Source organism: Microchirus variegatus, assembly GCF_963457635.1.
Source record: "Microchirus variegatus genome assembly, chromosome: 7".
In the NCBI taxonomy this organism is placed as follows: Eukaryota; Metazoa; Chordata; class Actinopteri; order Pleuronectiformes; family Soleidae; genus Microchirus; species Microchirus variegatus.
This window is the reverse complement of record NC_139808.1, coordinates 5,279,883-5,424,061: the sequence shown is the minus strand read 5'-3', so window position 1 is coordinate 5,424,061 and position 144,179 is coordinate 5,279,883. Positions and strand designations below refer to the sequence as shown.

Genomic DNA, 144,179 nt, shown 5'->3' with positions numbered 1-144,179 from the left:
CGTAAAGTTTTTAACAGGCAGAAATCATGTTGTTTTTTTTCCAGGCATATTAATAATGGTGTCAGTTGGATACAGCCAAAGGCCTTTGTAGACCCAACGATTTCATCAACACCCAGGTTTTGGAACTGCGCACAAACAGCCCGGTGGGTGGAGTATTAAGCCCCACTCACCAAGCAGAAAAAAACATTTCGACAACAGAAGAAGTCGCCGAGGACAGTCAACCGACTTGACGACCCTCAAACCGGTCAATACCCTGAAAGATGTAAATAAAAATCAGCAAAACGATTTTAGACGAGTCATGTTTGGCCTGTTTATTTCCTCTTTTTGGGAGAATAAAATTTGATGCACAGTTGGAGAAGTATGACTCAACGCAAATGTGTTTTTAACAGCTTCGTAGTTCATAAATGGTCTAAAATGACTGTATCAAATTTACAAAAAGTGGTATACGGACATCCCTAAAAATAAGTCTGTACTTCTCACTTGATTTGGAAACATTAGTTCCATGTCTTATATCGAGCATTATGTAAATTGTGTATATATATATTACCGTTTATAGGCAGATAGATGACAAAGCACGGCATATAAGTGGACACCAGTTTGACTGACAACTGGTGTTGTCCAGTAGGTGGCTTGTTCCAGGTGACATCTGTAAACTTCTGTTTGCAAAACATCAACATGGGAAATCACAAATACCAAGGCTTCAGATTCTTACGGGCAACGTAACAGCCATTTGGTTTCCAGAGGAAATGTATGATAGGAAATAAAGTACAAGGTCTTCTTCCTCCTCGCCCAAGTCGCAATGCAGTAAATAATCAGGGTGCTGCATAAGTTTTGGTCTGTGGATTTTGGACTCATTTTAAAGTTCATCCAATTTTGATGAAGCTAAAGACGACGGGGAAAAATATTAAAAAATAATACTGATATATAAACAAGGGGAGAATATATAGAGCCAGCACTGCTTGCTGGGGCCTCATGGCAATACTGCTATTTCGACTTAAAGTTATGTCAGCGTCGGTGAAAGTATTTGGATTCTGAAGTTATTAAAAAAAAAACAAAGGAGCAGAGAGAGGCAGTGTGACTGGGAAAAAGAGAGAGATAAACAGACAAAATAACCTGTTCAGACCTGGTATTAACATCAGTGCAGAGAGATCTGATTACAGGTGGATCACAGCTTTTGGGTAAATGTGATTTATCAGTGTTGGACAGACAGTAAATTGTAGTGAATGAGAAAGATCAGGAGGTTACAGAGGCGAAGGTCACAACTGCATAAATACTGACACTGCAGTAATACAGCGTTGTTGTGTGAGGAAAGAGAATTGGTAGTTTTTGTTTCTTTCTTTCTTTCTTAAGCTGCCTTATATGAGTACTGTGAACCAAAAATGATGCTCAATAAAGTTTAGTATTATGTTATTCGAGGAGAAAATAGACCCATCGTGATTACTGGATGATTTCTGCACAGACTGACACTCGTTACTTTGCACTCAGATTTTGTTCGTATAGCTTCTGTGAGTTATGGACACCTGCAAAGCAATCTGGCACCAGGTTGTTGAGGTCAATCACCTCAATAACCTGACTGAGACCTTGGACTGTCATTTTGGCACTGGAGGAGGGAGGGAAAAAAAACAGTGGCAGTGCCAGTATGAACATGATTAGTGCATTATGACAGGTCATCCTCACATTACATAAAGTTGTGAAGGCTATAAAGATTGTTTGCAAAAGGAGTGATAATGATATTAGTTTGGATGTCTCAGTCAGTTCTATTGTTATAGTAGGATATTTAATCTGATCAAATTCAATAATTATTCAGGAAATCAGTGTTTCCTCCCAGGTTAATAACCCTTTGTTCATTTGGCACTGGGCTGGTAATTTACTGTGGGAATAATACAAAACTCCTTATTTGGACATCCTGGTGGTGTGTGTCAATAGGTCACATATTAAGGCTTTAAATTTTTTTTCGTTTTTTTTTATATTCTTATATGTTGAGTCAAAGTTATGATTCATTTTAAATCACGTTTTAGTAGTGATAAAGCAGTAATTGTGCAGAAGTCACAAAATAGACACAGTTTTCTTTTCTTTTTGTTCATAAAAATGAGCCAAGTGAACTCTGAACTGTGACGCATTTCCAAATTTCGCAAATTCAAGCCCATTTTAAACATTTCAAGCACCTTTTGCTCAGGTGTGTTTATATAGTTGGTGAAAAACGATATAAGGCACATTCTTACACACATTCTAATAAATGGGGGAAAAAAGCAGCCAAATGCTCTGTGTTCTAAGGGTTAACTGAAATATAAAAAAATATTCAAGCAAACACAAAAGTAAAAAATAGTGAGGTGCTGACTGTCACAAAAGTAACAGTGTGAGACGTTCAGTATAGGGAGGAAATATAACAAATTCAGCTACAGATAAGAGGCCAGTCAACATTTCATTCTAAAATAAAGTGAAGGAAACTTTAAAGGAAACCAGACACAGACTGACATGTCTTTGTTTCTCACTTTAGAGGGAAAATGCTTCCACATGAATAATTGTTTTTGTTTCTACCTCCCAAATATTTTAAACTACTGCTCAACATTTAATGCATTCGTATCCTTGAACATTTGGCATCCATACTCTCTTCTGGGTCTCCTGCTGTCCAGCCCTGTGACTGTGAAGGACAGCTCGTCTCTCCTCAAAGTACAAACCCTGACTTCCTGCACTGCCTTTGACTGAAGAACCTTTTTTATTCATTTATTTATTTTTTCTAGCATCACACTGATTATTTGAATTAAAGTAAAAAAAAAAAGTTTTATATGTCATAGTTGTTAGTAGTAGTAGCACAGACTCAGACATTTACCGCGTTTAACGGTCAGTGTGGGTCGGTCGTCAGCGTGCATCTCGCGCAGTATAGCTGCAAGAATTGTCACAAGGGATTAAGTGATGCCTAAATTAAATTAGCCGGAGAGAAGAGAAGACATTTGGAGACTGTGCTGCACCGGTCCCAGGAGACGTCGTCGGCAAACAGTGTCATTTACATAAATAGAGGTTGCATGTAGACGTGTTTTGTGCACCCTTGTCAGCTCCTTGTTGTAAGACCGTCATTCAATCTATAGATACACGCTAATAAAAGGTATAAAGGATTATAGTTCTCTGGAGAATATTCTGAACAAACCTATACAAATATGTACAGCAATCCCACCTGGGCATGTAGAGCCATATACGCACAGATCTGAGGGATCCTTGTAATAAAAATTGTATTGCACTGCTGGACCATGACTGACACACACTCACCCTTCAGTGCCTCTTCCACTTCACTGCAGTCACATTCACACAGAGAGAAAGAAACTAAAATATCAAACTCCGTACAGGGAGGAGGAGGAAAATAAATAAAGCACAGCAGTTGTGATTTATATACAGTACTGTATGGTTGCAGATTTAAGGTATTTTCCCCTTTACCGGAGATGCTAAATGCTAAATATGTTTCTTAATTTGAATTTTAAACGGTGTACGTTGGTGGAACATGATGACATTATGACTGACAAATCACAAACTGAAATAAAACAAGGCCCTTTCTCTGTGTTTCTATGTTGGCACTTTGTTAAAGGTGCATTATGTAATAAATCTAAAGCAACTGGCCATAAAATCCTCCTAATATGTCACAGAGACTCAGGAATAATGTTCATATAACAAACTGAACTCACAAACAACAACAGTACAGCCAAAATATTTGCATTAAAAAAAATCTTTGCGGACCGCAAATTATGTTTATTTTTGAAATCATGTTTTGGCATGTAGCGCCACCTACCGCCGTCTACAAATAAATGTAGTTAGTAGAGTCTCAGCTGCCGCGCAACCAAGGGTTGCCAGTCACATCGGAGCTATAATGGCGGAGAAAACAAAACCGTTTTTGGCCACATTCTTACATATGGCGCCTTTATGACAGACCACAGAGAACAACTTGTGTCATGGATACACTAGTTACAGTGTGTGTTTAGTCTCGTCCTTGAAATTTTCTTTAAATAAAAAATATTAAATTGTGTTAAATGAAAACAAATCAGGTAATTCGAACAAAATATCCAAACGTTGGTCAAACGCTTGGATGTCAAGATAATTTGTGACCCAACTGTGAGCAAACAGACAAAATTAGCCGTTTATTGTAACGATAAAGAAAAAATATTCACATTCAATGTTAATTTGGAGAAGGTGAACCAACAAACTGCACAACTGCTTCCCTGAGGCTTAATTTGACAGTCCGTATTTTTAAAAAATCTGTTTGTGGAGACCTGGTGAATTCTCCGGAGGATATTTGTTGATCACTGACACCATTCTGTCATTCAGCAATAACACACATTTACCCGCAGACAAAAACTTCAAACGACACAGCCAAAGCTCATCAATCTTTCACTCTGTCATTCTTGTGTTTTTTTCCAAATTTTAGTATATTTGCACTGCTTCAAATATACACACACAGTGAAAAAAAATACTGATTTAAATGAGATTATAACAAAGCGAAGACGTTTAGTTGACGGTCACAGAGCAGCGAAGAAACGTAACCATATTTAAAAAAGCTAAAATCAGAGAATTGAGTTTACATCTAACATTTGAAGAGCTAAAAATTGCCATTTCAGCTCCCTGAACTTCAATGATTTAAATAACTCAGCTCTTACAGAAAGGCAGTGTCGTACTTTTTCTGAACTTTTCTCAGGTGGGGCAAAAATGCTTACATCCTATTGATTTTTTTTCTTTTTTTCTTTTCTCCCATTGTGCAGACGCTACACTTTTAACCGTCCATTTGTATGTCCTGCATTTCTCACCGGTAGATAACGGGTTATCTGCACAATTATTTGTAATGAAGCAATGATCGATACAGCTGATATAAAATGGTTATTGAGGAAGCAGCCGGAAACACATTAGCATAAGTGGGTATGAATGCAGATTCTACCTGGATTAACTATTAGATGAGATGTGTGTCCAAACTTTACTGCCACACACACACACACACAAGCACACACATTATAACATATATAATAACAAAGGGGGTAAAAGTGTACTGGATCTGCACACCAATCAAAACACCTCACTACAATTCACTCAACACACTGAGTCACCAATGTGTGTCCAACCCATCTGCTGAGAGCTGACAGCAAGAGAGGAGGGAGAGGAGGAGGAGGAGGAGAGGCTAACTTTTACTGTAGTGACAGCATGAAGTAATTTAGTAAAGCGTTTTAATTGGAAAACATCAGAAAAGTGACAAACATTCAGAGGAACAAAAACATCTTCCTGTGTTTGTGTCTCACGAGTGTTAAAACGAAAAGTATGCATATGAAAAACAAATCACATTTCTACATGTTATGAATTATTAGAATGCCAAAAAGAGGGGAGAAAACAAAACAAAGCTAAATTTGAAACGGTTTCTTTTATTTCTTTTATTTTTTTTGATTAAACAAAATGGTTTAACTCTCCAGCTTGAGCTTCTTGTCAGTGTCAGGATTTGCTGCTCATCTCTATTTTAGATACAGTGGAAGACAACGAATGGCCATCTGTGACTCAGTAAGGCACCATGGACAGATATTTATTCATGTACAGTATCTATACAGTATTTTTCTTTCTGGTTGTCTGGCGGCCCCTCCGGTAGATATCCTGCCTATATGGCCTATTAAGTAAGGCTAGAGCCAACACTGCCTTTATGATGCACACACAGTGCTTTTCAAATTATGGAAACAGCTGGAGCGGGCAAACCTGGAGTATCGCAAGTCAAAACTTTCTCTCATCAACTCAACTTTCTCTCATCCTATTACAGAGAATACGTATACTGTACATCACAATAAAAGCATGTAAAATCAACCAGGTGTTAAAGCTAGTAAAGCCCCTTTTCCACCCCGCCGGCACAGCACAGTGTAGGTTGGTTTTCCACTAGAAAATAGTACCTACTCAACATGGGCGAAGTCATGACTGCACGGCTGCATGAAACTGCTGTGACTTCGTTTTACGCATAAAAAAGTGACTAGTGACTTGTAAAGCTGTTGTTTTCAGTGCAACTGAATCATTAGAATCAGTTAAACTATTAAAATCGGTAAAACAATTTGTTCAATTCAGTAGCATGACCGGAGCACATACTCCGTCTCCCGCTAAATACACCTGACTCCTCTGTTAAATATTGAGATTTTAAACATTTCCCTGGTAATTGTTGGAGATTAACCCACGTTTTTAGGATTGTTAAAGGTGCATTATGTTATAAATCTGAAGCAACTGGCCATAAAATCCTCCTAATATGTCACAGAGACTCAGGAATAATATTCATATAACATACTGAACTCACCAACAACAGTACAGCCAAAATATTTGCAGTAAAAACTGCAAATCATGTTTATGTTTTGAAATAATTTTTTGGCATGTGGCGCCACCTACCTCCGTCTACCAATCATTGCTGCCAAGCAACCACAGGTTACCAGTTACGTCTGAGCTACAATGGAAGAGAAAACGAAACCTGAAAGACCTCGGTATTTTTAATTTGAGTGTAGTTACTGTTTTTGGCCACATTCTTACATATGGCGCCTTTAAGGTTTTTTTTTCGACTTTTTAACTGATCTACGGTTCGGCATTGCTCGGCTTGATTCTTGTGTCGGACGTCTTGCTCATGCTTCTTCCTGTGAAGAAAAAAGCATGATGAAGCAAGGCACTCTGACCAATCAGTGGCCGGCAGTCTGGCAACGTCCCGCACAGTATCAGCTCAGCTCGCTAGGAACACCGCCTAAGCAGGTACTAAAAAAAGTATCATGTACCAGGTATTATCACCAGTGGAGAAGCAAAATAACCACGCTGAAGCGAGTCGAGTCGAATCGAGCTAGTGGAAACGTGCCATAAGTGTTTTGGTTTTGTACCTGATCTCAAATGACTGCCTGTTGGTTCCCATCGCTCCTTTTCAGGATGTTTTACAGCACTGATCAAACACCTGACACCTCTTGGGATCTTTACCGAGAAATTGCTCTGTCCCTTTCTTGTCCCTGACTGTTTTGGAATTCCAGGACACAGCTATCCCCAAGTGTCCTGAACAAAGGCCTCTCTACGTGGCGTTTCCTCCCACAGTCCCCCAAAAAAACATGCAGAGATTAATTGGACGCTCTACATTGACCGTAGGTGTGAATGTGAGGGTGAATGGTTGTTTCTGTGTGTTTGCCCTGTGATGTCCCGGTGTACCTCACCTCTCGCCCTATGGCAGCTGGGATTTGCTCCCACGACCCTCATGTGGAGGATAGAGTGGTAGACAATGAATGAATAAATGAATGAATGAATGAATGAATGAATTTATGAATATCATGACTGAAGAAATTATTTAGCAGTAACATTTGTCATTGAATAATTGAATCAAATTGAATCAATAAGTCACAAATCCTGTAACTGTAGCTGAATTTCACATGTTATGAGTATTTCCTAAAAACGAAAATAATTATGGGATGGTGGATCTGGTAGCAATGGATATTTTTTTGTTTAACAATTTTTGGGCCTGTTCCCACTTTGAAGAATGTGTACTCACTCAAACAATATCAAAATAGAGTGCCAGCTACCTGGTAAATGTTTGAACTGAGAGAATGAAGGGAAGCGAGGGTACGCAGAGAGGGTGAAGGGGAAAAAGGGACAGGAATAGAGTTGTTTTTTCAGTTTATTTTGAGCTCCATTACCCCTATTACAGATGAGTATCTGCTCTCCACCCTCCTCTAAATGCTGAGGATGCAGGTGGCCCACTGAGGAAAGCACCTATCAATCTCTCCTGGCTACCTACCTCTCGGTCTGCCCATTTATTCATCAGCTCATCTGATGACAATCCACCGAGTCCATTTCACTATTCTGCAGCCTCTCCTCCATCTCTCAGATAATCAGTCCATCAACAGATCCATCTGTGTATCCACCTAGCAATTCATCTACCTATCCATTTATCTCCCCATCATTCGTCCATTTGTCCATCGTGCATCCGTCCATGCATCCATCCACATACTCGCTAACGTCCATCAGTTTCCAGCGGCTCCATCCGGACCGCACTTCAGTTTTTTTAAAAGTGCCTCACATGAATACAACAGGCTGTGTGTTAGACTTCCAAACAGACAAACGGAGAACAGGGGAGTTTTTTTTTTTTTTTTTAATCAATAGGTTAAGCAAGATGTAATCACTTCTGTGACTCAATGGTTCTGGGAAAATGCATAATAGAGCAACAGGGAGGAAACAATTAAAAAACACGGCGAGGAAAACAATGTGCAGATGAAGTCTGAAGACGTGGGTGATAGCAAGAAAGCCTCGAGTCACTAACAATCAATTACAACTCATAGATATAGCCTGTAATTGAAATAGATTAGTGCTGAAAAGGATTATTCTCCTGTGACGTACACTTTTAGAAATAAGGGTTCCAAAAGTGTTCTTCTCCAAGGGCTGAGGTTCTACCTGGAACCATTTGGGTTCTTGGTAACACTAAGGGTTCCTTAGGTGGAACCTTTATAAAAGGTTCTACGTGTGTTAATTCCCAATTAACATATCCTCAACATTTAGCGAGGTGAGGCGTACCAGGAATATGTAGTTGATGTGGCAGATTTTCTTAAACTAGCTGCAGCTATTGGCTACAGCGTCATGCAGATGTGGGATTAATACTGTGGAACTACACGGCTGTAGGTTGGTTTGTGGCTACCTGTGAGATCCTGGCAGAAAAGGTGATCCTTCTGTGTTTGCAGATGGTAAGAGATGCCCTTTAAAATCAACAGATGTGTGACTATTTATGCTAACTCTGCACTGCTCCCCCTCTGTTCATGTGAGTATTGCAGCTTGTGGATGAGTTGTGTAAGGTTCTTTGGATGTGCACTACTGACAACTTGTTAACTAAAGTTAAATGAATTAAAGATTTAAACTGTATAAGCCACAGTGCAAATGTGGTACAATACTGCCCATACTGTACAACGTTACTTTTACAAGATGTCATCTTCATCATGTCTGTTTCTTGCTTTGTTTATCTGTATCAACCTAGTAGTGGGGCGCTGCATCACAGCTGTCAACACAACAATTAAAAAGTGCTGCGCATTAATAGGATATTATAATTTAGTTGAACCAACTAGCATCGAGTAGAATGAACAGCATGTATTTGATCTCAGAGCTATAAGGAAGTGACTATCACCAGTTTTGCTTTTCACAAAACAATAATAAATTCTGGTCTAAAGGAAACATATTTATGTGGACTTCCCGGCAAAAATGAGACAACATATCTGTGGCTCTGTGTGATATCACCCCTACAGGACTGAAAATATATACTGTAAATATTTCTTATTTGCAAGGTTTGCTATTTTAGACAGTCAATTTTAATTCTTATTGATTTGCCCTCTGTTCTCTGAATTGAACACATGCAATGGGCTACAGAGGTGATCCTGGTCCTGGTGATAATATGAAGAGGAGAAAACCAATGCAGGGGGAAGAGCTTAGCTACACATGTCATTCCCTGACAACGCTCCAGGCCAACCATTAGCAAGCAAGAGGCAATCACCATTTCATCAATGTTCACTGCACAGCCTCTCCCCCCTCTGTCTTTTATTCATGCCTGCTTTCTTTTTTGGTTTTGTTTTTCCTCCTCCTCCATTTCTCATTTTGATTCTACTTTCATCACTCTCCTGACTCGTCTGAGCTCTTCCCCCCTTCACTCGGATAACAGTGGCGGCGGCTGCATCCATTCATCTGCCTCTGCATGTGCATTGATGAATGTTGATTTGAGTGAAGAATAGGAACCTGGGGTGAAATATTTTGAGAGTGTGTGTGAGGAAGACCACAGGTGTGTTTGTCTGCATGTGTGTGTGTGTGTCGATGTTTCTGTGCATGTACATGAACCTCAGACCTCGGCACCCTGATGGAAGTGAGTGTGGTGGTGTTGTGAGCTAATGGAGAACATGTCACTCGTTCTCACATTAAAACACACCTCTTAACAGTATCCTTAGTTCCATGCTAACGCACCATACGAGCGGATGTGTGCATAAACATATATATACCTGTACACGTTCCCTTTCCATTCTCTTTGACAGGCGTCACTAACCCGCTTATCCGCTTAAACCAGCTCTCACAGTGTTGGCCCTGTGTTCACATATTATCACTTGTCTTGGGGGCACAGCACATTATCAAACAATTACTTCCTTAACTGACAGTTAATTAAACTACAGTCAGTTTGACCTTGAGATTGAGAGCTGGGGTCATCATCGTGACAGACTGAAAAATACATAGAAACCAACTGAAAATGTACTAAATTGAATTTCTCAAAGTCTGCCTAAAATACCCCAGATAATGTGGTTGGGAGTCAAGTTGCGACTGCATGTAAGCGTTCAGTCGGCCTGGCTTAAACACAGAAGCTTGTACACAGAAGAATAAAGGCCCTGGAATACTTCCACTCACATGCCTCACACCCGCCGAAGATGTGCATGCGTGAGGGTCCTGTAGTATCTCACTTCACCATCGGGTGGAGGTACAAGTCTAGACGGAGGTAATAGGACACCTTTCTACCCAGTCTTATAATGTAATGTTACTGTACTTAAGTTGAATTTTCACTTGTAACTCGGGGAGACCCTGGAGTCCACCTGCAGCCATGCCCGGCTCATGCAGGGCCCGATGGTTTGGGTTAGCGGTCGGGGGTCGGGGGTGTGAATGGCAGGGAAACGCAGACCGCTACACAGCTCGATAACGCGGGTCTGCACTTAGTGGCACGAAGGCTCGGCGCGGAGGATGCGGGCACCTCCGATTGATGGCAAAGCGACCCTCAGACATGTTTGGTTTGACCCTAGCCAAACTGGTGCCCGAAGAGGATTTTCTCAATTGCTCCCTCGGACACGTCTGGTTTGAGCGGTTCACAGTTGAAAGGTTCGTCGGGCGGGGTGAGTCGAGGGGTCAACCGGGTTCGAGGGTCGCCAGGTCAAGGCTTGGCAGACTATCCTTGGCGACTACTTCTTCTGTTGCCGTAAGGGGCTAATACTCCACCTGCCAGTGGGGCGGGGGTTAAGTTCGCACATGCACTGTCCATGCGCACCCAACATGCTCTTTATGCGCGGTGCCAAAATCTGTGCGCTATGCATGGACGTATATACCAGAGCCTTAAGACAACAGTGACAAAAACATGGTGAATTCAGGCCGACACAGAAGTTTATGCACAGAAGGGCACACCGACTTTATGCTCCATCAGTTTAAAGAATTGGATCATTTTAAGTTAATGAATGGCGCTCGACATGTTAACAACTCGTGCAGTGGTGTAGTAACCCGAGAAGAATCATTTTAATGGTGAAATGATAGACTAACGTCTGGCTTATCTCTACACCAGTGGAGTATCTTTCCCCTCAGTGTGAAGATGGACTACGCTGGTGTAGGATGCGTCTGTGGGTGCAGTGTGGTCTGTTTGTGTCGTACATTACACCTTATCAGACATTTGCCACTTTATTCTGCTGAGCTGATCATGTAGGTGTTAATTAGTCCTCTCATTTGGAATCTCGGCAAAGCCTCTGTTTTCTTTCCACTGCGTGTGTGTTTGTGTGTGTGTATTTCTCTCTACTTGGACTCTCTAAATTGCCCGTAGGTGTGGGTGTGAGAGTGAACGGTGCCTGCGTGTTGGCCCTGTGGTGACCTGTATGTTGGCTGGGAGTGGTTCCAGCAACCCCTGCAACCCTCATGTGGAGGATAAAGAGCTACAAAATTCATTACTTTCAAATTAAAAACTTTAAATTTACATTTTTCGAAGATTAAGTTTAGTAAGTAGAAGATGAACAAGATGTTCTGTCTTTAAATGCCATTAAATGCTTCCCACAATGACTATATATCTATTGTGAATGTTTCTACTAAATTTAAAAGATGCATTGAGATATTAATTTTGACAGATCCTCTAAAGCCGAGTCTATGGCAGGTCTCACAACAGAAGACATGTTGGAAAAGCACAGACAGTATCAAGAACATTGTGGAAGAAGTCTTCCAACTTAGATGTAAAATATATATTGAACAGCCACCAGGGGGCTTACTTAATTTACTTTCAGGTCTTCGTCAATAGCTAATGATGTCAAATGTGTAGATTATGCTCCTATTTAAAGGATAATGGCTTCAAAACAGGGGTTCAGATTCTCATAGCTGACATCGCCAGTGTTGGACATCATATACACTCTGGAGAAGATTTTCATTTGTGTCTCTCTGTATTCATTCTTCCCCTCAGTTCTGTCTTCCTGTCTGTGCTGCAGAGAAGAAGCACTGCCATGGACGCCACCATGCTTCACCATAGCTGGTATTAGTCAGGTGATGAACAGTGCCTAAGGCTGTCACGCTATTGATTTTCCTCTTACCACACAAATTTGTAAAGCCATTGATTTTGCTACAAGAACCACGACACACACTTCATATAAAGGTGAACTGAGTTTCCCTGACACACTGTTGCACGGTTACAGTTTCCCCCCCAATTATAGCCATGTTCAATGAGAATGGTCAAATCAAAAGGCATAGCACAGACATAGCCAAACCTGAAACTACTTCAAATCGTGTCATGGTTCTGTCATCAGCTGTTCTGCCTGTGCATCACTGCGAGTTTATAGAAAAAACTGTTTTGTAAAGACCTATGAGTGGTCATCAAAACAAGAAAAGCCTTATATATATATATAAATACAGACAGAATAATGCATTCTCAGACTACAAACTACAGCAACATCACAAAGGTCATTGATTACTAATTAGGACTATGACTTTAACACTAACTCAAACTCAGGCCATCTCACTAACTCTGCAGTCATTTCAGATGGTTCCCTCCACACTGTCAGCTCAGTCCCTTACAGCGGTGTTTCCCTCTCCTTCACTTCACCTCACTTGCACCTCATTAGTTCCCCTCCATCAGCTCACACATCCTTATCCTTATTCTTCTCTGTCCGATCTGTTAATCTTCTTTTTTTTTTTCCCATCGCCTGCTGATTCTGGATGTGTTTGCATGATTTGACTGATCCCCTTGTGTTTTGACTGTGTTTATTTGACAGTCTATTAAATCACAATTCTGCCTGTCATGCTTTTGGGGGTTCTTCTTCTGCAAGTGTACTTTTGTCACAATTCGACTGTATCAAGTTAGTTGAGCACCAAAACAATTTGTATTACGCTTCGACAAGTATTGCATTTAAACAGAATTGATAACACAGGAGTCCATCCATCCATGTTATACCGCTTCATCCTCCACATGAGGGTCACAGGAAGCTTGAGACAATCCCTGGACAGGTCACCGGTCCATCACAGGGTCAACATACAGAGATGGACAACCACTCACTCTCACACTCACACCAATTAACCTAATCTCCAGTTTTGCATGTCGCCGTAACGCACTCACACACACGGGGGGGACTCGAACACACAGCAAGGCCCATGGGTCAAACCAAGATGGTGACCTTCTTGCTGCTCCACTGAGTTTCCCTAACCCAGGAGTCATATTTACAAAATCAATGCACGCCGCATGTCACTCAGTCAGTGTGACATGTTTCTAAATTGAATAGGACAGTCGTGTTTTTCTTTAAGATAACGGCAACATTTAGCTGTCACTACTCGTAATGAGATAAATAAAATCAGGCCAAGTGGAAAATAAAGGGATTTTCAAGCTCAGTGTTCACTGAGCTACTGCTGTAATAAAATTAAATTAAATGAAGGGCCAGAATTAACAGAGCGTCTCAAAACAGGAGAAAACACAAGTGGCAGAAATTCGAATACTTTTTGAGGCAAACTGTCAACAGCTACTTTTATCAGTTCCTGTTCATCAAGCTAAGATATATATGTATGTATATGTATATGAATATGTATATATATATATATATATATATATATATAGAGAGAGAGAGAGAGAGAGAGACAGGTTTCCTTTCAGTGTTGATTTCATATGGGTTTGTAACAAATGTATGGTTATACAACTAAATGCAACATTAAAAGGTGGTTAAAATATATGATGATAAGATGCTTCAAAAGGGGTAAATATTGATAAAAATGTCTTGAATATATACCTTTTTTTCAAATGTTGAACAAGTTTTGGTTTATTTTCATACAGAGTCCGTGCACTTGAGTTAAGTTTCGTAATGATGTCATAAACAAGTAGCATTGTGGGCTAGAGCATCATCACGGTGGCAGAGAAAGCACCGCATTTATTTTGGAGTTATATTAATGAGCCTTTGGACGGACAATATTATTTATGTTGTTGTCATTTTCATTTGATCACATTTGTGTTATGATAAAACAGATGAACTGTGAACATCTAGAGATGTGCACTCGTACCGTCATATTTTTATTTTGTCGTTTTCACGATGCTGATGGTGTAGCTAGAGAAATAAACTACCATACCATAGAGTATGTAAAGCGTGGTTATTGTTGAACCCGTCTAGCTAGAGATGTTTTTTTTTTAATTTAATAATGTTAATGCTGCTTTGCTCAACTCAACATAATCATAGCCGTCAAATTAGAAGATCAACATATTTGCTATGCAACCAAACAGCCATCATCATCATCAAAACTGAGCCAACTTCAAAATGAAGACCCCCACATTTACACGTGTGCTCCTCCTCTTCACGAATGCCTAAATATTATCTTTCTCAAAAGCTCTGGCTTGCTTGCTGGATAAATTTGTCTCCACTTTGTGTTGCATTGACAAGACAGAGCTTCAACTTCGCGGTTGACTGAATTTGTGTGATTAAAGAGACGACAAGCAAAACCATCTGCTTGTCACATCCATCTGTCATCGCCCAGCATTCGCCATCAGCCGCACATCACTCAAAAACAACAGCAAGTTGCGGCGAGAGAAACAGAGAGAGAGAGAGAGAGAGAGAGAGGAGATATAAGAGAGGGAGACCAAACACTGTGATGCCTCAGAGAGAGGGAGGGAGGGAGGAGAGAGCTGAAGAGACCAGGAGGTGCAAGAATGAGAGTCAGAGGGTGTGACTGAAAGTGAATGAGGAAGTGAGCGTGAAGAGACAGAGCCCAGGGGTGATAGAGAGAGGGACAAATGCAGCTAGAAAAAAGGGAGGGGAGATACAGACGGAGATTCTGTGCTGCACATACATGAGCCGGCCTGTTGATGTTGCCCTGTTGTTCCCACAGATTGTCACAGATATTTACAGAGAGTGTCCTGCGAGCTCCCACCAGTGCACTGATCGAATTTTCAACACAGCTTTTATTCCCTCTGGTTCTCAGACTTTTTGTCTGGTTTTTCTAAAAAATAATACATAAAGAAGGAAAAATAATAATAAAAAGGGGGGGGGGGGTCACCGTACGCTCTCTCGACAACCACTCGAAATACCACTCATCTAATTAGATACATGTGAGCTTCAAAAATGTTTATTTTACCCAGTACATTTTTCTTTTGTCAAGGCGCTAAATTTTTGGTATCATTAATTCAGGCTCAGGCATCAATTATAGTCAGGTTTGTAAACTGCTGACTCTCCCACACCAAAGTCCACAGAGAACTGCAGAGAGACAGGAGCTGCTGCGTGTCTACTGCTGCCTTGTTTGGTAAGTTTGTGTCACTTTTGCTCAAGTCCAAACATGATTTCAAACCCGATATAATCACAACATTACACATTTGAAATAACATTGACGCAAGGCTGACTCTCACTCAATTCTAGCTATACTGCTTTATCCTTTACACCAGTCCATCATAGGGCCACGTATAGAGACAATCAAACTCCAAACTCCATGCTCCATGCAAGTAGAGCTGAAACTATGAATCGGTTAATCGATTACTAAACTAGAAAAGCACTCAGAGAGTGCAGACCTCCGCCAAGGCAGCTCAGTGCCTACAAAATACACCCTGCTGGGGGGCAGCGTGTACAAATAACGCCCAAAATGTTATCACTTGTACCTGTTCCCATTGCAGACATTTCCTGAAAATTTCACCCAAATCCGTCAGTGACTTTTCGAGTTATGTTGCTAACAGACAAACAAACAAACATACTCCGGCGAAATCAGCGGAGGTCAATGAATTAGATTAATCGGTTTGAGGCTTTTTTTCATTATTAAAACAAGATTTCTGATTGTTTTAGCTTCTTAAATGTGAAAATTGTTTTCATTTATTTGCTCCACATAACAAAAAAATCAGTAAAACTGAATCGTTTTGGTTTGTGGACAAAACAATACAAGATGAGAACATCGTCATTTCCGGGTTTGACAAACACTGATCAACATTTTATGACATTTTAAGGAACAAATTAATCGATTAATCAAGAAAATAATCGTTAGTTGCAGCTCTTCATGCTAGGCAAGAGTGCTAACCACTATGAGATCAACAACTCCTGTGTTGTAAATTGCTAACACAGCAAACATAAGGTATTGTAGATTTACCAAATATTCCATTACATCATCCACATGTTACATGGCCTAAATTAGTTTGGCATATCATGTTTTCAGTTACACTTGGTTTTCTTTTAACCATCCTTTTAATACGCTTATTTTGTACAAAATAAGATCACGTCACTCTCAAAAGCATACGTTGGTCTGCGCTCAGGGAGACCCCGTGCTGCTTTGTTGCGTCTCTACGTGTTGTCATTCGTCCGTTTCCGTCATTCTCTCCGCCTTCCTCTCTCTCCTCTTCACTCCGCTCACCTCAACAATGTCCTCTCATCCTCTGAGAAAAACACAGTCAGCAAAGGGGCCTTTGGGAGTTTGTGGGAAAACCAGCCCTCATCTTTCATTGTAAGATCCTCCCCCCCCTCTCTCCCCCCTCTCTCCCTCTACCTTCTGCTGAGTTTCTGTCTCCTTTTCTCTTCTCCTCCTCCTCTCATTCTTTCCCTCTCTCCCCAGCCACTTTCTCGCCATCCTTTTCTCTCTCTCCCTCCCACCAACTCTCTCCAGGATTATCGATTTAGTGTAGGCTGTGATTGAGTCTCACTGGGTGTAATGCGGGCCCTAAGGTGTCCTCTGAATGGAGAGCATCATGAGTTATGGACTAACTATAGTCACTCTTCCACAACACCTGAATCACAGGCAGACACACACACACACACAGTGCACGCGTGCAAACACACACACACAAACACACATTTGCACAGTTGTTCTTCTCAGGACTGCAATGATTTCCATTCATTTGGACAGTCTGAACAAAGCTTTATCTCTAACCTTAACACGAATCAGTTTAACCCGAACCTTAACCTCACCACAATTCAAATATTAGTCCTAAACATAACCAATCTTTTTTTAAAAAGGAGGTTCTGCCCGATTAAGACCAGGTTTTGGTCTCCATGAGGACTTGTGGTCCTGACAAGGTCAGTGTTTAAAGGTCCTAGAGCGGCAACACATACAAGAGAAATTGCTTTATCCGATGCAAACCAACCTCTGTGTGCAAGAACAAGGACACACATTGATCATAGTTACACACACACACACACACACACACCTGCTGAGACACACACATACACGCACACAATGAGACGAGTTAATTATAGACATAACATCGACATAGATATAATTTAATTGTGTCATTATCCTCTTGTGCTTTTGCTCATTTGCATTCAGGGAGATTAAATCTAACCATGATCTCTGACTTTACGTTTTTTTTTTTTTCTTCATTTCCACTGCAATAAAAGGTGCAGTATCACACACACACACCTCGTCCTCGTAGTCTTTTATCGTATTACGCTATTCTGAAATGATGTAATATTATTGTGTAGTATTACAATCACAATTTCACAAGTGCGGCAGCCACAGTGTACGCGATGAAAATTATAATCACAGATTTAACGACAGAAAAACAGTGTGTAAAAATAAAAAATCTTAAAGAGGTAACACGTCCTGAATAAGGACAAAATACTCACATTACAAACAAACGCGTACATGGTTCGACACGTGGCCTTTATCCGAATTTGCTACTGAAACACCAGGGCAAAGAACATCCACAGCTGAAGGGATTAAGAAGAAAAAATCTCAAATGACACCAAATGGACTTAATGATTTTTAAAGTTTAAAATGTTTATTGAGTTAAGATTACCAGACTAGTGTTTGTTTATTTTGAATTAATGATGAATAGTCAGAATGCTTGTGGGGTCCTCTGTTAAACACATACGTCATTTTCTCTTTGACTTTTAACGCAGTTTGCTTTTACTAATTGTTATTGTTTTTGTTTACATTTTTATTTGTCATGTACTCTTTGGCCAACTGTGTTGTCTCTAAAGTGCTTCATAAATAAAGTTAAATTGTGTCCTTCTCCACTCTTTTATTCAGGAAGTGCTACCTCTTTTTTTTTTAAAGATTTCTTTAGATCACAAACTCACAAGGCTCATTTGTCCTTTTCATTGCAGAAACAACTTCTTATTCCAAGTTGGGTTATTGATTATCTACGTGGTTGGACAATATACGAGTTGCTGGTGTTTTTCTTAAGATAGCGGGACAAAAAGTTCAAGTCTACAAGTGCTTAAAACTATGTTTTAACTCAATATAACACAGCCTCTCCTTGCTGGATACTTAATTATGTAAACCACTCACTCTCTTACACCAAAGAAACTCTGCAGAGACACAGGAGGTGCTGGTCTACTGCTGCCTCGTGATTTTAAACACCATAATCACATTTGTCGTTATACTGATGGAGGCAGCAGTAGATCAACACTCCGATAGGAAACTTCTTTTTCAAATTAAAGTGTGATAATTTACTCACCATTTCAGCGAAGAAGAAGAAGAAGATTGTAAGGTGGTCATGCTTAGTCATCTCCAGTTGATATCCTTTAAGTCACTGCAGTCACATGTTGTCTCAGAGATCAGCAGCAGTCACACATGCAGGCCTGACTTTTAGTGAAGATGGTCTGTGTAAAAGAAAATGCAATATTAGTCAGTTAATTACTGCAAATACAGTACATATTTAAAAAGTACAACTTCCTCAACACTCATATTTTGCTTTACATTTCTGTGTTTGTTTACTACTTTTTTTTATTTATTTACATTACTTGACTACAGAGCTCATTATAGGGCTCATTATACATTTCATTCAAAACATGCACCATGAGCTCATCATGTTATAGCTCAAACTATACAACATTATAATGATTATTTTTGAACCAACACCAGACCAAAAAAATACCCCACAACCAAGTCACTTTTAATGTTTTGCCAAGTTGTAACATCGACAAATAATTCACAAATAATGGCTTTTACACACTGATATTTATCATAAGTAAAATATACTGTAGCTCTGTGGACGTGGTGACGTTGTTTATGTAAATGATTCACAACATTTAAAAGTGTCAGCTCAAAATAAATAGATATAAAATACTAAAACATAATGACTAAAATAAACATAATTGACTACCTGTTCATCTTGTAGATGGATAAACCCCTTCAACTGGAACTTTTTTCATTTTCCAGTGTGTCGTGTTGTTGACACGCTTTAGTTTCCCTCGCTGTATTTGCTCCTTAGAGTGAACCTGTGGGGGGAAAAAACGGGTAATGGCGGCGAAAATGTCCGGTTCCGGTAAACTCGCGGACCTGGCAACCTCCGTCGACTGTGTTTTCACAAAGTATGGCTGGCTGCTGGAACACTGGACAGTTTTCAGTGAACTCTTCTTATAACTGAACCGCCGCCGGACTTTTAAAAAACACTGATTTCCTGTTGACGTTGGTCACCTGAGTGCGGAGAACTATGACGTCATGGGACGTTCAGGGACCCCGTCCGCTTACAAACATCAACACATTTCTTAACAATTTTTTTTTTTTTTTAATCGTCTGAGAGACAAAAAAGAACAATGTTTCTATCTGTTGTTAACCTAAGATAGGATCTATCTATCTATCTATCTATCTATCTATCTATCTATCTATCTATCTATCTATCTATCTATCTATCTATCTATCTATCTATCTATCTATCTGTTAGCTTAAAGTTAGCTAAAAGAAGACATTGCTAGCTAAGAGAAGACATTGCTTACATTGGCATAATGTTAGCTTAAGGTTAGCTAAAAGAAGACATTGCTATCTGTCTGTCTGTCTGTCTGTCTATCTATCTGTTAGTTTAAATTTAGCTAAAAGAAGACATTGCTATCTATCTGTCTGTCTGTCTATCTATCTGTTAGTTTACATTTAGCTAAAAGAAGATATTGTTATCTATCTATCTGTTAGCTTAAAGTTAACTAAAAGAAGACATTGCTATCTATCTATCTATCTATCTATCTATCTATCTATCTATCTATCTATCTATCTATCTATCAAGAAAATAATAGAATCATCTATACCCATGGTTCTCAAACTGTGTACTACACCAGTGGTACGAGGGCTTCCTCAGGTGATACTTGGAGGAAAATTAGAAATACTGTTCTACGGTTTCTGTTATCATATCTAATGTTTACAAAGTCTTCTCTGTAACGTTGTAACATTACAGCACAACTTACTTTTTGAAAACAGCAAAGAAAAAGACGTGGACGTGGATGAACCTGCAAAGTAAAAGGAAACAGCAGAGAGAGAGAGTGTGATTACATCCTTCCTGTTACTCTGAGGCCACCGTAGTTCCCCCCGAAAAATGTTAATAAGGAAAAGTGAAGACCAGTTATACAGAAAATGAGTCGCAAATGTTTTACATTTTTACATGACGTGTCAGAGGAGTCACTTATGACTGAACTTTCCAGACTACTGTACACACAGACACCACATACATTATTGACAATCGATCAGAACCCTGTAGGTCTGCACCATTTATTAAAAAAAAACATTTAGTTTAGCAGTTTGTATTTGCTGTTGATGTTTCCAAATAATATATGCTCACTTTTATCCATACATTAACCCGCCAGCCCTCCTCCCCCCCCCAAAAAAATGCATCCTACCTGCCCCACAAGCAAGACACTCATTGTAATTCGTGAATCCTATTACGATTGGCCCCAGAGTCGGCCTCTGCTTAGCAAATAAATAATGATAATGATGATGATCCCTCATCTTGTCACCGGGGCTCTCCCCCGGGGGAGCGGCGGTGCAGGTGGAGGAAGCCTCTCCTGGTCTAATTGGTTCCAACCCTGCAGCTTTCTCTCCAGCCTTTACCTCCCCGGCACTCGCCCTCCCCTTCCCTTCCCTTCCCTCACTTACTTTCTCACTCTCACTTTCTCTCTCAGGGCCTCAGTCAGTGAAACTGTTTTCCTCTCAATGTGTGTGTGTGTGTGTGTGTGTGTCATCATCATCTTTGCACACACACACACACACATCAGCACTTTCAGTCCTCTTTCCCTCACACAGATGGACAGAAGTGAAAAACACACGCACATGTGATCACAGAGACATCCATGCATTGTGCTGTGGTGACAGTCGCTGTCTTCTGTCTACACAGGAAACTAGAGTCTCCACCCGTCAAAGTTACACCATTACCTCATTATTTGAATCTCACGAGGTTGTGACGTTTACATTTTTTAGAGTAACGGCGATTAGTATTTGCACAAATCAGATTAGATCGCCGAACGATGGCACCTCGGCGAATAATGGGAGCGGTTTAAAAAAAAAGAAAAGAAATTTGAACCAAGTATCACCTGAGAAAATAGCATTATCACCCAACGTTAAAATAGGCGACTGACTTTTCCCAGGAGGCAGATTTTTTATTCTCAATAACATCGTTCTTCACACACTGGTGTATAGTGAAATTAGATGGAGCGAGAGATAAGGTGACTCTAATTATTATGATTTAATTCATTATGCTTTTTTGTTTTCCTCCACCAGGGGAAGCTCACGTACCACTGGCTACCACAGCTTGAGAAACATGGATTAGATCAGGGGTTTCAAACTCAAATGATCTGGGTGGCCAATGCGCATCTATTGTGGTCAAGAGGGGGCCGGCCTAGAGATCAAAAAGTGTGGGGGGGGGGGGGAAATCTCACATATACTATATGCAATACTATTTATGATGTAAAATTAATGTATTTATATAAAAAACAGACATTTATTTTAAATTATATTAATAATAGTGTGGAGAACTGTATTTACAGACACTGCCATTCGTGTCTCGGGCCCTAACAAGTGTATTTATATATGTAATTGAATGTTGTATATGATACGATGATGATTCATTACGACATGATATTAATTGGGGGGGCCGCATGAGGCCCCCGGGCTGCCAGTTTGAGACCCCTGGATTAGATGATGTGTCAGGAGGAAACATGAGATTCAATACATATTCCTGATGTTGTACATGGATTAAAGAGTGCGTAAAATTAAATGCAGAGTTTCTCCTCTTCACCTCGATGGATAAAACACACAGAAAAGCGCTGACAGTTGATGTAAAATTGTGTTTCAGAGCAGAGAATGTTGCTGAATTTTAAATTCACCAACTGTTAAAATGACGTTCAAACACTTAGCAAAACACTTTTTTTTTTTTTATCTTTCAAATTTCTAATTTTCCTGTGGCGTGACAAAGTCAAAAGAGACACATACATGCAATTTAATCCTTAGTGCTCACACGACACGTGCACCCTTAGTAAATTTCCAGGGGAATAATGCACAACTCCTTATATGGACATCCTGGGGGTGTGCATTTATAGGACATATATTCAGGCTTTAAAATGCATTTTTTTGCGTGTTGTTGAGTCAAAGTTATGATTAATTGTATATCACATTTTTAGTAGTGATATAAAGTAGCAATAACTGTGCAGAAGTCACATAATTAGACCGTTTTTTTCTTCCATATTTCACAAATTAAACTTTTTGAGTACTTTTTGCACAGGTATGTTTATATAGTTGGTGAAAATGAAAAAGAATTGTGAAAAGGTTGTGCTGAAAAAAAAAGGATATACGACACTCTACATTGCACATTCTTATAGCCTCTGTAAAACTGTACCTTTTAACACAGTGATATTTTAAAAGTTCTAAGTTTTAAGAGTGATAAGAGTTAAGCTTCAAAAACAAACAAAGACAAAAAGGGTGGTTAAAATAATTCTAAAAATAGTCCCAAATCTTTGTGAAAGGCCTAAAACGCTGTGGTGCGTTAAGGTCTGGGACAAAAGGCAGCATTAGTATTGGTCCTTCGGTAAAAACACAAAAAAAAACTTGCAGAGACCTTTTCTCTAAAAATCAATAGATTCTCTGCTTGGCAAAGAGGATCTCTATCTAATATAGTTTTATGTTATTATTTTTCCTCACATATGCTACATTTCTCAGCAGCTGGCGGAGGAAGGATTGATTTTAACGGACGGGTCAGTGAGGTGATGCAGAGCACCCACACTTTACAAAAAAAAAAAAAAAAAAAGAGGGACACGTCCCCTTCCTGCACATCTACATCTTCACAAAGTTCTTTTTTTTACCCCTATGCTGCAAAATGCTCCAGCGGCAGCACGTGATGCAAATGACATATCACACGTTCGGGGATGCTTCCGTCGAGGTGACGAGTCGTGTGCAGCCTCAGACTGTACCCAGGGGGTGTGATACTTGACACCTCCGACTCCCAAATTAAGGAGATTGCGGGAACAATCATTTAGGACACTTTGTGACTGAACTACAACGTTTGAAACACAGTGTAAATCTATCTATTATGATATAAGATGTAAAGAACATGAGCTCTGCAGTAAGTTCTTTCTGATCACATGGTATAAAATCATACCACCCCCCGTCTGTTGTTTTTCACAGTCACAGGTGTTGGTAATGCTTGGCTCAGACAGGTTACACATCGGCTGCACAGCTGTTATTCACACTAAATACATACTGTCCTTCCGTCATTGAGAAGCGCAGAACATGTGTTGCTTTATATTTGGTGCAACGGGGACCTCTGTTGGGTAAAATCACCTTTACATGTAGAAGTGTGTTTTAGTGCAGAGGTTTAATTATGAATGTAAGAGCTAGAATATCCATCCATTCATTCATCTTTTACTGCTGTGTCCTCCACATGGGGGTGCTGTCCCAGCTGACATAGGACGATAGGCGGGGGGACACATCCTGGACAGATCACCAGTCCATCACAGGGACATATACTCACAGAATTAGAATATATTTAAATAAAATGTAGTATTTCCTTCTTTTCCATAATCATGAATGAAAGTGTATCTTCTGATGGCCTGTGTGTCCTTCACTGTCTGAAAACCCTTTTTTCCAGCACTTGATTAATTTCAAAGTTAAAATGGTTCAATCTTCATCACCCCCATAAATGTTTTACCAGCAGATGTTACATTTAAAAATCCTGTATTACTCCTTTTTTTTCTTTTTGGTCATTTGGTTTCACGGATGTTCTCATTAAATAAAAAAACAATACTTTTTAAAAGTATTGTTTCACACTGTTTGAAAAAAACAAAAAGGAGCTCATCTGTTTATCGATGACCAATCACAATTCAAGCTGAGGATATTCTGATTTGGTTTAGACCATGTCACGCAGTCACCCTCATGTTCAGCAACTTAAACTGCCAAGGAAACAAGCTCATCCAAACTTTGTTTTTGAGGTCAAAAGTGAAGCATGAGGCTCAACGGGCATCAGAAGTCATACAGACAGTTAACTGTGAACATTGTTGTAAGTGTCGCTCGTTGGCTCGTTTTACTTAAGTACTCAAGTAGCATTATTATGTTCAGCAACTTAAGTTGCCATGGAAACTAGCTTCCAAGCGTGCATGACAAGTCATTGGTTTGTTGGTTGGTTCGTTGGTTCGTTCATTGGTTGGTCGGTTGGTTGGTTGGTTCATTGGTTGGTCGGTTGGTTGGTTGGTTGGTTCATTGGTTCATTAGTTGGTTGGTTGGTTCATTGGTTGGTTCTTTTGTTCATTGGTTGGTTGGCTGGCTGGCTGGTTGGCTGGCTGGCTGGTTGGTTGGTTGGTTGGCTGGCTGGCTGGTTGGTTGGTTGGTTGGTTGGTTGGTTCATTGGTTCATTGGTTGGTTGGTTGGTTGGTTGGTTGGTTGGTTGGTTCATTGGTTGGTTCATTGGTTGGTTCTTTGGTTCATTGGTTGGTTGGCTGGTTGGTTGGCTGGTTGGTTGGTTGGTTGGTTGGTTGGTTGGCTGGTTGGTTGGTTGGTTCATTGGTTCATTGGTTGGTTGGTTGGTTGGTTCATTGGTTCATTGGTTGGTTGGTTGGTTAGTTGGTTGGTTCATTGGTTCGTTCGTTGGTTCATTGGTTGGTTCTTTGGTTCATTGTTTCATTCTTTGGTTGGCTGGTTGGTTGGTTGGTTGGTTGGTTGGTTCATTGGTTGGTTGATTGATTGGTTGGTTGGTTGGTTCATTGGTTAGTTGGTTGGTTGGTTGGTTGGCTTGTTGGTTGGTTCATTGGTTCATTCGTTGGTTCATTGGTTCGTTGGTTGGTTCATTGGTTCGTTGGTTGGTTCATTGGTTGGTTGTCATTACAGTTTCTGTACATTTACACGTTTCACGTTGTGAAAGTCACAGCAGAAAAAACATATCGGAAACAAGCTCACCAAACTTTGTTTTTTGATGTCAAAAGTAATAAAAGAATGCATGCACGATAAGTCACATAATAGTTAACTGTAAACATTGTTAGAGTTCTGAGTGTAAGCCCTTCTTGTTAACTCAACACAACTTATATATATATATATCATATAAGTATATTAAGCAAACAAATGAAAATCATAAGTCCAAATAAGAGTGAGATGTTTGGCTCTTAATGTGGCATCCCCCCCCAGTGCAAGTAAAACTCTCAAAATGCACAAAATCACTGCCACAGCTCCGTCACCCCCACCATGTCCTTGCCCTCTCACATATATATATAAAATCATCCACCCCACACAGACCAACAATCACTTTGGCGGCATTCCCTGCTCCATCCTGCCTCCCTGGAGTGGCAGGTTCACGGGGTCAGGAATGACAACATGGCAGCTGTGATATCTTCCACGCGTTCCCTTTGGTCCAGTGCGGCGTGAAGCGGAGCGGAGTCTCTCGGGGGACGAAGTGACCCGTGCATGAAGGGGTGATCTGTCGTCCAATCAAAAGAGCGCTGAAGCCTGGCACTTGTTACCTGCTGCACGGGGCCTTTTCCTCTGACAGACAACAGAAGGATGAAGGAGGAGGCGTAAGCAGACATGGCATCATCTGCATCTGAATGTGGAGTTTACTGTGTCTGAGAGAGAGAGAGACATGCTGAATGACTAAACCAATGATTTAGAAAAGCAAAAGGAGAAGAAAGAAGGGGAGGATTTCTTTTTATGATCAGGGGACAAATCTGAAGTCAAAATAAAGGATGGACAGAAAAGGGAGAAACAAACTGCTTCAGTCTGTCTGGGTGCCAGGACATTCAGGTCCGTTTACAACCCTGGAATGTCTCTCCGGGGACGTACAGATGCCATTCCCCACATTCCCGGTCTCCCTTTACATGGCAAAGCCTCTCCACGTACAGTTTCTTTGGATAATTGCACTGCAGCTACGGTTCATCCAGAAAATAGCTCCGCACCCTTTCAAACGTCGTGAAAATGTCTCCGTCTCAGCTGAATCTGGAGATGGACACATTCTTAGCTTTTGCAATGAATGACACCAGTACACACACACACACACACACACACATAGAGAGAAAGAAACCTTTCTACTGCTGTTATGATATAATGTTGAATAAAGACACACAGGACTAAAAGTATTGCTTTTATGTGAAGTGAGAAGAAGAATAATGTTTAATCAATCAGTCAAACTTTATTTGTATAGCACTGTTCATACACATGGAACACACACACACACATACATTAAATGTATTATTCAAACATACACAAGTCATAATAGATCATTATTAACAGAAGGAGCCTAATGTGTTGCTCTCTTTTATTGTATGAGGTGGAAAAAAAACAACCTAAAACTGGTTGTTAATAAGAGGTTTTTGAAAATATCCCTCTTTATATGTTACAATCAAAAAGTCAAAAAGTGAGTACAGAGAGACTGGGATTAAAGTGGCAGAAGTGCAAGCTGATGTTTGAAACTTAAATTGTCTTTGTGGCGAGTACGTTGGTTTGCTCTGGTGTAAGGATTATCCTTGTTTAATCTGACATCATCTGACAATCTACATACTAAGTAAGTAACATATTCCTGTGATAATACAAATACAAATTCAAGTATAAAGTGTTGCTATTGCTGCCTCGGGCTTAGACCGTGTGTTCAGTTACAGCAGGTGACGGCGCTGCGTGAGATGAGAGCTGGCAGGAGGAGGTTTGATCCTCCTCAGATCTCCTGCAGCAGGTTGGCGGGGAAGAAGCCGAGCTTGCGTCCCGTACTGACCTTCAGGTAACCGTTGACCTCGTCGCCCTTCTTCACCACTATCTGTAGACACACACACACACACACACACACACACACACACACACGGCAAACGGTTTCTCAAAAGCTCTTTGCTGGTGATGCTGAAACGATTAGTCGCGTCTGTGATTCAAAAACACTGTGAAATGCAACATTCAGCGGCACAATAAATAGCACAATCTCAGTGGAATTATCTCCTGTACAAACACAGAGGCAGAACCAAATCCACCTGATGAGACAATACAAAGACGTATCATCCTTTACTCTCTAGATGACCTCACTGTATGTGTCATGTATTGTTTGAGAGCATTTTAAAGCGGAACTAGACCGGAAGTTCCTATTATCGCTGTTTTTTTTGGTGTGTATCTGCGTCATTACCTTGTTTATGAAGCCCTGACGGTTCGAAACAAACAGTTCAGCCACTGCTGAGAACGTTGAGTTTTATTGTAATCTCGGGGCTCAACGAGATCACTGAAAATCCCGTAATAGTTACGTAAGCAGCGGTTCTCCTGAACAACCGATCGTCCTGCTCCGGGCGGTAGTCCGGGCACATCCGGTTACGTACATTGAACCGCAGAAGAAGAATAACGTCCGTTGTGGAGGTGTTTCACGAGCAACAGTGTCTTCTGACTCTGGGTCTGACTCCGGTTTAAAGTCATCAAAGGGACTGCGGCGGGGAGTCGTGACGAAGCTATTTTTAAACACTGTTAAAACAATGTTTTGATAATGAGGAGCAGTGCATCCGCCGTTCCAGAGGGGGGCGATGCGCTTCTGAGAACGGATGTGCTGGATAGTACTGGCCAATCACAAGACTCTGTCTTCTGGGGGTGAAAGTTCACTCTGAAATCTCGCAGCAGAAAAACACTGTCAGAAAAGAGGATTTCTATCGGCTAGTTCACAGCAACTAGGAGGTTTTTGACCATAAAAACAAGTTAATATATGTAAGTAGACCTCCATAACTAACATATATGTGCAACAGGACCACTCTATGTGACCTTTAACCCTTTATCGCTGAGAAGTTGCACGTCAAAGGCAACATTATTACAGTAATTTCAGGAAGTGGGCGAATCAGTATCTTTTTGTCGCCAGAGAGGAGCGAGTGGGATGAACACCCGTACATAGTTTCCATTTTTTTTGGCCTGTTTTTGCACATTGAGCAACGACGACTCATATCTTAAATTTTAAATATGTTTCATACTGTTTCAATTTCAAAAAAGCAGTAGATGGTGGATGGATGGATTTTTTTTCAGCATTTTAACATTAGTAATTTCTAAATAACTTCCACGTATTGTAAGTTATTCTGTGAAAAAATGGACAAACAAACTTAGTTACAGGACAATCTGGTCCTTTCATGGTTAAATTAAGCAAACATAGTCGAACATTTTGTGGGTTAGGTGTTAAAGGTTTAAAGGTAGACCATGAAGAAAGATTTGACCCCAACAGATAGAAGTGAGTACATCAAGTTGAGATCATGGGTCGGTTTCATAGTCTCAAAAAAAACAACACTAAAACGACCAGAAAGTAGAGAAATACTATTTAACAATATGAGCAGACAACAGGATCTAACACCTTTAGGTCAGGGTTCAAACACGCTTGTTGAAGCCCGTGATGGTAGAATGGAACATTTCCAAACACAGTCACAGCTCCTGGACAGTTTCCACATCTTTTTTTTTTTACGAGAGGAATAAGAATTTAAAGTCGGAGTTCAGGCTAATTTGCTGCAGTTGGGGGGTTAAAGAGGAACAGGTGTGAAGGTTCAAATCAGGACTGGACACAATTCGCTGGAACGACAACATTTGTCTCGGCGCGTCAACGTGACGCATACTTGTGCGCGCGTGTGTCTCTATTTCTGTGTATGGCGTGTGTTTGTGTCTTAATATAGACGTGTCTATTTCAAGGCTTTTATAGTCTCGCCAGGACACATGAAGACTGTATTTAAATAAATAATTAACTGTGCCATATGGACTGCTACTTTTTTTTTTTAAATCACTGGTGTATTGAAGTCTTAAAACTTTATTTTTTCCATCAGAGAATATCAGATTATTAATCTCCAAGGGCAGATTATTGAAAATGGACACTAAATATATGCATTTGGGTGAAAATAAAGAGATATCTAATTGTGCCGTTGTGCTTAATATGTGCAGTGTCCACCCTATTTGTGCATTTTTATAGATTTATATCTTTCTTCATGAGTAAAGCATCCATCTGTTGTGACTGACAGCTGAGTTATGGATTATTGTATAGCGACTGTGTTAAAAAAAACAAAAAAAGGCGACCAACTTTTTCATGATTTTGGTCAGCACCATGTTGACATGCAGCAAAAGGATATTCATAGACGTGACCTGCAATCAGGCTCGTATTGGATGATACCAGCTGTCAATCACACCAGTCTTCACTCATGTGTCGAGCTGTATCTTCTATTTTCCTCTAACCAGGAACATAATTTAAAAAAACTGACATCACATGCTGAGAAAAAAAAACTGAAGACCATTAACTTCTCATGAAAATGTTAACTGGTGTTATAAATCGAGAGGAAAGTAGCCTCATTGTTGCCCCCCGGTGGCTATTCAATATAATATTACTTCCTAATTAGCTTCACACGTAGCAAATCAAAATACTACATCCATTTGTTTAATTATTGGTCTATGTCTTGAAATTGAACAAGCTCACTCTTAGGGCTCTGTAATGTACTGCATTCATAAATCTCAAGTAATTTATTTAGTAACTCCCCCCCCCCCCCCGATAAATCAAACACTGGTCCAGGTGCCAATCACTGCTCCAGAGCCCACAATAGGATACTTCCTGTGTGTGTGAGGTATTCAGTGTGTGTGTTAACCTGGTCTTTCTTCAGAGTGATTTGGCCCATCTCTCTGTTGCCCACAAAGGAGCGCGTCACCTTGTAGACTCTCTCTCCTGCTCGCACTCGGATGATGTAGTTGGCAGGTATGAATCCTGTTCTCTCGCCAATCTTCCCCTGGTGGAAGAAAAGCTTCAACTCTTAGAACTCAGAGCATTGTGGCTACTTGCTTTCGATTACTATGTTTAAACATACAGTATGTACAGAGGTCATAAGAATGTACAAAGTAGTGTCTAATATTTTGTTTTCAGCACTTCCTATAGGCAATCTGATGAAAAAAGCAACCTTTGACAGTGAGGTGACGTTATTAAAAAAAACTAAAAGTATCTCGGAATGACTTGAGATTATCCATCATAATAGTCGGCATCGCCCTGATCACGGATCTGTTGAAAATATTTGCAAACCTCTTAAGGAATAATTTTGATGAATTTTTGAAATTCAGGAAATGATCCATTTGCCCTGATGCACTTTGTCAGTGAGCTGACTTTCTTCAAAAAAATGAAAAGTATCTCGGAATGACTTGAAATTTACCATCATAATAGTCGGCATCGCCCTGAACAAGGATACGTTGAAAATATTTGCAAACCTCTTAAGGAATAATTTTAATGAATTTTTGAATTTCAGGAAATGATCCATTTGCCCTGATGCACTTTAACAGTGAGCTGACTTTCTTCTCAAAAACAAAAAGTATCTCGGAATGACTTGAAATTTACCATCATAATAGACGGCATCGCCCTGAACAAGGATACGTTGAAAATATTTGCAAACCTCTTAAGGAATAATTTTAATGAATTTTTGAAACTCAGGAAATGATGCATTTTCCCTGATACACTTTGACAGTGAGCTGACTTTCTTCTCAAAAACAAAAAGTATCTCTGAATGACTTGAAATTTACCATCATAATAGTCGGCATCGCCCTGAACAAGGATACGTTGAAAATATTAGCAAACCTCTTAAGGAATAATTTTAATGAATTTTTGAAATTCAGGAAATGATCCATTTGACAGTGCACAGTGTCAGTGAGCTGACTCTCTTCTCAAAAACAGAAAGTATCTCGGAATGACTTGAAATTACTGGTACTATATCGCTACTTAAAATGTGATATAAAATGAATCATAACTTTGACTTAACAGCCCATAAGACGATGAACAAAAATGCATTATTAAAGGCTGATATGTGACCTCTAAACAACATGGACATCCTTATATGGATGTCCAAGGAGCACAGATCCGTGCCTCGTGAGCACTAACTGTTGACGGCAAAGTGCTGCATCTATTATGTAGACGGCTTAATAATCAATTAGGTAACAACCAAAATTTAATTAACTGATCCTTTGAATGTACTAAAATATGGAAATAAGAACTCACCCTCCACCACTCCTCATTGGAGTCGTCTATCACTGTGATGCGGTCCCCGGCACTGAGGGATAAAAAAGGGATACGAGCTCTGAAATATTTAAATATGAAATAATGACACAGAGGGTTCGGTGGGTGCGAGAGACAGATCACATGTACTTACTGCACATCCAGGTCGTCCTTCTCGATGGCCTTAAAGCGATAGAGGGCCAGGTAGTAGAACGACTGACTGAAGACGCCGATCTTTCCCGGCTGAGGCTTTTTACTCTGGAAAATCATCAAAATGAGTGAGGTTCCTTCATCGTCATCTCATGTCTTTGTCATTATCATCTTAGCACAATTTTCATTGACTTATCACTAATTATTATACAACCCTGACCTTGTCATCAGCAGGGGCTTTGTCACCCTTTTTGTCTCCTTCTGTGTTTGCTGGTACAAAAACAACAGAGAAAACAATGGGGATTAAGCAATAAAAGGGCTGGATCTAAAGCCAGAAAAACAAAAAAACGATTTTTATTTTAAAGCATTATACACTTAAACAAAAATACTTATGGCTAGAATTGAGCATTCCCGTCAATAAACCCTCCCTAAATGTCGCACACTAGACCTTTAAAGAGAGACAGACGACACACGGGGAGACGCTAAGAAGAGAGCGAGGCACTAATAAGAAGCAGCAAAGGTCCCAGCGTAACTGCTCTCATTTGTCTTCTCCTTTTAGTGCTGACACTGTGTTCATCGTGCACTCACTTCCTTCACCTCCCTCGTCCTCCTGTTTGGGCTGTGACTCATCTTCCTCCATCATCATCATCATCTGGACAATGCAGAAAGATACAACATTTCGTACACTTGTTTAGCCTTCATGGTAAGAGTGTTCATTACTGAACTGTACAAGCACTGAATAAAAGGTCAGTATAAAAAAAATTGTCGTAATAATTGACTTTGCATTCACTTACATTCTTCTTGTCCTCGGAGCCTTTCTTGCGCTCCTTGTTGGCCATGATCACTCCGATCCTCAGCGTCTCAAACACTGGGTCAGTGCGGTTCGACTGTGCTGTCAATCAACACATCAGCAGTCAGTGAAGAGAGAACACACAGACGTGGATAAGAAGAATAAACTCTATGTATTAACGTCAAACATTTACTTTTTGTTATTGATATGCGTAATGGAATCCAACATTAAACATCTAAAGCTCCAAAGTCAAACATGAAATTACTATCACCGAGGCCCTCCAATTGATTTCACGCGGCCCGCCACTTAATATCAAGTTATTTCTGTATGTGTTTTTTTCCATATTAAGATTACTTTTCCGTCATAAATACATTTTTATTCTAAACTCTACATCAGGGGTCACCAACGTGGTGCCCGCGGGCACCTGGTAGCCCTCAGGCAGCCAATACGGTGCCCGCGGGCTCACTTCACTTCACCTCACTTGCATGTATCCGTAAGATCGCTCAGTAAAATATCTTTGATATTGTTTATAAAAACTGGTAATCGTTAGGAGTAAGCACTAGAATGAATGTGTATGCAGTTGAATGCATAATATTAATCATTTAAATGGTAAACAAAAAAAATAAAATGTTAATGTGGTAGCCCTCCATATTATTCGTTACCCTTCAGGTAGCTCTCATCTCAAAAAGGTTGGTGACCCCTGCTCTACATGGTTCCAGATCAACAAAAATGCTTTTATTTTGAAATTCTGTGAAATATCATCAGAAAAAGGGCATGGTGGAAAAGGCATGATATAATTTTAAGCTCACACATATACTGAAAAGTTGCTTTTTCCACAAAAAGTTAGATTTCTATTCTTTTATTTAACGTTGTTTTTTAAAAAAAATATTTTTATTTAAATTTAAATGACCCTGCCCCTGACTGTCCAGCCTAGATGGCCCCCCAGGTCATTTGAGTTTGAGACCCCATAGATCTCAAACTCACGGCCCGCAGGCAAAATGTAGCCCCCAAATCGATTGAATTCGGCCAGCCACTAAATATAAAGTTATTTCTGCAGGTTTTTGTACAATTTATTTTGTGAACTATTCATGGTTCCATATCAAAACGAAGACTTTTATTGTGAAATGATGTGAAATATCTTCATCAGTATTATTATTTCAATGTATTTTTCTCAAAAATTGGATTTTTCTTTTTAACTTGACGAGTGGCCCCTGGGTCATTTGAGTTGGAGACCCCTGCTTTAGGGTAATAGTGGTGATGGTGATTGACACAGTTGACTCACAAAAAGGCAGCAGCTGTGAGACGGTGGCGTTCTGCTGACTGCTGTACAGAGGAGAACTGTACGCTCTTCTGAAGCCTGGAGGCTGAAATGAGAAAACAGAGACATATCACACAAAATATAACGTATAAATAAATAAATATGATCAACAGCTTGATTTTTTAACTCCTGTGCAACACTGTGCAATCTCACAATTTTGCCAAAACACCTCTGGAACTCCACATAGGACTGGCACTGATGGTGGATGCTGGTTTTGCAGTTTTTACACCGCAATGCAAACTTGTTGTTTACTAAAAAAAAAACAAAAAAAACAAAGCAGAGTCAAGTATCTTTTCATAAAAGACGAGCGAACTCGCTGAGGAGGATTAAAGAGGAGCTTACGAACGATCATGCGAGCGCAGACGTCACAGAATTTGGGTTTCTTGCAGTAGTGATCTTTGAACTTGTGAGGTCTGTCATTGACGGGTTTCACTGGCTCCGAGGAAGGAGGCTCCTCCTTATCCTCCTCCTCTACCTCCTCGTCGTAGATGTAATAGACCTGGAGAAAAAAAACAACAACAACAACACATTGTGGTGACTAACACTGTGGCGTCTGCCAGTGTGTTTTTAAATGAAGCGACACGTGCACGTGTGAGGGCCTGGCGTTTCCACTGCATCGTTTCCTGCTCGTTTCTTTAATACTGTGCGACGCCCACTGTCTTGTATATATATATATATATATATATATATATAAAAAACAAAACAGTTCTATTTATACTGAGCCCACCATGAGAGTCTGAGTCACATGGAGTCTGTCTGGTCTTCACACTAACTGTATCATATCAGCCAGAACCATGAATAACGGCTTCACAACTGTCAACACAACTGCGTCGTCTTTTTTTATTTTTTATTTTTATTGTTGACATTCTGCAACAACACAGACTTTTATGGTCTCCCTCTCTCGCTGTGTGTGTGTGTTCTTGTACTTGTGGCATACTGAGGACCGGTGAGGGTTTTTAACCAACAAAGTGAGGTCATTTTTACAAAAGTGAGGACATTTTGGCCTAGTCCTCACTTTGTTTTCATTGAAATCACTTCCTTATGTTGTAAACATAGCTATACTCTGTTTTTTTAACAGAGGTCCTCAATTTGGTGCAAAAACCCATTTTCCAGCCCTGGTGTTATAAACACAGTTTTTGCTCTGGGGCTCCACCTGCAGACATTTTATGGTACTGCACCCACTAGTTCTTTATAGATGTCATTCAAAAGGTAGATATTTGTAATTTTGTTGATCTATAAAGTGGAAATGCTGGTCCTCACTTTGCCAGCACTTCTACCCGGTCCTCAGTATGCAGCAAGTACAAGAATGTGTGTGTGAGAGAGGCAGAGAGCGAAACCACAGGTGGAACAGGTTTAAAGGGCTCAGCTCTGAAAATAGCCTTTAACACAGAACAACAGAATTCCCAACTGGATGTAACAAAGCTGGACATTGTGACAGTCCAGTCAAACACACACACACATAGTTAACGTCTAACCCTAACCAAACGTCTTAGCCCTAAACTCAACAATTTCCTCAGAAATTATGTTTAGCCCTATTAGGGCCAGGGTTTTGGTCTCAGTGAGGACTTGTGGTCCCGACAGGGTCAGCAGAAAAGGTTCCTAAATAGGCAACAAAAACAACTGGCTCTGCAGCACGTACAGTACAGTACGTCTCGATCATTCTCAGGATTAGAGAGCCTCCTGTGGCCGTCAGGCCCGCGGAATTACGCTACAATAACTGATAATACCGGCGACGGTTCACACATTACAGCGCGGTTACTGCGCAACTCTATTTAGCTGTCAAGATTCCTAAGTAAGCTTTAGCCCCCCCTCCTCCCCCGAACACCTGACTGCAGGCATCAACTCGTACCTGATATAAACAAAAACTATGTGTTAAACTGTGAGTCAGTAAAATAGACTTAAATGTGTGCAAAATGGGTTAAGATAGAGCATTTATATTCATTTAATCTGATAAAAAAATGTAATCTGATTATACAGAATACATCTGACGTGTGTCACACGATGGACGTTCAGTGACGACTCACCGTGTTGTCCTCCTCTTTCACCACATTATCAGGGAGGGGGGGGTTGTCATGAAAATCCAGGGAGTCCTTGTCGTCCAACCTGTCAAAAAAAAAAATGTTTGAAAGCAAAAGAAAAGAAAAGAAAAACCCATTAATCCCACTCGTCTCCTACCACTTTATCCACCACATGACATAAGGTGAAAGGGTGGAGTGGGGTCACATTCTGGACAGGTCACCAGGACATAATAGAGACGATGGACCGTTCTCTCTCACGTTCACACCTACTGTCGGTTCAGAGCGTTCAATTAACCTCTGCATGTTTTGAAACTTCAAAACATTCAGAGATTCAAACTGGCAACCTTCCTGCTGTGAGGCAACAGTGCGAGCCACTACACCACTGTGTGACCCGTGGAAAAAACATTTTCTACATTGTACATATACATACATATATACATATATATATATACACATATATATATACACACACATATATATATACATATATATACATATATATACATATATATATATATACATATACATACATATATATACATATATATATACATACATATATACATACATACATACATATATATATATATATACATATACATACATATACATATATATACATACATACATATACATATATATACATACATACATATACATACATACATACATATACATACATACATATACATACATACATATATACATACATATACATATATGTATATATTTATACATATATGTGTATATGTGTATATACATATACATACTGTACATATGCATACATATACACATATATGTATATATATATATACATATATGTGTATATACACATATATATATATACATATATATATACATACATATATACATATATATACACATACATATATACATATATATACACATACATATATACATATATATACACATATGTATATATATATATACACTATTTAAATCAGCTTTATATTGTAAGGTCTTCCATATTATTTCTTGCTTCTCTCAAATTATTTCAACACACGTTTCATACAAAAAAAAGAGAATATAAAATTTAAATTGATCCGACTATAATTTCAAACACATTCTGAGTGTTAAGCCAAATGAGAATGAGTGAACTCACGAATCATAATGAGCCATGCCGCTTGGTTCAGTCCAAGTCTTTGTTCCTCCAGATATGGAGATTCCACCAGCAGAGGTCACTGTAGACAGAAAAACAAACATCAGCATCATTATTTTGATGTGGCTGAACAGATGATCAAACATCCCTGTCATTTAGTAGTTGATAATGAACAACAGTTTTGTCGGCGCTGTCGGCACTTGACCTCAAACATGCGACTTTACCTTTTGTTTTTACTCAATTATATGTTATTTCAGACACTGATTTTATTTATTTGGACTCAACTTCAACTTGAAAGTTTTAACACAAGTTCCGTTCGTCCACTGTAGAGAGTATTTAAAGCATTTCCGCTTACTCAGATTGCTCTATTTGATAAAACCTCATCAATGGCATGAATAGGAAAAGTGAATTTAACACTCGGCATCAAGGACTTAAAGCGACTAAAGAAGGGGACATCATTATTCTGGATGCATGCACATGCATAAACACAAACAACTGACCGTGAATCTCGAGTCCACTTCTTATCAAAAATTACACGGATCTTATAAATCTACGAGTCTTCAGCTTCTGGGGGTTTTCGGTTCAGCTTATTCTAGCAGCCCGGTTGTTCCTTTACAACTTTCCAAATGAGGCTCCAACAGGTGGGAGATTTGGATGAGTAATGGTCAACCCCAGCCCGGCCCAGCCCATGTATGTATGCATGCATGTGTGTGAGCGCACACATGTGACTGACTGTTTGGGACAGCTGAGCACTTCAAAAAGATGCGAAGATGAGAAGCTCTCCCAGCTGAGAGGTTAACCCCCCCCCCCCCCTCACTCAGTTAAGAGCTATGTTAGCATGTTTTACCATGTACAGTCCATCCATCCATCCATTGAGGTGGAGTCAAACAAAACCACGTGACACCAAAGATGTTTTTGATAGATTTTTTTTTCTCCACTTTTATATTTTTAAAAACAAACAAAAAATAACAGATTAAATAAAATTTACAGTAGACATATGCAATCATTGTGCACTTTAACTACTTCTTCTGATACGTTCTGCACAGCTGTCAACGGAAAAAAAAAACGCAAACACAGTTGGGGGGGGGGGTGGGGGGGACGGGGAGCGTCGGGGTGGAGCGAAGGGGGGTGGGGTCAGGAAGTGAGGTAGAGGGTAGAAGAAGAAGAAGAAGAGGAGTAGGAGATGAAGAGGGGGAGGAGTAAAGGATAAAGGAAGGCCTAAACTTTGCCACTCAGGGTAAGAAAAGAAAAAAAAAATCACTGAATATATAGATTTATTTTTGTTCCTTACATCACTTATATAAATATATTGAACCCCAAAAAACAAACGAAAAAAAAAAAATTCTCAGGAAAAAAAAAAACAGCGCAATACAGAAACCCACAACAGCAGTAAGGCAAACAGAAAGCGAGAGAGGAGAGAGCACAGGAGAGGGATAGAGGAGGAGAAAAGGCAGGAGGCGGTATGAGACATGACAAGAGGAGAGGAGAGGGAAGAGGAGGAGCAGCAGCAGCATGGGGGAAAAGAGCGGGAGCAGAGAGAGTGTGTGTGCAACTGTGCGTATGAAAATGTATAAATATGCGAGTTCAGGAGACGACTGGGTGACGGAGATCTGAGGAGGAGAGGAAGAGGAAGAAGGGTCGGAGAGGAGGGGGGAGGAGGAGGAGGAAGAAGAGGAGGAAAAGTTTTAACTGAGGTCGACTGTCCAGTGTGTTTTTGTTATGTGCTACGTGACCCTGTTGCCTGTGTTTGAGTGTCTGTGTCTCCTGGTAAGTGTGTGTGTGTGTGTGTGTGTGTTTGCGTGGCGTTGCATGGTTTCGTACGATGGCAGCACACATTCCACGGCAACAGTGAAACACATGCTCGCGTGTCTTGTGTGCTCTTCCGCTATATAAATACAAAACAAAAACCGATGAGTAAAAACAAAACGACAAAATCATATTTTGCAACCAATCACCAGCCACCTCATTATTCACACCTTCTTCCCTTTTATACATTTAACAACTCAAGTTTTTTTTGTTTGTTTTTAAATTGTACATGAAGAGTAAAGTCCCCCCGCACTTCCTTCCTCTTCCACCAATCCACCAAGAGTCTCTCTTCCTGTCTGTCTCCATCGTTTTCCATCTCCCCCGCCCCCCCCCCACCCTGCCCCGCCCACTTGTTTCCTTTCACTGAGAGCTGGCTCTCTCAAGCACACGCAGGTCATAGTTCTTTTTGGCGGCCCTCAGTTTGAAGAGGCTAGCCCCACTGTTGTTGAGTTTGAAGGAAGCACTCTGCGCAGCCATGGTGCTGGGGAACACCGCCACTACCGTGTAGAGGTGAGCTGGGTCGTGGCCGTCCATCCTCACTCCCCCAGCTCCCACACCGGCCCCGGGCCCAGGAGGACCCGCACCGGGACAGGGGCCGCATCCTCCTCGGCCTCCCTGCGGCTCCTTCAGCCACTGGATCTTGGCACCACACATGGACAGCTGGTTGAAGAGCTTTTCGGCCTCTGGACGTGAAATCCCCTCTGGCAGGTCCGTTACCTCGAGTACTCGACTCAACACTAGAATAAGGAGAAGGAGAGAGGGTCAGCGAGAGACAGAGGACGTTGGCATGATTGACAGAGCTTATCTGTTTTGGCGAGATGTTTCCGTTTTTATGGAGGAATTACAGTGTGACAAGAAAGATTTTTAGGGGTTATTTCACCTTCCTCTCTAGGGGGCGCCACAGCAGATGATCCACATATTTGTGGAAGATGAACTTCCCGATACAACCTGCCGATTTACACTACTGTTCAAAAGTTTGGGGTCACTTAGAAATGTCCTTATTTTTGAAGGAAAAGCACTTTTTTACTCAATGAATATAACATTAAATGAATCGGAAATACGCTCTATACATTGTTAATTTGACTATTCTAGCTGCAAACGTCTGGTTTTTAATGGAATATGTACATAGGTGTATAGAGGCCCATTTCCAGTGTTCGAATGGTACATTGTGTTTGCTAATCACGTTAGAAGACTATTGGATGATTAGAAAACCCTTGTGCAATGATGTTAGCACAGCTGAAAACAGTTTTGCTGGTTCTTTGACAAAAGGGCAAAATGATTATTTTGAATATAAATCATTATTTCTAATCTTGTCAATGTCTTGACTATGTTTTCTATTAATTTTGCAACTCTTTTGATGAATAAAAGTGTGACTTTTAATGGAAAACACCAAAAAATTGTATAGGTGACCCCAAACTTTTGTATAGTAGTGTATGCGTGCTCGGGACCAACATTAGTAGTGTTCTGGATGTGACCACCATGTGGCTGGGGTGAATATAGAGTGCCCAATTAACAACAGCAATAGGGATTGTGTACCCTGCTCCGGGTAACTGAACTAGAAACCCTCCAGTTAGTACATACCCCCAGGAAAAATACTTAAAGGAAATCGAACGGCTGCTACACAACACTTAACTGCAGCGCTACAAGCGAATCCCTGTATGCTCACAACTCAGTGTTTATTTAACGGTCTCCACACCAGATGGAGGCGTTTGTGAGGGAAAACAGCACAGACATTAAAACACGAAGGCCGACTCGTGCTACAGCTCATGCTGTGTCCTCTTTACACATAATACCTGAACAACACTGTGTGACAGATTGTAAAAAACACCTGCAGAGACACGTAACGGCACTCGTAGAAGGCGTCTCAAACCTACCGACATCAGTGGTGCCGAGATCTGTCGATGCAGATTTGAGTGTTTGTTTCTTTCCTCGAGCGCCGTGTTTCATTACAGCTTGGCTCTAAAACACAGCAACAGTTATTATGAGAGTGTGTAACAAAGAGTATGCAGTAACATGTCCAGACACTAGGTGGGGGTACAAGCAACAGGAGGAAACCTACAGTAACTGGAGGCACCAAGTACAACAGAAAGAATACTGCACACTAGGGGGTATAAGGAGAGGTGATGACAGGGAACAATGAATTATGGCTTCATTTTAAAAGGCTACAACATCATTATCTCTTCCTTTCAGAGAGGAAAAATTCCCACAAAACACACATTTTATGACTGATCTTTGTACAGAAATAAGGCTTTCTTTGTATTGTACGTAATTACAAACAAGTTAAATCAATGCCACTGCCAATTGAAACACGATCAATATTTGCATGCATGCTGACTGGAAAGTCAATTTTTTTTAAAATATATCCCAAACCATCACAACTTCTCCGTTTGGACTTCTCAGGACAAAGGCCTGGGCAGCACTAACCTGATGTGAGCTGTAAGAGGACTGGCCATGTATGAGGGGAGGCGGACAAAGGCTGTACTGGAGAGGCTGCCCCAACAGAGAGTAGCGGCCGTCACCTAAAACAATTTAAATTGCAAGTTAAAAAAAACAAACAAAATGAATCCTTTTACAACTATGAAACAAAGGAGACGAGTGGCAGATGATTTCGTTATCAGATATTTTTTTTACAAGTGCATTTATTCCCGAAACAGCTGCAAAAAACAGTGTGCATAGTGAGGATATGTCAGGATTCACTGCCTGATGCAAGACCATATCTTCACGATTACTCATTCTTTCCAAATAGTGGGTCGAATATTCAAAGTATTGTGGCTCTGAGTGTAAATAAAGATCAGGTCAAGACTGGATTGCATGCTGAGAGTCATGTCCACCACTTCTGGTAAGGTGATACGATGATGTGCTGGCTTTGAGCCCAAAGCCACCTGGACAAGGTTTAAAGGGTTGCCGAGTCAAGTCTGACGTGGAGTTCAAAAAGAAAACTGCACAGTGTTTGTATAACTGAATTTAAATACCCAAAGAAACATGTTTTGTCACTTTTATAGCAACCATATTTTATTGCTAAGATTATACAAGAACTGTGTCCTAAAAAAGGGTAACAGCTTAAGTCCTATCTTTTTCATCATTTACATACATTTTCCTCACACTTCTCTGTCAAGTATCTCAGTATCTTTACCGTCTCTGTGTGTTTGGTTTTACATTTTTGACTTTTCTCGCTGAACCTTACCTTGGGCTGGTCCTCCTGGCCGGGAAAACTGGGAAATGAGGGGTAATGGTCCAAGGCCTGGACAGACACTGCTGACGTTGCCAGAGGGAGATGGAGTGGGAGACTGAGTGGGGGAGGCCAGGGGACTCGTCAGCTGCGTACTGGCCTGGACACACACACACACACAACACACAAATAAAAAACAACATATTCTTACAACATATTCAACTTTGGACATTTTTCAATGTTTCGGTATGAGCGTATACCTGTGGAGTGTTGTCAGGTTTGTAGAGCTCTCCTGGTTTGCTGGGTCTCTGCTCTAAGCTGTAGTACTTGCATGGGTTCCACTGGACCAGAGGAGGATTCTGGGTGGGCTGTGGTCCATTGGGGACGCTGAGCTGCATTACCATCACCCCAGGTCCTGGAGGCGGAACCCCTGAACAGAGAGACAGGCTCACGTGTAATTAAAAAGGGGATTTGTGCTGTTTTTAGTGCATATGTGAAAGCTCCTGTTTAACGGAGCCCTTTAAATTTTTTCCCTTTGGGTTCGAGAGACCAAATGTGTATCTTTACATAACTGGCAAGTATCAACACCAAAATATATAAAAATAATGATGTACAGACGACGTTGTAACATACATTAATCTAAATATAACAACATCACATACAACACAGGACTTGGAAGTGTCACAGCTTCAAAGTTTGAATAAAACGTTTGAAAACATTGAAAAATTAATTTAAGAATACATGACTGAACATGGGTCTCCTTTATTTATATTAAATAACTTTTTTACAAATACCCATACACGTGAATAAATGTCACAGCAGAGGTCATAAAAGATAACAGGACCATCAATTCGGTCAACATTTACTTAAGGCCAAATGAGAGCGCATGGTCTTTTCATGATTTCTTTAAACATGACCTTTATAAGTGCTTTGATCGACGTGTTCAACGTGTGAACCCTATGCCTCAGTCTGAACTATCGCCTCAATACCTTTCACCTGATTTTATAAAGAACAGTCGCATCTGTACGACTGGTCAACGCAGAATAACAAAGTACACTGTGACTTTACAACAGACCGTCAATCTGACCAGTCCGATCACGGTGTTCAGCAGAAGTTCTTAAGCAAAGCTTGTGTTGTCAGTTGCAGAACAACTACAATACTGTTCAAAAGTTTGGGGTCACCTATACAAGTTTTTTGTGTTTTCCCTTAAAAGTCACACTTTTATTCATCAAAAGAGTTGCAAAATGAATAGAAAATATAGTCAAGACATTGACAAGATTAGAAATAATGATTTTTATTCAAATTTATTTTGCCCTTTCGTCAAAGAACCAGCAAAACTGTTTTCAGCTGTGCTAACATCATTGCACAAGGGTTTTCTAATCATCCAATAGCCTTCTAACGCGATTAGCAAACACAATGTACCATTAGAACACTGGAAATGGGCCTCTATACACCTATGTACATATTCCATTAAAAACCAGACGTTTGCAGCTAGAATAGTCGTTTACCACATTAACAATGTATAGAGTGTATTTCTGATTAATTTAATGTTGTATTCATTGAAAAAAGTGCCTTTCCTTCAAAAATAAGAACATTTCTAAGTGACCCCAAACTTTTGAATGGTAGTAGTTAAAGAGAATCTGAAGAAACGTATTATGGGGGTCAGTCAAATTATAAATATTATAGAGATTCCCAAGAAATCTTTCCCAAAAATAATAAAAAAAGAAAGATTTCACTCACAACCTTGTGTGATTATTGTAGGCCTCACCTGAATATTGCTGCTGCAACTGCTGAGGGTTGCAGGGGGATGGTGACTGTGTGATTTGATACTGCTCATTGCTGGGGGGCTGTAGATAACCTACTGATGGGCTGCAACACACACACAAAAGGAGGAGAAAACAATTACATCCATTCAACAGGGTGTATGGAGTACGCTTCAATGTTTAGTAGTTGCAATTATATAATAGGATACATTCATATATATATCTACCTTGTGCTATTCTGCTGTGTGGGGGTGATAACACTGTAGTAGACAGGCATGGGTCCCTGAACAGACTGGCTGACCGGTACCATCACCTGCTGCTGGTACTGCTGCTGCACCACCTGCTGATTTTCATTTCCCACAGGCACCTGGATACAATCAAGGGGTCAAAAGAGAAGAAAATTAAGAGTTATTGGGAAACGCCTCACATTTTGTTTCATCTTATCACTTGTAGCTTGGTTTAAAAAAAAACAAACAAACAAAAAAAAAACATGAATCCATTTTTATTTGTTAAGTTCACAAACGTTTAGAAGTATGTGTAAAAGTTTTACAACTCCAGACACTCATGCAACTCAAACAACTTAAATTCTCTTTCTTAGCATTCATTTCAATGTCTCGCTATGGGACAGGAAGACTCCCATAATATCTGACAAGCTTATATTGATGATTGACTGTCACTTCAACAAGAAGAGTGTGGATGAGGCAGCTACTCAGAGGAGCACACGCTCAAGACAGCATGAGCCAGGCTTGGGAACATGACATCCAACCTGTAAAACTTGTCCATTTAGCTGTAGAGCTAAAGCAGGAATAATTATCTGGAATGATAATCTAGTTTGCTAGCTTGTGTAGTAGCAAAAAGTTGCGCAGAATATTGCTGCCTATAGAGAGAAGGCAGTATAACCACAGTGTTTCACAACCAGCGTCTGGCAACGGGTAGCAGTAAGCTAGTTGGCTAGGCACTGCTAAGGTGGTGTTTGAATGACAAGTGGTGCTGCATCAGTAACGGATTCACATTCTTACTGATAATGAAGTTTAATGACCACACGTTTTTGGGGTCACATTATTTGACTATTCAATATAAAATCATGCAAGTGTGCACCAGGTGGAGCTGTTGAACCTGGTCTGATCAGACCACCATGTGTGTACAAATTTATAACATACAGGTGACTGACTTCGAACTGTCCGTACCTGATACGATGGCATCTGTGGGTACTGGACCATTATGCTTTGCATTTGTCCTCCCATGCCTGCTCTCTGGGAATTGAGCAGACCAGTGTTTTGGGGCTGCTGCACACTCATCATGCTCTGGTAGCTTGACTGCTGGCTGGGCATCATTGTCTGGAGACCTGATGACAATAGACAGCAGTTGGTGAGGACGAATGGTGGTATAAAACAATGACTGAGGAACTGATTTTGAGAAAAATTCAATGTGTACGGAAGGACACAAGACAACACAGCGTGTACTGGTTTATTCAGGCTAACTGTAAGAAAAAGAAAAATGTATATATATATACAGTACAGTACACACAAATGGATTTTAATATCACTTAAAGTGCAAAAACACTTACTATGATACAATACAGAAATATTTGTAGAAATAAACAGAGTCCAACAAGGTACTCGTCAATTCCATTTTAGCCATTACATCTTAAACAAATGGAGTGGAAGATAGTGAAATGGTGCTTATTTGACATCCTTTTTTTTTAAAGGATAAATCTTCTCCACGACCATAATATGTTTTCCAAACCAATGGATATTCAACTGATACAAGGTCACAATGACCCGAAATGCTCATGATCCATGCGGTTTTTGGCAACACTCCGCTAAAGATCCAGAGTCCATTTATACTGCCAACAATGCCTACGTCTGTCACGTACTGAATAAACAAGACAGTGAACCTTCACGGACCCTGAATTAAAGAGATCGATGGAGAAATATCTCAAGGTTTTTCCATGAAAAGTGGCGAGATCTATTTTGGGCAGAACATATTTGACTTGGCAGAATCAATGTAGGACCATGGTTGTATAAGATTAAACCTTTACCTGGTTGACTTGGACCATAATTGTTTTGTTCTATTTACAGTTTCAATTTATAGTGATAACAACACTGTACGTCAAATAGACTGGGTTTGCGTTAAAAACAACAATTTGTCATTTTATTTATGAAAGAATGCACAGTAAACAGTTATACTAGTAGTGGCAAATACTACTTTACATATGTAGAAATAAATTAATAACGCTACAGAATTGCACACATGTAGATCACAGTAAAATACTGTACTGTACTGACCTGACTGTTGTGTGGGCTGAGGCATAGGTTGAGTGCGCTGGGTAGGATAAGACACCTGGTGAGATATGGGTTGGGACACACGGTACTGCTGGCCCGAGCTGGGATACTGACCAGGAGAGTAGTACGACACCTGTATCTGAAGAACAACACCACAATATATGTTTTCTTTTTTAAAAAGAAGGAATACACAGTAGTGGGGACCACTTTTCCCATGCATGACAACATTTAGCCAATCTGGGCTACTGTAGCAGTGCCAATGTTTACACTCCTTTAGACTCTGCAAATTGTAAAAGGGCATCTTTTGAATCTTAACTGTTAACTCTTTGTCTAACCTATCTGTCTCTTTCTTCTTCACCTCTCCAGGAGCTCTTTTGGTGAATCATCTGTCACATTCCTCATCTCCTCAGCTTTCTCCTCCTGTTCTCTTCTCCTGTCTCCTGGCCAGATCGTCAGAGGACTGCTCGTGTGCCAACCACAATCTAACTGATTGTATAGTAGCACACCATAAATGAAGTATACTATCCCATAGGGGACAAATGCACATTATTCCACATGGGCCGACAGAGCTATATGACAGACAGATAGTCATTTAATGCACCTGGACTGTTTTAAAACGCATAACTGTATATCGCGTAGTCAGACTTTTGTTCTTCGCTAAAATATCATCTTCCCTCGTCTGTTCTTCTCCATGCTTGCACTTTTCTCCTATCTTATAGATCAACTGTTTTCAGGGATACGTCTTCTACGTCATCTCACATTGGTATACTTTCATAAATTGATGTGCCTTGTGGCAAAAACCAAGGAGCTTCGTTTACCGAGCTAAAACCCCATTGGTTTACCCACCCTGAGCTTGTTCTCACATCCTGACTTGTGCTGCTACAGCAACAGGAGTATAATCTTCGGACAAGTCTTCTGCTGGGTTGCTTTCATCCCTACTTTCTTAGAAAAAAAAAGCTGCTTATGTGCACAGTCCTCAGGTCTTGCCTAAGTGAATTAGCTTGGTAACAACAATCAGATGTCAAAAACAAGTAACCAGTGCACATGTGTGAAACAGGACCACAAAGCTACTTTGATCTTTGAAGCCGTTTTGATCACATATTATATAATTTGAGGGTATAATGCATGGCCAGAATGCTATTTGAATAGACATCACGCTTGATTTCTAGTACTGCAGTTCATACATTGTCTCCTACTTCCAGGTCAAAGACCAGGGAAGACATTTTGGTACATGCACAGAACTCCAGTCCGACTAAGCATACACACGCAGGAGTAATCGGACTACGAATCCCATTATCCAGGTAAGTCAGTTCAACTAAGACTATCTCGATTTTATTCAGACAAATGTGTTTACATGACATTAAGAAAACAAAATTATTGTCTTTGTCAGACTAAAGTCATTCATGTAAAATCAGTGACCGGCATGTCATCATAACCCACTCTTTTATTTTAAGATCGTACAATGGGCCCTTTGCATAGCATCCATTGACAAGTAACAGTAAGAAAATCATGGGTTTAATAACTAATAATGATTGAGTTCCATTCATCTTCCTCAGTTTCAGGGTGCATGCCGATTCACCGTCGCACTGTCCCGACTTGCATGAACTGAACAGAGCCATCATTAATGTAATTAGAAACATTTGTGTTCTTCTAAAACATGCAACATTTCTGCTGTGCAAAGAGGTCATTATCTGGCAATGTGCACTTGCACACTGTATTTTATCTAAAACCTTGTACTAGCTAGTGGAATATAGCTTCCCCGTTGGTACAGAACAGGACAGCTGACTTTATAAATCAAAGAACTCTCAAATCAAAAGATTTCAAAGGTAGATTTTAAAGACAGACTGTTGTTGCTTTCCATTGAACCAAATAATTTTTCACAAAGAGATAAATCCTTGAAACAGACCAATATAGAGAGATAATGTTGCATCTATGGTGTTGCACTTTGTAAAAATGGTGTTTGTTTGGTGAAACATTATGTTTATTGTCTTATTATTGTCTCGGCAGAGCTGGATATAGAAAATATATTAACAGTGCCTTTGTCAGGTAGGGTCAGCAGTTATCATTTCCATGAAACAGAAAACTACTTACAGGAAAACATTCAACAGTGATTGCAAATCGTTTCTATATATGTATGACAAGATACACAACACAAGACGGATACAGTGCTACAGTATTTAAGTGACCTGGGACAACTGCTTTTCAAGCCAATTAAGCAATAAAAGGAATGTGCTTGTCACCCTGGAGAGAACCACAGTGACAAGCAGAGGAGTTGTAATGAATATATTAAAATATGTCTCTCTTAGAAGGGTGCATTATACCTGTTAAAACCTGAAAAACATTCGAGAAGAGGTGTCTGATGCCTGAAAACAGTGTACCTGTTGCTGTGGAGGGGGCTGCATGTAGCCTTGTGGGGGCGGTGGAGCCTGCATCACAGGCTGAGACGGAGGAGGTGGTGGAGGTGGAGGATGAGGGTGTCCAGTGGCAGGCTGGTAGCCAGATGGAGGTGGCATTGGTTGACCAGTTGTAGCCATGATGTAACTGGTCTGAGGAGGAGGGTGCTGGGATAGCACCGTGGGAGTAGCTTGATACATAGGGGGAGGCTCGGGGTTCTCGCTGGAACCCTGCCGACTCAGGGTCATCTGGGTGAACTGGGGGGGCAACTCTTCTCCCTGGGAGTAATGGGAATTATGTAATCATGAACATTTACTTACAAAGCTTCTTTTTTGATGTCAAATACTTTCAATTTGCCACACATTGCAGCAGGGTGCATGTTTTTGTTTTGTACAAAAACAGGTGCTTTAATGCCCAATGCATTTTTCATATTAAAAGAAACAATTTTAGACATTTTATGACAAAAAAACACAATCATTGAAATCCTGAGAAAAAGTACCACTTAACAGATTCTCAGCAGCAAAGACAAACTTTTTTTCTGTATTTCTTCTGTAAAAAATGAACAAATACCTGACTAGGTAGCAAGTAAAAGAGCGCAAGAGTCTTTAGTAGAACACATCAGATGAGCGTTAGAGGGTAAATAATGCAGTCTTCAACTGAATTTATATTGAGCAATAACACTACAAGAGGTGTCAGTACCATTGTGTACTGCTGGGGAGGAGAAACTGGCAGGAGAACCTGGGGGCAGGAAGGGCTGGAGTAGGAGACAGGCTGAGAGGGCTGCAGAGATGCCACCGGCTATAAATGCCATCAGGAAGAGGGGGGAGAAAAAAAAAAGCAGAGCAAAAAGAGAAATGAGCAAGCCATTGAGGGGAGGCGTCAGAAGAAGACAGAAAGAAAGGAAGTAAGAGAAATGGAGATAGAGAAATATGTGGGTTAGAACACAGTGGAAAAGTTATTGATGAAAAGAAATAGTGACGAGTGAGTTTGAATATAATTCCGACAAAAACAACTAAACAATATAGCATCTATCAGACATGTTATTGACAATCAAAGATTTTTATATATAAGTAGAAAAACCCTTTTGCTTATATATGGCCAGACAGATTTTGGCCTTCAGTAAATACCCTTATAAGAGCAGAAATGTGGACATAAGGCCAATAAAGACTGTTGTACTGACCAGATTGGCCAATAAAATAGTAACACCTTTACTTGAAAGTGTCTCTTCATCTGATATAATTTACATAAATACAGATTTATTTACAGGAGGTCCTTACCTGAGCAATCATGTGGTTGGCCATGGGGTGCTGCTGTGGGGTGGGCAACAGGGCAGTCTGAGGTGGAGCCTGGGGCTGTGGCTGCTGTGGCTGTTGTGATGGGCAGGGAAGCAGGCTACAGCTGGACTGGGAGGCTGAAGGTGGGGGACACACATCTGGACTGATGAGGGACAGGCCTGGTGTAAAATTAGACAAAGGCATATTTTCAGAATTAGTTTCCATGCTCTGCAAAATGCCGACTTAAAAAAAAAGCTTTTTTTCATTAAAAATAGGGATACATTAGTGCCCTTGTACTGTACCAGAGATAAATCTTATACACTGCTAAGGGCTGATTGTTTTAACATAAGAGAATGTTCAATATGCTTCTTTCCCATGACTACGACAATAACTGGAGGCAACACTTTTATTTATGCTATGCTCGATTTACTAGTAGTAATATAATCAACTGTTTCACCAGGCAAACCAGCTAATAAGAGCCTCAGTGACATTCAGCGGAGAGCCCTAAATGTCTCTCCCGTCTCTTTAGCTCTTACCAGAACGAGAGCCTTTGCAGCTTCCCTGTGAGCCTTTGTTGCTGCCAAGGCTATCCCCTCTGGTCAGGATGGATATGCCAGAGAAGCTGCTGGCCTTGGTGACAGGTGGCCGGAGGGTGCGGTTAGAGCTGTCCGAGTCGGTGCTGCTCCAGGGCCGGGGCTCCAGGCATTTCATTTCACTGTCTGTGCTGCTTTGACGACTGCTCGATGCCCGGCTGGAGCTATCACGATTCCCTCTGAGAGGAGACAAAGGTGGAAGAGGGATAAAATGATGGGTTTAAAATGGGTAGATGCAGGAAAGGGGAAAAAGGGGTAAAGGCAAAATAATATTAAAGTGAGGAGAGTTAGGAAGTAGAAACGGGAGTGGTGTAGAGCAAAGTTGAAGAGTAAGAGGTCAGAGGCAGAGAGAGACAAAAATGTAGAAGGGTAGAAAGAAAAAAATATACAGGGAAGGGGGACAGAAAACTTAAGTCATCAAGAGGAAGATGACAGTTTGACAGACTTCAAAAATTTGGCATTCAACAAAGGATGCGTATCGTCAAGTTTAATGAAACCACAATACAAAATCAGGCAACAAAATGCCAAACAATGTCGTTATGTCCAGTTTTAAAACAGGGAACCACACACACACACACACGTTCACACACAAACAAACGAACCCATCCACAGAGAAAACCACACATGCTGGGAGAAAAGAATGCTACACTGGGGGTGACAGAGGGACTCACAGTGACAACAGATGATACAAACATCCATGAATTGAGCACACAAACCAGACTGAAGACAACATTCACATTTAGGACCATCCACGATGAGGACTTGCACACAAATAAACACAGACAGGTAACTGTAACACATGCGCTTGAAACACGAGGAATGACATCGAAACAAGACACGCATACATGGTTTATTTACTATAAGATGTACACACAAACTCAGACATAAAGAGAAGATGTACATCAACACTCTGACTCACACACCATCTAAAAATAAAAACAAAAAAAACGACTCGCTACCACTGGTTCACCACCATGATTCTTTAAACTATATTGCTGTATACACACTGGTTGTTGTGGTTTCTGTCACCCTGGATAAGGGTAGCTGCCAGGAAAACCAATGATTACACTGTAAGCATAACCACCACTCTGGGGAAAACACAAGTAAATGGTTGGGTCTGCCATTGACATGTCAACATTAAGCATATTATTGTCACACTTGAACACATCATACAGGGCTTATGTGTGACACATTTTTTTAATAAAATTTAAAATCAAAAAGGAAAACGCCTCAGCTACGCTAAATCCTGTAGTACAGGTATTCAGATTACACTGACAAACATACGACTCTTCTTCTCCATTATCTTAATGTACTGCACTTGCAGAGGGACGTAAACAGAGCACGTCTAGGCAGAGATTGAAAGAGCATATAATAAATTTAAAACATGTAAGGCTGACTGTAGGATTCCCCACAACAAGAACAGCAATATAAGGTAAGGGTTGTAAAACCCTGGTGATAGTAAGTGGCTGTGGCTGATAAATATTTCAGAGAGACGATAATTAATGGAGGATCTATTTTGAGTCTTCTCTCCAAACAGCCTATTTTAAGGAAGGGTGGGTGCTCTGCCATTCTTTGTGCAGGCAGGCGCACACTTGTTCTCTTTCCTCTGTAGACAAACATGAGAGCAGGATGAGTAGGATAAGAGGGATTCATTTGTTCATCTCCACTCTCTCTCCATCTCTCAGCACTGGGCTGTTATGTGGCTCTGTCACTCTCAGACTTTATTCCCTAAATAACTTCTCATCTTATATTATAATTTAGGTAGTCTATAATTCCATGGTGTTCTTTTATGGCTATCAAATAAATCTAAGTATTTTATGTGGCTACAGAACAGTATATTTAATTAAATGGTAAATTTAATTCAATTTAGAAGGAAATAAATGCCAAGAAATGGACCAAAATTATCTTATAAAATGTGAATATGTGCTAATTTTGTTGTGTCATCTAGAACCGCAAACTGAAAATCTTTATTTCACTGCAAAAATGGAACTACATTTGGGCTATGGATATATTGACATTTTTAATGTAATATCTTTAAGATCAAAACAATGTGATCAGGTGAGCAATCACTACTGAAAACTGTAGGCTGCAGCATTTTCGAAAACATAACCGTTTTATTTCTCATCTATTTTAGGTTTGTGCTATACTATTTTTCTGTGCTACAATGCAACAGGTGACATGTTAACAAATACTGCAAGACTATAAGTCAACCACAAAACAAACAGGTTACTGTGAAGGCAATGCAGCTACTTTATATAAAATGCAGTTGACAGTGGATGGGTAAGTAGGACAATCAGTCCTCAAAGAAACCACAAAGCAGCCATGCATGGACCATGGGAAGCCCCACAGTGCAGTGCTGGAATATCCATCAATCAGCCGACTACGCCAGGCAAAGATATAAAAAAAACCACCACAAGTCACCACTTTCATCACCAAATCACTTTCAAAAATGGGCATGGCAACACACAAGTCAAAGTCAGCAGCACCCCAATACCTAAAGATCTGCCTCCTCTTTTGAGAGCTAGAGCAGTAGCCCTCAGTGGAAAGTCTGTTGGGGTTAACATTAGGAGAAAATGCTAGGGTTACAGGACTGGATTGGAGAACAGGGGACAGGATTTGAAGGAGGTTGAGATAAAGAAGGGTGGGAGGCAGAGGTAGGCACAGTAGTGTAGAATTCTTACCCTTGAGTAGAAGAAAATCATTTTTAAAAAATCAAACTCGGCAGAAACTTTATGCTGGAAAGCCCACGCTTCCTCTTTCTCCCTCTCTCAGCATATCGCCTACTAGCCTTTCAACCTTAATGAAAAGCATGCCTTGGGATAATGGTTGAACTGTAAGTGCTGTGCTAGCTAAATAGAAAAATAATTTGTTCCGCTACATATTCTTTCCTGAAGACTGCGTGTCCCTTAGCCAAAAGTAAATCTTTTTTTGGTATTGTTAGACTGGAATAAAAAAAATTGTAAACAAATGGTGATTATTTCCCTGTAAATGAGTGGAATTTAATGCCATTGAAAATTCAGCAAATGCTGATAATGTGAATACTGCCATTGTCATATCCATGGGACCAGATTTGTAGTCATATTCATGGTATAATCTGTAATATTTGTTTATGGGTAAGGCCCTACCTAAAATCAAATCTTACTAGGAAACTGTGGGCGACTGATGCAAAGGATCAGGTTTTATGTACTGCACAAATCATAGTCACCAGTAGGAGGCATCATCTTACCTGCTGTCATTGATGTATCCATTTTGAGAGGACTGTAAAAAAAATGACACCTGCACATTATGAAATGCTTGATTCAACATTTGCCCATAACACAGGCACAACGAAGTAAAAGCAAACCTTTGAACGACTTCAAGTTTAACATCATATGCATTTGGGATTAGACGTGTCACTTAAATCACAGGGTTCCAATGTAAAGGATGGAGCGATGTATTACTGTATAAATAGTGCTATAACGCCTATCCAATGCTATTTCATTGTATTGCATTTGAAAACAATAAACTTTGGTTATTTACTTTCACTTAAAATTTTAAAAACACTGTAAACCAAGTATGAATATTGAATTGAATTATTTTCCAGTGTTTGATATTTCGTCCAGGTCAAAAACTTACTTCCCGGGCAAAGATCCGGTCTCGTACTCGCTGATACTCCTCCTCTCGCTCTTCAATAGACTTGCTACGTCTCCCGTCCTGAAGTGGCACACGGATCTAAAAATTGGGAGAACAAACATACCAAATAGTTGATAATCCCACAGAGCCAATTTGAATAATCTCCGTATAAATTTGACTTCTTTTATACATTATTCAAACTGAGCAAACCCCATAAACCTCAAGGCTATTCACATCAACAAAAGCTAAATGGACTGAATTAACAAAGTCATGGAAAAAGCTGTTGCTACCCCAAACAAACATTCCTCAGGTTTTTGTGAACCAATGTCTCTCAGTACAGATTATATCGTCTGCAGACAACATAGTCCACGATGACTCCTGTCTGACCTCATCTGTCAACCAGTCGATCACCACCGCAAAACAAGAAGGTGCTCAGAGTCGATTCTCTATATCCACATAAACAGTGCGTCTCCTTCTGGCCTTTATACTTCTCCATCAGCACTCTCAAAGTAAAAATCACATCTGTGGTACTCTTGCTTGGTATGAACCCATACTGCTGCTTGAAGCTTAAACTTTGAAGCAATAACTGTGTTTTTCTCACTACCTCAAATGTGTGCTTTCTCTTATTGGTCTCTGAAGTCTACCGTCTAATGCTGCCGAGCCACAACTACTATGTCCTTCAGATTGGATCTTCAGCACAGTTGACAGTCTACCTGTGAGCATCTTCTCGATTACCGTACACTCCTACCTCCCTCTTACAAACATCAGTATTTAATTTTGAGCTTAAACCATTGGTTGTACCATCCCAGACCTCGACACTCGTGGGGATCTCCAATAAAATCTGCAGCTCAGTTGCTATGAAGACAGACCTTCGCTAATCAGATCTGGAAATTAGAATACTGTGTCCTTGTACTTTTGTTGAACCAACAGCTATGGGATCATCATCCCGAGCCCTGTTCAATGAAATGCAAATATTTGAAAATAAAATAAAGATGTAAATGCGTAGTGTGATTAATGCTTGTGCCAAAATTGAAAGGACTCCCTCAAGAAGTTCTTGAGATATTGTGTTCACAAGGACGGGACAGATGTTGGTATGAATGGAGCGCCAGCATGAAGGCATTGAAAATATCAATATGTGGTATGCACAGTGCTGCCTACCTGATTATCATCCTTGTCCATACTTGCATCATCTCTTTTAAGAATGAACTTCTTCTGAAAGTCCATATTACGCTCATCCTTGATGTGTTCAGAGAACCTTTGCTCTGGGCTGTAGAAAAAACAAAACTGTGTTGACATAATTTAACAAAACTAGACAGAAATTAATGTCATTAGAGACAGAGTGTACTGAAATTGTGGGGAGTTGAGCAGTGTCTTCTCTCCAAGTGCTTTTTCTGGTTTATTAGCTTTTTACCAGCTTTCTAAGTGCTACATCCCAGTTTATAGTAGCTTCAGCTGCAGCAGCACAGACCACAGGTTCACTCACATGCGTGTGTTGCCTGTTTTGTTGATGATAACAGCCTTGCCAGTCTGATCCACATTGTGGTCCATGCCGAAGTAGGCAGCCACACGATGAAGCAGCATGCGGTGATAAGAAGTCATCTGAGGAAACTTCTTATACTGGTTACTGCAGGGGAAGCAAAAGAAAAGGTCTACGATGCATATGCTGTATATTATTTAACACTGTACTTTCTATCTATCTATCTATACTCAACAAAAATATAAACACACAAACTTGAAATGGTGAACAAAAATAGAATGTCATAACATTTGCTCAGATTCTTGATGCATTTGTTTATGGAATGATTTGTTTTTCTCAAACCCAGTAGTCCAGTGTCACTTGGCCACTCCTATGGTCTACAATCTCAGATTGAGTGGTCAATATGGTGGTCAATATGCGTGACCAGTGCACAGAAACTCCTTATGATCTGGTCAATAAAAGGGCACACCAAAATGTGGACTTTTGTCACTTGTCAATATGCCACAGATGTCACAAATCATCTCGTGGAGGAAATCAAAACCTGGTGCATTTTTCACTTTATCTTGCATACACCAATATGATTTACTGCCTTCAGCCACATTTTAGGTGATTATGCCAAAGTATAAAACATTGGACAGAACCTTAACTTGACCCACAATATCAACAAGCTTCTGTATTTACCCCCATTACCTCTTAATTCTATAAATAAGTGAGTGGATGCAAAGGAGCTTAATTTAGACACAAGTGAGTGGTTAGGAAGACCAAGGCTTACTTGTCGTCATTAATGAACTCCAGGATATCTTGTTCTAGTTTGAGCAGCATCATTCGATCCCTGTTGAGCCAAAGGGGGGAGAGAGAGAGAGAGAGAGAGAGAGAGAGAGGGGGGACAGAGGAATCAGTGACTGGAGTGTTGCAAGTATACCAACCAAAGATCAAAGGTAGAATGCAGAGCAATAAATGGCTGAGATAATGGTTGAGTCATGTTAATTACAACGTCAGAATCCTTTTTGAACTGGTCGCATTTGAACTGGCTGGAATTTAAAAAAAAGAAAAAGCAAAAAGAAATAGTGAATTCATGTTGCCATTTGACACCATATAACCAATTGATTTATAAACTCCTAAATCCATTGGGTAACTTTTGAGTCAATACAATTCAGTAATCACACAGTTTAAAAGGTCCTCATGTAGCAACGAAAAACTATGGACAAACACAATGTTGAACATGTTGCATGTTGAACCATGTGCACACTATTTTTGAATGATTGAGTATTTATACATTAGGCAAGTATAGACTTGTCAGAGGCGCCGCAATCAATAAAACTAAATGGCTACCAGACCATGAAAACTGAGATTACATGTAAGCTCCATGTGCATTCTGGACACAAATCATTTTCTCATTACGGTAATTTATCCAGTTTTATAATACTGCATTATATTTTCCTAATACCTTTTCCAAATCTCAGCAGGATACTTTGACCGTATGAACAAATATTATAAGTAAATAATTTGGTACTGTTGTTAGTAAAGCTGCATCTTTCACCTATTGGTGGCAATCTCAATACAATACCTGGGATTGTTTTTCAGTGTGTTGACCAAAAACTCGTGAACATCAATGCCCGTGGAATCAGTGTATTCCTGACTGGAGTCTAATAAAGAGATGGAAAAAGTAAATAAGCAGGCAAGTGGAAGAAAAGGTTGAGAAACTGAGAAGGAACAAAACGCAGGCAACACCTCTACATGGTGCAAATGAGACAGAAAGAGCAAGTCAGTCCGCTACTGAGCATAGCTCCGAAAATTGCCAGCAATGCCATTCCAGGTGGTTCAGGAAGGATAACATAAGAAGCAGATTGCATGAGACACTAGCTGCTGTTCTGTGCGTACACACTCATAACACCACACATGCACACTTCAGGAGATCACATTTGGACTAGTTATTTAATCTCAGTTGCTTTTAGAGTCTAATGATGCCTATGTAAAGAGATGGAGTGAGGCAGGTAATTAAAAAAAAGAAAAGAGGGGATCCAATTATCCTTGAGTTATGATTAGCATGACATATTGTTTTAGGCATTAATACAACTATAGACACATTACATTTAACAGTCATGAGTAATTTTAATATTTTTTTTCAGACATATTTCTATAGGGAGGTTTATGCAAAAAATAAAACGGTGTAAAAAAGTGTAATCAACATTATGTCATCATAGGCCACCTTTACACCTGGCATTAGAAGGCGTTTTCTGTGATCAGAGAGTGATTTGATAGTGCTTCACCACATGCATTTACACTTGTATTAAAATGATGTCCACATCAAGATTCAATTGCTATCCGATCACAGTCACCCCCCCCCCCCTTCCGTCACATCCCGTCTTCTTCTGCAAAGATTTCTAGCAGCAGACTATGGCATCATCCTCTGCGCTGCCATATCAACAACAACAACAACAACATTAGCCGCATGTGAAGTCCTTACTGTACGGTCTCCTCTTTGCTTTTCAAAGTAGGGGAAGAAGTCGTCTTCTTACAAGTGGATAGATGCTAACCGATTGCAATCCAATCACAGAAGAAGCATTTTAATGCCAGGTGTAAACAGGGCCTGACGCTTAACCGAGTTGCATTTCCAATGTTGCATCTTACCACGAGACAGCATCTTCCGCGGAGTCTTGTCCTTCTTCTCCTTCTCATCATTTTCATATTCATCTTTTGAGGATTTCTCCTCCTCCTTGTCTGATGGACAGCTGATGTGAAGTTGGATGATGTCCTGGAAAAAAAAACATATACCACTGTTGAGAAAGTATTGGGATTTTTTACATTGTGTATTTTTTCATTTTAGTCCATTAGGTTTTGTAAATGATATACAAAGATTTCTTATTTCACATAAGTTAATATAGAAGATGAATGAATGAAATATGAATGTTATTTCACTGTGGAGTACAGACTTAAGTTGGGAGTAAGGGTTTAAGGTCAGCGACAAGAGCAGTACCGATTCTGGGGGTCCATCATTGGAGAATGGACCACAGGACTCCTCACACACTGCCAGACTCCGTACCAGCTTCAGTTTGGCATTAGACTGAAACACAATCACAGATTGATGCATTACTTTTTAAAGTGACTCAAAACAGTGAGATGATGCATACCCTGTGCATGTTGTATAGTCAGGTACTACTAAACTTTTACATAGCAATATTACAGGTGAGTTTTCACGATTAGTCAAATTTATTCTCACACAACACAAAAACTGTCATGTTTTGTGCGGTTGCTTCAATACAAGGATGCATGAAATGCTCTATGCTCTGCTAAATCGATGGCAGAATTCGACATAACCCCAGTAGATAAAACTTTCACTGTGCTAATTCACATGACCAGTATAGAACTCTCAGAAGGCAGGCAGACAGGTGAGTTTTCATTAACTATAAACAACCCTGACTAATGACTGATAATAGATGTCCCTGAGGAAAGGCAGAGAAGATTAAGCGATACAGAGAACAAACATGGTCTCCTTTAACATGGCAGATATTGGCACTGTCCCTTGTACAGTTTATGTACTAAAAACAAGAGGGAACATTCAAAATTGTTGTAACTGTTAGAACAGAAATGTCTACAATGGACTATGTGAGCAAGAAATACTTTATCTGACCTCAGTCCCTGGTGGCACCTATTTTATTTCTGCCTAGCTTCGACTATTTTATTATACAGCTTTTGATAAGATTCTGATTACGAGTTTTTTGGGTTACTTGCAGAAAACATCATACCAGTTTTTGGTATGATGCTTTTGAACAATTTAATCATACAAATGACTTACCTTCGATCTTTTTCTGCCATGGCTATGATTGGGACCTCGTTTCTGCAAAAGAAATGTTATTACCAATATTAAAAATGAATACATGTTAGAGTCCCTCTAAAACTAGTTCATCACAGATATTGTAATTGACAATTGGCTCCAAAACAAACATAAATCACTTTACCTGACATGAATTACAACCTAAACTATATTATCATTGTTATCAATACAAATCTGCTGTTTTGAAAAGCAATGTGATTTTTAAAAAACAATTAGGATTCTAATATCATCAATCACCTGTGCATCCTGTAAGGAGCCATCCTCAGGCTCCAGGCCCTCCCCTGTCCCCTCCTTAGTGCCCTGTGGTTGAGGGGAGGTCTTGCCTCGACTGCAGGGCTCATTGAGTGACCCACTCTCTCCTTCCTGCTGGATGTCTGTTGTCAGGCTAACTGACATCTTCTTAGGGGAGGGGGAGAGGGTGGGAGTAGGGGAGGGGGTTGGGAGGACCCAGGAGTGGCTGCAAGAGAAAAGAGGCAAGAGAAAAGTCAAGGTTCTGACAGTTTGTGTCAAAAAGAAGAGAAAGAAAGACAGCATGTATGTGTGAGAGTGCACTGCTATATTATCTACCTGTAGTTGGTACCAGATCTTTGCTAGACTCAATACAGGGAATCTGGATTGGAACCACACACAGAACAATGAGGGAAACCCACTAAGGTAGGGTACTGGGGAGGGTTGCAGCAGGGGGCAAAGCAACGTCCATAGCAAGCCTCAGCCCTCAAGGTGGACCTGTGAAAAAATATCGAGTTAGGAAATTTTTTTTGATGACATAATATTTGAATAACTGCTCATTAAAGCATGATTATTTTTATCCTTTATGCAAACATTTTAGAAAAAAACACCATGCATAGATAAAAAAAGGCATTACTGTTTACAGCTATCAGAAGAACAAAAAAAGGCAGCAAAGGGGAGGGGCACCAAAAAAGTCCAGCCACCACCTCAGTGTCCTCTGAGGCCGGTCTTCTTTTCTCTCTCTCTGGCTCAGTGCAGCAGCATCATCTGTCCTCCAGTCAGGAGCTCTGGAAACCTAAAGCAGCAGAGGAAGACACGGCTGACGTCACATTTCACACCGAGTGACTCATCGCTGCTGCTGTTGATGCTTTTTCTAGGAGGGATGGGAACACGGAGCTGAAAAATCAGAGCAGGGTTTACAGATCATGTCGAGTTTTACCCTCCTCAGAATTGCTCAACTGCTTGTTATTTGGCCATACTACTTACTTTATAAAATGCAAGGTTCTTTCATCTGTTTTATCTGTTTTATTTGCAGTGACAAAGAGTACTTGAAAGCAATGAGTTACCTTTACATGACAGGAGCAATCGCAATGATTAATCCCATATATACATGAATACAACAGTGAAATTAAAAGCACACAGGCACAACTGTAAGCATCAGAGTATCAACATATATGCTGCAGTATGGTTGAGCGCCATTCGAGCCACTGCCTGCACGGCTGTGCTCTATTGTGCTGTGCAGTGGGATAGATAAGAGATGTCTGAACAAATGAGGCAGGGATTCCCACTGTGGGGAAGGCCCGGGCAATGCAACAGCATATGCGTCATCAGTAGCATCGGCAGCATTACACCACATCACTGTCCAGAACACCCACACCCAACCCCACACTACTTATACAAGCCACCATACAGCAGCAAAAAAAAAAACACAGCCACACTATCTACTGTACGTAGAGACAAAAGCCTCATTCAGTTAGCTCAAAGTCATATCTGTCTTTTGCTTTACTCACAGCCACACACACACACATCATGTATTGTTGCAAAAAAGAATGAATGAGCAAGGACAGTCATTTGTCATTCATTCAACCAAATGCCTACCCCTAACTAAAACCTAAGTCTAAATTACATCTCAGTCCTACAAATAGCAGTATCTACCTACAAGGACCTGCATTTCAGTGGCCATGGTGAATGGGTAAGTGTGTGTTCAGGTACAAGTCCCCATTGGGATATAAAAACACCACCCTTCCTCCACACATGGAGACCCACAGGGTTGCCAAGGAGATGGAAACGTCATTCCCAACTACTGCAATTTGTGTTGAGCAAATGAGTACCAGCGAGAAGGGCAGAGTGAAGAATGATATTAAAAATAAATACAAGGATGGCTGTGTGCACAGTCTGCAAGTGAGGGAAAGATGGAAGCAGAAAGCATCTGCTTTTTCTTATAACTTTAAGCAATTTTTGAAGGTGGTAAAAACAACAACGTGGGTTCCGAGTAATCCAGGTCATGAGATGTTTAACAGAAAAATCCTTTTAGATGAGTGATGAAGCCCCTGTAGACTCCACCACAGTGTTAGGTGAAAAACACATTTCTATTAATACACTGAAGAAAACAAGACAGTAAAAGGTAAGCTACAGTACCAGTCTTTACCCCACATTCATCACAATCAGAACTTGATGCTATTGTCTATGACAGATGTTCATCATCAAGCTGACTGGAAAATGTAATGCACACAAAATAGTAGTAGAATGAACAAGATAAGCTTCCACAAATAACAGCAAGATAAACCTATATGTTGGGGAGACATTATTGAGGATGTTTACAAGAGAGATTATGAATAGAGGGGGAAGACAAAGGAGACTAGCTATTTAACAACTAAAAACAGCTTAAGTAATTAACTTATATTCATCAACTGAATTGAGATACATTAGCCAGCAAAGCTAATGAGATGGCTGTATAATACAATAATGATGGATAGCATTAGCGTAGAAGGAACATCACAGGTATACTATACTCGGATGCTAATAATCATCAGCAGAATTTCTGCAGCAAAGGAGTCTAGAAACCACCACAATCTCCAAAGCCCGGACAAGGATAAAGATTTCTTTTGCTCAATTTCTGCAGATCTAAAGTACACACTGAAATCTTAAAGCTTGAAACCAGCACTGATGCCGTTAATTTTTCGGGAGCTTTTCCAGACAACATGGCACTCTGAGCAAATTAAATCACATGACGTTCTGGAGCTCGATCGGCTGTTTGTTTCAACAAAACACCACTGGCTGGTGGTTTATTTATGATGCAGTGACAACCATTGTCATATTTGTATTTATTTGCAGTGAGTGACAGTGGTATTTTGTTTGTATCAACAAAAACGAACAGATAAAACAGATTTACTACTAGCTAATGTCAACCAATCAACATGAAATAGTGATGACAGTAACTGTTTATTATTGCGATAGAAATTGGTAGCATTCCTCTTCTTATTCGTCTTATTATTATTGCTGCTGGTGTCACTGTTATTCCTATTACTGCTACTGTAGCTAGTACAAGTGAAGGACATCTGATATACAACTACTTGCACATTTATGAAGTATTTCTTCATAAGTGTGACAATTTACTCCAGTATGGGTATTGTAAGCTAGCTAACAAAAACTAACGACATCAATGGGCCACAAAATCACCATTATTCGTATCAGCTCTCATACATGGGCAATCTGACCCACTTAACACAGATTATTGTCCTTGCAGACTATTACATAGGTCCTCCTGATGACAGGCAACCAGCTGGAATACAGATCTATACGGAGCTGCCCTCAGTGTCAGGTTACCACACCAAAGACTGCCAATGGGGGGAAGCCCTGAGTGAAACTGTGTGTGTATGTTGTTGGAAAGAGTGACCGAGTTTCCTATTTGGTCAACATATATATATATGCGTGTGTGTGTGTGTATGGTTGTGGTAAGACACACAGAATGAATACAAAAACTTCAGAGAGTATGCTCTCTAGAGAGCATTTCATATAGGTATGAGATCACTTACAGAATTAGCTGCAGGTCAAGCTGGGTCAGGGTCTCTGCAATAGTTAGCATCAGGGCAAACCAGAGAAATGACAAGAATTCTACTGCATGGTAAGTGATGAGTAGAAGGCTTTTGTAATTGTCTTTAAAGTGATCAACTTTCAGATTTCATCATAGAAATTTATGCATAGCAGATATGTTAAATAATCCTTTTCTTGTCTTGATGACCACTCAAAGCGCTTTACACTTCAAATGCCATTTACACATTCAGACAGAGTGTATATACATATATGTATATATACACACATGTAGCATGTTTCTATTACACAGCATTCACACCCATTCATGTGCCGCGGCACAGCCGCCGGGAACAATTTAGGGTTAAGTGTCTTCCCTGGGAACACATCGGCATGTAGACTAGTGGAGCCGGAGACTGAACCTCAACCTCTCTACCCATTGCTCCACAGCCTCTCTGTGTGCCTCTCCATTTTTTTCTGCAGGGGCTGAATGAAGGATGAATTTGAATAGGAGCGCTAAGCAGTGCAAACAGGAGTGAGCAAGCACATACAAACCCTCAGACAACAGTGGGAGAGATGCACACAGGCAGCTTGACCCGATTCATCTCGTCTGTATTCAGCCTTGCACCTTGTCCATTTGACGTCAGAAAGAACCCATTTCACAAAATGGGCAAGGTTGTGTCTTTACAGAGTTGGGGCTGACGTGTGGAGCAGAGTTTGTGCAAGCTCAGTGCTTGCACATGTTGTATATCAGGAGCACTTGCACTATGTAGGTACCAGTGTTTGTCTGTGTCAGAGAGGATTCCCCTTTGCGTCAGTTGCACAATTTCACGTAGGGAGGGTGAGGGCGCCAGCACATCACTGTGGACTGAAGAGGGACAGTCCAGGAAGATTCACTGAAGCAGAGTCTTTACACTTTATATGGATACATACACCATTGTCCACATACACATATTGCTGTACAAATTTTCAATATGTGACGCAAAAATTATTAATATGACTCCATTAATTACAAAAGTGCCAAAGAACAAAAAGATAGGAAACGATGACAACAAAATCAGACATGGTGAAAAGGGGGACACGCATGGTCATATGATGCAGAAGACAAGGTTCATCTTATTCATCTATGTCTCTCTTTGTCCTTCTCCTTGCCACCCCTTCTATGAATTCTCTCCGTCACACCGAGGATACCCCTTGCTGCCTTCCGCCCCCTCCCATCAACATCTCGCTCTCCATCCACCCACTATAAAGTGTTAGCTGTCCGTCTCTCTCCCCCTCTCTCCCTTTTTCCTTCCTCTTTTAATGTGTCTTCTTAAATTGTCAAGCCTGCTGCTGACGCCATCCTCCTCCACTCAACCTACCCACTCAGTCCTGTGGGACGAGCTGTGACTCATACTCGCTCCTTCCCTCCCCTTCCTCCCTAGTTACCTACCTACCTACCTTTCTGTAGCGCTCTCCAAGTCTCGCTTTCTCTCGCTGTTGCGCTCACTAGTTACAATCTATGTATAGTTCTCTGCTGCATGTGGGGGAACATACTGAAGGTGCATGGAAAGAACAAACCAGACTAATGGTCACATTATACTTCTCCGACTGCGTAATGCGTTATCTGACTGCGTCACCACGGAGACACCTCGAGCCGTTATACTTCTGCGTCGTGGTGACGGATACGCGCTGCAATTTCCCGCCCGATCAGTAGGGGTCGCTGCGCAAGGTTGTTGTGCTTTTGGCTACAGCGAGCAATGGCGTCCGAGAGAGAGAGACTGTTGTTGAAACAGTGGCCATTTCTCACTTTTCTGTGTTACGGAATGCAGTTTTAAGATCATTTGAGGCGAGAAATTGGCCATTGAGAGTCTAAACATGTGCTGTGTGTGTTAAGATATGACGTATTCATAGTTTGGCAGCGGCGTTATCGGCGGGGATCAGCCCCGCGTCTGTGGACGCTCGGTGCGCACTGTGAGCCGGCACAGAACAGCGTTATCTCGGCGTGTCCTGAGGACCAATCGCAGCTCTTGCCGTCTCCGTTGTCCCTTGACGGAGTGACGGACACTTAAAAAATATTTCTTGCAGTCGGAGACGACGCAAAGGCTCTACGACAGGCTCTGTGTCGACACAGAGGACTCTGCGTAACCTACGCAGAGAACTTTACGCAGAAGTATAAATTGGGCTTAAAGAATAAGAACACAAGAAGTAGGTGAGGAAATATTTTGGCCAATACAGTTTCACTTCTGCAGAAAAATCAAATACTAGGAGTAAGAGGGGATCCTGATTTTGTCGTGATGCAGTCAGCAGTGCAGAAATATGGGTGAATTCCATGTTGGCCAAAATAATCACATTAAAGGTGAAGTAAGTAGTTTATAGTGACATCTAGAGGAGAGGCTGAAATTTACAACAAAGAACTGCTCCTCTGCTCACCCCCTCCCTTCCCTGAGCGATACGGTGTCAGCAGATGAGGTTCGTGAGGCAAGGGAGAGGGTGAGCTACCACAGCCGTAGCAGACGAAGCGGAGAGAGAGGAGGTGGGACTTCCACTACAAGTAAAGCGACGCTTGATTTGTTCTCTCGCGTTTGTCCTCACAGGCTCCGGTAGAAACATGGCGTCTCGCTGCTAACAGTGGCAATGCAACCGCGGCCCTCGACCATGTTATTTTACATGACTTTTTGAAACACTACGAAAATGAAACAAAAAATATTATACAGCGACTAGACAATGCAGGAGCACATAATATGTATAAAAAAGTGGATTTTGGGTTATATAAACCCATAAATACTACACAGTGTCCCTTTAATATAAAAATGTTTCAACAAATTGCTGGTGTTTTTATCCTTGGAATTCCCATTGCAACTTCAGCATTTGATTCAATCTCTATGTGATATTTTGACATCCCAGTGTTCCGGACAAAGAGAGGACACTTGGAGAGTGAGAGGAAGAGAGTGAGATAGCAGCAGCGCAAGCAAATGAAACAGCAGAGGTGAGAGAACGCGAGTGAGAGCAAGGCAAAAAGGTCACACAGGTCTAAAATAACTCACATGATTTAAGGTGCTTCATCGAGGGCTATTGGGTAACTGCAAAAATTAAATATTACAGTATTAACACGCCAACCATGTGGATGGCAGGGCAAATGACTGGAGCACAGTTTCACACATAGCAGGGAGAAAAGGCATTAATGTGGACTGCTCTGGGCAGTAACAAAAGCCCAGTCTCTGCAAGACAAAAGCTAATGCGGCTTTTCCACTACACAGTTCTAGCACGACTCGGCTAGAAAAAAAGCTTTATTTTGCTTTTCAATTGGGGGTAGTACCTAGTACCTTTTTAACACCTGCTCTGGCGAGGTTCCAAGCAAGCCGAGTAGATACTAAAATGTGACTGCGACAGACTACCGTCCACTGATTGGCAGTAAGTGTCATCACTGAAAGAGTCATGAGTGTGAGGTCTGACACAGGAATCAAACAGAGCAATGACAAACTGTAGATTGGTTAAATAGACTCCATTTAGCAAGGACATTTCTAAAATCTCAATATTTAACAGGAGTTTGGTGTATTTAGTGACAGCACTGCAGCCATGCCATGACAAACCAATCCACGTTAAGGAGGTACTACAGTAACGGAAAATGACATGCCTGATACCAAACCAAGTAGAGCAGAGCCAAACAGTGCTAGAACTGTATGGTGGAAAATTATTTACTATCCAAAGTATAGAACTTGACCCATTAATGGTGACATAAAAATGGGAATATATCACTACTCAGAACTGTGAAGTTACTAAATTAGATGGACCAGAAATACATTAGAATCAATCTATTGCGGTGTCAATTGATGAAAGAAATCAGGTACATCTAACACTTTTTGGTTATGGAGGTTAAACTTTAGGATGTACTTTGGGATGTCTGTTGGACAGTTTGTAGATAGGGCTGGGTTCAACAAATAGATTTTACGAAAGGCACACCCTGGACAGATCGTCAGTCCATAGTTTTTTAATTTTCTAGATATCAAATAGCCTAGGAGTTATGGTAATGAGAAGCAGGCATGCCAAAACCTGTCAGCGAAGACAGGATTTGGTGTGACGTTGGTCATTGGTGTGACCTCTCTCCACACCGTTCACTGGAAGCATAGTGTTTACAGCGTCAGTGTTTTCATCCACATCCCGCAGTGGGGAGAAGAGAGAACCACGAGGAGAAACAATGATCAACATAACCGAGAACATCTTCGCCACCATCTTGCTGCTGCCAGTGACTCAAGCAGGAAGTTCCACAGTCCCAAGAGGTGAGGGCAACACCTGCAGGCTCAGCATGCAGGGGGCAATAACATTTATTTTTAAGAGGTTGTGAGCAAACTTTCAGCCCCAATTCTAAGCATATGGGCAGGCAATTAATTTTGGAATTGCATTAGTTTAAGATAGTGGTTAGAAAACTGCTTACTAATTAAATTGTCTAAATTAAACTAGCATTTCAATGTTCTGGAGAGGGAGAAACATAATTCAAAATAATTAACTTTCTTAATTGTTAAGTATTTACATGATATTCAAGCACAGTGAGGGGATTTAGAAAGACTGCCTGCTCAAATTAAACGTGTCATTTTAGATGAAAAACTGTGTCAAAATGAAAATGGGTGGCAACTCCTGCACTGATCATGAACCTTACGTAATGCATCAGCTTCTCTTACTGTGGAAATGGGAGCAGTGAAGGAGGATGCAAGAGAAAAAAAAGAACAGAAAAAGATGGAGGAGCAAGGGGTGGCTATTCAGACAGGAAAAACTTCTCAATGATGAAACAATCTGTGCTGTTAAGTGATTGGACCAGACCTCCACCAATGGGAGGACCAGCTCCATGGCAACAGGCTCTGTCACCAAGTGAAAATCAGCCATATCCCTCAACACCCCCATATTTTTCTCTCCTTCTCTCTCACGACCCCCCCTCCTTTCCCCAATTACAAGGCCGAGTGTATTTATCACTCGGTATTCACATTAAATACAAATTTAACAGCACACAGACACACACAACACATGTGCTACTTATAGTCTGAACAACACAGCTCAATCACAGATACAAACACACACGCGTGACCAAATGAGGCATGCAAATGTACAAACAGACTTAATAGGGGCTTACAAAGTCATTAGAATATGAACCATTCACACTGGGTTATTTAAAATGTGCAGATTGGTGATGACTCCCCTCACACACCGTCTGACTGTCACCAGTTATGTCCCTCACTCCTGATGAGAGCAGTGACTAACTATTAGGTCTGGTTGAGCTGATTCTTGGAACTAAACAAAATGACCTCACAGACACAAGAGAGAATAAGGAAGTGGGTCCCAGCAAATTAAAAAGAGTCAGCTCTTTGTTCAAGCTAAGATTATTCTCTAAGATGGAATCATATCTTAGTAGCAATCCAGCTATACTGGACGGTAAACTTTCCAGGCTTAAGCTAGCTGACATGTGATACATCACAGCACACCAGTCAACATTTGAGGCCAACTGATCTAAAGTCTGTTCAATTAAATCAAGTGCCAATGTTATGCCAGCTGTACATGCCAAGAGGTGAAGACCAGAGGGAGCAAGATATACTCATATTTACTGCAAACTTATTACTCACTTATTTTGCCGTCTACAGCATGACCTCTCGTATCAACCTGACCTGTATTGAGTAGGATAACGGTGAGCTCAACTTTTTAAACATTGATAATGAAATATAACCATTTGATTATTGGCCTTGAGTGTATGCACATCACTCATCATCTACAGATTTATCCTCCATAATAAAAGTAAGTGACTGCTAATATCACTTCAGCACACTAGGTCAGCTGTAATTACTAGCAGTAAATCTTAATGGACACCGGCCGTAATGACAAGCTGAATAAACTGATTTCCTAATGTGTAATACATTATCGTGTCGTGGGTCACTGGAGTCAATAGCAGCTGACACCAGCAGACGGACAACCACTTATTCGCAAATTCAAACCTACGGACAATTTAGAGTGTTTTGGACAGTGGGTGGAAGCCTGAGTACTCAGGGCAAATCCACATACATGTATGCAAAATCAATGCAGAATGACCCTTGCCCTCTGCCGTGTGCCCTGCAACATTTTATATTGGAGTCAAAAAACATGTTTGTTAGCTTTAGCCTTTAATGGTGAGATGCTAGCATGGCAAACCTCCTTCACTTTTCCAGGAGGTACCACATAAAACAAGACTTGTGTCCTTAAACCACGCATCCTTTTTTGTGTATGACCGATTTTGGCCTTCATGTGTTACTTACATATGCAAGTATATGCATATACTGAAGGCCACATTATACTTCTCCGACTGCGTAGTGCGTTATCCGTCTGCGTCACCACGTAGACCACTCGAGCCTTTATACTTCTGCGTCGTGGTGACGGATAGGCGCTGCAATTTCCCGCCCGATCAGTAGGGGTCGCTGCGCAAGGTTGTTGTGCTTTTGGCTACAGTGAGCAATGGCGTCCGAGGGAGAAAGACTGTTGTTGTTGAAACAGTGGCCGTTTGTCACTTTTCTGTGTCCCGGAACGCAGTTTTAAGATAATTTGAGGCGAGAAATTGGCCATTTAGAGTCTAAACATGTGCTGTGTGTGTTAAGATATGACGTATTTATAGTTCGGCAGCGGCGTTATCGGCGGGGATCAGCTCCGCCTCTGTCAGGACGCCCGGAGCGCACTGAGAGCCGGCACAGAGCAGCTTAGCTCGGCCTGTCCTGAGGACCAATCGCAGCTCTTGCCGTCTCCGTAGTCCCTTGACGGAGTGACGGACACTTAAAAAATATTCCGTGCAGCCGGAGACGACGCAGAGGCTCTACAACAGGTTCTGCGTCGACGCAGAGGACTCTGCGTAGCCTACGCAGAGCACTTTACGCAGGAGTATAAATTGGGCTTGAGATGTAAGTGTATCTGGATAGGCGTACACGTGAGTGTGGAAGGGGGGGGGGGCTATCTGTACGAAGAGTGCTATATAAATAAAGAATGAATGATTGATTGAATTATTAATATTACACCAGGCATAAGGCAACTGCAATGTTCCAATACTGACAATGCTGTGCTTGAATAGAAGATTATAGCTAAAAACTACATCTGAATACAGCTATGTAGATCCCATTCTAATTATCAACTACCTACTTCACAACTGGACAAAAATCATATGTGGCAAATCAATAAATCTTTGCTGCCATTTTTAAATTCATTGGATGTTTTGTCTATGTGTTTCCTCAATGAGAAATTGCTCAGGCAACACTGCCACCCCTGCATAGATTAGGAGGAGTGTTAATTAAGAGAAACTGGACATGGCAGTGAATCACTAGATCATGTAGTTGCCCCTATCAACAATGTAGGCAAAAGAAGGCAACTTCTGTTCAACATAAATAATTTAAAATAATGATGGAATTGAACCAATTACTCACACAGTGTATGTTGTGTACCCGATTGTGCATACTATTGGTTGTATTTACTTTTAATTACTTCAGTGTAAATATATAAATTTCTAAGGCACAGACACCGGCAACATGTGCATATGTGCTTCAACTTTTGGTAGTCAGGTGACCTGGAGCTGCCCTCTCATTGGTTTCCGCCCAGATCCTCCCTGGGACACAGCTCTCTGCGTCCATGGCCAATCAAACGACACCGTCAGGGCTGTCATTCGAAATGACTCCCCTGCTGTACGTATTCGAGTGACGATGCTTACATGCACACATGGAGTATTCTGCTAGCGCTCGCCTGTGACTCATGTAGATAGCTTATCCCTGTAAGCAATGAATTACCCTAATAAAATAGCTGTGTTATTCCAGCATTACCCAGAATGTTCAGCCATGTAAATACCTTATTCTGGCGACTGCCTGTCTATGTTCTTGTGTGCAGCTGCAGTCTATCATGTCTTTATAGGTCATGTACACAAACCTCTCGCATATGGAAGAATATGTGCATTCTCCAATATGATAAAAAAAAAAAAAAAAAACATTAGACGATAGAGGTCAACCTATATGGGTTTTTCTATGATTTTGGTCAATAATGTTTAATCAATTTCTGTTTATCCTCCATTAATAATACAAAAGACATAGACAAAATCTCTTGATTTAAAAAAATGCACTACACTTATATATTTTGAATAACAATTTATAAACTAAACATTAACTACATTAAACAAATAGACTAAAGGGTGACAAAGTTTCATTGCATTTGAAACTTCAGCAAGCCAGAGCAGGAGGTACCTCTAGTGTCACATTCGCATTCACACTGATAAAAAGCATGTGGACATATGCATCTCAGACAACCTAACAATTGTGGTCAGCAATTTGATCTCAAATGAGTGATGGCTGTTGGAAGAAGGTCATGAATCTGAAGTCTTATAAAGTTAGTTACTTAAACCAGAATCTCCACCCTCTCCCACAACAAGCACTAAATCACTAAAACTAAGCCAGCAGTAAAACAGCAGCAGGAAGGAGGAATGGAAAACAGACTAATACAAATTAACTCTCACGAAACTCCACTTAGTAAGATAGCGTCAGGATCATTTATTTATACTGTATTATAAAAACAATCGACTACCATTTACTATCTTAAGCCAACACTACTGCTCAAAAGTTGTGGTTTCAAAATGAAATACAATGGTATGAAATTTCCTGTAGTAATACACTCAATGTATACACAAATACAAAGTTAATGCGCATTCTTCCTATTTACAAACACTTCACAATCAGGCAAGTGAAGCTAATAAAATCTGAAATAATTAAGGTCAGTGTATGAGATGGAATAGTTGCATTTCAATGTAACCAAGATCACCAAATGAGGGATTCATAAATGAACATGCTTTAATATGATGAAAACAGTTGACAGTTGAATCTGTTAAGAAGTAGGGATTGAGTTTTTTTCTTAAATGGTACTTGGATTTAAAAACAAAACAAAACAGACTATAAGAAACCTCAGCATGGGAAAGTGTAAACCTTCTGACTTCTGACAATAATTGTTACTCTATAGGGTTGCTATTGATTTTTCCTCCCCTTCTCTCCCTTGCCCTCCATCGCACCAAAGTCTTTTTCCCACGCACTGGCAATTAGTATGCAGGACTGAGGGTGCAGGAACACCAACTACCTGGGGAACACAACTCCAAAATAACAAACATACAACGTCGTGGTCATATGCATCGACAAATGTGCATACAAAACTGCATTTTGCGAGGGGAAGGTCGAACTCAGAATGCAGTGTAACCATTTCAGCTTCAGCCACCGCATCTATCCCTGCATACTTGTTTAACATGTAGAGTAACAATGATCGAGAAGGGAACAACATTAGCCTTGGCAACCTGACACCAAATGTGTCCCTTCCATCTGAGTTGGGAGTTGTTTCTCTGTGTTCCATTTATAACTAGCAATAGAATTGTTATTATTTTATGAGCGAAAGAAGAAGGTAGTTGAATTAGGGTATAGGCTCAAGACACTGGTACCTCTCAATGCATTCTAATGCTGGCAGCCATTATGGGAATAGACCATATTCTGCACATTTCAGGACTGATCCAACATAAAAGGAAGCAATGTGGACTGTGAGTATGATTTTGCAAAGCTTCAACCATCAGAAAAGAGAAAAGGGAAAAGCCAGGTCTTCTAAACATGAAGCAGTGCCGAGGCCACGAGGACAGCTTTCTATTAATAGCAACAGATTTTTTATTCAAGAGGGCTCTGCTGTTTCTCTTACACTCTCTCTCTCTCTCTCTCTCTCTCTCTCTCTCTCTCTCTCTCTCTCTCTCTCTCTCTCTCTCTCTCTCTCTCTCTCTGTTCATTCGCATATATGGAACAAATGAGGGGGATAAACACTGACCGTATGCAGGTGTAAATGTGTATCGTCTGTGGAGATCACTTAGATATTTCACATCGGATCCATTATTATTATTATATATATATATATTTTTTTTTAAATCATCATAATCACAATCCACAACAGCGTCGTCAAACCGAGGATAAACTTCAGGGTCTCTTAACACGGCGCTTCCCACAAGCCTAATGTAAGCTCGTAGGTTATCCTTTTTTTTTTTACTGTACACCTCCCTCCCTCCATCCCTCCTCAGTATGACAGAGTTGCGGAGTCGACACCTACTTCTTAGTGACTCTCCACCCCCACCAGGCCACCTCCTCCTTCCCTCTTCTTAAACAGGGACACAGTGGAAGGGAATTCCTCATTACCTCAGCATTTGCCTCACCAAACACAGTTTGCGTGTCTGTTCATACATATGTGAACGAAAACACAACACAAAATGTACTGACAAACACTATCAAACCAATCACATAGCACAATTCTCTACACATAAAAGCCCCTTACAGCTTTAGTACACAGATAAAACTGTTGCAGTTATACAAGTAAACTATTTAATCATTATATTATCTTCCAGCAAGCCCCATTAGTGTATTACTTTTAAAGAATGCTTTAATTTCTTTACAAAAATCAAGGCAGGTGTTAAGATGGCATGCGGTTATAAAAGCAGCAATGGCTTCACATGTTCATGCACAACAAGAACCTACATAACCTACATAACACAAACACACAGACACAAATACATGCTTACTGTATTTAGAGTTCAGCTCTGTGGAAATCCAGCCAAGTCAGATCAGGTGTCTCACAGAAAAAAAGCACATTATCGCAGAAGAAGCAGCAGCAGCTCTGAACCAAGACTATGTTGACAATAGTTTTATCTTGCTCTGTAGTACGGATGAACGAACGCCATTCCCTTCAGCATGCAAATAGCCGAGATGCATAGGTGTCACTTTCTTTAGCTTACTCTGGTTTCTTCATCTTCACACTTGGTCTGTATGTAGTCACCAAAAGCTCAGTTTTGTGGATGGGTTTCATTTGAAATGGTGAGGAAGGCGATTTTGACTGCCCCCTTTCTTTTTCTGAATGAAGCACAAGCACTAAATGCTAAGCGACTCTCTCTCCGTCTCTCTCTCTCTGTGTTTGCATCGCTCCATTTTCCTCCAACCCTCCCTTTCGTGTGGATTCTCTCTCGCCCGCTCTCTTACATATCTGGTTTGCTCCCTGCCTCTGTATAACAATATAATTGCAATGACAGGCAACCCAGGACTCACAAAAAGCCCAGCTGTTTAAAGGGCTGCCTGGCAGCAGGATACTTCTGAGTGGTTGCAATAAATGTGTTCTTTCACAACAACAACGCAAGATGTGGTACCTTAAGAAATTGTAAAATAAAAGACACAAGCCTCAATTTGCCAGAGAGAATACACAGTACAAACTCATTCGAGTATCCATTTCCATATTATTTCCAGCTGCTTGTAAAACTCTGCTATGGCGGTTAAATAAACACAAGGAATAAACTGATGAAACCATTTTATTAGCTCGAAAAAAACTTAATCTAATCAACATCTTCAAAAGAATATGACATACTTGCCCCCTCACTGCAAACATGAGCTTATGAAGACTCGGAATGCAACCAAGCAGATGCTAGCTAAAGTTGTTTTGGTCTGTAGCATAATACTAACAAATTAAAAGAGGGGGTCATCGCCACCGAACATAGCGAGGAGGACACAATTCATTCAACGTATGAATTCCCCACCAGTTTGTGTAGTGGGACAGGGACAGTATGGATGGAAACGTACATGACAGACCATGTCGAGCTTGCATCAAAAAACCTGCGCCTGCTATGTCCTAGACATGCCGCTGTGGAGATGAACACATCACAACAAAACTGTACCCGTTTTAGCACCGACAATGGGTTATGCTCTTAGCTCACAAATCTCTGCCCCTATGGCAAGCAATGTGGGGAAGCCAGTGACCAAAGACGAGTTTAAATCCACTGCATGCATCTTTCTTTGCTCAGAGTTAAAATCACTGGGCTGCGGAAGGTAACAATAAATGAAATGAAACCTCAAACTAGGGATGGGACTTTTTTGTAGACAAAATCGACCGACAATCGACGCGCGCACCTCGACAAAAAAATGAAAAGTAAAAAAAGTCGAAGTGTCACAAACACGTACATTTCACAACCACGGAGGTTAAAGAAGCTGTGCACGAAAAGGTGATCCTGCTGTCCAGACTCTATGCGCTCTGACATGATGGTTTCGCGTGTCACCGGCTCGTTCTCTCGAGTGGCTGCGTGCTTCCAAGCGTGTGTGTGTGCATGCAGTGCGAACGAGGTTGCACTGCATGCCGACAAAAAGTCGACAAAAAATTTGACACGTGGACCTCAACAATCGACTCTAAAAATGTGTGAAATTCCCATCCCTACCTCAAACACAGTTAAACTCGGGTCGCATTAAAATAATTGTTCGGCACTAGCAGTGGGAAAAAAAAACAAATCACACCCATTACTGCTTAAAATTATACTACAGTAAAGTATCGAGATATATGTGACTCAGTCCTAATGAAAAAAAAACTCCTCCAAACATAGTTAAAGATCTTTTAAATATGGAATTGAATGGAAAAACATACATTTGTTGAGATTCTTAATTTTTACAACTTGGGACAAAGCAAAGTATTATTTATTTCATTAATAAGATCAATTAAAAGATTGTCTGAAAGACGGACCAACACAAAATGTTGCAACTGAACAGTGTTTTTTGTGTGGTCTTTTTGTTGTGGTCACCACAGAGCAGACCAACCACTGGCAACGGGAATGGAGTTAATCAACATTTTTGTGGGCTTTCAAATGCCTGGTATAGCCACTAATTTTAGAGTAAAAGAGGCTATATAGAGAAAAGTAAAACAAATATGCTGACTGAGAAAGTAAGGTGAAGGTACTGGAAAAACTGATATAGTAGTTGCACTGCGTTGATGAAACTTGAGTCTTTTAAATGTTTCCACAAAATCAGTCATCAGTGGGGCAATCTTACAATTGAATTTTGACAATAAGTAGGACAATGGTGACAAGTGAGTTGTGTTAAAAGATGCCAAAGTTTACAACGTACTTAAGTTAATGTGGGTGCTGCACATAACGCAGTACAGAAAATGGTAGGTAATGATAGGTAGGTTATAAACACATAGACATTTAACTTCTGTCCCAACCTAACCATGTTCAATCAAGATACCAACCACTGATTTTTTAATCTGTGCATGGCTCTAAAATAGTTTTCTCACACTGACAAAATGAACGTAGGTGATACCATATATTACCTCAATCCATTTGCAAAAGCCTCCTCTGCCTTTAACGGTGAGGTAACCTCTATAACATGACAGTAAGAGAAGATTGTAAAGGGCTTAAAATACAGCAGGAAAGCAGGAGGAGCTGAGCAAGGATCAGAAGCAAAGAGATATCACAGAAGAAAAACTGATTGTGAACAGAGTCACCTGACAAGGTGCTATAGTTGCTTCATTTTGAATATAATGAGGTGACGCTTTTAGGAAAAGATAACTAAATTTGACTTTTATAATAAATATATTCACGCCTTGGGATCAGTGACGGGATGGGAGCCTTTTTGTATTAAATAATTTTAATTAATTATGCTGCACTACTCATTAAGATAAAGACATACACATTCTTAAAAGTGTTAATAAATGTACCTGAGAAAAAATTCAAAAAGAAAAAGATAAAACATGTTCTCAACCACTGACGTGAGAATTCCTATGTTCTTTCTTTTAAATTGTGATGGGGGAACCCTCCAGCTTTGAAGTAATGCAAAGTGCAAACTGCAAAGAAACCAGCCACCTCCCTTCTACTTTGATCAATAATTTACATCGCAGCTAAAGAAAAAATGTATTACAACAGACAAATGAAAAACTGTGAAAAGATAGAGATACAATATATAATAAAGAACAGGAAAATAAGAGGAACAAATAAAAATAGAGACATGGAGAAACAGAAGCAGGAGTGGTTAAGAGAAGAGAGAGATAGGAGCAGCAGCAACAGCACTGAGCTTGGTGCTCTAGCAGAGATCTATATATAGCTCTTCAAATCTCTCTAGAAAAAGCCACTCTCCTGCTTCTGCAGCTGCAAACAGAGATTCAGAGACAGAAGCAGATATGCTACCTGGCTGACAAATGCAAAGATCGTGTCTATTTCAATTACATTTGCCTGCAAAATACTGTAATATATAAACATTGGACATTATGGCATGGACAAATGTTGGATTTTGAGATTTAAACAAGTAGATTTACTCCAGCACATAAAATGACATGTTCTACAGGTGTATGCAAGAAGATTATAGCAATGCATCCTTCAAACACAACAAATTAAAAGACTATTGTGACTTATCAAAAATGCTCACTCCTTCAGCTAGTTGTACTAAGCCTACTAATTTTACATTTGACAATTTCATTCATTCTACAAATGGAAGGATATAAGGGGGAAACATTTTGACAAGCAGGCAAGATACCATATATTTGCTCATTGCTGGCCTTAGCAACAGCAGACTGTTGATTCAGTGACTCACCTCCATCAGATCTTACAATAGATGAGCCTTTTCTTGATGATAATACCCTGCCACCAGTAACTGGACTCAGCCAAATATACGAATGCAATGCATAGAAATATACTGTAATAGGGTCACAACTTGTACACAAAGAATGAGTGTACCCATGTTTTAAACCTGAACTTGCTCAGTAGAGGTACTTTCTAAACCTTTCGTTGATCTCACTGAGCAATCTCAACATCAATTGTGACTATGTTGGCAGTCCAAGCCAACTTGCCATTTACCATTTCTTGACATTGCATGACTGGAACATGCTTATTAATATTTATGTTTTCAGACGCAATAGATGTTTGAATTGCAGCTCTGACAATCTGTGCAGTGATCCCAACTTGTTTGTCTCAACAGTGTTGCTATATCTTTTTTTGGCTCAAGAGTCAAAAAGAAGCACTGAATCAAAGACAGTGGCGAATATAAGTTGTTAAGTATTTATGCCTGGGCAAATAGTATACCGTGTGAGTATTATGCAAACTATAGAATGAAACACAGACAAAAGGGCAGGCTGATTTTTCTCTCCTTGATCAATTAAAGAGGAAATAAAACCTCACTGAGGGAAAGGCTGATATGATGAGTTAGTTAAGAGAGGAGGCAATAAACCTTAGAAGTGTATTAAACAAAATATACCATAACCTTATATGCGAAAGAGCAATAAAAAAACGTATGGCCAATAATGAATTATATACCAAATTATAGATGAGTTCACTTAGACTCAGCTCTGATTTAAAACATAAACTCACCAACACATACCAAAGACCTGGAGCATCCGGTTATTTACATTTACATTAGCTGTTATTTCTGACCATCAGTGGACATAGATATGTATAGAAATACCCTGTTGTCACCAGCTGATGGAGGCTTTAAGTGCGACTGTGATGACCAACTACAACCCATTTACATCCATTCGAATCTCATTCAACCATCTAAACGCGTAATTATACTGTATATCCCTTCACGCACACATTCATTCAGAGTTCAGTACGGATTCTTAGAGACGATTAGTAAGAAAATGTTAACATGGCCATCTCGAGTAAAGCATGGGGGAACGCGGACTTTAAAAATGGTGCTTGTCTTTACTAGACATTCTATCTTAAGATTCATCATCCATTTAAAATCGTATTGACATGTTTTGCAGGTTCAGCTCACCGTTTCGCTGGCCGCCGTGTGGACAATCCTTCAAGTTCCGTCTGTAGAGAACATATGGAAATATGGTCAGAGCTGTGGCTCTACAGTTGCCTGAAAATATTAGCTTACCTACACGCTAACAATAGCTAGCTCAAGACTTAAGCCCCGATTCCTCCGGCGAGTATAATTAGCCACGTACGGCACCTAGCCTAGCTAATGTTAACCCGCTAGCTGGCTTTTCTCTCCAATGTACACAAGCTAACCACGACAGGAAAAACAACTGATTTACATTACGAATGGCGGCGTGAAAATGAATCATATACTCGCAGCGACGCTAACCTTGTCATTAAGCTATATTGCCAGGTATTTAAAAAGCAGGTGCTAGCTTATATAGCTAAGTAGCTTTTCGAATGACTTACCAATGCTAGTTCAATGGTGGTGGTGGTGCTGCTAGCTGCTGCTGCTGCTACTTGATTCACTGCGACCCCGACTGTCAAAATAGCGCCGCGTGAGGGGACAGCGGCATAAACGATAAAGACCTCGCGCTCTGGTGAGCGACGGTGTCAGCCACAGCAGCGCAGCTAAACAACAACAAAACGCCAAAGAATAAAAAGGAGACAAATTAAAGAAAATAAAGAAACAAAACGCTATTCCCCCTTCTCGGGTACGGCTTGTGTGAGAGTGTCAGCGTCACTTTTTTTTTTTTTTTTTTTTTTTTCCTCCTCCACCGACAGTTTACGTCAGCGACGTACCTCACAGTCGCAGGGAGACATTGAATAGGACACAGTACACTTGTTTTTTATAGGCCTCACGTTTTTATAAAGTGCTACATATCACTCACTGTCAAAATCTATTGTCTGTGAAGGCGCATCAGGAATCTTTTTTTTTAATTTCCCCTATGTTCAGTTTACCTGTGTATGAACTACGAGTAATGTGGCACGCAGAGACTACAGGTGGCGTGTAAAATGATAATAAGGCTGGAGAATTATTTAAAGGTCTGGATGGAACTTTTCCTGAATTTTCCAGCCCTTTACTCAAGATACGACATGCACAGATAACATATAGTTAAAAGTGCCATATGTAAGAATGTGGCCAAAAACAGTTACTACATTCAAATTCAAAATACCGAGGTCATTTAGGTTTCAGTTTCTGACGTAACTGGCAACCCGGGGTTGCTCGGCTGCTGAGACTCTACTGACTGCAATGATTGGTGGACGGTGGTAGGTGGCGCCACATGCCAAAACCTGATTTCAAAACATAAACATGATTTGCAGTCTGCAAAATATATTTTTTAATGCAAATATTTTGTCTGTACTGTTGTTGTTGGTGAGTTCAGTTTGTTATATGAACATTATTCCTGAGTCTCTGTGACATATTAGGAGGATTTTATGGCCAGTTGCTTTAGATTTATTACATAATGCACCTTTAAAGTTGGTGTCCATTTATAAAGTTTGGAAAACACTGGCCCAGATAGTGAAGCAGTGTCAGTGAATTGTTTGTGTCTCTCTATTAAGGAATTTTCAGATACTGTTTTGCATTTTCAACAGTGGTGTGCAGGGGGAGGGGGGGGGGTCTTGAGTCACAAGACGCATGCCCTATACCGGCTGCCATAATATGTGTCCTCTCAAGCAAATTACAATAGAATGTATTGTTTCTAAAGGAGTGCCTTTCTTGTGGGAAAAAAAGTCACCCAGTGCCCTGTAAGATGCCCATACAATTTTGTTTCACATGGGTGCCTTTCCAATCGAAAAAGGTGCCGTTATAATGTTCCCTACATGACAGTGTCCCAAAAGGTGTCCTTAGAGGACATGGTATTCACTGTAAAGGATGTCTCTCCCTGTATACCTGTGTGAGAATGTGGGAAATCCATACTAGTGGCGCAGCAGGTGCCCTTTTTTTCCCTGCCCCTGCCTTTCCAAATGTCTGTGCACGCCACTGATTTTCAATGTATGCTCAACAAAAATATAAACGCACAAACTTGAAATGGTGAACAAAAATAGAATGTCATGACATTTGCTCAGATTCTTGATGCATTTGTTTATGGAATGATTTGTTTTAGGTCAGAATCACTTGGCCACTCCTGTTGACTACAATCTCAAGATTGAGTATTTGAACTCACAAGAGTCATGGAGCATGTCAGAGTGGTGGTCAATATGCGTGACCAGAACACACACACTCCTTATGGTCTGGTCAATAAAAGGGCACACCAAAATGTGGACTTTTGTCACTTGTCAATATGCCACAGATGTCACAAATCATGAGGGAGCGTGCTGTTGGCATGCTGAGTGCTGGGTTGAGCGTTACAGCTGTGGCAACACAACTGAATGTGCATCATTCCACTGTCAGCCGCCTGTGGACTCGTTTCAGAGAGACTGGAACGACAGTGAACCAGGTTCCAGTTCCAGTTCCCCAGAACGGCCGTCAACTTCAAGTGGCTCTGCAGAACTTTTGTTTTGAAATTGATCCCAATGCTCGCAAATTAAAGCTACTTTATTGATGAAGTTGTACAAAAGTTTCAGGAAGACATTACATTGTTACATTTAATGGATAGCTGTGCTTATACTGAGATTTTACTGAGATCAACTGATCCAATAGGGTTGTATTATTATCGACGAGTCCTTCTCATCGTAAGAGTTATACTATACTAAGTCATGCAGAAGAAATAACTGCAATATCCTCTGACCTCCCTCATCCAATAGTCAGCTCACTCAATTAAAATGAGAGCAACCGCGTGATGACAGGAGTCTAAAATACAGGTGTTATACAATGTGACATAGAGCCAATGTGCCATGCTGTAAGTGAAGTATCAAAGTACAGGTTTTGTGACAATCTGACAGGCCTCAAACACGTGCGCCACCATGTCCCGTTTGGTCAAAAAAATTCAAGCATGAACTTTAAACATGAGTGCAACAAGCTCACCAAGTTTTATCAAAATCAACACAAGGCCATTTTTGAGCATATGAAACCAATAAAATATGAAATGCCTCATCACATCTGATAGCTATTTTGCTGCGGCTCTGCACATATTCAAGCTTTTAACTGGAGTTAGAACTTGTCCTGCGACGAATCTAACAGAACTATTTCGCTTCGATCCGTCTTGTTTTGCAAAGCACTACACTGTGCTCATCTTGTACTGATGATCCCCACATACTTCTGCGAGAGGAGCTTTCACCAAGGCAGGACTTGTGATCAAGTCAAGGTGTTTATTGTTGCATTCACTCAAGTCAAGTAAAGGATCTAGAAGCACTTTTCCACCCACAGTTGCAGCTCTAGTAAATAAATATCTTCACACGAAACCTTTATGTAAATAATGGACGATGGGGGGTTGGGAGCTACTGTTGTGTGAAATACTTGAAATCACACACATCTCCTCATCTTGTACTTGTAGTTCCTAAGAATCCCCACTAGTCGGCAGGAGAGTACTTCAACGATCATTCACAGGAAAACTACCTTCTCATCATTTAAAATGTACAACTGTAGAAGAGCTTTACAATTGAGTCGAGTTACTAAATCATGTTGTATTTTTTAGTATAGTATATACTGTATATATACATAAAGAGAGCGAGAGATCTTGTTTCTGTTTTTGCAAAATTGCCTTTGGGATAAATAAAGTTGTGTAACATTGTACCTGATTGGCAGCAACTCAACATGCTGCACAGGTTTTGAGTGGCTTTTCTGGATGTCATTACAAGGTAATTAGGCTGTGTATGCATAGAACTGTTCAACATGTTTATACTTGCACACATACATGCAGTTTCTTTTCACTGTCTTTGAAGTGACTTTTCTCTTGTATGACACATCACACACACACACACAGGACTTGTATGGACACACACACACAAAGAGCCATGATTTTTTTTGCAGCAGCACATTGTGCCACCCTGCAGGTTAACATGACAGAGCCTGTTTAAATACCGCCTTGTGGTCCCCACCTGAATAACCCTGGAGCACTTTATCGACCACAACTGGTGAGATGAGTTTTGGATTCTGGAAAACTGGGTTAAAAGGCACTGCATTTCAGCCTCTCGCTGACAGGAGTGATGCTAGATTGCGTTTCCCTCTCGGTCGATTCGGACGTGGCAACATGGCACAGAAACAACCTGACCTTATTTCATCAGGTTCTCATCCACATATGGAGACAACTAGACCCCTTACATCCGGCAAGTATTGTTGACCCAAAGAGGTCAAAGACTCATGAGTGTGACACTGCAAAGAAAACTGTATACTGTAGACTTTGTGAGACACTTCGTGTCAGCAGCGAGCGCGTACGTGCGTCGTGAGATCATGACACATAGATGCTTTGCCAGTAATTTCCTCGGTGCCCCGGTGCGCTCATTGGTGCGTCCCTCCAACGTGTCACCACTTTTGGTGGATTACCCCAGATGATATCTTCACCTCCAGAAGAGTGAAACACCACTCCTTTCTCTTACCTCCTCCTGCTCTCTCTCACACTGAGCAGCTGCCAAGGAGGACTTTTACCACTTGGAAAAAAAAAGTTCTTGCGTTCAAAGAACAACTCACGGGGGAAAACATTTTCACGTTTTTTTATTTAGTTGTTTTGTTTTTTTTTCCTCACGCAAATCAAGTTTAAATATGTATTCAATTACTTTAGGGTCAAGGATGACGCCGTTTTTATTCAAGTCATTCCTGTTTTGGGCACCTTTGGTACTGAACGGTCTCTGCGTCAGTGCCTCCCCGGGCTGCGCGTCGTGCGCTTTGGCAGGAATGGACAAAGACACGGAGGAAAAGCTGATGATAGAAATCGCCAAACAGCAAATTTTGGAGAAGCTGCACCTGAAAGAGAAACCAAACATAACGCACACGGTGCCCAGGGCTGCGCTTCTCACTGCGCTGCGTAAACTGCACTCGGGGCGCGTCAGACAGGATGGCACGCTTGAACTCGAAAACAATATGCCCACCAAAGAACAAGGCTATGAAATACTGAGCTTTGCAGATATAAGTAAGTTTTTCATTCACCTTTTATGATTTTAAGTTACTTTTTTCCCTTTGTGTTTTACTCATGCACTAATTTAGGCTGCTGGATGTGATGAAAGTTAGAGTCACTTACAATATATTTGATCAACTGTCACATTTATCCTAGAAATGGGCCATAATGTGACCCCAGGTTTTTTTTGTGGGTGTGTATTATCTAACCATATTCCTGAGGTAAAATATATCCAAAACTAGTGAAAATAGAGGGAATTGTTCTTTTTTAAAATACCCAAGTATTGTTTAAAATATTTTTTTCTCTACTGACATAATCAAGGTAGATATTAACAGTCTGTGTTGTCGATTTCATCGATCCATAGGTGAGACAGGCAGAGGTGAGAAGGCCAACCTCAGCCTGACCTTCCAGTTTCTGCAGGAACGTGGCCAGAGTATCCAGGTATTGCAGTCTGCTCTGTGGATCTACGCCCGCTCCTCTGGGGACCCTCACAGGGACTCCCGGCTCCCTGCCCGAGTTTTCCTTACTGCAGACGGTGGAGCATCTGGCACTGTCCGCTCCATGGTCATAGAAAAGATGCTGGAAGTCCAGGAGAGTAACTGGCACACTTTCCCCATCACCCGCACCCTGCAGGAGTTCCTCGATGGTGGCCAACACCACCTGCGGTTGGAGGTGAGCTGCGATGAAGATGGAAAGAACCTTTGCTCCCTCGAAGGCTCGACTGATAGTCCCCACCAGCCCTTCCTCGTGGCCCAGGTGCGTCAACGTGATACTTTCAAACATTCACTCAGGAAGCGTTCCTTGCGTTGTGGCAACGAAGTGAGTGTGTGCTGCAAGAGAGACTTCTACATCAAGTTCAAGGACATCCAGTGGGACGAGTGGATCATTGCACCCGAGGGCTACCACATGAACTACTGCATGGGTCAGTGTCCCCAGCATCTTTCTGGCTCCCCTGGAATAGCGTCTTCGTTCCACGCCACTGTCTTCAGTCAGCTGAAAATCAATGGCATCAACACAGCCACGACGTCATGCTGCATTCCCACTGAGCGCCGGCCACTCTCCATGGTCTTCTTTGACTCTCAGCACATCATTGTCAAAATGGACATCCCGGACATGATCGTGGAGTCCTGTGGATGCACATAAAGGACAGAGGAAAGACATGGTATGCGTAAACGTAGATTTGCTTTTGTGTTGATTGAGGACAAAGAGACTCACATTGACATAGATTATGTCTCGCTTTGGATCAATTTGGCCACAAAATGTAACATCAACCCTTTTGTTTTGTACCAAATCTGACTCTTGTTTTCTTGACTTTATATACATAAGATGATGTAGGTATCAGATATGCACCACGATATGTAATATATATATTTTCTTATTCTGGGATTACACTGTGCCTTCTTTAATTCACAATGACAAAGTTTCCCATTGAGTATAATTCGTTTTAGACTGAACTCAGCTTAAAATTTTTAAAATGAGGGTTAACATTTAGAACTTACTTTGCGTTGACCCCCAATCATATAGTGTTTTTTTTCTTGCCCTGGGTCCTTTAAAGTAATTTCAAAACCTAATCAAATCAAATCTGCCGTATAGGAAAAGTGCCACCAACTTTATTGACTAATGACTGTGTAAACCTGTAGTACAGTTCTATAGGTATTCAATTTTTTTTTTTTTTATTTAACATTCATCAAAGATTTTAATTACTTTTTATGCAAGAAAACACTTAAAATGAAGAGTTTGCCATATCTGTCTGAGTGCAGTTGATGCACATACAGGCGGACATTATGCCTAATCAGCATCTCCACTGTATTATTGACACAAGTCAGCCTGTCAGTTGAGAAACTGTCACTCTGTCAAACATGTGAACCAGCATTTGTCCTGCATCGTGAGCAAACATTTAGCTATTGCTTCAGCTTCAGGTAATGTGAAGGTCTGTGAGGCATTTGGGTCAATGATCACGTACTGTTGCCCAGTGGCACTTATATCTCCCAGAGTCTAAAGTTTTCTGGGATGATGCAAAATTTGAAGATTTTTTTTCTTTTTTGTTTTGTCAGTGACTTGGACGTGATCCAAAAAAAATATCTGCAAATGTTTTTCTGCCTTTTCTGCTGCCTTTAATGATTCAGATTTAGGGGTGGGGGGGGAATGATGTTAAGAATTTTATTGTTGTTTTATTTTGTAAAGCACCTCTTGTCACAGGACTTAATGTGACAATGAGTTGCCGTTGTATCATAACTTCTAAGCACTTTATCGTCCTACTGTATATTTAGAGCAGATTTTATAGGCCGGCAGAGAGAAAAAAAAACAAAACAATCACCAATGCTTTCTAAGATCTGTTTGTTTAAATGTGTGGTATTTTATATATAAACTGATGCAATGTACAGTACACTGATAATGCAGTAATACAGCAAGCAATGGGAACAGAGCCAGGATGTGACTGCTGTTTTGGTTTGAAATGTATAATTTTTGTTTTCATTTTTATATTACACTATATTTTATGTATATTAAGTAGTCATGTGTGTTGAGACTGATTGATAACATTTGTGTTGCAATGACGGTTTATTTTAATAAATAAATATTTCAAATCAACTTTGGTATTTTCTATTTTTGTACCTACAGCATTGCACCTCTCTTCTTGAACCCCAGTGACATTGAATTTCACAGAAAAAAAAGTAATGGGAAACGTGTATACAACTTCAATCGAGCCGAGCAGACAGAATTGTACACAAACCTCCTAAGCCTTGTTTTCCTAACACTCCTATTATGGTTTGCTTTAACAAACAGAAACAACGTTTCCAGGTCACAGTGACCCACTGACTTTTGATATATTTAAGTAGTTAAAATATAAAAATAAAATGTTTAACATCAAAAAAGTCTCCATTAAATCAACATTAGTTCCATATAATTCCATATATTATAATATTAAAAGTGCATTTAATTTGCATTTTTACTAGTTTGTTTGTTGGTTAATTAGATAGTACTAGGCCTGTTTAATAAATGCATCATCTTAGTCTTATTATCATTCTTCATTACCATCATTTTCACAATTTCACCATGCATGGCAAACAAGGTGCACACCATGTAATCACACTGATACTGTCTGTAAGGCAAAGGTCGTATTTGCTCATACAAATATTGGAAGTGTGGACCGTCTGTTTGGTGTGTCAACAATTACACATTATATTGGCATCTCATTTTCACATTTTGCATTTGCATTTGTGATTGATCACGAAAAACCAGAGAGGCAATGTATGTTTTTTTGTTGTTGTGTGTGTGCCAGTGATGGCTGGTGGTGAGAGCGCATTCAAGGAGAACCACAACATACATACATTACACAGGGCAGGCTGGTGCAATAAATAAATAAAGTGTGAATACGTTAGGGGTGATAAGGACCAGGCACACATTCAAACAGAGTGGTAGACAGGCAGAAAGGCAGGTAACAGGTAGCTGCACATATACCACAGGAAGAGACAGAGTCCAAAGCATGAGCAGCACACTGGGGAACAGAGACACTAAACACACAACCAGCAGAGATTAAAGCACCAGCCGCACATTGTCATATGGTGCATCACAATGACACACTCACCTGTTAGGATTTCCATTCTTATATATGAACTACATTGTATTTTCATCTGTAAGAGAATTAATAATTGATATTTGGTGAGCTGCATTTGCCAAATGTCTGGATTTGCACTGCCAAAGTCCGGAGACCCTCCCCCAGCACAGCCAACAGCAATGCTGGTGTTTCATTATCCAAAATGGGCGTTAATCCATGTCTGAGGTACTCTGGCACCAAAAAGAAATATATTTGTGAATAGTACATGGAAAAAACTTGTCTAAAACTTGAATTTAAAAGGATTTGTGGCTTGAAGAGGGTATTCTTCTTTAAAAGTCTTGATTTAGAAGAGCTAACAATACAAAAACAAATGACACAGACCATGCCTAACTATATTCTCCAGATTCACCGAACACCTCTGTCTCAAAGACACAAGGAAAGTGATGGATTTTATCGCCGCGTTACACAACTCATACAATTAGCAGATGATATTAAACAACAAATACTGCAAATAAACATTTATTTGTGCACACAAAGGTGCAGATTAATGCAGCGGTTCAAAATGTGTCATGCTACTTGTATGTATAGTCTATACTTGGGCTGTGTTTTAAATGTTGTTTCTGCTTCTGGATACAAGAATGAAGGGAATGTTTGACTCTATCAGCGATGGCAGCAAAAATGGGCAACAATGTGGCAGGCAGACTTTTCCAAAATCCATGCTAGCTGCTGTAAGACTGCTTTAACAGCTTTTTGGCAAACAACTGGGAGTCTCAAGGGCTTGTTGATGTTGGTCAATGAAGGATGCACACACTGTTGTTTAAACAATTTGTTTAAGGTTTTGATTTACTGTATTTGGACAGGAAATGTGGACCTTAAAGGAAACAGGAAGCACAAGTTCACATATGCCAGATGGTATCCTGCCATGCAGGTGGTTTTTCTATGCATGGATTTTCGTTTTTCAGGTGCAAAAACCATTTCATTTCATTTGGGAGCTATTCCATGACCTTCCATGTGATGCTTTTTTTTACTGCTGTATTAAGGACATTTGTGTGCGTCTGCCTTTTGTTTATGACGGGTGAAGACAGCGGTGAGTGGGCGGCTGCACGTGTAATGGGTTTAAAACATGAGCATGAGGACAGTCCAGCGTCAACACAAGCACGATGAGCACTCTTTGACACCTGGAAAGTCATCGCATTGGCTTCACTCATGGAAAGTGGATAACTCACCTACTCTGGGAAAAATAAACTGACTCACTGATACACTGACACACTGACCCACAGACTCACTGTTTGTTGTGTGCCACTAAATCCTTAATCCTTCACTCCACTCGCAATCCCACAATCCCATGGGGCGGGGTAAAGCGTCAGTCAAACTCACTCTCACGGTGCCGTGACAGGACAACCTGCGGATAAACTGCCCTCACACTCTCGCCTTGACCTTAACTGTCGTCAGGTGAACGGTAAACAACAGTTGGGTTGTTTACATCAGCGCATCCACACGTTGTCATTTATTCATCATTCTACGACGTATGGTCAATAATTTGTACCATCCACGGGTGCGACATGTTGCAAAAATGCTTGAAAAGTAAGTCTAGCAGCGAAGTGCCACCATAACCACCGTTGACCGGGTCAGATTAAATCCCTAATCGCAGATTAATTATTCACTTTAGCAATTTAGGATGAAGGCTTGCCAACTGAGTAAAGTGGCACAAAGCATTGCACCCAAACAAATATGGCATACAACTATTTCCCAAAATGTTTGCCCTGTGATACACTCCAAGAAATAAAAGTAGAACCCTATAAGGAACCCTTTTTGGTTTCCCTTAGTGTTACCAAGAACCCTTTTTGAAACCCTTTATTCAGGAAAGGGGTTTTTAAAGGGTTCTCTGGATCAAAATGGTTCTTACTGGAACCATTAGTGTTACCAAGAACCCTTGAAAAACCTTTTCTTTGGGAAAGGGTTTTTCAGAAGCAAATGGTTCCAGGTAGAACCTCAGCCCTTGTAGAAGGACCCTTATTTCTAAGAGTGTATCTAGCATAACACATATTTGGCAATTCATGCTTAGATATAAATCAGTGCACAATTTTAATATTAGCGTATATGGATCCATAGGAGCCTTTGAAAATCTCATTAAATCAGTCAGTCTTGGCGGATTCCATCATGTAAAAACCCAGAATGTGAATATATAATGACAGAATATGTTTGCACATGTACTGTATGTATTCAGTCAGTCCAACTAACCGCATGCATGCCACAGTGCGGTTTTGCCATCTGAAAACGTAAATGACGGATATTCCATCACATATCCTGACTGAGGAAACCATTTCTAAAGCTGTAGATGTGTTACGCCACCTGCCTCCATACACAGCACATACACACACAAACACACACACACACACAAATAACTCCTTTTAAATCCACAGGATGATCCCATTACAGGAGACCCAGTTACCTGTTACATCTCTGTGTTACATCAGAGACGACTAATTAAAGAACAGCATTGTGCATCCTTAATGTGAACTCCGGTAGAGCTTTACCTCGGACTTTGAGTCCGCTGTTGAAGAGAAGAGGTCACTCCTCTGTCTTCAAAAAATATAAACCATGTGGTAAATCAATGGTTACAATAATGGTAAAGTATCTTATAATCTACAGTGGGGCAAAAAAGTATTTGGTCAGCTACCGATTGTGCAAGTTCTCCCACTTAAAATGATGACAGAGGTCTGTCATTTACATCATAGGAACACTTCAACTGTGAGAGACAGAATGTGAAAAAAAAAAATCCTGGAAATCACATTGTAAGATTTTTTAAAGAATTTATTTGTAAATTATGGTGGAAAATAAGTATTTGGTCCATAACAAAAGTTCAACTCAATACCACGCAAGATCTCATCCTGTGGGGTCAAAATGATCATGAGAACGGTGAGCAAAAATCCCTGAACTACGCGGGGGGACCTGGTTAATGACCTGTAGAGAGCTGGGACCAAAGTAACAAAGGTTACCATCAGTAACACACTACGCCGACAGGGAATCAAACCCTGCAGTGTCAGACGTGTCCTCCTGCTTAAGCCAGTACATGTCCAGGCCCGTCTGAAGTTTGCCAGAGAGCATATGGATGATCCTACAAGAGGACTGGGAGAATGTCATGTGGTCAGATGAAACCAAAATACAACTTTTTGGTACAAACTCAACTCGTCGTGTTTGGAGGAAGACGAATGCTGAGTTGCATCACCAAGAACACCATACCTACTGTGAAGCATGGGGGTGGAAACAACATGCTTTGGGGCTGTTTTTTTCTGTAAAGGGCACAGGACGACTGATCCGTGTTAAGGAAAGTAAGAATGGGGCCATGTATCGTGAGATTTTGAGCCAAAACCTCCTTCCATCAGTGAGAGCATTGAAGATGAAACATGGATGGGTCTTCCAGCGTGACAATGATCCCAAACACACCACCCGGGCAATGAAGGAGTGGCTCCGTAAGAAGCATGTTGAAGTGGCCAAGCCAGTCTCCAGACCTCAACCCCATAGCAAATCTGTGGAGGTAGTTTAAAGTCTGTGTTGCCCACCGACAGCCCCAGAACATCAGTGCTCTAAGATCTGCATGGAGGAATGGGCCAAAATACCAGCTACGTGTGTGCAAACCTGCTGTAGACCTACATCAAACGTTTGACCTCTGTCATTGCCAACAAAGGTTATATTACAAAGCATTGAGTTGAACTTTTGTTATTGACCAAATATTTATTTTCCACCATAATTTACAAATAAATTCTTTAAAAATCCTACAATGTGATTTCCAGGATTTTTTTCACATTCTGTCTCTCACATTTGAAGAGTACCTATGATGAAAATGACAGACCTCCGTCATCATTTTAAGTGGGAGAACTTGCACAATCGGTGGCTGACCAAATACTTTTTTGCCCCATAACACTATATGAATGTGTCAGTTCAATTTGTAGTACTTCAAATCGAATAGTGGAGAGTACTCTCAGTATTTACAATTCATGTGTGTTTTACCTAACTCCTAATATATACATATATATATTATTTCATTTATTTTAGATGATTTCTTACAACACTGTATATCTGTCAGTGTTGATGCTAATCACAAGCTGAAATAAAAGACCACATTAGTATTTAAAATGAACTATGACGTTAATTTGATATAACCGCCAACTGACAGAAACATTTTTCATATTTTGATTTATTTATTTATTTATTTATTTGACTTCTCGATCGAGACAATGCATTCACTGGTTTACTTGGCTAATGGCGTGAAGGAAATCAGCATCAAATACATGCGTTTGCCACTTGGTGGTATAGTTTTAGCTTAAGGTAAACTCAGGTTTCGGGAATCCATGCAGGTGTCACTCATTCAGATTTACTACAAAGAAAAATCCAATTAAACCCAACCCGTGCTTTACCGTGATTAGGCTATTTAATTTGGTCGCGTTAACCGTCCAAGATTTCCCCCGGAATTGTATATTGCTAACAGCAAAGCGATATTTGCGTTGAGTGGGTGTTGAGGGTCCATGATATAAAGAACAACAAAGAAATAAAGGAAAACGTGTCTGTGGTATTCTTCTTTTTAAAAATATTGGAGTTATAGAAATCGCTGATTATGTGTCATAAATAGCAAATAAGTGCATATTCTTGGTCTGTTCTGTTGTATTTACAGTTTGGTCAGCAGGTGGCACTAGACTTAATGTATGGGTTCACGTGGCTATGAATCTATGTGTAATAGCAGGTATTTTGGGCATTAAGTTCCTCGCAAGCTCAAACATCTCCTCACTTTATTGCGGTAACTGACCTCTACTGATGCCAGTGGAAGTTCCGATCACCAACCACCACTGACCTGAGGACAGCACAGTACCTAATAATATCTATTTTTCAGAGCTTCTCGAGAATGCTGACGTGTGCGATGGAAAAAATGATTACTAACACTTGCCCAAGGCACCTTTTTAAAATTAGAAAATAAAGGGTTGGGCCTTTCCAAAATCTGTCAACAGAGCTACATTACATGTAATAGCAAATTTATCCCTGGGTAACCTTGGTGCCTGTTGATGGATGTTGTTGTTTCATTAAATGCTGCTGCAAATCACATAAAGCTCATCTCGGATTCATTTGTTTTTACTAGTATATGGGCAGAAGAATATGATTTCCAAATCTCCTCTGCAAAATCGAGTGAGGGAATCGAGAGGTTTGTTCCTCTGCACCTTAAAGTCACACGATCCTGTCAAAAAAATAATTGCCCTGACTTGACAACTAAAGTATCGCATTCATAAAGGTTAGGAGTGGTTTAGCTGTCTGTAACAACATGTTAGGCATGCTCACAGTTAATCTATTTGGTAAAACTAGTCTGAGGACTAAGGGTGCAGTAGCTCTCTGAAACGCTACTCGCTGCATCAGACAGGTTCCAACGACCCAGCTTCCAGTCTTGGCCGTTTGATCAAACCATTGGTATTGCTGCAAGTGACTGCTTTTTGGAATGCTTCCCTACTCTCGACAAAACAAAATCCCAATTTACGTCCAGGATGAAAAAAAAAACGGCAGGATGCTCGACATCCCGGGCAAACCACCAGCCCGAGGCAAGACAGAGTCTCTTGCATAAACATATCTAAACATGCAAAAATCCTACATCCTAATCCTGTAATTTTCAGCTAACAGTTCTCATCTGATCTGATTAGACCTTTGAGTGCAAAAAAAAGAACAAAGTTTTGACAGATTGTCCTATAACGAGAGATTATCTTTGGCTCCATATGGATGCAATAAATCAACTTTTTAATTTCTCTTAAGGTTTCTTTACTGGCATGATCACTTGAAGCTTCACTGGAACTGTTTTCACACGTTTGTACCGTAGATTGGTCTGCAAACCTAAAATTGAGTGTGGCCACGATGGAGAGTAAGTCCTGAAGGTGAACAAACGAGTCCTTAATGGAGGCGATTGGACTGTCAGGACTATCGTCTGTATTGGGAACTTGGGCTGTTAGTGTGGTTGTGTCGCTCTGCTTGGGGGACGAAGAGACTCCATGTATTTTTCTACAAGTGCTGTTATCATTAGCAATCAATTAGCTCACTTATTTTCATCCAAATACCTCAGTGACTACATGATAGCGTGCAACCTGTGGGGTATAACGCATGAATCCGGTATATCTGATGACTTGATCAGTACTCCTAGCACATTGACTGCTTGGAGTTTTTATCTACGGTTACATACTCCAATAAAACAGGCAAAAATACAAGCTCACATGCTCAAAATGTATTGTTTGATGGCCATACATACTCTGTTTGTGTGTCCTGCCAAGAGACACGCCAACTTGTCAACATGTGTCCAACTGGCCAGGGAGTACAGGTTGATACCATCTCCAGAACGCTCACTAAGAGTTTCCAGATTCAGCTTGAGGCACTAAAAAACAGGGGGATATGAAAAGGTATCAGATGTGCCCAAAAACCCAGAGTCAGATGTCTTGGTCCTGAGGAAATTCCTGAATTGACCCAAGTAAAATGATTTGCTCTGCTTCAGCACTGGCCCAAACATTTAGTCTGAGTGCTGTTGAAGGAATTGCTCAGGGTAACACTCCCAAAATCTTACCACTCTGGTACAGATACTGTATTTCACAGGGTTGGGGTAGGTTTGGGCATTCCACAATTTGAAAATGCAGTACTTATTTAAGAATGTACATGTTGTTAGTACCATTACTGTGACAGAGGGATGGAACGTTGCAAACCTGGAACCATGGTTTGTACCACATAACATCAGAGGTCATGTAGTTACTGATTAACCCTCTGTTTGAATGTACAACACATGCTTGCTGGCGACAGTGCTAATAAGATTTGGTATGTTCTCCCCATATCTGCATGGGTTTACCACAGTCGATCTGTCTTCCTCCAAGTCCAAAGCCTTGTCATATTACTTTACTTTTACTGGAGACTATAAAGCATGATTTGACACATGTACCGAACTCCAGAGATTCTCCAGAGATCTTCCAGAGGGGGGCTGTATGAATGCAAATGTCAGCAGAAGTCATCCTGGAGATTATCCAGATATACCTCTTGCCTGCTCGCCAGATAATGTCAAAGTGAGCTCATGTGAGGAAACAGAAAGAGAAACTCCAGAGGATGCTCAGTTAGTGACCTGGTGAGGGCCTTGTTTCCCCGCATGCACAAACCAGGTGCCAGCCCCTCGTCTGGATCCTTTGGGGAATCTCCCGCTGCATTTGTCAGATGGCAAACTCTGTATCTCGAGACATTACCCAGAGGTCTTGTCTGAAAACAGCTTAGATTACCCACAGGTGTGAATGCGAGTGGTGTATGACGGTTTCGTTGCCTTTGTAGACTGTCAAAGGTCTAGCCTGGAGCTCCCCGATGTCATTTCCCCCCCCAAAAAAAATAATCAAATGAATTGTAGTGACCGCTCCCTCATGAGGATTAGATCATATATAAAAGTGGGTGTAGTTTTCCAGTTGCAAGACAAAGTCCCATTTTGAAGCCTTGAGGTTGGCGACTTGACCGGTCACGGTCGTTACCTGTAACCAGGCACCTATTGGACGGTATACGCTGTCAATCTCACGGTGTTGGCTCATCATATACGTGCTATCTATACAATACAGTAATCAAGATCATGTTCTAGTGAAGAAAAGCTTAAACTAGTGATTGAGACTTTTAACTCTTCAGGAAAATGTTTCCTGTCTTTATAAATCAAGCGTGAATTAGGCTTGTTTTCTCAGACTTCCCTTCAACCTGCTTTGTATTTACAAGCAGTGCTATGACACCCTGGTGGTTATACAATAAAATGTTAAATCCTGGTTGGACTCATCCAGCAAATTGGAAGAGTGCTTTTTCTAAGCTACAGACACATGATGCATCACTTCTGCCTGGCGCCCATATCCATAATGTTCCTAAAATGTGGGCGCACTGCCGGCTGGTTTTAGTCTACATGAGCAGAAATGACTTTGAAAGTGATAAACGCTCCCAATCATGAGCCATTTTCACACATGGACTTGGTGATTTAGGTCCAGACGTGTTGCAGATTTTGCCGTTCACATTATGACAAATGCAGTAGGAGATTATCTGTGATACAATCACAACAGCAGGATGATCTCCAGAGGATCTGGGTAAGTGGGTTACGCCTGAGAAGAAAGAAGGACATTCACCCTTTCACTCCAGTGCAACTTCTGTGGAAAAGTGCTCATGTTTACAATATCTCTTCAGTGGAATGAAAAGTATTATAAATACAGAACATGCATCAGCGTGATAAGAAGTATTTCAAATAACAGGAATCATTTGAGGAAAAAAAATATTTTTGCATATACTTTCATTTGGGTTTTGGTTCTTGTCTCGTTACATGGGTGGGGTGTGTGACCTGTACTGCAGCCAGCCACAAGAGGGCACTACAGATGTCATGTTGTCTTTATATAATCAATAGTCACTGGTTAAAATGTAGGTATTAACCAAAATGACACAATACAGAAACATCCTAACCATATCTATGAAGTTGTCTTCATGATAACACAACAGTGTTGAGATGATTCTCAATGTGGACAATAAAGTGGCATCAGAAACTGACCGACTATAATCAGAAAAAACAACAACTGACAAACACGGAATTGTTTTGTTTCTGAAAAACCAGGTGGAAAGGGTTTCATTGAGGGCTGGATGTAAGTACTTCGTGATCCAACGGGAGCTTGGATCAGCACAGCTCAGGGAATTAATGCTACCGGCCCTTGTTGTTCCACTGTAACCTTCGCCTCAGGTCTTACCGCACACGGTTTCCTGTGCGGACCTAATTCTGTCAAGGTGGCCTCAACACTAAACTCCATCCAATCAGGTTATTTTATGCCAACTAAGCCATTTAATGCGACAACTTACAAGATGTAGTGTAGGATAATAACCTACCCATCACAATGTATGTAAATAGAGTACTGAATGTTGCTTTAGCCTGTCAGACCCAATTATCATACTGATCAATACGTCTATTTGACAAGGTATGTACAGTTTATCACAAGTACAGGATTAATATCCTGTCAATTTAATGTGTGGTTGCATATTGCATTTTATCACATACTTACCTAATCAAGGACATTGGTATCAGAAAGGCTTCACTTGGTTCATAGCAGAGGATTCACTCAGATGTAGAGGAATCTGTCCAAACATATAGGAAACTGCAGGTCTGTGGCATAAATAAACACAAACAATTATAACACATAATATATATGTAGAACTTACATTTGAGGTTCAGTTCTCCAAACACTTTTCCATCGATATCACAGTGCTACAAAAGCAGATGTAGTAGAGTCCTCTGTTGTAATATGATGTGATGTAATGTTCCCTGTTATCATGGTGTTTTGGTTTGCCCTGTTCTCAGGCTTGTATTATGCTGCCCTCTGGTGGCAGTACCACAAACTAACAGAATAAAAAAAACCAACAACAACAACAACACACTAATTAATGACATACATAAAGCTAAATGAAATATTTATATGATCAGTTGCTATGGTGTTTTATTATCATAATGTTTATATTTTATCATCAAAAGTGAAATTGTCATCTGCAACACAAACACATATATATCACAATTCAGAATTAATCAGTTGAAAAATAAATTGTGCAAAAAGTAAAATTGTGCAAAAAGTAAAATCGTGCAAAAAGTAAAACTGCAAAAAGTAAAATGATCTTACTCAGCATAATTCTATAAATTATGTAAATGATGTTCTGCATATATAATCCATTCAAGTCAGTTCTGTGTATTACAGTAGTGCGACTATCAGATAATGCTGCAAAACAAATGAACACAAAATGCACGACAAATACATGGAATTAGACACAGTATATGTATCAATTATAATAAACATAAAATTGCACAACATAAATTAAATACATTTAATACCATACGTTTGTGCGGTATATATCAAATTTGGGTTTGATTGCCGAAATTTCCCCCCAAAAAAACAATGCATTCATCTCTTGGCAAAGAAATAGAACTGTTATATACCTGTTACCTAATATTATATGTAATATTAGATAATACAATATGATTATTTTATATCATATCATAGATATGATATGTCAAATTTTGAAAATTTGATTTAAGTCATGACATTTTGTCATTTACATCATTTAAGTGATCATACGTAAGATAATAATTTAATATTTGATGTATTAATTTAATTTAATATAACAATTTCAGCTGCATGCATTCAATTAAAATTGACTGTTATATGAATTTAACTTTTCAAAATCCACATGCATGATTGAAACACAACACATTCTCCACATTTACTGCTGTAGAACGAATTCCATTTTTTGCACATATTTTGCACATATTACTACAAGATCTAATCTGTGCAGCTCTTACCTGAGTGCAGACAACAGTCATGCAGCACTGCTCCTGCTCCTGTATCAGTCTCTTCTCTGCCATTATACTCTCTTTAATGTGTGTGTGTGTGTGTGCAAAAGGGCCTGCGATTGGAACCTGTGCAGCTCCAGATCAGCCTTATATACAGTAGACTCTCTCAGCCCTGGGACCCCAAACCAATGGGAAGGGAAACATGTGCAAAGGACCATCTGCAATGGAAAAACAAATCCTGTAAAAGATTTTGTGGATTTTCGCTGTGAGGGGAACGGTGTCCAGCTGCCCGGAGTCTTAGTGACAGATGCTTTCTCTCCCTGTCGTTCACGGCCAACGTGCACGTTCCTGTATCCTCCAGTGGCCTTTAATTCTCTAAACCTGCACTCGTGCAACACTTTCTTTCACTTTGAGTCGAGGACAAATCATGTTTTTCTGAACAGTAAAGTTTAATATACATATATATATATATATATAGTGTATATATATATTTATTTTTTAAATAAGCAACCATGAAGGCGTGTGTTTACGCCTCCTATTATGTGAATATTCTGTAATCTAGAATATTTGCCAGCACGACCTCGTGAATTCGATCTACTGGTTTAGCACAGTGAAAGTTTGACATGATTAGACAGTTGTTTCAGTAAATAAAAAGGTGCTTATTTACAGCTTTCATCTTCACTTGAACCGCGGTGGCTTGGCTTAGAGCTTTCGTTTTGACTTTAGCTTCATTACTGACCCTGCCTGTAATCTGCAGAGTACAGTAAGCTCTCTATGAGCTTTGAGGTAAACGGCTGTGACTTTTAATTCTCTCCCGTTCACCCTTTCATTTCAAATCAGCGAGTGTAGCTGGAACGGAGTCGCTGTGTAGCATAATGTCACAATTCAAGTCCTTTAATGCACGTTTTAATGCAACAATGAGTGTCTTTTATTCATTAAGCGTACGGTAATCTGGTAGATGTTTCAAATTATTGTGCCCCCGTTGTCTTAAGATAGGGTCGTGTTTCCAAAAGTGTCAATAGTTTGTGGTAATGTTCTGCAAAACATTAACCCTTTGTCACACAACAGTATTTTATGCACAAATATGAAGGTATTACTGTAGAAATAATCTGAAAAGATTATCATTGCTCAAATGACATGACACAAACATTAAAAGTGCCTACTTAACTATTAACTAATTAAATGTAAATGTTTAATCTTTGGTCATGTATTTATTACATGATTCAATCAATGAGGCATCTATAATTAGACTGACTGAAGTGCCTGCTTCACCGTCGTAATCCCTCCTCATTGATAATCTAGTGAAGCTCATGTTGGACTCTCTCTGCAGTCAGATGAAGCATATGGCTCCAGCATCTGTGGACACTTAGCTTTACATCCAAAAATTCCCCACTCGTCTGCCACACGAGCAGCTATAATAGGACTAAAAGCCCAAGACTCTCGTTGACAAAATCAGATTTAGCCACTGTCCGTATGTTCTCAGTGAACTACACAGTCTAAGTTCAGGTCGTTCAACTGTCCGCGCTCTGACTCGAGGCTAATTTAAACAAAGAGGAACAGAAAAGTGAAATCTCCTCCGTGACCATATTGTGTCATCCTTGATCTAAACAACAGGTTTGTCTGAATGATGCAACACGCGGTTATTCGGCGTATGGTAGCTGCAGACCACTAATCTGATTGCATCATCGACAACATACGCACAGAGTGGAGAAAAAACTAGTTTAGAAAGACTGCGTCTGTTATTGTCTTGGAAAAGGAGCTGAAAGACCCTTTTCAGAGCAAATGTTTTGATTCTTAGATAGAGTTGGGGAAAATACAGTTATCAACAATGTTCAATTCCAGTGTCACAGAAAGTCACGAGTGTGGGTCACAGGGCGAGTGAAACTGAAGCAGCTAAATTGAGCTCCATCCATCCTAAACCTCAGTAACTGGACCTGTGCTCTCCCTACACTGACCTGTGAGGTAACACACACACACACACACACACACACAGCTTTCCATGACTTCAGAGGACATTACATTGACTTACTTTCATTTCCTGGAGCCTCTAACCTTAACCATAATTACTACTGGCCTAACCCTAATCCCAATCCTGGCCCTAACCTTACCTTACCCCAACCTCAGCCTATCTTTAAAAAACATCTTCACATTTAAAGGCAGTAATTCACGTTATGGGAACTTGATTTTTGTCCCCGTAAGGAAGACAAGTCCCCGTAATGTGACTGTGTAAACAGATTTAGGTCCCCACACACACACACACACGCACACACACACACACACACACACACACACACACACACACACACACACACACACACACACACACACACACACACACACACACACAGAGAGATTAACTAATCCAAATCAACAGTTACACAAAGGCTGGATTATTGTTTGTTTGACTCGTTTAGTCGTGGTAGATAAATTATATTATGCTATGCTATGCTATGCTGTGTTATATATTTATTATGTTATGTTCATTATATCATGTTATTTTATGTTATTTTATGTTATCTTATGTTATGCAATGTTATGTTATGCCATGCTATGCTATGTTATATTTATTTTGTTTTGTTATGCTATGTTATGTTATTTTATGTTATGCTATGCTATGCTATGCTATCCTATGCTATGCAATGTTATGTTATGCTATGTTATGTTATATTTATTGTTATGCTATATTTATTATGTTAGGTTATGCTATGTTATGTTATATGTATTATGTTATGTTATGTTACATTATATTATGTTATGCAATGTTATGCTATGTTATATTTATTATATTATGTTATGCAATGTTATGTTATGTTATATTTATTATATTATGTTATGCTATGTTATATTATGTTGTGTTATTTTATTTTATTTTATGTTATATTTATTATGTTAGGTTATACTATGTTATTATGTTATGCTATGTTATATTATGTTATATTATTTTATATTTATGTCATATATTTATGGTTTGGGAGGTAAAACTTACATTAATGAATGATGTCTCACTTTTAATTGATACATGTTAATTATTAACTGTGGCCAAATGGAACTCAGAATGAATTTGGTCAACAGTAAGATGATGATTATTCACTGGCAAACACAGAGAGAATATCGTAATGTCTGTTTGTGCTTACATTCCTGTCCGAGTACAAATGTGGGAGTGGACCTGTGAAGTTTGTTTTGCGTAATTTTGAAGAGCCTCAAACTTTTGTGAAAGTTTGGGAAACTGTGAGCTGGAGGTAAAGTTACAGACCTGGACCTCAGATCCCCCCGGTCCAGAGTTGCAGACTGAATCCGGTCCATGTTTTGTGTCGGACCTGACTGAGCTGCAGCATCCCCCCCCACACACACACACACACACACACTGCTGCCACACACGCTGTCCGTCCCAGTGACTGCTATTAAGTTTCACCAATAAAGTAAACAAAAACATTAATAGATACATCAGCATCCCAATCACTAGATAAAAAGGCGCTTTATATAGACCCAGTCATGTCCACGTATGTATGTTATGAACACAAAACATGTCTTTATTTAAAACGCTCGCTTCTAAACGTGTTTATATTTACTTACTAAATCAAAAAAGCAGGGGATTGATCAGTTAGGGAGGATAAAGTGGGGGCACGTTCACTAACAGAGGCAGCAGCGTGGTCCCCCCCCCCCCCTTTTTTTTTTTTTTTTTTAAGAAAAACAAAAAGTGAACTTCCTGTTTCGGGGTGGTCCACAGACTGTGGAGAAAGAGAGGGAGGGGGGAGGGAGAGAGGAGAAGGGGGTGCGCATTCCCACATTGGCTGTGTGTGCAGCCGACTCCAGGGCGCTTTTGCGGGACTCCACGGCCGAACATGGGGTTCAGTTTTGTCACCGTTCGTCAGCACAAAGTGACCGTGGAGGAGCGAGTGTGAGCGAGGACAAAGTGTCGGGGTTTTCTTCTTTTTTTTTTTTGCTGTGAAGAAGTCTCCCAAAGTCATCTCCATCCGAGCGCGTCTGCCACGGAGAAGACGGGGAGGGGGGAGAAGGGGAAGAAGGCTTTTACTGGAAAAAAAAATCAAGACTTTTCACACACACACACACACTGATTTATTTCCCACCCCGAACGACTGTGAGGATCGAGTCAGAAAAAGTTTTAATGCGGAATTCTCCCGCATCAACCTGAGGTAAGCGCTGCTGCTGCTGCTGCTCCATTTCAAATCGCGAATAACTCGCGTTTTACGCACGCTTCCAAAGTCGTGCTTTGTTGCTCGGAACTGTTCTGAATCATGTTTGTTTTTTAAAAAAGGATGGACATAAAACAAGATTGTGTTTATTTAATATATGTAATAGTTTGAGTCATCTGCTCCGGTGATGGTGCGCGACTTTTACGCATCAGGGGGTTTTGATTTAAAGTGACTTCTTCTTCACGCTCCCTACAACTCACAGTCAACACGGAGCAGAATGTGTCTCCTAACCACACCAGGCATCCTCCTCTGTGTGTCCAGTGTTATGTGGAGGCATTTGGATGATTTGTGTCTGTTTAAACCTCGTAAATAGTCCATCGCACCTCTCTGCCTGCATGTCTTTGGGGGAGTCCTTCTTGTAGGGTCCTGGCTGCCAGCACATTTAAAAAAAAAAAAAAAAAAAATCATCTGGCACGGATGAGTGTGGCAAGGCCGCCCAGGAACAGCTGTTTCTTGTAACCTGAAATACTTGAGGTGCCAATATCTTTTTCCAAATGTGAGTTTCTCGTCAGGACACCCACAAAAACAACAGCGGCAGCAGCAGGAAGAGCAACAGCAACAGCAACAAGTGGCCTGAGGCTTCCTTTCCTCATCAACAGCCTCTAATCTGGGGATATTATCTAATTGTCCTCAGTGAGAAGTGACTGTAGCTGTTAATGTGCAAAGATTAGGCTGCTGGTGGTTCATGTAGTGGCCCCGGGACTAAAGAGCGTCAACACTGGTTTGAATAGAGGAGCCAAACACTTATTTATTCCAAAGTGACACTGAGAAGTGCTAAGCACACACATCTACAACCTTCCTCAACCACTATTTGCACAGTCACACAGTCACACACACAGCCAGAGGGTTTGTGTGTGTGTGTGTGTGTGTGTGTGTGTTATTGTTAGTCACACAGGGTCTTAATAGAAAACATGAGATGAAAAATACTATTTAATGTGCAGGAGTTATTTTCCATGTTTTTCACTCAGAGTTGTGGATTATTGTGGATTGTGGGGGTCAAAGGTCATAACAGTGCTTTAAGAGATGTTAAAATGAATGGGAAAAAAAGTGGAATAGCATTTTTTTCTTACATATATTATGATTTGTTTGGCGATATAATTTAATTTATAACTCACGCTTCGGTTTAAAATTCTTTACGTCACTTTACTCTAGTGCAAGGATGAGATTACAAAAGAAAATACAATTTAACAGTTAAACTGATCAATTGCAGCATTGCTTGAAAACAATGTGATTTAGATTGAGAAATGATATTAAAAAAACCCTAGTTAAGATTGTTATACATGTTATACATGCTTGATTTTGTAATTTTCAAGCGAGGAGAACAGGAACATTATCTTGCAGCCACCTCACACGTTTTGTCAGATTACAGGCAAACAGAAAACATGCTGAACTTTTTTTTTTTTTTTTTACAAAGTGATGTTTTTATTGCAGATTTCAGGGGTTGATACGAGGAAAGTGCACTTGTCCTCCTGGGCCACATGTGAAAAGCTCTGCAGGGGAGCTTCCTCGCCTTCCCCTGGTCTTTATCAAGTGTGTCAAGGCCAAAAGGCTCGTTAATAGGGAGGGGGGGGGATGCTCTTAAACAAATAGATCATACAGGAAGTCAACTGTCTTCTGATAGGCCGTCAGAGTCAACAAGAGAGGACTGACCGGGTCATATCAGAGCACTGATAAGTCTCTATCAGACACAATACAGTTCATTTAAGGGATTCCTTACAGGGAAGATAATGTTGTAATCTGATTGGTTTGACTTGTCTGTGGTTCAAATCAGAATCAGGTAACATCTCCTCAGCTCTCTCTCTCTCTCTCTCTCTCTCTCTCTCTTGCACGAATTTGAGATTTGACGTGTTGTCACGCCCGGTCATGTGACGTGACGCACCCACGCGTGTACCCAGAGGCAGGCTAGCAACAAGTGGTGTGTTTTTGACCAGATTCCATTTTGGTCTGCTCAGCAAGAAACATGTGTCACGTGATGCCTGTAACCCCCCCCCCTTCCTCCTTCCTCCTCCTCCTCCTCCTCCTCCTAGCATCCAGAAGTGGGAGGGAGGGAGAGAGAGGGGGGGAGAAGGACCACCCTCACTGGGATCACAGCCCCTCAATCAGACCCTTTCACACCCTCTGAACCTGAAACAATCAGGGTTTAATAGCAGCTGTCTGTCTGCGCCGGGTCCCGGGCTAAAAGCGCCGAGGCTCACAGTTGCAGAGTTGATCGGCTTTGGCCGTAAAAGAGAAGAGAGACACACGGGGATGCTCCAAAGGACGCACATGTCTTCGTCGTTGTCTCTCTCTCTCTCTCTCTCTCTCTCTCTCTCTCTCTTTATCTCCTAGTTTTCCTCACATACTTCAGGTTCACACGAAGAAGCTCATGTCAGACTCTGGTATTTTCAAGGTTATTTTGGTTCAGCGTTGAGCAAAGCTTCATTCACGTCGTGTGTGTTTGTGTGTTGTCATTCACTGACGCGGGCCTTTGACCAGTGACTGAATTGATTTTAGTCATGGTTGTTTTTTTTTTGTTGTTATTGAGCCAAACGCTGTCCTGTCCCCCCCCCCCCCCCCCCCCAAAAAAAAACAAAAAGCCACAGTTATTAAGTATGCAAATCTGCAGGCCAGATCACGCTAATGATTTCCCCTCAAAACTATTAAATGACGCTGAAATGAGGAGGAGGAGGAGGAAGAAGAGGAGGAGGAGGAGGAGGGGGTTGTTATTAAGTAGTGGGCTGACACACGGGGGCAAAGGCATTAGACACTTGAATTGCATTAGTCAAAGGGCACAAGTAATAGAAAAGGAGAACGTTGTTGTCATGGGAAAGATTCTGAAAATCATTGTTTGTGGTCACTTTGAGTTTTCCCACCCATTACTGGGAACAGCAGACGTTTCTTTTTTTTCTTTTTTTCTTACAGGAGATAGAGACTTTCCCTGCTAATGTTGGATGTTTTGGAAACTTTTGTTTGTTTGTTTCTGGATTGATGAATCAGTCGCTGTCTACAGATGTTATTTTAGCAATAAACCTCTCAGCAATAGTCGTATTTTCACCGTGCCACCTTCTTCATTAAGACTGTGTAAAGCTTATTTGCTCGGGACTCCTTTCACTTTACCTCACATCTTGATGTGAATATATCATTATCGAGTCATAATAATTGTCACAATTGTTGAAAGTGTTAGAGTTATTTTCAACATAAAGACATTTAAAACTGCATTTACCTGATTTTGCATCATTTCACAGAGCAGAAAAAAAAAATCTATATTTAATTTGGCCACATAAGCCTAGTTTTTTACTGTAGTTGGCAAAAATATGTGCAATGCACAATGAAAATGCATGCCAAGTATAATTTGGCAATATTCACAAGGACTTCATTTCTCTGGACTTAAACCTCACACAAAGCTCCAGAGGTCACGGCTATGGCAGAGGCCTCAGAAATGTAAAAAAAAAAAAAAAATCAGATCAGATCATCACACAACATCGAGGGAAGACGGGACAGGAAGTGATACTTAACAAGGTACACACAAGGAAAAATGACAAAATAATACAGGAAACAAAGAATCGAATACACTCACTGAAGAATACAGAGAGAAACGTTACAATAAAAAGTTAAAGCTGAGTATTTGTCCAACATAAATATCCCAGGGGCTCATCACAGACGAAGGTCTGGTAACGTGTGCAACAGCAAGCAGCTCAAAGAGAGACGCAGGTTGTATTTTACTGTAAACGCGACGCTTCAGTGTTGGCATTCGCCCGAGGGAATAAGTCTGCTATAGGTTCCAGCCTGTTACTGACGATAAAAGGCAGCGCCGATCTGTTCGCCCGTCGTCCCTCCTCCTCCTCCTCCTCCTCCTCCTCCTCCTCCTCCTCCTCCCTCCTCCTGCTTTGAATGAGGGTGGTAGTTTTTGATAAATGTGTGTGTTTGCATGTGTGTGTGTGTGTGTGTGTGTGCTCACTGTTAACTATTGTTTCATGTGGTTGATATTAGAAATCAAACCGCTGCTAATAGGAACCAGGTGAAAGTGTGTGAATGGTGTTCAAATGCACAAACAAGCCCACGCTGTTCCTTAGTCATTTCCCACTGTTCCATTAAAGCCACCTGTTTGAAATATTTCCCTGTTTTTAAACGGTTTCATTCGATGTTGATTCATGTTAATGCTAAAAAAAAAAATACACAGATGAGCAACAACATTGAAACACGTATCTGCTTCTTCTTCGTCTTATTATTATTATTATTGGTTGTTTTTTTAATGTCGTGGAGCTTGGTTTGCAACCCGTCAGACGGAATTAATCGCTGTATCGCGATGTGTGGCGACAAATTAGCCTCTGGCTGCAATGGCCAACATTTTGCGGCTTTCCGGCGTAGACAGCAGATCTGGGACATGAGGGGCTAATCACTGTTAGCGGCTTTCTCAATGTGAATGCAGATCAGTTTAAAAAGATGGGAGCAGCATGTCGTGTATTGTTTTGGTCTTTTGGGGTTCTGTCACCACCGAAACCTGCTCAAATAATAATAATGATGATAATAATAAACTTTATTTGTATAGCACCTTTCATAACAAGGATTGCAGCATCGCAATAAAAGGGAAATGCAATTTAAAAAGCAAGAAGTCTAAAGTAAAAAAAAAAAAAACCCTGTTTGAACTTTGAGATAAAACACAAGAGACAAATAAAACAGTAAAATACAACACAAAGTGGAACAAAGTAGGAGAAAGGCTCGAGTCAAGAGGTTAAAACCTCTGTTTTAACTTGAAAATAAACTGAAAATGCAAATAAAAAACACAACACAGGGTGGAATAAAAAGGAGGTAGTTGAAGGCTAGAGTAAAAAAGATAACTTTTTAGTCTTCTTCCCCAAAACATCCCCAAATGTGATTGACTAAACTAGATCCTGCATATTCACATATTTCATAACAGTGGGTTCTTGGTCAAAAAACAGGTAAAAAAATAAATAAAATAAAACAGCTGAAGTGCTGTAGTTTTGCGCAGACACACACATATTCTATATATTTCTAAATATGCATGTATTTATATGTATAAGAATGTGTGTGTGTGTGTCTTCAGCCATGTGTTTGTTTCAGTGTGTGTGTTCTTAGCCACTGATGACTCACACCCTGCGCTGTCCTGTCGGGCAGAAAGCGAAGAGGGGGCGGTGTTTATTGTTTCGCCCCAGGTTGCCGCGGCAACGGTGCTTTTCGGGTGCTGCCATCGCCAGCGCAGCTACAACACGGTGTCTGACAGTCACCGTTCGCCGCCTGTGACGGTTTTCTTCTTCTTCTTCTCCTCTCCTTTGTTTTTTTTCTTCTCTTTTTTTTTTCAGTCCGTAAAAAGCAGCTAAGCTACATTTTACAGCTGGATTAATTATCCACGACTTCCACGAAGCTAGAGTGAGACACACACAGAGGGAAAAGTTGGGAAAGTTGGTGCAGAGGCATGTTGCGTGTGTTTGTGATGAAGCTTCTGGACAACAAGTTTGTTATCTGAGATGAGATAACCGCCTGAGATTCTTGGCTTCTTGGCAGATGTTCTCGGGGTAATTTCGGAGTTTCACATACCGCGCTCTACCCCGATAACGTATACAACATATATATCTCAATATGAACGTATGAGGAAACAATACACGCGTTTCCGAAGTTTTGCGTCGTTCATAAATTGTTCATTTTGCACCAGCGAGTGCAGAAAGGATATATTTGGTATTTCAGTGCCATTTAAAGTCTGAGCTTTAAAATTGAGGATTATAAATATGTTGTTTATTGTTTAAAGGTGCATTATGTATTAAATATAAATCAACTGGCCATAAAATCCTCCTAATATGTCACAGAGACTCAGGAATAATGTTCATATAACAAACTGAACTCACCAACAACAACAGTACAGACAAAATATTTGTATTAAAAAACATATTTTGCAGACTGTAAATCATGTTTATGTTTTAAAATCATGTTTTGGCATGTGGCGCCACCTACCGCTGTCTACCAGTCATTGCAGTCATTGGAATCTCAGCTGCCGAGCAACCACGGGTTGCCAATTACGTCAGAAAACGAATTTTGAATTTGAATGTAGTAACCGTTTTTGGCCACATTCTTACATATGGCACCTTTAACAATAGTTTTTTTTTTTTAGTAATAGTAATTAACGCTGAAAATATATATGAAAATAGGTTTGGATGAACACATTTTAGTCAATTAAGAGCAGAACAAAGGATTTTCAACATTAAAGGCACAAAATAACACAGTTAAGCTTCAGTGTTGAGAGAGAGCAGGTGATATTTTTGATTGATTTTATTCGGTGGCTAAAATCAGTCTTTCTTTGCTGACGCTTCAAAAACTGAAATACCTGAACCAACCCTTTAATACACAAACCTGACATTCAGTGGCAGCTCAGTGACCACGTTAAGCTCTGCTGAATGTCAAATAAACATTAAAAAAGTTAAAGACAGCACATTGTACCAGTGTAAACTCATAGGTTGTGTATAAATCTGATCTGAGTTTCTGAGTTTTTATCCCAAACTCTTCCCAACTGTGTACGTTGTACCTATTACATGTGTTCTAGGTTTACAGTCACAAAAACCTACATTTTAAACAAAGGCCTGACCCAAACCACATTGGTATTGTTGCGTCATATATCGCGTATTTACGTAAAAGGAACCATGTTGTTTTCCACAACCGCAAAGAAAGAGAGAAATGTATTTCTTTGTCCTCCTTTGCCCCTCTGGTTTTTTTGTGTGTGTGTGTGTGTGTGTGACTTGTCGTCTACATTTTTTTCCCCAGCTCTGTATAAATCTCCCTGGTCCTTTCTCATTATTTTTTTTTCTATTCTTGTTTCCTCCTGCTCTGTAAGTAAGACGCTTACTGTGGCTCGCTGGTGCCACGTTAACCAGATCAGATGCCATGACAGGAAGTAAGTGCGCTCCAATGGACGTAGCAGAGACACACACACACACACACACACACACACACACGACTTCCTACAAGCCAAATGCAGGCCAAGCTGTCACTGATACGCTGACATCAATCTGCTGTGGGTCAAAGGTAGCATCACCCCTCAGTCAAACAGCCTCATATTTACTACAGCAGATCCGACACCATGTTGTCGAGTTCGCAGATTGCTTTGATCAGACGTCACAAACTCTCACCGGTGATGTGATCTGCTTTGTGGTGTTTTTTTTTTTGTTTTTTTTTATCCTCTTGCGATCGCTGATACTGATATTCTTCACACACATGTTCCCCCCGCGGTCCGCCGCGGTTTAAAAGTAAACAAGAAAAAAGCTCGTCTTTGTTCGGAAGTTGTAACAGAGAAGATGATTCAGTCGTCAGCGAAAACAACAAACAGTCGTGTCCTATATAAGATGTAATTAACTTTTCTTCGAGAAGAAGAATTTTAAGTCCATTTTAAGCTCCGTCGCATTTGTTGCCTATTTGCAAAACGTAATTAAGCCGTTAGAAAAAATAATATTGCTGGCACACTATGAGAAAGAACTTTCCACTTTCATTATCGGTGGAATTCGGTACGAAGGAGGAAAAAAAAAAAGAGAGTAAAGGGTGAATGAGAGAAACATTTCCGAGTGAATGCGGAGGAGTGAGTAAAAGAGAGAGAGAGAGAGAGAGAGATGCAGATTGTTTTAAATCCGCAGCGAGTCAGGCTCTCAAATTTATGCCCATGGGCTTCTTCTTGGGTGGGCTGCAGGAGGGCGGTGCGCTCGCTCGCTGGAGCAGGGGAAAGTTGCCGACTGCAGACTGCGGGGCCTTAACTCTGAAGCTTGGCTTTCCCTGCTGGAACACATTTACAGCTCAACCGTCCTGGCTCACTCACTGACTCGCTGACTGAACTAACACTTATTGAGCAACCTCATGTCGTTATATTAGATAGATTCCACCCCCACCCCCCTTTCAATAACGTCTTGTTCTTTAGCTATGAAATACTGCGTGGGGCTACGACACAACTGTCCTGAGCAGCCAGTTTTCCTTGGCAAGATATTATTATGTTTTTTTTTTTTTTGCTAAGAAAATGACACTTTAAATTAAGTCTGACATTCCAGGCTTAAACTGATTTAGAAGTAGTTTGTCACTCCAAAGACCAACGACGGAGCAAATCCTCATCTCAACCCAAGGACTTGGATCAGATAAGGCATAATTCCAGCTCCTCCGCGTATGTCGTGCCAGCTATGACTGTTTGTTTTGATCCGGCCCCACGTCCGTCCTTCGAAAAAAAGATTCCCTGATGTTTAGGACGAAGCAGAGGAAATCGCTCAACCAGCCAGCGAGATTCAGGCCTCGATTCAGTTTTGTCTTAAACCCAATTTATACTCCTGCGTAAAAGTGCTCTACGTAGGTTTATGCAGACCCTGCGTCGAGGGAGAGCCTCTGCGTCGTCTCTGACGCAGAGGATCTATTTTTTAAGTGTCCGTCACGCCGTCAAGGGACAAACGGAGAAGGCAAGAGCTGCGATTGGTCCTCAGGACAGGCCGAGATAATGCTGCTCTGTGCCGGCTCACAGTGAGCACCGAGCGTCCACAGAGGCGGAGCTGATCACCGCCGACAACGTCGCTGCCAAACTATAAATATATCTTAATACACACAGGACATGTTTAGACTCTAAATGGCTAATTTCTCGCCTCAAATGATCTTAAAACTGCGTTCCAGGACACAGAAAAGTGAGAAACGGCCACTGTTTCAACAACAACGATAAGTCTTTCTCTCTCTCGGACGCCATTGCTCACTGTAGCTAAAAGCACAACAACCTCGTGTGGCGACCCCTACTGATCGGGCGGGAAATTGCAGCGCGTATCCGTCACCACGACGGAGAAGTATGAAGGCTCGGGGGGTCTCCGTGGTGACGCAGTCGGAGAAGTGTAATGTGTCCTTTAGCGCTGAGGCCCCACGGTGTCAGCGTAGCATCAAATATAAAAAGAATACTTGATCATTCTTTCTAATATGAAGTTGAACGCAGAATCCGATGGTGAATCTCTTTGACCTGGTTGTTAATTTCATCATTTTGTACTCAAAGGGCTGCGTTCCTGTTACTTTGGGAGGTTTTGTCCTGCATCACTGGACTGAACACACAGCAAGGGGATGACATAAGCCGCATGTAAATCAGTTTGCAGCAGAGCAACTTGAAATTTTAGAGGCTGTTGATTCACTATCATTATGTGCTCACACACACTCACACACGCACACGCACACAACAATAAGAGGCCAGAGGGAAGTAGTTGTAGAAGTCGTTCCTTTAGAATGAACAAGCCTTTAATCACAATAAATGTGTTACTTTAAAAAAGTAAAACACTCATTATCCCTGGAGTAAAAAAAAAAAAAGAAGAACTCGAAAATATAAGAAACAAATGTGCTTTTCTTCTTCTTCTTCCTTCCTTCCTCTACTCCAGCAGAGTTGGGTGATTCCAGCTCGCGCATCTGGCTGCTTTGCGAGCTAATTCGCTCTGAAGGTATTACGGTTATTGGAAGGCTTGTAAACCATTAAGTCTTTATTTACAAGAGAAAGAAAAGAGGGGTCTGCGGAACGGTGTGAGTGAAGAATGAGGCTCTTGGTACAGGCGCTGACCCCACTGTAAGCGATCGGGACAACTGAGTTTGTTGAGTGGCAGGCCCACGGGACATCTGGTCCTATTTGCAGCACACACACACACACACACACACACACACACACACACACACACACACACACAGTGCAGACCACTCCTCAATTATATAATTGTGCCCATTAATTACACAAGGATGGCAGACATTTCCTGGTAGCCATTAACTAACAAAAAGAGAGCCAGTAAAGCAGGACTCCAACACACACATGATTACAGTGTGTGTGTGTGTGTGTGTGTGTGTGGTGAAACATAAAACTTGGCCTCCATGTATTGGAGCAGCCCAAGGTTAAAAAGCCATGTAGTTTATTGTATTTCCATGGTTACGCTGAGGACGAGAGCGTCTGTGATTGTCCATTACGGCTGGTGTTGACGTGCAGCACGCGTCAAGTTATTAGTCAAAGAAGAGAATAAATGACTTTGCAGCTGTATGTTAAAGACGGTCGTTGACTACAGTTATGTTGTTATATCAGATATATTCAGAAGCCAATGTTTTTGGCCACACACAAAGCTCCCCTACAGGTTGCCCCCCCCCCCCCCCCGCCTCCGCCCCCCGCCCCGCGAGACTCACCTACGTGTTGTGACTGGATGGATGCAGGTGTGATGGCCACGGTTTACTGTACGTCTGCTGAGGAGAGCGGGAATGAACGCTAAATGGTTTACCACAGAGGTTCAGCGTGATCGCAGAGGAGTCAATTATCGATTTGTAAATGCCCAATCGTGCCATATACCTGGAAACATTGTGATCAGGTCTCAAATTTTACCCACAATTCAGTTGGACAGAGTCTGCACCAGTCAGCGCTAGTTGAGGACAGTCGACATGGCTACTTGAGGACAGAAATCTGTTGGTGTGTGAGGAGTAAAAGACTAGAATCGACCTCATTCATGTTTGAATTTTTTTAGTCAACTTTGGATGGAATCGGGTAATGTGTACCACAATGTGTGGCCAACAGCCAATGAAAAAGAGTAGATGGGACACAGGAAATAGCGTCAGAAGACGTGGTCAATCTCGCAAGAGTTTGAAGCGTCCAGTTGGCTTCAGTTGGTTTGACATATCATGTCGTCTGTGATCCCTCATGATCCCCAGAGTCCTTCAGTCGTCAAAAAAACAAAAATCTGCTGACACCAGTGGTTTAGTGAGAAGTCAAGTCTTTAGAAAACCAGTTGTGACTGTGAACGTTGTGTAGTGTGTCCTCAGCTTTAAGGAAAGAGTCACAACTGGTAAATTGGTATCTTTGATGGCATTTATGAGTAGTGCTGTGCAAAAAGGTTAACGCGCACCCATGACGACCGACCGGAAAAAGACGCGGACGACGTCTTCATTTCCAATTTTGTCTTTCTCAGACCCACAGTCCAACACCCGGAGCTATTCAGTTTATATATATATTTTTTCTAAGATAAGTTAAAGGTACCATATGTAGGAATGTGGCCAAAAAACGGTTACTACATTCAAATTCAAAATACCGAGGTCTTTTAGGTTTCGTTTTCTGACGTAACTGGCAACCCGTGGTTGCTCGGCAGCTGAGACTCTACTGACTGTAATGATTGGTAGGTGGCGCCACATGCCAAAACATGATTTCAAAACATAAACATGATTTGCAGTCTGCAAAATATATTTTTTTAATGCAAATATTTTGTCTGTACTGTTGTTGTTGGTGAGTTCAGTTTGTTACATGAACATTATTCCTGAGTCTCTGTGACATATTAGGAGGATTTTAACTGCCAGTTGCTTTAGATTTATTACATAATGCACCTTTAAGATAAGATAAGATAGTCTTTTATTTGTTCTGCAGTGGGGACATTTACAGTGTTACAGTAAAAAGGCAAATCAAAATAATAATGAATAAACATCCATTACTGACACCAGGATTTTTTTTCCTGAGATATGTGATAATAGTTGCATTAATATTGTTAACAATATTTAACCTCTTTTAAGCTTTGGGGTCAAAATGGTCGATGTGAGGATGCGACGTCGGATCACTTGTGTGGTTCTCATGCCGTGAGCTGACCTGCTGCTGCACTCAGCATGAAACAAATGTTGGAATGACAATGCGGCTGTCAACAGCTGTTGTTTTTTCAGGTCTGGAGATGTTGTCCTCTCCTCCTCCTCCTCCTACTCCTGTACTTCTTTTTTTTTTTTCTTATGCTTGTCACTGTCTTTATCCTAAAGGGGGGGTGGCAGCAGGGGTCGGGGGGTCTGTTCGGGGAAAACAGGAGCTCAGACGGCGATGCACCTGCTAGCAGAAGGTTGAGGAGAGCGTGAGACAACGGGAAGAGTAACCGGTGGTTGCAGGGACACTGCCTCTCTGTGAGAGTGTCAGGCGGTGGTGGTGGTGGTGGGGGGGAAGACGGCAGGGTACAGTGAAAGGACGAGGCTGTGAGAGCGAGGCTCTCGGTCTGTGGGCTGCAGCGAGCACAGAGGTACCACGCTGGGCGTTTATGCCAGGCTTATGGGAGCGAGCTCAGCTGAATACACACGAGGTCGACGGAGATCCGCGCTCACTTTTCATTTCGCGCCGCGCACAATGCCGTGCGTTCACACTGTGATGGACTGGTGAACTGCGCAGGGTTTTGCTCCCTTTTGCCCAGTGCATCATGGGAAACATTTCAGCCCCCCCCCTCCCCCACCACCACCACCACCACACAAAGCAAATTATGCAGCTTCAAAAGTTGTCACATTTAGATTCCTTTAGAATAACTGTTCTTCTTAGCATGGCCAATCTGAGGCGTCCTGAGCTGATCACGCCGTAGCCGGTTGTGACTTTGTGGGACTTTCCCAACTGCTGATTATTTCTCCAGCAGTTAAACTTCCTTGTCCATCACTCTGTTCCCGCATTGTCGCCTATTCAGGCCCGGGACAAGCAGTTGTTCTGCAGTCCTTTATTGGCCATCATTAGCCGACACCTGCAGTCCATTAACAGCCTTGCATCATGTGTGACACACACTCACACTCACACACACACACTCTGAGTTCTCAGTGTGGTCACGAGCAAGACTACATTTAGGATGAGAGCGGAAATTTGTTTTGCTGCGGATAAAACAATCGCTGGGATGTTCAAAGTTCCAAACGCTGAAAATCCGCAGGATCCCATTCAAAGAGGGGGTTATTTATCGACTGTCGGTCTCGCGCAGCTGCGGAGCAGAGCTGTGGCGAGATACTTACTTTTAGAGCATGTCAGTGTGTCTGTGTGAAACGCTGAGTGTTGTGTGCGTGTGGTTGGGCACACACACACACACACACACACACTGGGCGAAAAAACTCCCAGATGTGGAAGCTGAAGCGAGGACGTGTGAGTTGTTGATCATTAGCTGAAGTTTTTGGTACAATTGTGCCTCTAAGAACGTTTTTTTACAAAAGCGATCGTGGCCACAGCTTTCAGAGAACACAGACCTCCATCAATGCCTTTCAGTTTCTTAATACGCTCAAGGTCAACAGCAGATCTGCTGGGTCCAGATCGAGACCAACACCAAAAACTCTAAATCTGTCCTCATTTTTTGAGTTATGCTGCTCGCTGACAGACAAACGTGGCCAAAAACACAACCTCCTTGTGCGTCATGTCAGTGTTTATTGAGAATCGGCTTGAAATTTAAAGCAGAACTACTCCGTGTCAAACCGGCTTCGTTCATGTACAGCAAAGAGAAATAGTTCTCGACATCTCCACCATATGCTCCGTGGATGTAACATTCAAGAAGCTCGCAAAACTGTCAGTCGCTCCTCAACTGGATTCCAGGAGAACAGAGGAGCAGACTTTTTTGTTCTCTGACTTTTTCTTTCTACGAACAACAGCAAAACTTTCGGCCACATTATACTTCACCGGATACGCACTGCAATTTCCCGCCCGATCAGTAGGGGTTGAAACAGTGGCCGTTTCTCACTTTTCTGTGTCCCGGAACGCAGTTTTAAGATAATTTGAGGCGAGAAATTAGCCATTCAGAGTCTAAACATGTGCTGTGTGTATTAAGATATGACGTATTTATAGTTTGCTAGCGACGTTGTCGCGTTGGTGATCAGCTCCGCCTCTGTGGACACTCGGTACTTGCACTGTGAGCCGGCACAGAGCAGCGTTATCTCGGCCTGTCCTGAGGACCAATCGCAGCTCTTGCCCTCTCCGTTGTCCCTTGACGGAGTGACGGACACGTCCGGCGACGTAGAGGGGTCTCCGTAACCGACGTAGAGCACTTAACGCAGGAGTATAAATTGGGCTTTTCTTCCTCCACTTATTCGATCATTGTTTATTTTCCCACTCTCTGCAACAGATGATGGTAAAAGTTTTACAGGGCCACTGCAGAGATAAAGCTACCAGACAGAGTCGTGTTTATGCAACCCGAGATGAATCTTGACCAAAGTGAACCCCCTAAAAAAAAGTGTGTAAAGAAAAGACTGTAACATTGCAGAATGAACTTTTCCTCTTTGGTGTTCCAAAATGGGTCACTGGCTTCCTTCTTTTTTACCTTATATGTGTTTGGTTCTTCTTTTTAAGTCAGTTTATACGCTTCAAAATGTTATTTATTTTCATTCAAGTAACTTTAGTAGTTGTAGTAGTCGTAGCTAATCACTTAGAACTGATGGTGAACTGAGTCCTCGCCCTCATCCTTAAACCCCCCCCCCCCCACCACACACACACACACACACACACACACACACACACAGTCTTGTGTGTCCCAGCTCACACTCCAGCTTCCTGTGGGATTGAGCCAAGCCTCGGGGGCAGGAGGGATGTCTGTTTCCAGCCAATGAGCTCTGTCACACATGCTGCAGCTTGTCAGGCTCGGTTTTTATGCGAGAGCAAGCGGGTGTCAAAGTGAGTGTGTGTGTGTGCGTGGAAATGTGTCTATAGGGTTTGTGAGTCTCCTGGAGCCCGAGAGATGAGATGTTTTCTCTGTCAGTGGAGGTAACTGTCTGGACACGGTGAAACTTTCAATTAGTCGGGGGTGGGGGGGGGGTTCACTTTGGTCCAGGTTCACCTCGGGTTGCGTAAACACGACTTTGTCTGGGAGGTTTATCTCTGCAGTGGCCGAGGGGATTTAAAAAAAAAAAAAAAAAGAGCTGTAAAACATTTACTATCATCTGTTGCAGAGAGGGAAAATAAACAAAAGTAAACAAGCTAATTCTTTTTTTTTTAATACCCATTGAGACGCGGGGTCTCGTTCTCAAGAGAGGCCTTTCAAGGACAATCACAACAGTGCAACACAAGAGTTACAGACAGACGACAATAAAGGAAAATGTGCAAAATGTAGGGATGTGAATCTTTGGGTTTGCTCATGATTCGATTTCCGATTCTTAGGGTCACCATTTGATTCAAAATCGATTCTCGATTCAAAAATTGATACGATGCATAGTGTGTTAAGGCAAATTATGGCATCAAAACAATACAGTTTGTATAAGATAACGTGATAATGTGATCACACAAAGGCAAACTTAAGACAAAAGTTAACATTTATTCATTCAAAACAAATTAAAACTTACTTACTGTACAAGAAAATAACTTGCATAAATAAAAGCTGGGACTAGCTGCCCTTTTCTCCCAGAAGTTACAAAAATAAACTGTACACAAATAAGAAATAGAAACTAAAAAAAAAAATGTAAATCAATTTTTGAAGTTTATGAATCAACTCAGAATCGTGGATGATTAGAATCGCGATTCCTATGTGAATCGATTTTTTCCACCACCCCTTGCAAAATGTCAAGTGAATAAATAGATTAAAATACTAGGAGCAAGTTCCCAAAAGACGCCGTCTCCAGTGACTCTAAAAGAATGTTAATATCTGCTCAGGGAATCAAGCTCAACAGCTTCAGACTCTGCTTGTTCCAGGTTGAGGGGGGCAAAGCTCTGTGCAGACAGATGGGACAGTAAAAGTGAACATAATTGCACATCTTTGGGGTTATCCGTCAGTGTAGGACTATTCATTTGCCCTAGAAATAAACATAGGGAAAGTAGTATGTGCTTAAAAACTCCTCTTGTTGCTGAGTGTGGTCCAAAGATGCTGCTTTTCATTGTTAGAATGTAGTAAAACCTTTTTAGACGACACGGGAAAATGTGGATTTTAGTTGCATTCTGACTCATTTGTTTCCTGACTAACTGCATATCAAGTTACACAGATTTGTAGAATACAAACATGAATAGGATTTGTGTGTATTTTTATGTAAGCAAAGCTGTGTGTTTTTGTCTATTAACACACAGCTATTGTCTTTTTTTTACTCATGGTCGACCATCAGAGCCGCCTTGTGGTGTGTGTGTGAGGTGTGTGGGTTACCACAGTCTATTGTCACCTATGCACCTACACACACACACACCCACACACACACACACATTAATCTAATGTATCCTCAATGTCTGACCTGCAAGAAGCTTTTTGAAACATATTCACAGTTTCATCCATTTGGGAAAAATGTATTTCCAACATTAGAGACATGACTTGTGTCTCCACCAAGAACCGTTTTAAAACCCTTTGTTCAGGAAAGGGGTTTTAAAGGGTTCTCTGGATCAAAATGGGTTCTTACTGGAACCATTAGTGTTACCAAGAACCCTTGAAAAACCCTTTCACGAAGAAAGAAATGGTTCTAGGTAGAACCTCAGCCCTTGTAGAAGAACCCTATTATTTCTAAAAGTGTACACTGACTGTTGTAGATGCTCGTAGCCTTTATTTATTTATTAATGGCTATGGCTAAACAACCAAATGTGAACCAGGAAGAAACAACTTCTACCGCTATTAACACACACACATGCACCACAGAGACACACAAGTCACACACCATTAGTTATTCTTTATTAACTTTAGTTGAACTGTAACCATTGATTTACAGAATCCAACCCATCGTGGCTTATTTTGAAGATGTTGTGTCCACCGTGTGCCGCGTTCAGTGTCCTGTTGTAAATAATACCCCTCGGTTCTAAACAAGAAACACACAGAGTCAAATACTCGTCTGTTTCTACTTATTTAGGGCCCGAGCGCTTATTTTCCGATCAGACAAACACAATTTAAATTCACCCTGTGTTCCACTAAAAGAACTTGAAATTACCATCTGAATCGTCGTGACCGAAACCCCGGCCTGAGCCGGACAATCGGTTCTGAATTTTTGTCCGAACCCGTGGTCGTGGGGCTCTAAGGGCTTGGGCCTTTGGTATCCATGTCCTAATTCACATGCTCACTTTCCCTGACATTAACTCTAACACACCCTCAGGTCAACAAGAGGGTTGTTTTAACCTCAGCCAAGTGGGGTTTGGAAGGTGGTGGTGGTGGTGGGGGGTGAAATTAGCAAAAAGAAGTCACCTCAGTGGTCTCTCCTTCTCCTTCTCCTCTCAGTAAACACACTGAAGAGCAAACGTTTTTTAACTTGGAGTGTCAGTGCCAGAGCTCTTCTGCTAACTGACCCAGGTTTCTGAAGAGCTGCACATAACAGACACCCACATTGGCTTTTGTGTGCAGGAGGGTCTTTACATAACCCGTGTAACCAAGCACATTGTCTAGCAACCAGTCGGCCACTGAAGGGCCTTGTAAAAGGAGGTGAGGGTCTGCTTGAGGGGAGGCCAGGAGCTGCATTGAGAGGCTAGTACGGCAGAGCTAGTTAGCCTGATAATGACGCCACAAGCGCCAATCGTAAATAACATGAAATAAAATAAAATAAAAACGTGGCGACTTCTTTTGCAGTATTAGTTCTGGCATAAAAAGTGTAAAATCAAGCATGTTTTGGTATTAAATCTGACCGATGTTTCAAAACTCAGTCTATTCATTAAATAGCTCCGATGTTTGCCAACGTAAACCATTTCTGAGTCAACCGACGCCCATCGCTGCGCTCCGCACACGCTGCTCTCTCCACAAAGTCCGGCCTTTTTGCTCCGGGTTTCCAGCGTTTGGAGCGGAGCCAGAATTCCCCAGGAGCTGCTCCTCAGGATGTTGAGGTATATTTTCCCTCCCCACTCGCAAGGATTAGTGATTTGCCTTTTTTTTTTTTTTTTTTCACAAGAGAAATATTTGGATATCGCTGTCAGAGGAGAGTTCAGATCACACCCAGAAGACGTAAAGAACTTAATACGGAGGGATGCTAATGTCAGGAAATATTTTAAATGTCTTACTAGCAGATCTAGTTAAAATCAACTTTTTAATCATTTTAATACTTATATTTGAGACTCTGGAAGCCCTATGAGTAGGCAAAGTGTGAAAAAAGATGAGTCATTCATGTTTTTGTGGTCCGCCTCAGTCTAAGTACAGGAGATGAAACACGCGATGTTGACTCCCGTGCGCAATCTGACGTCACAGTTTGCAAATTCGTGGAATTGCTCCACTTTGTCCCTAAAAAACACGATAGCAATAGTATCCAGAAGAGCAGAAGTCCGGATAGTGTTCTATTCTTGGCTGCACAGTGCAGCACAGAGTTCTACACAAACTTCCAGCCTCAGAGGATTTACGTGTCCAGTGGATACGTTTTATATATGACGGCAATGTGCCGGCTTAGAGTCGGCACACGATGGCTTTTCCAAATGCTAACTGCTGTTAGCTGCCTTAGCCTCGGTGACGCTGACGTAGTTTCCTGTGTCTCATTTGCATTTAAAGAGACAGGCGCTCAAAAGCGAGCGTTCTGAAAGGAATCCTTAAGGTATTTTGACCAAAGCATGTCACAGACATGCTCATTAGGACACCAGGGAACTAGGTTAACTTGTAGAAATAGGGTTTCTACTTTAACAATAAGGAAATGATCAGAATTATTATGAATACCCTGATTATTGTTTATGACTTATACGGAGAGTAGTCATTTAAATAGTTACCATTTTGTTTTCGGTAACCTCGCCAGCGTCTCTGGATTCATTTTGACTAACACCTCATTGTCCTCAATCAGGTGCAAAAAGTCATTTGAGGAGCAGAACAACAGGCTCTTGCTGGTAACTGTGATTTTGACACAGGGACTCATTATCAGCTCCACACTTCACCTTAGATCAGATGATAATGACCCATTTATCACCGACACTTGATGCCCCTGTCATTCTTAACAGCTCCCCACCAGGACAGAGGAAGCTTTTATTACTGTTCCTGAGATGTCGCTATTGTCTTCCAATACACAAAGACAAGGTGTCCTGATGGCCCCTGTGTGAGTCCCACGATGCACCCCCCCCCCCCCACCCCACCCCACCACCCCTTGTTGCACCGCTGAGTTTTCTCGCTATTGTGACTCGGCGCTACAATCATGAGGCTCGGCCAGAGTAGCAAGACAGGGGGAGGAGGACGTGAGGTTGCATGGGTGCTTTGAAAAGATGTGTGAAATAGGAGTATGGGTATTAAGGGACTTGGCTCAGCTGGGGATCTATTGTGCGAAAGGCTGAACCCCCTGTTGGCATCCATGATCTCCTCCATTGACAGAGAAGTTCTGCTCTACTTAAGTTTTTTTTCTTCACCTCTTTCTCACTCTCTCTCCCTCTCTGTGTGTCTGTCTGACCATGTCTTACTCAGAATGTTTCCATGCGGTTAAGTCGAGCCGTGATTGCGGTTGTAGCCTCGACTGCGCCGTTTAATTGGACTGCATTAGTTACGCACAGCCCATGGTTAAGAAGAAAGGGATTGGGCCTGGCCATCAAAGGGTTGGCGGTTCAAATTCTGGGACAGGTCAAAGGCTGGGGGGGCTGCCCGTGAGCAAGGCACCCAATCCCCCCATTGCTCAGATAAGTGCTGCCCACTGCTCCTGCACTCAGCATGTGTGGTTAAACGCTGAGGTCAAATTCACTCCCAGTAAATTGGTGTGTCCACAAACAAATAACTCATTCTAATAGAGAAATTGAACACTAGTTGATTTATTGAATAAAGTGTGACCGCTTTAAGCTTGTTAGTATAAGGCATTTTCCCGTGGCTGCCATTCTGATTCGTAGTAAACTTTAAAATGATTAAATAGTTTGAGCTGGCAGATCATAAACTTGGTCTCCACATAAGTTTAAAAATATACTGTTGTGTTTGTCTGTGTAGCAGCTTCTTCTGTTGTTTCCAGATTAAAGCTGTGGGATGGTAACTGTGGAGAATGAACAAAGTGCCCTCGGCAAATTAGATTTGATCGAACTTAAACACGCTGCGGTAATTCGACTCCCAATCGCATTACGTCCGTCTTTGACAAATTGGATTCAGGACACTTTTACTGGGATTAACGTGTTTTTGCGTGTGTTTTAAAAGTCCAGTTTTAGTTGGACTAACATTTATATAGTGTCTTTTTATCAGCCTTTTCTGCTATTTTGGTCTTAAGGCCACATTATACTTCTCCGACTGCGTAATGCGTTATCCGACTGCGTAACCACTGATACCCCTCGAGGCCTTCATACTTCTGCGTCGTGGTGACAAATACGCATTGCAATTTCCCGCCCGATCAGTAGGGGTCGCTACGCAAGGTAGTTGTGCTTTCGGCTACAGTGAGCAATGAGAACAACGAGAGAGAAAGACTGTCGTTGTTGTTGCAGCTGAAAGACATTGAAACAGTGGCTGTTTCTCACTTTTATGTGTCACGGAACGCAATTTTAAGATAATTTGAGGCTAGAAATTGGCCATTTAGAGTCTGTATTAAGATATGACGTATTTATAGTTTAGCAGCGACGTTGTCGGCGGTGATCTGCTCCGCCTCTGTGGATGAAGTTGCTGGTGGTGATCACTGGATCCAAACCAAATACACTCCAAATCAAATACATTGTTGTTTGTAAGAAACACAAAGATTTAGTAACAAAATCACAATTATACAGACAAGTAAATATCTATCTGTATGGATTTCGAGACATATTCATGGACAAAGCAAGCACATGAAATGATTGAAGTACACGTCCGACTAAAACCAGACATGGATTTTAGAATCCATGTTAAACATATTAGTTTTGAAACTAAATAGAGTCTCTCAAAGTCAGACTGACACGCCGAAACAATGCGATTTAGAGTCTAACTAAAACTGCATGTATGCCCTTAGAGTCCAGACCAGATTCAGACTCTGTGCACATATGTGTCACAGGTTTCTACCCCGGTCTTGCGACCAGAAATAATTAAAAAAAAGCTGTGACACAGAAGAATAAGAAAACAGAACCGATTTTAGACTGGGATATTTGTTTTATGACCGATTTTATGCTCGAACAGCTGAAAGAAGTGGACATTTTGAGGCTCATGACTGATAGGATGGTAGAAGGACGCGGACCGCCATCAAAGTGTGTTTAGGACGAATGTTCTGTCCACTCAGGATGGATGATCTTAGGGGGGGTCACTATGTACTCTTGAAATTGAATGGCACAAAGCTCCACAATTGTCTTTCTCAGAGCAGCAGAAGCTCATATGACAGTGTTTCCCCTCTAGTCGTGATATACGGTAAATTATTCTCATTCAAACTTATCTTTATTTTTCTCTTGGCGAATCGGATGCAGGTTGTGAGCATGTTTCGCGCTGACTCTGTGTGAATGTGTGTGTGTGTGTGTACATACACCTGTTTGCACAGCGTTATCCAGCTTGTCTGAGGCCAACAGGAGTCGCACAATCGTCAATAGTAGAAGTCTATAAAAACCTGTCAGCGACAAAGGGAGAACAAACAGCTGCAGTTTGTTCAGGATTTCCTCACAAATACGCGGCGAGGAGGACGGCGGGTAGTGAAGACACGGAGAGAGTTGGTTAGCGTTTGACTCTCATTGTGGGAAAAGAGATGAAGGGAGGATGAAAGGGGGGAGGTCTGTGTCACTCACTCTCCAGAGTTATGCTACAGAGAAGAAAGTGGAGTTATTACAGAGACTTGATGCTGATATTTAACCCTGCACATTAAAAAAAACACATCAAGTGAAAGATTTATTCAGATTATTGAAAAGAATAAAGTGCCCAGATATAAATAAAAGTAAAATTGAGAGTGGAAAACATAACAATACAATACGACGACTACTACTAATAAAAAATAAATGGTGAATGTAAATAAGTACTTTAATAGTGTGTATTAGGAATGTGAATCTTTGATTCGATTCAAAATCTATTCTCGATTCTGTGTTAAGGCAAATTATGGCATCAAAACAATACAGTTTGTATAAGATAACGTGATAATGTGATCACACAAAGGCAAACTTGAGACAAAAGTTAACGTTTATTCATTCAAAACAAATAAAAACTTACTTACTGTACCAAAAAATGACTTGAAGTTACAAAAATAAACTGTACACAAATAACACAAACTGGTGTTTTGTGTGGTTTTTCAAAATAGAAACTTAAAAAATAAAATTATATATATATTTTTTTTTTTTTTTCACCCCTAGTGTGTATAAGTTCTATTGAACTTGTTCCCGTGTTTTTATCTGACGTCAGACTCCAGGAGTTGTCTAAAAACCCACACACACACACACACACGCACACATGCTGGTTGTAAAATGTCCTTTGCTGATGCAGGCACTTAGGACCGGGGGACAAATGTGCTCCCCGCTGACCACATGTGGCCTGTGAAAAAAGGAAATGAGGAAGGACTGTGAGAAAAAAAAAAAAAAAAAAAAGTTCTACCGTCAAGTGTCACAGTTTGTTCTGGGGTCAGGAAGCTGCATGTGTTTGGCTGCTGTGGCCCCTTTAAAAACGTCCACTCTCTTACACTTTGTTCCGTGACTTCATGCGACTCTGCCTCGCGACGTCAGCCGACGCTGAAGTCGCTTCGCTCTCGGGGAAGAGGACGTTGAAGAGCACTTTGCTAATTAGTCAAATGTGTGTGAGATGTGAATGACAACAGTGTCCCCCCCGGCTCACACTGTCCCCACGGGATAAGTTACCACAATAGGAGCGCAACACTATAGAGCCCTTGTGCAAACAAAAAGTGTTCTCCAATGAAGGAGGCATTTAAAAATGATGGCTCTTCACTGTGTCTTCTCAGCCCCTCTCCTTCAGAGCCCCCTCTGTTTTTTTTTTGTGTCATTCTCGCCATCTTCTTCTCTCAAATCTCACCTCACCACTGTCCCGTTTCAGGACATTTGGCCCCCGGGTTAAACCAAATGTCGCCTTTCCTGTCCTTTTTTTCCCCGAGATGTTTCCAGAGGCGGATCGGCGCGAGGAGCGGTAAAGAAGAGTCGAGATTGGCAAGACGAGAGGGAAAGAGAGGGAGAAAAAACCCCCAAAAAAACGTGGGGTACTGGGATCAGAGGTAGAGAGTGGAGTGATTAAAATTCATCCCACGGTGCAAACAAAGGGAGGAATGAAAAAGGAGGAGAGAAGCAAGAATGGAGGGGGGGGGGGGGGGGGGGGGGGTGAGGGGTGTAAGAAAGATTTGGGGTGAAAAGAAGATTGTAAGCCTCAGCAGATCCCTGAACTGAACACCCCACCACCACCACCACCTCCACCCCCCCCCCCCCCCCAAAATGACTGCCTTTGACTCACAGTACAATTATCTAGTGAGACTATACGGGAAAGAAGCGAAGGTAAAGTGGGTGAGGATCGGGGTAAAGAAAAGTAGAAGATGGATAGATGAAAAGCAAGAGAGAGAGAGAGAGAGGGCATTAATTATTCGTTTTGCTGAGGCAGAGGCTGAACAGGGGTCAACAATTGACTCAATTACAAGACAAACTCTCCAAGGACCCTACACCAGCACTCACAGCAGACCCCGTAGCTCTTGGGGCAGGCTGTTGATTTTTTTTTTTTTTTGCCTCCCCTCTTCTCCCCCGCCCTCTCTTTTCTCTTTTCTTTGCCTGTAAATGTTTGCCCCTCTTCAGGTGGCCCCCTGGCAGACGCAGGAACTCCACAGAACCTCGGGCGAGACTTTAACCTTTTCAGCCACTGAATGATTCAGTCGCAGGGAGAGAGAGGGAGTGAAGAGGCAGATGAAGGGCGAGAAGCCTTCTCTTTGTCAGAGGCCTTTATGGCTTGTAATGAATAAAAAAACGTCTGGTGGTGGTGACCAAAATGGAGGTTGTTTTTTTTTCCCTCCATAGCACAGGTGGAATTTTCATTTTCTGGAACAGTGATATGAATAGTTTTTATTTTTTCATAGGTTTATGAAAGATAACTTAATATGACATTTACAAGGGCTTTTGTACATTAATAATAGAGAGAAGATCATAAAACATCTATTTTTATTTAAAGGTGCATTATGTAATAAATCTAAAGCAACTGGCCATAAAATCCTCCTAATATGTCACAGAGACTCAGGAATAATGTTCATATAACAAACTGAACTCACCAACAACAACAGTACAGACAAAATATTTGCATTAAAAAATATATTTTGCAGACTGCAAATCATGTTTTGGCATGTGGCGCCACCTACCGCTATCTACCAATCGTTGCAGTCAGTAGAGTCTCAGCTGACGAGCAACCACGGGTTGCCAGTTACGTCTGAAAACAAAACCTAAAAGACCTCTGTGTTTTGAATTTGAATGTAGTAACAGTTTTTGGCCACATTCTTACATATGGCGCCTTTAATGAAAGAATTCAATAACAGTATATCGTAATGTTATTTTCTTCTTAAGGGTTAGGGTTAGTATGTATATATATATATATATATATATATATATATATATATATATATATATATATATATATAATGTTAATGCACTAATACATAATTACCACAGATTTGTGAAATGTTTCTCTCTTTAGTCATTAGTTTTTTTTTTCCTGTCCATAAAATCATTTTAAAACCAGAATGAACTGGTTTCTTCAACTTTCACTCTTCTCCAATTCTTAATCTTTAATTATCTGACATTTTGTCTTTGATTACCCTACCCATGAATAAACGATATATTTAGACAGTTTTTACATGTCCGTTAATATTAGAACTTTTTTTTTTATGATTCCATCCTGATCATTTACAGATACAACCTGTCATTTTGACACAAATCTCTCTCCTCCGTCAGTCGAAATGTTTGCTCAACACTGCTCTCTCTCTTTCTCCCAGTCTCTTCTTCTTCTTCCATCCTCTCTCTCTTTTCCATCCTCCCTTGTTTCTCTTTGTCGCGCTCACTCTCTCCACCTTTCTCCGTCTCTTGTCTTTCAGTCTCTTTCGTCGATCCCCTCTCGTTTCCCCCCTCCGCTCCTCTTTTGTAAGAGAGAAAGGAGACGACATGAATACCACACACACTTTGAGTCACTCGCTGCAAACGTTACGGCCGCCAGATTTTTTTCCATCTCCAGTGAATCACTTTACTCTCTCGCTTCTACAAGAAACACTGGCAAAAATATATCCTCCTTGTATGTATATTTTCTCCTTATATCAGGACTTTTTATTTCTCTATAGAGAGATAAGTATATTCCAGGATATCAAATATCCTTAAATCCTTAATCAGGATGAGTTTATGGATATTAACATTTCTTTGTGTCTATTCTAAGCAATGCAATACCTTCATTTCTGATTCCATTCATTGTCTAAAGTCAATAAATGCATAAGAGATCATCATTTTTAAGTCTCTCTGAAATGGTTTTATTTAAAACCTGGAGAAAGAGTCATGACTTTGCTTTTATGATGGCCATTTGCCTTTATTTCTGTTACTATATCGGTAAATGTCGGGGAAAGATTAAGATAAGGGAAAGTTAAGGAAATAGAACTGAGCCCCAAAATAATTATTTTTACTCAGAAAGAACCACCTGCAACCGATCCATTTATCTAATTCAAGGAGACGTTTGTACCTTGTTTGTCTTTTAATTCCACATCCTCATAGTTTTGCTGCTCTCACATCATATGGGATGGATGGAGGGGATGAGAAAGATTGTCACTGTGAGTGTTTATGTCATTGGACTCATAAAAGGAAGGTGAAGAATATGCATTTCCTCACTTCTGCACTGATTATTTATCAGTATGCCAACTCGCAGCGGTAGCTCTAACGACAAATACGGGTTACACAATCGAAAATATCGGTCATTTCTGGCGTGAAAGGAGACGTGGTAACAGGTTTTGTCTTGTCGTGATGTCATCAACGTGAATCTGACCACAGTGGTCACTCTTCAGCAGAATTTAAAAGTGGCTCTGTACAGTGTTTTTCAAAATAAGAGTTGCTTTCTGTCCGTCGAAACACGCCAGAATGTTCTGCGGGAGCCCAGAGAAAGAGTGATTGGAAAATCCTCCGCTATAATAGGCGTACGGAAGGACAGACACAAATTGTCTGTGCGTGTGTGTGTGTGTGTGTGTGTGTGAGAGAGAGAGAGAGAGAGAGAGAGAGAATGTGCAAGTCTTTATTGAGCCATTCACTTGCTGGTGACGTAAACTGTGCCATTCTTTTTGTCACATTAGGTCCCTCGGGTCATCAGGACCGTCGGCCGCCCTCTCCATTCTGTTTGTGTCTGGATTTGTTTGTATACGTGTGTGTGTGTGTGTGTGTGTGTGTGTGTGTGTGTGTGTGTGTGTGTGTAAATGATTAGTTTAACTGTGTATTCCATACTTTTTGTTTGAGACTGTTTTTTCTTGTATTTCTTCCCTCTTCAGGACCTTTTTTCTGACATAAACACTGATCTTGGAGACCAAAACCTGGTCCGAATATGACAGAACCTCATTTCTAAGGAAGTGAATAGAAGTCAGTGCAAGTCTTAGGGATAGTGTGTGTGTGTGTGTGTGTGTGTGTGTGTGTGTGTGTGTGTGTGTGTGTGTGTGTGTGTGTGTGTGTGTGTGTGTGTGTGTGTGTGTGTGTGTGTGTGTGTGTGTGTGTGTGTGTGTGTGTGTGTGTCCTCTGCGCATCACTGAGCACTGCACGGAGATACAGAGTGGAATTTAGGGCCGAGACGCAGTGAAAGGGAGCCCCTTCCTCATGCATGAGATAGGATCACTGTTTACATGCACACATAGCGGGGGGGGGGGGGGGGAGAGGTTCTGTAAGTGGAAAAAAACATCTCCGACAATTTCTGATGAAAAGCAACTTTCATTTTGACCACATGTAAATGAAAACCATACGTCGATATTGACGAGACAGGATGGAAATACACTGTAAGTTATGTTAAAAAGGATGTGAATCATAATCTTAATCTCTCTTCACGAGTCAGACTTGACATATTTCATCAAGAAACAGACACATCTGACAGTTCCTGACGTTTACGCACACAGCGATACATGAGAACACTTTCTCACTCACACATGTTCAAACTAAAACTAAAGTCCAACAGAGACTGTTGAGTCTTTTTTTTCTATTGCCAGATGTTGGCATTGGTTCCTTCTTCTCTCGAAATCGTGTCTTTGAGGACATGTGTGCTGCTCTTATGAATGGATAGAACAGTTTGGGTAAAAAACCGTGACGTCAGTGTGAACATCTTGTGATGAGGTCACGTCTCGTGTCCACTCGTCAGCGACTTTACAGTAAGTGACACTGTCCGTGTGTGTGGTCGCCTCACGGCAACGAAATGAGAAAATCTCCCGGATTTATTTCACAAGCGGTTTAAGCCGAGCGTCGGTCGAGAGGGTTGAAATTCCTCATATGTTTTCGTTTGTGCGCTTGTTTGTTATTAATGATTGTGCATGCGTGCGAGCCAGCGTGTGTGATTGGACACACACAGCTTGGTGAGGACCGACAGGAAGTGAACGTGAGGACGGTTTGGCTGATCGTCACGTTCTGTCACACCTTAGACTTGGACTGTTTATTGAGACTTTAGGGTTAGGGTTAGGGTAAGGTTTGGTTAAGGGTTAGGGTGATGCATTGTGATGGTTAATGTGATGGTGTGTGGTTGTGTGTGTGTGTGTGTGTGTGTGTGTGTGTGTGTGTGTGTGTGTGTGTGTGTGTGTGTGTGTGTGTGTGTGTGTGAGAGAGAGAGAGAGAGGCAGAGAGGGAGAGTTTGTTGTCCCACCAGGGCTGTAATTAAGTAGCATTAGCATAACTACAAGGCAACAAATGAACTAATCACTCATTTACATGCACAGTTTAACCAAGTTAAGGCCATAGTCTGACTAAGACCGGCAACCGGACGACTTGCCTAGTCTGACTACACTCATAGAAATAAAAGTGCTAAGTAGAACCACATAAGGTTCTTTGGCTTGTCCTCATAGGAGAACCCTTTTTGGCTCCAGGTGGAGCCTTTTTTATAAAGGTTCCACCTGGAACCCTTTTGGAGAGTTCCACCCATCTCTTGATCAAAATGGTTCTTACTGGAACCATTAGTGTTACCAAGAACCCTTGAAAAACCCTTTCTTCGGGAAATGGTTTTTCTGAAGCAAATGGTTCCAGGTAGAACCTCAGCCCTTGTAGAATGACCCTTTTGGAACCCTTATTTCTAAGAGTGTACACTCTTAGAAATAAAAGTAGAACCATATAGGGTTCTTCGGCTTGTCCTCATAGGAGAACCCTTTTTGGCTCCAGGTGGAGCCTTTTTTATAAAGGTTCCACCTGGAACCCTTTTGGAGAGTTCCACCCATCTCTTGATCAAAATGGTTCTTACTGGAACCATTAGTGTTACCAAGAACCCTTGAAAAACCCTTTCTTCGGGAAATGGTTTTTCTGAAGCAAATGGTTCCAGGTAGAACCTCAGCCCTTGTAGAATGACCCTTTTGGAACCCTTATTTCTAAGAGTGTACACTCTTAGAAATAAAAGTAGAACCATATAGGGTTCTTCGGCTTGTCCTCATAGGAGAACCTTTTTTGGCTCTGTAAGTTTCTGTTAATCGTGATACACATTAGATCACAGAGTGTGACTCTTGTGGTTGCCACCTTGTCTGAAGAAAGACGCGCATGCACAATTTTGACGCACACGCAGAAGTCTGACTCCAGTCCGACTAAGCGTACACATGCAGGAGCGATTATAGCATTATGCAGGTATGTTAGTCCAGCTAAGACTTGCTCGGTTTCAGTCAGACTAATGTGTTTACATGACATTAAGGCAAACCAAATTATGGTCTTAGTCCGACTAAAATCACCACCACCACCACACACAGTTTGTACAGCTCAGTAAGCCAGAATGTCAAATGCACACTGACAGGTTTGTCCGTTTTGTTTGTGCTGCCGTAGAAACATGGCGGTGCAAGATGGCAGCCGTCATAAATGGTTTATTTTAAGACGATACCGATACACACATGATTTGTCTTCTCTGACAATAAGCGTCACTTGGCGGACGTCTGAATAACTCGGCAAATGTGTAATTTGCGTCCACGGTGTCACGCACGACAAAGTAATAACTCCTCTCATCTCCTTTGTTTAATCGGCTTGGCAGACATCGTGGCCACCGATTGGCGCAGCACAGCAGTCGTGTTGTTTGTGAGCGCTTTGATGTGCACACTACACATGGGTGTGTGTTTATGTAAGCGTGTGTATGCGTTTCGGTGTTTTGTTTGGTTTGCAGACGGCCATGACTCGTCTCATCCTGACAGCACCTCAGCCAGCCCTCTCATTCCATTAGGTAAAAGTGTGTGTGTGTGTGTGTGTGTGTGTGTGTGTGTGTGTGTGCGTGCATGCATGCGTGTGTGTGTCACATCTTAAGCCCCAAACATTAGCTCAGGGATCCCCGGGGCCAATTAAAAGCTCACGCAGAACCCAGATGCCCCGCCCCCTTCTTCTAACATCTGGGTATTAAACAAAAACGCCTGCGTTACATTAGTTATGAAGTCAGCAGCTCTGAGGACGGACCACACAGGAGAAGTGCAAACTTCACAATATGCCTGCGTGTATATGATCCAAATAACTTACCCTGTAATTTGTTCACTGTGTAAATTGATGAGGTTTGTTTAACTCGGCGCGGAATGGAATCGTTTTCCAGCCCTACTGTTTTGCGTCTTCAAAATGTGTCATCAAGATCGGTAGTCATCAGTTTCTGTGTGAGTTATACTTGACTGAACCAGTGCAGGCAGGCGGGGATGAGGCAAAAACTCCGAGGAGGAAGTGTTGCTCTGCATGTTGAAGTCGTTCTTTTTAATAAACGTGGACAGGACAGGAATCCAAATGACCAGGCATCGCTTTTTTTTTTGTTTTTCCCTCGTGACTTTTTGGGGGAAGAGGAACGCAGTGAGAGGAGGAGGAGGAGGAGAAAGAAAGTGTACAGATGAGAGGTGGCAGGTTCAAGGGAAGCATGAAAGTGATGATGTAACACCGTGTAAAACAATGACCCTGCACGCACACACACACACACACACACAGGTGTGTACATTTAGTCATACAACTGTCAAGTGATACAGACAAGTTTCCACATGTGTGAAACATTTAAGCACAGTCTACATTCTCATGGTATAATAGACTCATCCACTTTTATGCATACATGTCCAGCTTTTGTTGTTTTTAAAGTGCTTTATAAATAAAGTTAGATTGGATTGGATTGGTTTAACCCTGAGAACACAGAACAGAGCATTTCAGCTGCTTTATTCCATTACTATGTTAAATTGTACAGTTTATACAGAGGTTATAACCATATGTGCAATATAGAGTTTATTATATCCTTTCTTTTTCAGCACAACCTATAAGCAATCTGATGAAACATTTCTTTAATTTTCACTAATTATAGCAAAAAGTACTCAAAATGTTTAAAGGTGCATTATGTAATAAATCTAAAGCAACTGGCCATAAAATCCTCCTAATATGTGACAGAGACTCAGGAATAATGTTCATATAACAAACTGAACTCACCAACAACAACAGTACAGACAAAATATTTGCATTGAAAAATATATTTTGCAGACTGCAAATCGCGTTTATGTTTTGAATTCATGTTTTGGCATGTGGCGCCACCTACCGCAGTCTACCAATCATTGCAGTCAGTAGAGTCTCAGCTTCTGAGCAACCACGGGTTGCCAGTTACGTCTGAGCTACAACGGCGGAGAAAACGAAACCTATAGGACCTTGGTATTTCGGATTTGAGTGTAGTAACCGTTTTTGGCCACATTCTTACATATGGCGCCTTTAAATTCTGATTTATTTTGCGAAATTTGGAAATACGGTATGAAGTTCGCTTAGTCTATTTTGTGACATCTGCACAATTATCGCTACGTTCCCTGTTAAACATGCAATATAAAATGAATCATAACTTTGACTCAACATCACATAAGAAGGCTAATAAACACCTAATATGCCTTAATGTTAAAGCCTGAATATGTGACCTATAAACACACACCCCCAGGATGTCCATATAAGGAGTTGTGTATTTTTTTCCCACTGCAAATTTACCATGGGTGCACCTGTGACACAGATCCATGCCACGTAAACACTAAAGGCCACATTATACTTCTCCGACTGCATATGCGTTATCCGTCTGCGTCACCACGGAGACGCCTCGAGCATTTATACTTCTGCGTCGTGGTGACGGACACTCGCTGCAATTTCCCGCCCGATCAGTAGGGGTCGCTGCGCAAGGTTGTTGTGCTTCTGGCTACAGTGAGCAATGGCGTCCGAGAAAGAAAGAGAGAGAAAGACTGTTGTTGTTGAAAAAGTGGCCGTTTCTCACTTTTCTGTGTGACGGAACGCAGTTTTAAGATAATTTGAGGCGAGAAATTGGCCATTTAGAGTCTAAACATGTGCTGTGTGTCTTAAGATATGACGTATTTATAGTTCAGCAGCGGCGTTATCGGCGGGGATCAGCTCCGCCTCTGTCAGGACGCCCGGAGCGCACTGAGAGCCGGCACAGAGCAGCTTCGCTCTGCCTGTCCTGAGGACCAATCGCAGCTCTTGCCGTCTCCGTAGTCCTTTGACGGAGTGACGGACACTTAAAAAATATTTCGTGCAGACGGAGACTACGCAGAGGCTCTTCGACAGTCTCTGCGTTGACGCAGAGTCTCTACGTAGCCTACGCAGAGCACTTTACGCAGAAGTATAAATTGGGCTTAAGGGTTAAATAAAAAAATACAGGTGCAGAGTTTAGAAAAATGTGTGCGTGCCAAACCTCTGTAGGCTACACTGCCTGCTAGCTGCCATGTTCAAACATAGAAAACGCATGTAACAAAAAAAAAAACGTTTTTACAACTGCGAGTCCAACTGTGTTATGTTAGTCTCACGCTAAAATGGTGGAAAACCCCTTAACAGTCTGAACATTTCATATTGCCTTTCCATATTCATAGGTTTTTATGGCTCTTACAGTAGAGTAACAGCTGGACTTCAGTTTGGGACTGCTCCGTTTCTGCACGGTCAGCTCCGTACGGCAGCTTCACATGGTTTATGGGTGTTTTACACGACCGGGATAAAGTTGTTTGGTATATGTTGGTGTTTTATCCACGCTGAACTGACATTTTGGGAACACTGCTTTTGGAAAAAACAGGTCCCAGAGTGGGGAAAATCTAAAAAAAAGTGCCACCCTTGCATTTTTGTATACTGCTTTGGGAAAACGATGATATCGTAGTCCCACCTGTCTCTCTCGCTCTTGCGTTCGCTGTCACTTTCTTCATCGTCATAGTCTTCCTCGCTTTTTGATACCTTTTTATTTGGTTTGTTTAATTCTGCCTCTGTGATTGTATACACTGTGATGTATAATTATAATAAAGCATTTAAAAAGAAAAAAAAACAGTGCGTATACGCAGTGTATGCGCATGTTCATCACATCCTTCTATGTTTTTAGTGTATTTCTGTAGCAGCATTACAGCGCCACATACAGGCCTGGCATATGTACTACAGTGTTTAGAGCCATTTTAAGACATTTCTTGATATGATATGCTTTGTTTACAGAAAACTATTGTGGCCTAAGTCTGTTTAGTTTACTCTAACTGTGGAAGCATTCAGATTTCTCTAAGGGACGTTAAAGAGCCCCACCGTAAGCTATCGTATCATAGTGTTTGATCAGTTTTGACCACGTTACAAAAACATAAAAGTAGGATTTTTTTTTTGTGGTTGCTGCGATGACTCAGTTTTCTACTGACGTATCGATTTGTGTTTGACGTGTTGGAAAGAGGTCAGACCATGATTCACAACATCTGGGAAAGAAAGGGTTTTCTTGGGTCAGAGGGAGAAAACAAGTGAACACGTTTACACTCTTAGAAATAAGGGTTCTTCTACAAGGGCTGAGGTTCTACCTCCATTTGAACCATTTGCTTCTGAAAAACCCTTTTCCGAAGAAAGGGGTTTTCAAGGGTTCTTGGTAACACTAATGGTTCCAGTGAGAACCATTTTGACAGGGGAAACCTTTAAAACGCCTTCCCTGAATAAAGGGTTTTAAAAGGGTTCTTGGTGGAACCCTCCAAAAGGGTTCCAAAAAGCCTCCAAATGGGAGCCAAAAAGGGTTCTCCTATGAGGACAAGCCGAAGAACCTTATATGGTTCTACTTAGCACTTTTATTTCCAAGAGTCTACAATGTTCTGGCATAATATTCTGCACTCTGCGTTACATTTTTTAAACATTGTTTTAATGTGTAGTATATATAGGATGAGGAATCACCTTGCCTGACCGCCAAAGGATTTGTCAGCCTTCAATGAAAAAAGCGAGCGGCCAATAAATCCACGGCCGTCTCTTTATGATTCTCACCGCTTTGTTTTTATTTTCCTTCTTGCTGCCTGCATGTGGCCCTGTACATATCCTCGTTTCCCCTCTGTGAGAGGCTCTCAGCGCTGTGGTCACCGCGTTCGTCTGGTGGCCTGCAGGCCGCCTGCACGCTGTCGTCGTTTTTTGGAGGGACCGTGCCGCGGTTTTCTCCCACACACCAAATACAAACACGTGCGCATACGCAAGAAAACACACAGATGGACACTCGCTCACAGTGTGTGTCTCTGCGTTCCTTTGTGTGTGTGTGTGTGTGTGTGTGTCTCAGCTGCACATTGGATGTCCTCCCCCGCACACACTCATTCTCCCCCTCCTCCATCTCCTGGAGCCCCTCTGTCTCTCCCTTTTCCTCTGTCCTTCTCTTTCCTCAGGAGTTTTCCACCTCCTCTCTTTCTTCCCTTCACTTCCAGCTGTGTTATACAGCTCAGGAATATAAGTAGCAGGCCCCGTCTGCTATAAATATCGCCTGCCCACCCAAGACTGTTAGGATTATTATTTTTTCTTAAAATCACTGTGGTCGTCCTATAAACCAAACAGATTATTATCTGGTTTTTGTTCCCCGCTGCGGGTCCTTATGTATCAGGCAAGTTACGTTGCGTTTCAGCGAGCTTGGACGTCTTCTTTCTGCTGGCGTGTCAGGGAGGGAGATGACATTTTTAAGGCCTTTGACTTCCTCTCTGAGCGGCGATGAGTAGAAAAAAAAATGACGTCAAGCTTCATGCAGAGGACGGGAGGAGGAGGAGAAGAGCAACAACCAGTTGGGTGGCGTCCGGGAGCACTGGCGAAGGTGAAGACGAGCGTTTAGCTGGATTTACAATGACGGAGCGCCGTTGGAAAAACAGGGGGATGGGCTTCCAGTTGTTTATAGATGGCGCTGTGCTGCATGCTGCCGTCGGTCTGCAGCTGGGAGCCAGCTGTGCGAATCAACCTCTCCTCATCTGCTTTATCCATCCATCCCTGTCTCCTTCTCTTTTTTTTCCTCTTCCCTTATTTCCTCCGGCACTTCTCCTTAAAAGGAGTTCAAAGAAATATTTGTGGCCGGGGCGTTTTGTACACGATACGGTGACATGTAAGAAATCGGAGAAAAAAAAAGGGGGAAGACAAGACATGAGTTAGATGTTACATGTTTGACAGAGGAGAGGAGAGAGAGAAAAAGGTGTGTCCGGGAGAGAGGAGAAGAGACTGGAGGGGAAAGAAAGAGGGAGGGAGGGAGGGAGGGAGGGAGCGGGGTACAGGAAACCACAGGTATGTGCAGGATGGCGGGTGGGTGGCCTGGGAGAGAGGACAGAGAAAATATGGGCATGTGGAGGAGTGCTGGAACAGCAAGTTATGGGGGAAACTAAATTCAAATAAGTTGTTAACAACCACGTTTTTAGTCGTCTCTTTGCTCCGAGCCTGGAACCTGACAATCGGTGAAACACGACTAAGCAACAAAACGCTATCGAGTGTGTGAAACGACGATCACGGCCGAGTTAACGACGTGAGCGAAGACATTAGTTTTCAACATGTGCGAGACATAAACTCTCATCGGCGTCTGCCGTTTTTCTGCTGCTGTGTGCGGTTTTTTTTTTACGCTCAAATCCCACACTATTTAGTATTATTTCGTAGTCGTGTTGGAGGTGCCGCGCTCAGGTCCTCCTCTCTGTGCCTCCGTGTCTGTCATCAGTCACTCCGGCTGTGTAGCAACAAGGGATCAACGTTTCATTCTGTCATTTCAACAAGACGAGGAACCCCAGCAGTGAGACATCAGCACCGTATAATCCCCCCCCCCCCTCAGGCCCCCCAGCCCACAGTTTACAGTACAGGGATCTGTGAGGTGTGAATCACTGGGTTGAAACCACGGTTACAGTGTTGACTGTATTAAACCACAGTGCTAGTGTAGTAAACACCAATTTGGAGAGTCTTGTCTCTAAAATGTGGCTACTGGATGACATGTGCGGGGATTAATATGGAGAGTATGGGAACATAATTTCTTGGACATTGTATTTTTTAAATCAGCAGGGAAAAAAAATTGTAGTTATCTTACTTTGTTTTTAATTTCCATAACATGGAAAAAACACGTCTACATCGACATCTTCAACTGTAAAATTCATATGTAAAAGTTTTTTGTCCGCTTGTATCAGGAATTCACTCGATGATTTCACTTACTGTCATAAGTGGCTGCTTCTCTGCTCCCGTTATGTCACAAATTAGCTGCCATCGCTTCTGGAATTAACAAAGATTAAAGCAGTTTCTGTTAATAAGTCGATATGACATTAATCTGCCCTGCAGCAGGTTCTGTGAATAGGGCTTATTGTACGTTACAGTGATGTCTCCAGTCCTGTGGCCTTTTCGGTGGTCACACCATTGGCCCCCATCACATTACAGCAGCTGTAAAGAATTCAGAGAGTGTGGGGTAAGAAAAAAAAAAAAAAAAAAGGGGGTAAAAACACAACGGGAGGGTGGGAGGATGGGAGGGTGGGGGGGGGGGAAGAAAAGCAGGGAAGGAGAAGGGGGGAGAGTCTGTGTTAGGTGGGGGGGTTACAAAAACAAAGCCAGAACTTAAAAACAAAGTTTACCACTGAAGGAAAACAACTGGGGTAGAAAAAGTCAGTGGGTGAGGAGAGAAAGACACAGGATGAAGGAGAAAAAAAAAATGGAAAAAGAAGTTGAATCTGGATTGTGGTTGGCTGAGGACCGAAGCCCCGCCCAGATCCCCCCCCCCCACACACACTCTGTCTCCAGCCCTAACACAACAGAATCTCCCACAAGCCCAGCCACATCAGGAACGGCTGGCTACATTATAGCTGCCATTATCGTCTCTCAAGTCATAACAGCCAGAGAACACCCACCTCGACTGCAGCACCGCCAGCAGGGGGAGGGGCGAAAGGGAGAGGTTACAAGAGCAGGAATGAGCTGAGAGAGAGTGAGCGAGAGAGAGAGAGAGAGAGGGAGAATCAGGGAGTTTGGAGGCAGCGGGGGAGAAGAGGGAGCCAGAGATAGACAGAGATAGTGATATACGGCCATGGAAAAGGGAGAATGAGAAGATGAAAGTGGGGAATGAGGGAGAGGGTGGAGGGAAAATACTTTCAGATGGGTGTTTACACTACTCTGTATACTACTCAAAAAAAAAAGTTTTATTTGAGCTTTTTTTTTGTGTGTGTATCTGCTGCCCCAGTCAAAGATTACACAGCAAACAGAAAACCAAGAACACACATGAGCTTGTGTCTGTCATTTACTCGCAGAGCAAAGGAGAAATGAGGTTAAGAAGAAAGAGGGGGGGGGGGGCATCATCAGTTGATGCCATTTTTCACATTGGCTGGGGAGGGAGGGAGAGAGGGAGGGAGCGGTCTAATGTTACACCCCAGAGTGGAGCGGTGCAGGAGCGGAGCTGGATCAGGTCCTTTTGTCTGACAAGACTGGTGACCTGTGGAAAAGTCTGTCCCCTCAGGAGAATGTCCCCAAAGGGAGGGGGACAGACACTATGGGAATGGCACAAATGGCCGACAAGACGAAACACTCTTTCTGTTTTGTTTTGTTCCTTTTCTGTTAGCAGCAACACCGTCTATGGTGGTAGGTGTAATAGCAGAACAACCTATTTTAATTTAGGAGCAAAATCTGACACTTTTATATAGGCTAATACACAATTAATGATGGGTCTCTATGTTCAAAGGTCATCAGAAAAATTATGCAGTAAAAGCTGTTCAACAAGGGCCCACGGTTGGTGTAGTGGTTAGCGCTCTCGCCTTTGCTGCAAGAACACCCAGATTTGAGTCCCGGTTGGGACAACTTCGAGCCCCGGTTGGAACAAGGGCCTTTCTGCATGGAGTTTGCATGTTCTCCCCGTGTGTGTGTGGGTATTTCCAGATTCTCTGGCTTCCTCCCACAGTCCAAAAACATGGAGATTTGGGGATTAGGTGAATGGGTCACTCTGCGAGGGACTGGCGAGCTGTCCAGGGTGTAACCCCGCCTACCGCCCTGTGTCAGCTGAGGTGGGCACAGCACTCCCCGCGATCCTCCCGTGGAGGATAAAGCGGTAGATGATGGATGGAAGCTGTTCAACGAATACAACACGTGTGAAGTTGTTGATCTGTTGTGTTGTGTGTCATTAAGGTAATACTGCAGATAATATGTCAGAAAAGGTACTGGGAATTGCTTAAAAAGGTCCAGTATGCAGTACCGGAGCACCACTAGGGCTGTGTTTCCATCATTGCACAGTACGGTATGGCTCGGAAAGGTTAAGCCCTCGGTCAGGCTTGTGTTTCGACCGAGAACAGTACCTTTGCTTGGTAGGCAGGGATGTGCGATGTGCCCGATGGCTCTGACGGCAAGATACGTAGCATGACATACCCATGCACCGACATCGTACAACGACATAGAACGTGACACAACAGACAACAACGGACTTGGTTTGTGGCTGTTGTCTCAACAAGACGTCAAGATTTGTATGAGAATAAACTGTAGACGTTGATGGGTTAGGGTTAGGGTTACGCTTTTCTGGGTCATGGGTCAAGCTCCACCCGTACCATACCATTACTCTGGTAGCCCAAGGGAAAGGTACCAAAAAATGTAATAGTTGGGGCCAGTTATTTCGGCACTATTCCTAATGGAAATATGCCAAAACAATATGTACGTAAATTAACTGTTCCAATTGGTGGAAACACACTGTAGAAGTCTCAGTGAAGCATGCATGTCAAACCAAAACAAAAGTGATTATAACAACCGATATAAGCTGTCATACCTGCAACATAATGTATATGTTAAGTAACTTACGAGTCAGAAGAAGAACGGTAGAGCTTGGAGTCATTTTAGAGCCATTCCTGGAGCCTTTGTAGCCAATAAAGCAAGATTTCTTTGGAAGTAAATCCAGAGATTCACCTTCAGTTGGACTAACGTTAGAGTTATCAGGTGGTGTATATGAGGAGGGGAGTGTTTAAATTGACATCAGGCTATTTTGAATCATGGTTTTTACCCCAATAATGACATATGGTCTGATGTGAGAAATAAAGTTTGGGTTAAATGTGGGTTTTGCTGTGAGGCTTTTCCTCTACGCTGTGTGTCAATATTTGCAAAGATAATGCCGAATTGTTGTTGCATGAGTCTGGAAGTCGCACAATCATCCATTATAAGAGATTATTCAACTGTAAATTTGCAAACATCATCCTCATTAGCTGGTCATGCCAGGACAAGTACGACCGTACCAGTTAAACACCTGATGAATAAGGTGTGGATTAAAATTGGTCCCTTTAAGAGGAATGTGTGTTTTTTTTCTTTCTTTCTTTCTTTCTTTAACCTGAGGTAAGGGAAACCTTCTAAATGTTTGACTCCCTTCAGAGAAAAAATACCTGATTTGCTGTAGTATTTAGCTTTTGATGAATGGCAGGAGTTTACAATGCAGCGGTTGGGTTTCTGACAGTGAATGAGCAATGTTCCATGAACGCAATGAAAGCATCATTTATTTATAGGTGGGAAACTGTGTTGATGGGTTTGGTGCTGCAAGAGGAATGAGTCTGAAGTTTGTTGAAAAACTCATATAATATCTCAACATAGAATTATATGTTTAATGCTTTGATAATTGCACAACACTCTTAGAAACAAGGGTTTCTACAAGCGCTGAGGTTCTACCTGGAACCGTTTGCTTCTGAAAAACCCTTTCCCCAAAGAAAGGGTTTTTCAAGGGTTCTTGGTAACACTAATGGTTCCAGTAAGGACCATTTTGATCTAGAGAACTCTTTAAAACCCATTTTCTGAATAAAGGGTTTTCAAAGGGTTCATGGTGGAACCCTCCAAAAGGGTTCCAGGTGGAACCTTTCTAAAAAGGTATATCTGGAGCCAAAAAGGGTTCTCCTATGAGGACAAGCCGGAGAACCTTATATGGTTCTACTTAGCACTTTTATTTCTAAGAGTACACACTCTTAGGAGGGTTCCAAAAGGGTCCTTCTACAAGGGCTGAGGTTCTACCTGGAACCATTTGCTTCTGAAAAACCCTTTCCCCGAAGAAAGGGTTTTTCAAGGGTTCTTGGTAACACTAATGGTTCCAGTAAGAACAATTTGATCTAGAGAACTCTTTAAAACCCATTTCCTGAATAAAGGGTTTTCAAAGGGTACTTGGTGGAACCCTTCAAAAGGGTGCAAGGTTCTACCTGGAGCCAAAAAGGGTTCTCCTATGAGGACAAGCCAAAGAACCTTATATGGTTCTACTTAGCACTTTACAGCAGCCAGCATATTTCTTTTTGACATCATATGAATGAATTCAATAAACCCAAAACAGCTAGTACATCATTTATTATTGGACTTATTTCTAAGTTGCAGCTCAGTCATACTGTACAACCGCCCTGCGTGCTGTGTGTCCCTTTGAGTCATGGTTTATTCACATGGTTCCATCCCATTCGAGTACATGGTGGAGGATGTTCAGCAGAGAACAAACTGAGCATGATTAGAGACGTCGCTCTGGTGCGGCTTATTTGTACGGGGTGGTGATGTTGTTGGGTTAGCGAAGCTGTGTTTGACTGGGGAGGTTTTGGTTGTAGAAAGTGGCCCGAAAACTTCCTCTCTTCCGTCCTCGGCTCGTTCGGTCGGTTTGCGCCGAGCGCGCTGCGCCGCGGTGGAGCGGAGTTGTTTGGTTTGCCGTCTGATTTATGGCCTTGGGGTTTTTAATTTTCTGCTGCCCCATCTCTCTCAAACCCAACACCACAAATTACACTGGGGACCAAACTCCCTTAGTGTTTCTCACAAAATATTGACCTAAAATAGCACAATGCCACAACACCTGTGTCAACAGCACCATGGATGCAGGAAATCGTCCATCATGAGGAATCCAGATAGAGAATATATACTGTACCACCCTATATATATGGGTGTGTGTGTGTGTGTGTTACAAACATGTTTTTCAAAAAATTCAGCTCACGTCTCGTGTTATTAATTCTTACTTTACACTCAACACCATTTATCATGCCACACACACACACACACACACACACACACACACACACACACACACACTGGTTTCCATGACTTCAGAGGACATTACATTGACTTACATTCATTTCCTGGAACCTTTACCATATAATTACTACTGACCTAATCCTAACTCTGACCTTAACCTAACTTTAAAGCATGTCTTCACCTTAAAATATAGTCATTTTCGTTATGGAGGCTTGATTTTTGTCCCCATAATGTGACTGTGTAAACAGATTTAGGTCCCCACAACATAAGGAATACCAGGTTCACACAAACTGCAAATACACTTGTCTCCAAAACTCTCTTCTCGTACACACCTGCTCCTGGTCGTGCACAGTGCAAACCCCCTTTTTTAGTATTTTTCAAAGTCACACTCACTCTCTCAGACTTGGTGGCCACGAGATTATTATGCTACCCCCTGGCGAGACTGACAGGTGTGTCACTATGTGTGTGTGTGTGTCAGTCTGACTGGAGTCTGTCCTCTTGGTATTTATTAGTCCTGGACAGCTGACTTCCCTTCTCTGAGGTCTCTATTTAGCACCTCCTGCTAATCATCGTACGCAGATCCGAGGCTCGTGCTGGATATATGTGCTGTTTACCCACGGACTGCCCACTTCATTTAAGCGCCGACTAACTTTGCATAGCAAATCCCCTTTGTGGTTTATAGGTCCCTGCTGCCCTTTTAACACTTGTGCTACGACATGACAGGCTGCAGCCTGTCACTGCGGAGCTTTTATTTTGTAGCAGCACACAGCAGCTTTCCCTCACTTTGTCGAAACACTTGTCACATGAGCGACGGCTACGTGACATGTTGATTCTACGTGTAAGAGCAGAGCGGACAAATGTGTATTATATTATATGTATATTTTGATAATTTTGAATAGGTTTGAAACTTTTTTCGTGATTAACAAAACAAGATTTTTAGCTTCTTAAATGTGACTATTTTCTTCATTTCTTTGCTCCACATGACAAAGAAATCATTAAAAGGTGCCATATGTAAGAATGTGGCCAAAAACGTAAAAAAAAAGGGTATTATTATCATGCTTGAGCGGTTAGTAACTAGTTTACCATTAAAGGCGCCATATTTACAAATGGCGCCTTTAATGTTAAACTAGTTACCCTGTAGTAAGTTTTATGGCCAAAAACGGTTACTACATTCAAATTCAACATACCGAGGTCTTTTAGGTTTTGTTTTCCGACTTAACTGGCAACCCGTGGTTGCTCGGCAGCTGAGACTCTACTGACTGCAATGATTGGTAGACGTCGCTAGGTGGCGCCACATGATTTCAAAACATAAACATGATTTGCAGTCTGCAAAAGATTTTTTTAAATGCAAATATTTTGTCTGTACTGTTGTTGTTGGTGAGTTCAGTTTGTTATATGAACATTATTCCTGAGTCTCTGTGACATATTAGGAGGATTTTATGGCCAGTTGCTTTAGATTTATTACATAATGCACCTTTAAAAGTGAATCATTTTGGTTTGTGGACAAAAGAAGACATTTGAGAACATCATCGTTTCCAGGTTTGACAAACACTGATCAACGTTTTTTAACGTTTTCTGACATTTTATGGACCAAACGTTTGCTCAATTAATCGACAGATTCATCGATTATGAAAATAATCGTTAGTTGCAGCTCGTTTGGCACGTTGGAAATGATAAAGACACATTTTTTACTGAAAAACGCCACACCTCCATCTGTTGTCGCCATGACATCAGTGTGTTGAGCAGCCTAATTTTTCCCTCTTAAACACCTCCGTTTACATCTTCAGCTGTGACAGTAGTTAGTGTCTGCTCTGATGTGGTTACCTGTAACGACCAGGTGCTTCTTCTGTCGGCTAGAATTAGCCTTAGAGACATTTTTGAACGATGCCTTCTTAATATGAGCTTCATCGTCAAGACTTTTCTCTTCTACGCTTTAAATGCAAACTATGGAAAATATGTAGAGAATTGTGTCCAAACACCGCCTGGAGGACAACGCGAGGTGAAGAGTGACGCCCGTGTCTGACATCAAGGAAACCTTCCCACTTAGTCTTTTTGTAAATTATTCGTAGCCTTCCCTGCAGCGCTCTCACACGAGCTTAATCGGACATTATCTCTATTTCATGAACATGTTCCGACTTAAAGTGCTCGTCCGAGAGCTGCTCATGTTTCTTCCGCGTTGATCACTTCTGTCCACGACTGGGCAGGTGTGGCGGGTGTTAAGTGTCTGTAAAGACCATTTACAGCACTGTTTTAAAAGGGAGGTTTAAGTTTCATTGTGTCAATGTATTTTTGTTTAAAAATCATTTTAATGGTGCATTAATCTACAATTCATTATTGGCTTCTGGGGGTTGCTGTGTCCCCCCCCCCCCCGTGATCTTGTCTTAACAAATGTTACTGTGTGTAACAGCTGTCCATTCAGAGGCTCAAACCACAACATTTACAACAGTGGGAACATGAATTACACCTGTGATGTAAACTGAGATGTAATAAATTACAAGTTTTGACTATGGGTCTCATAGAGTGATTTCTAAAAAGCAGACTTAACCAAAATAAAGGAGTGAAACTTAAGCCGAAAGACAACATGGAGCAGAAACACGGGGAGATAAACACTTTTTATGAGCTTCATAGTATGACTTTTCTCTTCTACGCTTATTTTAAAAAGATTTCGATGACACCATCCCTATAATATTTGTCTTTTCGCATGAGCATGAAACAAAGTGGAGAAACACACATGACTGAATTGAAACAAACTAGATCCCAAAACCCCTCGCAGACACTGGTGAGCAGAGACTAAATACACTGACAGGGACAATCAACACAGGTGTGACAAACAAGACACAGGTGAAACACAATCAGACAATCAGGGAAGACACGGGACAGGAAGCAAAACTCCACACAAGTTACACAGGAAAGAAAAAACTTCAAAATAAAACCAGAAACAGAACTTAAAAAAAAAAAAAAAAAACTCCACATAAATAAAAGTCCAAACAGAAAAAAAAATCCATATAAAAGCGACCTGGACAAATCCAGGGGTCGGTGACAAAAGTTAGTCCCATAAAAGTGAGTCTTTGTGGTATGGTGAAAGGGAAGTGGG

At 41.2% G+C, this 144,179-nt stretch overlaps 3 protein-coding genes across 3 annotated transcripts; 1 reads left to right on the top strand and 2 right to left on the bottom strand.

Annotated features, from left to right (window-relative positions):
* Positions 1-27,043: 27,043 nt before the first annotated feature.
* LOC310930150 (SH3 and cysteine-rich domain-containing protein 3-like) lies at positions 27,044-37,349 on the bottom strand (the record flags this gene model as incomplete). Its single annotated transcript, XM_083893078.1, has 13 exons — positions 37,236-37,349; positions 36,739-36,817; positions 35,622-35,700; positions 33,940-34,096; positions 33,751-33,848; positions 33,562-33,643; positions 32,284-32,381; positions 32,078-32,141; positions 31,710-31,759; positions 31,494-31,597; positions 31,343-31,394; positions 29,955-30,092; positions 27,044-27,142 (listed from the first exon to the last, which is right to left on the bottom strand). The coding sequence occupies exons 2-13, from the start codon at positions 36,753-36,755 to the stop codon at positions 27,044-27,046; spliced, it is 1,038 nt and encodes a 345-aa protein (XP_083749204.1). The 5' UTR covers positions 36,756-36,817; positions 37,236-37,349.
* Positions 37,350-38,899: 1,550 nt separating this feature from the next.
* Positions 38,900-78,757, bottom strand: r3hdm2 (R3H domain containing 2). The gene is made up of 28 exons (XM_083892339.1): positions 78,646-78,757; positions 78,248-78,288; positions 59,879-59,967; positions 59,511-59,669; positions 59,181-59,400; positions 58,905-58,946; positions 58,086-58,172; positions 57,740-57,863; positions 56,676-56,754; positions 55,881-55,940; positions 55,115-55,255; positions 54,790-54,898; positions 53,635-53,730; positions 53,246-53,277; positions 52,514-52,567; positions 49,963-50,198; positions 49,430-49,605; positions 48,852-48,950; positions 48,137-48,430; positions 45,762-45,897; positions 44,661-44,818; positions 43,701-43,840; positions 43,479-43,579; positions 41,971-42,140; positions 41,726-41,870; positions 40,966-41,060; positions 40,416-40,500; positions 38,900-39,278 (listed from the first exon to the last, which is right to left on the bottom strand). The coding sequence occupies exons 5-28, from the start codon at positions 59,337-59,339 to the stop codon at positions 38,902-38,904; spliced, it is 3,195 nt and encodes a 1,064-aa protein (XP_083748465.1). The 5' UTR covers positions 59,340-59,400; positions 59,511-59,669; positions 59,879-59,967; positions 78,248-78,288; positions 78,646-78,757; the 3' UTR covers positions 38,900-38,901.
* Positions 78,758-82,819: 4,062 nt separating this feature from the next.
* On the top strand, positions 82,820-84,314 carry LOC310929767 (inhibin beta A chain; the record flags this gene model as incomplete). The annotated part of the gene is made up of 2 exons (XM_083892613.1): positions 82,820-83,186; positions 83,536-84,314. 2 exons carry the CDS (start codon positions 82,820-82,822, stop codon positions 84,312-84,314), a joined length of 1,146 nt encoding a protein of 381 aa, XP_083748739.1.
* Positions 84,315-144,179: the final 59,865 nt, after the last annotated feature.

What these genes read in the sequence shown, in the direction of transcription:
- r3hdm2 (XM_083892339.1), bottom strand. Translation starts at nt 59,339, where the DNA reads ATGTCAGTTAGCCTGACAACAGACATCCAGCAGGAAGGAGAGAGTGGG. An exon ending in AAGAGGAGGCAGATCTTTAG is followed by an intron (nt 50,199 to 52,513) that starts GTATTGGGGTGC and finishes GTCTCCTCTCAG; the next exon opens with AGGGAATCGTGATAGCTCCA. An exon ending in TCAGCCCACACAACAGTCAG is followed by an intron (nt 44,819 to 45,761) that starts GTCAGTACAGTA and finishes TATTGTCATCAG; the next exon opens with GTCTCCAGACAATGATGCCC.